Genomic DNA, 143,733 nt, shown 5'->3' on the forward strand with positions numbered 1-143,733 from the left:
ACCTAAATTGTTTCCAGAATTGTTTCTCTCTCTCTCTCTCTCTCTCTCTCTCTCTCTCTAACTTCACTCACTCTAACTTACTCTTATGGATCTAATTTACAGAATTGTCACTCATCTCTTTCTCTCGGTCTTATATAAGATACTATGTATCATGTCACACTATCAAGGTAACTCTGGGCTGTTAGTTGTTGGGTTGGTTAATGCTTTTCCTCTCAGTACTCTGGGATCTCATTCTCACTCACGGAATGGCCTTGTATGAGGATGCTTTTCTTCATCATCCTTGTAGTGGCAATGATTGGGAACTCCATCATCATCACCTTAATATGCACTGACTACCGCCTGCAGACTCCCATTTATTTCTTCCTCTGCATCCTGTCCCTCATTGAAATCCTCATGACTATGACTGTGGTCCTGAAAATGCTGGAGAACTTCCTATCAGAGAGGAAGACCATCTCCTTTTATGGGTGCCTGGCTCAATCCTACTTCTATTTCTTGCTGGGAATCTCCGAGTATGTCCTGTTGGCCATGATGTCCTATGATCATTACGTGGCCATGTGTTACCCACTGAGCTACAGCACCATCATTAATGGAAAGGTCTGCGTCTGGCTGGTGGTGAGGTCATGGATGGGGGGATTCTTCTCTATCTTGGTTCCTACCGTGATCAAACTTGGACTGCCCTACTGTGGCCCCAACATCATCAACCATTTCTTCTGTGACAGTGCCCCCTTGTTGCACCTCGCCTGTGCTGACATCCAGCTGGTGGAATTCATTGATTTCAACATCTCGCCGCCTGTGTTGCTAGGGTCCCTGCTGCTGACCGTCATCTCCTATATGTATATTATCTGCACCATCATCCGGATCCCATCTGCCAAGGGCAGGCAGAAAGCTTTCTCCACCTGTGCCTCTCATTTCACCGTGGTCACCATCTGCTACGGCACCTCCATCTTCATCTACGTCAGGCCCTCGCAAGCCAGCTCCATGAACCTCAACAAGGTCGCCGCTCTGGTGACCACTGCAGTGACCCCTATGCTCAACCCATTCATATTCAGCCCCAGGAACCAGAAGGTCAAGGAGGCATTGAGACACTCAATCGCCAAGTGCCTGGGGCTCATCGAACACACAGTCTGAGCTGGGCTAAGAAGGAGAGAGTGCAGAAGTATTGAGGTTTGGTATTCCCTAGTACATCTGCTTCACAATGGAAGGTGACCACGGGCATGATTGTTCGGGGTGCAGACAACCTCCTGGAATTGACTGAGCACCCACAACTCCCACTGTTGTCCTTGAGGATGCTCATTTTTTCCCGACAAGCACTCGGCAAGGTCACAAAGGAAGGCCGATGTTTTCTTTTCAAAGCTGCCCATTGTGTCGTTTAGCTGCTCCTTGTTTTTGCAGTGCTGATGGCTGGGTTATAAACTGACAAGTGATTTATAAGAGTCCTACAGCAGCAGCATTGCACTGGTCCACCTGTTTGGGACTTGTAGCATCTCAGCTAGGAACGAAAACCGGGATGAAGGTGTTGATCTTTTCCCGTGACCAGTGCAGACAATAATTATTTAATGAGGGTAGACGCTGAGATTCAGAAAGTTAAAGGCTATCAGTCAATTTTGATTATCGATAGAAATATTTTTTTGTCGTATTGTGTGTTTGGTGAAATTGCTGTTTAGCGATATTTATCAATAATAATCTATTCCTTCCCATCTTAGAAATGAAGGAAATCTTCACTGTACCCTACACTGTCTTATGTGGATTTAGGCGTGTTCAGAGCCCATCTACCAGATCAGGTTCCACAGGAGAAAGAAGTGCAGTCATGTCTATGTTTGCTGTGGTGTGCATGAATCATGGCAGAAACATAGGCACTTTGGGGACTTTTGCAGCAAAACTTTTGGAATCTGAATTAAGGTACTTATAGGGCTCGGCAACAGGTAAGTGGGGGGTTTGAGGATCTCAGTGCTGCCTAAATTTTGAACTTAGGTGTCTAAAATAGTAGTGTTGTTTTAATTTAGATGTAATACATGCACCCAAAGGTGTTAGCATCATCCAATCACTGTCCAACATTAATAAATGGTGTTAACAAGTGTGACAGACCCAGGCCAGTGGGGTATAGGAGTCTGGTAGAGGGCAAATTTACTGGTCACTGGCTAAGTAGTTTTCTGTTCCCTGAGTGACCAGAGCAGGGGGTGCACTAGAGTAATCAGGAATCTGCTAGAACCAATTAAGACAGGCAGGATAATTAAGACACCTGGAGACATTTAAGAAACTGCTAGAATCAATTAGGACAGGCTAGCTAATCAGGGCACCTGAGTTTAAAAAGGACCTCACTTCAGTTTGTGGCGTGCATGCGAGGAGCTGGGAGTAAGAGGCACAAGGAGCTGAGAGTGAGAAGACATATTGCTGGAAGACTGAGGAGTGCAAGCATTATCAGGCACCAGGAGAAAGGTCCTGTGGTGAAGATAAAGAAGGTGTTGGGAGGAGGCCATGGGGAAGTAGCCCAGGGAGTTGTAGCTGTTGCACAATTGTACCAGGAGGCACTCTAGACAGCTGTAGTCCGCAGGGCTCTGGGCTGGAAGCCGGAATAGAGGGTGGGCCCAGGTTCCCCCCCAAACCTCCCAACTCCTGATCAGACACAGGAGGAACTGACCTGGTATGTGATATCTTAGAATATGTGCTAACTACTTATGTTAAACTGTCTGTTTGATCTTGTATTTAGCTGTGACACTCTGAATACCTTTCTCAGACCCAGGGAAGAGCTCTGTGCAGATTGAAAGCTTGGCCTTGTATTGACCTAACTTATGTCGGCATACATCTGCCACAGTAATTACATCACTAGTGCGTGTGTGCACTTTGTTCTTTGTGTCGTTGGTGCGACACACCAGGAGTACTTATATCCATTGTACTGTTTTGTGCAACATTGTGGAATGGCTCCTGAAAGCCATTAATAGTTGACATAAACAATGCAGTGTCTACGCTGATGGTGCATCAACCAAACTACATCGACTTTGACTCTACGCTGGTCATGGAGGTGGAGGTATTAATTCAATGTAGTGGGGTAGTTAAGTCAGTGGGAGTGAAATTTAAGAGTAGACATTTCCATCGTTAGGTAAATGAAAGTTAACTTATGTTGCCCTAACTTTATAATGTAAACCACACCCTTGTCTGTCTCACCCACAGAAGTAGGTCCAATAAAGGACATTGCCTCACCCACTTCGTCTCTCTAATATCTCTTGCAAGGTCTTTTGTTAATAATACTTAGTTCATAGGTAGCAATTTCCGTATAGAATCATAGAATCTCAGGGTTGGAAGGGACCTCAGGAGGTCATCTAGTCCAACCCCCTGCTCAAAGCAGGACCAAACCCAACTAAATCATCCCAGCCAGGGCGTTGTCAAACATGACCTTAAAAACCTCTAAGGAAGGAGATTCCACCACCTCCCTAGGTAACCCATTCCAGTTCTTCACCACCCTACTAGTAAAAAAGTTTTTCCTAATGTCCGACCTAAACCTCCCCCTCTGCAACTTGAGACCATTACTCTTTGTTCTTTCATCTTCTACCACTGAGAACAGTCTAGATCCATCCTCTTTGGAACCCCCATTCAGGTAGTTCAAAGCAGCTATCAAATCCCCCCTTATTCTTCTCTTCTGCAGGCTAATCTCAATTCCCTCAGCCTCTCCTCATAAGTTATGTGCTCCAGCCCCCTAATCATTTTTGTGGCCCTCCGCTGGACACTCTCCAATTTATCCACATCCTTCTTGTAGTGTGGGGCCCAAAACTGGAAACAGTACTCCAAATGAGGCCTCACCAGTGCTGAATAGAGGGGAATGATCACGTCCTTCGATCTGCTGGAAATGCCCCTACTTATACAACCCAAAATGCCATTAGCCTTCTTGGCAACAAGGGCACACTGTTGACTCATATTCAGCTTTTCGTCCACCATAACCCCTAGGTCCTTTTCTGCAGAACTGCTGCCCAGCCATTCGGTCCCTAGTCTGTAGCAGTGCATGGGATTCTTCCATCCTAAGTGCAGGACTCTGCACTTGTCCATGTTCAACCTCATCAGGTTTTTTTTGGCCCAATCCTCTAATTTGTCTAGGTCCCTCTGTATCCTATCCCTACCCTCCAGCGTATCAACCACTCCTCCCAGTTTAGAGTAATCTGCAAACTTCCTAAGGGTGCAGTCCACACCATCCTTCAGATCGTTAATAAAGATATTGAACAAAACCGGCCCCAGCACTGACCCTTGGGGCACTCCACTTGATACCGGCTGCCAACTAGACATGGAACCATTGATCATTACCTGTTGAGCCCGACCATCTAGCCAATTTTCTATCCACCTTACCGTCCATTCATCCAGCCCAGAGTTCTTTAACTTGCTGGCAAGAATACTGTGGGAGACTATATCAAAAGCTTTTCTAAAGTCCAGTAATAGCACATCCACTGCTTTCCCCTCATCCACAGAGCTGGTTATGTCATCATAGAAGGCAATTAGGTTAGTCAGGCATGACTTGCCCTTAGTGAATCCATGCTGACTGTTCCTGATCACTTTCCCCTCCTTTAAGTGGATCAGAATTGATTCCTTGAGGACCTGTTCCATGATTTTTCCAGGGACTGAGGTGAGACTGACTGGCCTGTAGTTCCCTGGATCTTTCTTCTTCCCTTTTTTAAAGATGGGCACTACATTAGCTTTTTTCCAGTCATCCGAACCTCCCACAATCACCATGATTTTTCAAAGATAATGGCCAATGGCTCTGCAATCTCATCGGCCAACTCCTTTAGCACCCTCGGATGCAGCGCATCCGGCCCCATAGACTTGTGCTCGTCCAGCTTTTCTAATTAGTCCCGAACTACTTCTTTCTCCACAGAGAGCTGGTCACCTCCTCCCCATACCGTGCTGCAGAGTGCAGCTGTCTGGGAGCTGACCTTGTCTGTGAAGACAGAGGCAAAAGAAACATTGAGTACACTAGCTTTCTCCACATCCTCTGTCACTAGGTTCCCTCCCTCATACAGCAAGGGGCCCACGCTTTCCTTGATTTTCTTCTTGTTGCTAACATACCTGAAGAAACCCTTCTTGTTACTCCTAACATCTCCGGCTAGCTGCAACTCCAAGTGTGATTTGGCCTTCCTAGTTTCACTTCTGCATGCCTGAGCAATACTTTTATACTCCTCCCTGGTTATTTGTCCAATCTTCCACTTCTTGTAAGCTGTTTTTTTGTGTTTAAGACGAGCAAGGATTTCACTGTTAAGCCAAACTGGTCGCCTGCCATATTTACTTTTCTTCCTACACATCAGGATGGTTTCTTCCTGCAACCTCAATAAGGATTCTTTAATATACAGCCAGCTTTCCTCGACTCCTTTCCCCGTCATGTTATTCTCCCAGTGGACCCTGCCCATCAGTTCCCTGAGGGAGTCGAAGTCTGCTTTTCTGAAGTCCAGGGTCTCTGTTCTACTGCTCTCCTTTCTTCCTTGTGTCAGGATCCTGAACTCGACCATTTCATGGTCACTGCCTCCCAGGTTCCCATCCACTATTGCTTCCTCTACTATTTCTTCCCTGTTTGTGAGCAGCAGGTCAAGAAGAGCTTTTCCCCTAGTTGGTTCCTCCAGCACTTGCACCAGGAAATTGTCCCCTACACTTTCTAGTAACTTCCTGGACTGTCTGTGCACTGCTGTATTGCTCTCCCAGCAGATATTGGGGTGATTAAAGTCACCCATGAGAACCAGGGGCTGTGATCTAGCAACTTCTGTTACTTGCTGGAAGAAAGCCTCGTCCACCTCATCCCCCTGGTCTGGTGGTCTGTAGCAGACTGCCACCACGACATTACCCTTGTTGTTCATACTTCTAAATTTAATCCAGAGACTCTCAGGTTTTTCTGCAGTTTCATACTGGAGCTCTGAGCAGTCATACTGCTCTCTTACATACAACGCAACTCCCCCACCTTTTCTGCCCTGCCTGTCCTTCCTGAACAGTTTATATCCATCCATGACAGTACTCCAATCATGTGAGTTATCCCACCAAGTCTCTGTTATTCCAATTACATCATAATTCCTTGACTGTGCCAGGACTTCTAGTTCTCCCTGCTTGTTCCCCAGGCTTCTTGCATTTCTGTATAGGCATGTAAGATAACTCTCTGATCGTCCATGTGTCCCAGTATGGGGCAGGAGCCCTCCCCTCTTGCAGTCACCTACTTGTGCTTTCTCCCGATATCCCAGTTCCCCACTTACCTTGGGGCTTTGGTCTCCTTCCCCCGGTGAAACTAGTTTAAAGCCCTCCTCACTAGGTTAGCCAGCCTGCTTGCAAAGATTCTCTTCCCTCTCTTCGTGAGGTGGAGCCCGTCTCTGCCTAGCACTCCTTCTTCTTGGAAGACCATCCCATTTTCAAAGAATCCAAACCCTTCTCTCCGACACCATCTGCGTAGCCATTCGTTGACTTCCACGATTCAACGGTCTCTACCCTGGCCTTTTCCCTGCATGGGGAGGATGGACGAGAACACCACTTGTGCCTCAAACTCCTTTATCCTTCTTCCCAGAGCCATGTAGTCTGCAGTGATACGCTAAAGGTCATTCTTGACCAAGAGCTGCCAGACAGGATGTGCAGTAGAGAAGAGAAATTGCAGAGCCATTGGCCATTATCTTTGAAAAATCATGGCGATCGGGGGAGGTCCCGCACGACTGGAAAAAAACTAATGTAGTGCCCATCTTTTAAAAAGGGAAGAAGGAAGATCCAGGGAACTACAGGCCAGTCAGTCTCACCTCAGTCCCTGGAAAAATCATGGAACAGGTCCTCAAGGAATCAATTCTGAACCACTTAAAGGAGGGGAAAGTGATCAGGAACAGTCAGCATGGATTCACCAAGGGCAAGTCATGCCTGACTAACCTAATTGCCTTCTATGATGAGATAACTGGCTCTGTGGATGAGGGGAAAGCAGGGGATGTGCTATTTCTGGACTTTAGCAAAGCTTTTGATACAGTCTCCCACCGTATACTTGCCAGCAAGTTAAAGAAGTATGGGCTGGATGAATGGACGGTAAGGTGGATAGAAAACTGGCTAGATGGTCGGGCTCAATGGGTAGTGATCAATGGTTCCATGTCTAGTTGGCAGCCGGTATCAAGTGGAGTGCCCCAAGGGTCGGTGCTGTGGCCGGTTTTATTCAATATCTTCATTAACATCTGGAGGATGGTGTGGACTGCACCCTTAACAAGTTTGCAGATGACACTAAACTGGGAGGAGTGGTTGATACACTGGAGGGTAGGGATAGGATACAGAGGGACCTAGACAATTTAGAGGATTGGGCCAAAAGAAATATGATGAGGTTCAACAAGGACAAGTGCAGAGTCCTGCACTTAGGACGGAAGAATCCCATGCACTGCTACAGACTAGGGACCGAATGGCTGGGCAGCAGTTCTGCAGAAAAGGACCTAGGGGTTACGGTGGACGAAAAGCTGACTATTAGTCAACAGTGTGCCCTTGTTGCCAAGAAGGCTAATGGCATTTTGGGTTGTATAAGTAGGGGCATTTCCAGCAGATCGAGGGATGTGATCATTCCCCTCTACTCAGCACTGGTGAGGCCTCATTTGGAGTACTGTGTCCAGTTTTGGACCCCACACTACAAGAAGGATGTGGATAAATTGGAGAGAGTCCAGCGGAGGGCAACAAAAATGATTAGGGGGCTGGAGCACATGACTTATGAGGAGAGTCTTAGGGAACTGGGATTGTTTAGTCTGCAGAAGAGAAGAATGAGGGGGGATTTGATAGCTGCTTTCAACTACCTGAAAGGGGGTTCCAAAGAGGATGGATCTAGACTGTTCTCAATGGTAGAAGATGACAGAAGAAGGAGTAATGGTCTCAAGTTGCAGAGGGGGAAGTTTAGGTTGGACATTAGGAAAAACTTTTTCACTAGTAGGGTGGTGAAGAACTGGAATGGGTTACCTAGGGAGGTGGTGGAATCTCCTTCCTTAGAGGTTTTTAAGGTCAGGCTTGACTAAGCCCTGGCTGGGATGATTTAGTTGGGTTTGGTCCTGCTTTGAGCAGGGGGTTGGACTAGATGACCTCCTGAGGTCCCTTCCAACCCTGAGATTCTATGATTCTATGATATTAGCAGTCACACTGGGGTGTGTGCATGGTGTATGAATGACTTCAGTGTGTATGCATTTGGTGTGACTGGGTATTGTGTGTGTCACACTTCCCAGGGGTTTCCAGGTTTGCGAGGCACCTGGCTACCACCTGCCTTGAGCGTGAAGAAGGTTTGCCTGTACTTGCTGAGGGCCGACTGTGTGTCCCCAGCAGCCTCTAGCAACACTAGGCCTCTGCAGACATTGCTCTTCCTTCACAGCTTAGCGATAGGCATTTGCGAACCCTCAAGCCCTCCTAGCCTCCAACCCCTTTTCCAGTGGACAAAGTTCACAGATCGCAAGTCCCAAATGGATAGTGCCCACTTTCACCTCAGATTCATTCTCTGCTCAACACACCATACCCAGATATATTCACAGTAAAAACAAGAAGAAGTTTAATAAAAAACAGAGACTGGAGAAGAAGCAAGTTTGCAGGTTATTTTGTGTACTTGAAAGCTTTGTTTAATTTTGTCTAATTAATTTATGTGTGTGTGGGGGGGATAAATAGGGTGCATTGGCAGATTAATGTGTCTGTGTTACATAAAAGAACCAGACATATATTTTAAATGAGAAATATTAATTAATAAATAGTTCAGTTTGTGCCATGAGTAGCAAACAGAAACAGGCTTGGAAGAATTCAGACTGAAGCTGTGTCTTGAAGACAGACACTATACCGGCAAAGCTACATTAGTGTAGCTATGCTAGTGTTAACCCACAGCATAGATGCAGTTGACACCAATTTCAGGGGTTTTTCTGTCAGTGTAGGGACATCATTAGGTAAATTGACAGAAAATGTCTTCCATGAATTAGGGCAGCATAGCGTGTCAATCATAGGTGTGGTTTTTTCATGCCCCCGACTAAGGTATCTATGACAACCTAACTTTTAAGTTTAGACCAGTCTTTTGGGTAGTGGGGTGTGTGTGTGTGTGTGTTGGATATAGATGGTGTGTGGAGTGTATCTGCTTGGGTATATGGCAGAGTTGTGTAGGTGTCTGGGTGGGTGTGGTTTGTTTCTTTGCTTGGCACTGGCATGTACGTTAGGCGTTTGTGTGATTTCACTGGCAGTTAGGTGGCTAATCGGTGAAGGCATTTTGAAAATCCCACTAGACACCTGTAAGTATCTTTGAGCACCAAAATGCCTGGAAGGTGAAGGTAGACAAATTCCTACATTTTTAATGGGGAGAGTAATTAAACACTGGGACAATTTACCAAGTGTTCTGGTGGAGTCTCCATCACGGATAGTTTTTAAATGAAGACTGGAATTATTTGGGAGCAGTGCTCTGGCTTAAGTTGTACAGAAGGTCAGACTAGATGATCACATTGGCCCCCTCTGGTTGTGACATCTATGAATCCATAGATCTGAAAATCTGGCCCAACGTGATTTGCCTTGGGTCACCCAGGGAAGCAACTGGACAAGTGTGGGGACAGAATCCCAGCCTCTTGCCTCGCAGCTCTTCCAAATGGACCATCCACCTGCCTCTGCTCCAGCATAATTAAAAGCTGCACAAGTAGCCTAGAATCTCCCTTCTTTCCTGTGGCACTGAGGGGTGGGGCTGGGGAACCCACATCACAGCTTAAATTCTTGTTCACATTGCCACATGTTACATGAGGGTCTCAGGTCTGGTGGGGGCAATGAACCCAGGACCTCTGAGTTCTGAACCGCTCCAGGCTGAGCTAAAGTCCCAAAGGTTGTTAGCTCAGGCTATGGCAGACTCATCCACCTCTGAGGTAAAGTAGGAGCTGAGGGAAAATGTACACATCATATTGTAATTAGGTAGAGCAACAGCAGATACGTCCCTCAGCTCTCAGATTCCCAGTGCATTCCCTGGATGTGTCCTTCCCTCGTTATAAATGTCCCAGTTTGGGACAGACAGGATTCAGGCGTGCGGAGTGCTGCTTTGCAACTCCAAACCCCATTCCTGAATGAAGAGGCAGCAGAGACATTGATAATCGTGCACACATGAGCTGGTATTTAATTGGAGGGCATTAATTTGACACAAGAAGAAGTATCTAGAGTTCATCCAGGATAAATCTAAGGTACCAGATTGTCACAGAGCATTAGAAAGTTTAGCTCTTCATTATTTTATTGAGCTACTAAAGAGCACATGCAATTAGATTTTTATTAACCTGTATAATGACTTTTGTGAGAAGGGGAGGGATGGCTCAGTGGATTGAGCATTAGCTTGCTAAACCTAGGATTGTGAGTTTAGTCACTGAGGGGGCCACTGAGGCATCTGTGGCAAAAATCTGTCAGGGGCAGTACTTGGTCTTGCTGTGAATTTAAGGGACTGCATTCAATGACCTTTCAAGGTCCCTTCCAGTTATCTGAGTTAGATATAGCTCCACATATTTTAATTGCCGAAAAACAAAGCAGTTTAGAGTGCTCACACTCTTTATCTATCTATCTATCCCCATATGCTCCCTCTATTCTTCTTAACCTCTGAGGAAAGGACAAGAAGCAATGGGTTTAAATTTAAGCAAGGGTGGTTTAGGCTGGACATTAGGAAAAACTTCGTAACTGTTGGAGTGGTTAAGCACTGGAATAAATTGCCTAGGGAGATTGTGGAATCTCCATCACTGGGGATTTTTAAGAGCAGGTTGGATAAACACCTGTCAGGGATGGTCTCGATAATACTTAGTTCTGCCTTGAGTGCAGGGGACTGGACTAGATAACCTCTCGAGGTCCCTTCCAGATCTATCTATCTATCTATCTCAGTGCCTTTCAGGATTTGGCTCTGTACTGGAAATCCACATATTAACATATACATTTTTTCTCCTGTGGCTCAAACAGCTGCAAGCCCCATGGAAGGGGCTAACCAAACTGAAATGACTGAGTTCATTCTTATGGGTTTCTCTGCATCCCCGGAGCTACAGTAGATCCTCTTTGTGATGTTCCTGATCATCTACCTCCTGACCATTGCCACCAACACTTCCATCATTGTCATAGTCAGGAGTTGTCCGAGCCTCCACTGCCCTATTTACATGTTACTCAGCAACCTCTCCTTCCTGGAGATCTGGTACACCTCAGTGACGGTGCCCAAGTTGCTGGCTGGGCTTCTGCTAGGGAACACATCAGACTCTGTCCGTGGATGCCCAGATGTTTTTCTTCTTCTCCATGGGTTCCACTGAGTTCTTCCTTCTAGCAGTGATGGCGTATGACCGCTCCTTGGCCATCTTCCACCCCATGTGCTACTCCACTATCATGTGCAACATCTTGTGCCTCAAGCTGTCAGTGGTTGCTTGGGTGTCTGGCTTCTTGGACTCCTCTGTTCTCACCGTGTTCGTGTCCAGGCTGTCGTTCTGTGGTTCCAATTAGATTGACTACTTCTTTTGTGACTTTTTCCCCCTGGCGAAGATCTCCTGCTCAGACACGCACCTTAGCAAACTCGTGTGCTTCACCCTGACATGCACCGTAACCGGGACCTCCTTCCTCCTCACCACCAGTTCCTACAGCTGCGTCATACGGACAGCATGGCGGACGCCTTTGGAGAGTGGGCTCCAGAAAGCTCTGACCACCTGTGGTGCCCACATTGCTGTCACAGGCATATTCTATGGCTCAGCACTTTCTATGTATGCCCGGCCACCTGTGATGGAGTCCTCTAACATGGACAAGGTGGTGTCGCTCTTCTACTGTGTCCTGACCCCACTGCTGAACCCCATCATATACACTCTACGGAACAACATGGTGAAAGAGGCACTGAGGAAATCGGTGACAACCTCAGGATTATTTAGGGTCTAAGGAAGAACTTTACCCGGGTGTCTTCATTACGTGGAGTTGTACCAGGAATTACATCAATCACAAACCTCACTGGGGTTGGGTGGGAAGCAACCTTCAATTAGGATGAGTTAAGCAAAAGCCTCTCACCTAAGGCAAAAGGAGGTTGTGATCCTGCCCAGGAGTTTGGACTGAGTGGATGGAGGGTTGTTACTGAGTATTGTTTGTGGGGGTTTTTTTTCTGTGAGTGTGTCTGTGTGTGGCGGGGGAAGAGTCTGGTGCGGGAGAGGGGAAGGCAGAACACACAGAAGCTGATAACATAAAGGAAAAAAGAAAAAGAGGCAGAGGCAAAAAATCAAAAAAGCCAAGCAGTAGCCCGTGAGCCTATCGAGACCCTGGGAAAAGCTAGAAAGAAAAAGTTTTTTAGGTTGGTGTTGACTAAAGAGGTTTGTGGCTGTAAGCTAAGAATCTGCCTCTTTTGTTTGTTCTTGTTTTCTCCTGCATTCAGAGAAGTAGGACTTTGTAAATTCCTTGTAAATAAACAAGATTTCATCAAGAAAAATACTTCCGTCTGTAACGTCTCCAGGGTCCCAGAATTTAACTAAATACTTTTTTATTCAAAAGGGGGCAGAAGTATTTGATGAATGCAAAACAATGTTATTCCAACACTGGTCAGGTCTGTAGATGGTATACAGTTCCAGAGAATGGTGTGATGCCTGGTAAACAACAATGCAGACAAGGCTGGAACTCAAGATGTGTGGGAACTTATGTGTTTGTACTTCTGGTAGAAGCTGATTTCTACAACAGCCACATAGGGTGAAATCCTGGATTCACTGACGTCAATAGGAGTTTTGCCATTGATTTCAATCATGCTAGATTTTCACCCCTCCTGGTTAAGAAGGTCTATAATCCCAGATACTTTGTCTACTGCTGATTGTGAATTTTTCATCAAAATATTTATCAATGGAAAATAAAGTTTCTGGAAAACTTAAATCTTAAACTTAAATCTTCCATAGGAAAATTTTGATTTTGCCAAAATATTCTGATTTTCCTGCTCCAATTCCTTTTAAAATTATCTCTCCACAGTGGAGGATTTCACCTAGTGAGACAGAGGGAGCTCTGCACCAGAATAACGCAGAGCACTCAGCTGATAGCTAGATGATTCTAACCATCTGTAATCAGCTCCCAGGAGGAGCAGTGGGGGCAGAAATCCTAACTGGCTTCAAGACTGAGCTTGATAAGTTTATGGAGGGTATGGTCTGTTGGGACTGCCTACAATGGCATGTGGCATATCTGAGCCTGTTAGTAAAAAATCTGCCCAACAGCCGGTGATGGGACACTAGATGGGGAGGGCTCTAAGTTACTACAAAGTATTCTTTGGCTGGTAGGTCTCACCCACATGCTCAGGGTCAAACTGATACCCATATTTGGGGTCGGGAAGGAATTTCCCCCCAAGTCAGATTGGCAGAGAGTTTTCTGGGGAGGGGGCGGATCACATTTCTCTGAAACTTAGGGTATGGACCAGTTGCAGGTTTAAACTAGAGTAAAATGTGGATTCTCTCTATAACTTATATTCTCTCTATAACTCTCTGTAAATCATTATGTGAGTGTGTCATTGCACTGCATATGATTCTATGAAAATATGCTAATAAGTGTGACTATAATGTAACTGGAATATGCTTCTTGCAAAACGTCTCTTGTAAGGTATCACTACAAAGATTATAATCTACTGAGTGTGGTTATCCTGTTTGTATGTATGTATCATTCTTGTATCTGAAACTAGAAATATGAAATATAACTCCGAGGTTCTATTGTAATTATGCAAAGTATGGGCCATTCATGGTGGCTTGGAATCTTAATGGCTTCTATTAACCAGGACAGTTGGTTGTAAATGTCTCTGTTTACTTTTAAGTCTTCCTGTAGAGGTGTGTGCTGGCAAGTGGTTAAGGAAGTTTTACAGTGACATGGGATCATGTCACCTCACTGGAATGCATCTTTAACTTGGAGCTTTTCTATTTAGAAGGAAGGGTGGGAACCCAGAGAGGGACAAAGGATTCCCGTCTTGTGCAAAATATATGTAAGGGGGTGGAACAGAACAAAGGGGGCTGCAGTCATGAGAAATCCCCTAGCTACCACCTGAGCTGGAACAAGGACTGTACTAGGGGAAAGGATTGGGCCCAGACTAGTAAGGTGTCCAGTCTGTGATAGAAGCTAATTGAAACATCGCTAAGGGTGAGATTTTATCTGCAATCAGTTTTCTTACTGTATTAGGGTTAGACTTGTGTGTTTTATTTTATTTTGCTTGGTGACTTATTTTGTTCTTTCAGGTATTTCTTGGAACCACTTAAATCCTCCTTTTTGTATTTCATAAAATCAGTTTCTACTTAATAATTAACCCAGAGTATGTATTAATACCTGGGGGGGGGAACAGCTGTGCATATATCTCTAACAGTGTTATAGAGAGTGAACAATTTATGAGTTTACCCTGTATAAGCTTTATACAGCGTAAAATGGATTTATTTGGGGTTTGGACCCCTCTGGGAGCTGGGTATCTGAGTGCTGGAGACAGGAACACTTCTTAAGCTGTTTTCAGTTAAGCCTTCAGCTTGTGGGGGATGTGTTTCAGACTTGGATCTGTGTTTGCAGCAGGCAAGTGTGTCTGACTCAAACAAGGCAAGGGACTGAAGTTCAAAGCTGGCAGGGAAAACAGGCTCAGAGATATTCTAGGCACATCAGACGGCAGTCCCGAAAGGGGTTCTGTGATCCAGCCCACAGTGAGGATGTCGTGAACTCATCCAGAGGTGAGGGGTGTATTAGAGCAGTGGGTGGGTGAGATTCTGCAGCCTGCAATGTGCAGAAGGACACATGAGATGATCTCGATGATCCCTTCTGGCCTTACAGTCCATGAATCTAACAGATCTGTTCAAATCCGTCCTCCCACTCAGGGATTGTGGAGGAGGGGGGACTTGAACTATGAGCCTCCCACATCTCAAGTGAGTAGGCTAACCACTGGGCTAAATGTTAGGAGGGATTGTGTCTTGTCCCCTCCAAAATGACGTAGGTGCCTAACCCCAAGAGATGGTTGGCAGCTGAGAATCTCAAGCAGAGGGAGGTGCCTCCCTGCCATGGGATTAGGAACTTGTCTGCAAAAGAGGACACCTATCTCCTGGTCACCTCCCTGTGGCATCTCCCCACCTAGCGGGCAGCCTTTTGTGAGTCACTTTTGTAGTGCCTGTCTCTCACTCATTGCATAGGGAGCTAAGGCACCAGACTCTTGCTTTGTGAGTCCCAGTGATTCTCCAGCTTCCTAAAAGATGGGCATGGTGACACTCAGCCTCACTATACCCAAGTTGTTTTGTTAGTCTATTCCTGAGTCCCTAATTTGGGGGTGTGGGCTCCACCAGGCAGAAGAGCATCTGAAACAGAGGCGATGAGACCCTGAGTCTTGAAACCCCTTATTCTCCCTTGTGAGCCTAGCCCATACTCTCCAGAATTAAAGAGGAGGCTCTGGAGGACAATTGAGAGGTCTGTCTGTGCCCTCCTGGAGAGCCTTCAGCACCACTGCAGTTTAGGAATTGATGTCTTTCTGTTAGGTTAAACCTGGTCAAGAATTATTATGGTGACAAACAACACAAAACAAAGAAGGATTGATACTCATTGCAGTGCAAATCTCGGATAATTCCAGCGATGTCAGAGGACTCACACCAACATAAGTGACCAAAGAATTATGTCCAGTGTGAACATATGATGTATCAATGTCAGATACTAGGGCTTGTTCCCTCTACCAGGGCTGGTTCAGAAAGGTGCTTTTTGTAAAAAAGGTGACAACATGTAACTATGACATTGAGGTTGAAGTTTTAATTTCAGAAAATCAGGATATTCATCATACTTTCGATTTCCAAAGCAAATGTAACTCTGTGACCTTGCAAAGGAGCCGCAGAATCAAATATTGTATTTCATCACCACGGAGAAATTTCTACACATTTTTTACTCTTGCACCCTTCAAAAAATAACAGAAAATGAAAGAAAAGAAATGTTGTATAAGTGTTCTGAGGACGAATTTTCAATATCAATGACAAATACCAATAAGGGTTCGGTCTGGTATTTTCAAAATGGCCTAAGGGAATTAGGTGCCTAAATCCTATTGTACATCCATGAAAGTGTGGTGCCTAACTCCTATTCCTGCTTCTGAAAATCTCCCCCTCTTATTCCTGTGAAAGTCAGTGGAATATCAGTAGCTAAACCCTTTAGATGGTTTAGAAAATCCAAGCCTATGAAGTCAATAGGAATTTCACCTCACTAAATTGCAGAAGAACACCAGGAGCTTGGCCTTATGGGATGACAATTACAATCATTGAAATGTTAGGCTGGAAGGGACCCCAAGAAGTCATCAAGTCCAGCCACTGTGCTGAGGCAGGACCAAGTAAAACTAGACCATTCCTGGCAGGGGCTTGTGCAACCTGTTCCGAAAAACCTCCAATGACGGAGATTCTACGACCTCCCTTGGAAGCCTGTTCCAGAGCTTAACTACTCTGAGAGTTAGAGAGTTTTTCCTAATATCTCACTTGAATCTCCCTTGCTGCAGATTAAGCCCATTGTTTCTTGTCCTACCTTCTGTGGGCATGAAGAACAATTGATCCCTGTCCTCTTTATAACAATGTGTTTGAAGACTCTTATCAGGTTCTCCCCCAGTCTTCCTTGCTCAGGACTAAACTTGTCCAGTTTTTTCCGCTTTTCTCATAGGTCAGACTTTCTAAACTTTTCATCATTTTTGTTGCTCTACTCTGGACTCTCTCCTGTTTGCCCACATCTTTCCTAAAATGTGGCTGTAATAAAATACAGCCCAGACTTAAATCTTACCTGAGACCCTTCTCTAGTCCCTTTAGTGCATTCCTTTCACATGGCCGGCTCATGCCTCCACTTCTCTTTGGGGTGGGGAGCCCGCAATCCTACCACTCTCTGACTGTGTCTTTTGATTACTCTTCCCTGGACACCAGCTGGGATACTTGGTAGGTCCAGATGTCCTTGGACCTGTCTGGAGTTCCCCTTTGGAGGCCTGAGGTCAGGAAAAGTTTTCAGCGAGCAGAAGCAGGAGTATTTGTCCATACAGTGCCCAAAGCTTGGAAAAGTAGATTTAAAATACCTATAAACCCATTGTCTTTCCTACAGTCGGCCTTTCCTGACAGTCACTAGGTAGACATTACTCAGCCTTGGAGGTGCGTGTTCTCTATGAGCACCAAATTACAGCTTTTCCGCTACAGCTCCTGACCCTCTGTCTCTCTTTCTTGACTCTGAAGTCCAGGCCAAAAGCTTTTAGAAATAACTGTCAGTGACAGCAACAGCACACATCATAGTGGAGCTGGGGTGGTGTCAGTAATGGAACACCATGTCCATGTCATCATAACCACACCAGCACACTGGGAACTAATTGCCCACCTTGTTGGCACTCTCAGGACAGAGATGAGAACTCACTGGACTATGGGTAGTTCTTAAAACCCCTCTCACCCCTAGAGTGGCTTCTTAAGGACAGAGTTGAGGCACACTGGCAGGGAGTGAGTGTAAGGAATTTCAGAGAGCCATTGCCATGCTATATGTGACCTACAGAAAGTCAAGGACGGCATCCTCCAGAGATATCAGCTCTTCCTTCCTATATAACTGGGGAGCTGAAGAATTACACCTATTTTAGAAAGGGTAACTGAGGCACAAAGGCTGTGATTTTTCAAAAGACACTGGGGTGGTTAGAAATCCACTGATCTATGGGAAGATCAAGGGGAATTGGTCACATATCTCACTTATTCTCCTTGGAAAATCCCAGACAAGTCAGGGATGTGAGTTATCCATGGGCACAAAGATTGTCTGTGGCAGGACAGATATTGGACCTCGCTCCCAAAGGTTTACTCACAAAGCCATTCTTCCCCATTGTTCGCAGCAGCATCCCACTCTCCTTTAAAGCCGGCTGATATTCTTTTACAGACACAGACACATAAATACATTTTGAATTTTTATATTTTCAAGTGGGCAAAAAAGCCATTTTTCTCACCTTCTCACACTTTTTTTTCTCCCCTTCCTTCTCCTGTCTCCAATTTTCCAAATAGCAAATTAAAATGGGAGAGAAAATGCCTTGCAGGATATGGAAAACAGAAAACCAAAAAAAGAAATCTAGAATTTTTTTTTTCAAAAGCTAAATCAAAATGAAAATTTCAGTACTAATGGAATCAAAATAAAAATTGGGCAGGAAAAGCAATGAAACTAACATTATCATTTTGTTTCCTCTAAAAAAAAATTCCCTGTGAAAAAGGTTTGAACCAAAAATATCAGATATTAAACAAAACCGGCCCCAGCACCGACCCTTGGGGCACTCCACTTGATATCGGCTGCCAACTAGATATGGAACTATTGATTGCCGTTGAGCCCGACAATCTAGCCAGTTTTCTATCCACCTTACCGTCCATTCATCCAGCCCAGACTTCTTTAACTTGCTGGCAAGAATACTGTGGGAGACTGTATCAAATGCTTTGCTAAAGTCCAGAAATAGCACATCCACTGCTTTCCCCTCATCCACAGAGCCGGTTATCTCATCATAGAAGGCAATTAGGTTAGTCAGGCACGACTTGCCCTTGGTGAATCCATGCTGACTGTTCCTGATCACTTTCCCCTCCTTTAAGTGGTTCAGAATTGATTTCTTGAGGACCTGTTCCATGATTTTTCCAGGGACAGAGGTGAGACTGACTGGCCTGTAGTTCCCTGGATCTTCCTTCTTCCCTTTTTTAAAGATGGGCATTACATTAGCTTTTTTCCAGGGTGAGATTTTATCTATACTCAGTTGTATTGCAGTATTAGGCATATATTTGTGTGTTTTATTTTATTTTACTTGGTAATTCACTTTGTTTAGTCTGTTATTACTTGGAACCACTTAAATCCTACTTTCTGTATTTAATAAAATCACTTTTTACTTATTAATTAACTCAGAGTATTTATTAATTGTATTTATTAATTTATTAATACACAGGGGGGAACAGCTGTGCATATCTCTCTATCAGCGTTATAGAGGGTGAACAATTTATGAGTTTACCCTGCATAAGCTTTATACAGGGTAAAACGGATTTATTTGGGTTAGATCCCATTGAGAGTTGGGCATCTGAGTGTTAAAGGCAAGAACACTTCTGTGAGCTGCTTTCAGGTAAACCTGCAGCTTTGGGGCAAGTAATTTGGACCCTGGGTGTGTCTGGCTCAGCAAGACAGAGTGCTGGGGTCAAGAGCTGGCAGGGAAAGCAGGGGCAGAAGTAGTCTTGGTACATGAGTTGGCAGTTCCCAAGGGGGTTTCTGTGATCCAACCCATCACAGCATAGATCTGTGTATGTCTCCTGCTGTTAAAGAAAGAGCAATAGCTACTACTGGGCTGTTCACAGTGCTCTACAGGACCTTATCAGGTGACCGATGAAGTAAAAGACAAGGCCACCCTTTTGGGGGAGATTTGGCATGAGTTTGGGCTGAAGCAATGTGGGGGACCAGGGGTCATCACAGGACCTCGGGACAGGGCAGTGGATCATGTGGTCAAACCTTTCAGGAGGGGATATGACATCTACACCCCAAAAGTGTCCCCAGTGGCCCAAAGACAGCAGCCATGCCTGGTCCATTCCAAAGACTGGAAGCTTAAAAGACTGGACGGGGTCACTGGTGGCAGGGTGTGAAGGGGAGGGGGCTGCACAGGGGTCACTGAGAGAAGGGTGAGAAGGGGACAGGTCTACTTGGGCCTAAAGATTATTTTTTTCTTTGTGATGATGAATGAGGGGAGAAACTGTTTAGACAGATAGATAGATAGATAGATAGATAGATAGATAGATAGATAGATAGATAGATAGATAGATAGATAGATAGATCCTGCAGTCCACAAACTCATCATTAATACTAGAAAGCAGGGAAATAGCATTGCCTCTTTTTACAGATGGAGAAATTGAGGGTCAATGTGCTGAAAGGGTTTGCTCAAGGTGATACCAGGAGCGTATGGGAGAGCCAGGAAAACAGTGCTCGGCATCAGTCTCCACTGCTCTAACCACTAGAATAAATTTGCAATATATCGCTGGAGTCTTGACTCTCAGTCCTCTGCATTGACACTTGGGCTCGGGAGCATTGTCTCTCTAAATCCCTCATTGGAATTGACTATGAAGCTTCCTACTTGCCAGCATACACAGCACATGCATAATGCATGGGGTCCCGCAACAGTGAGGTCCAGTGTTCCTCTGCGGTGTCTTCAAAATCCTCCGGGTCAAGGGGTTAAAAATGAGGACACCCAAAGTCTATTGTTTGTTTGTTTGTCTGTAAATAAACAATACTATTGAAGATTCCACTGACATTTAAATGATTTTCCTTGAGACTAAATCTCCAGATAATTAATCCTAAACCCTCCAAAGCAGCAGCTTTCTTGATCACACCGAATATTCCTCAGGTGGATTTCTGAACAGTTTTGGCCCCAGTTCTAGTGTCAATGGGAGGGTTAGAATGATAAAAGGGAAGGATTTCTAGGGAAGCCTCCTCTTTGTATCTGACCTACTTCCCTTGCCTGTTACGGGGAACCACACACAGCTCTGAGATGTTCAAGGAATCCGCTGGTGGTTGGATATGGTCGGGGAGATATGCACAGAGAATCCGGTGGTAAGGAAAGAGAGCTCCGGTTAGGGGGGATAATCCTTAGCACCGGTAGACAGTTTCCGTTTCTAAAAGAATCAAATATTAGCTGGGATTTTGAAAGTAGCCTAGGGGAGTTAGATGCCTAACCTATTTGAAAGTCAATGGGCGTTGGACACCTACATCAATTAGACCCCTGTGAAAATACCAGCCACTCTCTTTGTACCCCATCACATGTTTGATTTTAACAATTGCTTCTAGTAGGAAGGGTTGAATGGTTGGTGGCTTTCCAGGTCTTGGCAAGGGCTGCAGACTCATGGAGTGGGATGGTTCTCAGAGTGTATGTTTACACTTACAGTTGCGTGTAGCGGACAGACACTCCATGCCCAGCTAGCATGGGTAGAGTCATCAGGGTAGACGGTGAGGCATGGCTTAGGTGAATAGAGTGCCCTACCTGCCTAAACCCTAGGGTACGTACCCTGCACAGCTCTCTACATGTCCAGCCAGTGCATCCCATGTCTGCACTGCTGTTTTTATCAGTCTAGCATGCCACTGCCTCCCTGCTGCCAGAGCCTTTCCCTGTGGCATGTGGCTTCATACCCCAGTGACAAGTGCCGTTCACTGCAGCCAGTAGCGATATGTGTAATGCCTGTGCTCTACGAACAGCTGCAAGGGTAGATGCAGGCTAAGTTAAAGACTAAGGAGAAGGTCCGAGTGGGGATGCTGAAGGGAAGGTTTAGATTCTTCTGAGCTGGGGGAGATGCAGACATGAATGACGTAGACCCTTACCTTCAACACCTAGGCTAACCTGTAACTGCATGTGTATGGACTGGGCCTAGTGCAAGGATAGGTAAGGAGAACAAAGACTCTCAGGGCTGGAGTTGGAAGGAGGGGAGAAGTCAAGGGAGTGAATATTGCCATGATTGTCTGTTGCCATAATGTAACTACCATCTACTGAACCCAGTTTTCCAGCCAACACGGGCCACTCATCCCTCTGCTGTAGGTCAAAGTGGACCGAGCCACGTTCTGCTGATAACACCATTGTGAGTATATCAGAAAGGGCTTCTTTCTTGCTTGCTTGCTCAGCCATTCCTGTCCATGAATTTCTATCTGAGTCTCTATGTCTCCATTCATTTAACTGCTTGTTAATGGATGAGCTACCTCACATGATGGGTGAACTGAATTCATTAAAACAAAATCTTCATAGATCTTACAAGTCAGGCTTAGAATATGACTATGAACTGAAACAAAAGTTCCTGACTACTTGTTATCTAGGTTGCTCTTTGCTCTATGGGTTTAATTAAACCAGTATAACTTTCAGTGGGAACAGAGAAATTCTTTTTCACTATAAAATTAATTTAGGAATCTCTCTGTCTGGCCTTGAACTTTTATGGTGATAAATAGTCTGTTTTTCTTTCTGCCCTACTTTCTAACACGGCAGTCTTCATGAACATAAAATTTCCAAATATGGGTGTCTAGAATTAAACATTAGAGTCTCTACTAGAAAATGACTCGAGGACCAGTCTTCAGCAAATAAGCCTATCTCCACATTACAATGTAATTACACTACAATTACAACCAGGCCTAAGCAGATCTGGTGCAGGCTTTGGCTGGGGGTTTCAATAGGGCATAATGGAATTAGATATCCAAGTTTTACTATCCTAGATGACTTGCAATAGTGGCTGAGCACTGACATTCTCTTAGGCTTCTTTCAAAATCTCCACCTAAATTATCTGAATACCCCTGGAGTACAACCAGTGACACTACCTCCTTCATCCATGCAAGCCCTCGCCCGTCTTTCTAAGCATCTTGGTTGGAGACTAGTTGGAGGAGTTGAGCGGACATTAAATAAAGAATGGGTATGAAGGGAGCTAAGGAGGCAAATGTGGGACAAACTCAAACTCAGTGTGTTGTGAACAAATTGAGCCCAGGTGCTGAAGGATGTGAAGAGATTTTTTTTTCAGTTGCCATATACCAATGCTAGGTAACAAGCAAGAGGGAAGGGAAATTCTCACCGATGAGAAGAGAATTGATACAATTGCTCTTTTTGATAACTGATTGGGATGTTTAAATCATTGGTTATCACCTGCTCAGGAAGGAAAGAGTGAATAAAAAGGGGTGTGGTGGGGGGTCAGATAGGCCCATCACTCCACATTAAAGACACCAGTACCTGTTTTAGAGTTATTGATAATTCAGAACCACTAGAGCTGAAATGCATATGGGCCAGTGTTCTGACTAACAACACTCAGGAGGGGATATTGTTAGAGACCACTGAATCAAATCAGAGACCAGGATGAGTTTCTCCTTGTATACCTGTCTCCCCTGTGTGGAAATAAATATGTTGTAATGGAGGAGCTAAGTTTGGGACACACATACTGAAAGTCTCATGCAGCCAGTAGTAAACACCATTAGAGTTTCTAAAAAATTATAGATGATGATTTTCTAATCCAAAGGTATTCCATCCAACACAAGGTAACTCCATATTGGACCTCATTATGACAAATAAAGATGCATTAATCACTGGACTGGAAGTTGGTGATTTCCTACAGACCAGTAATCATGACCTGATAACATCCATTATGGGCAAAAAAAGAACAGTCCCAACCAGTAACAGATATACTTGGTGCTTCAAAAGAACTAATTGCCCAAAGCTGAGGAAAATTATGGACAAAACTGATTTGGAGGAAAAATTTAGACAGGAAATTGAGAATTCTTAAAGAAGAGTTTATTAGATGGTCCAAAAGCCATGATTCTGCAGTCAAGAAAAAGGACATCTTCTGCTAAAAGACAATTTTGGTTCAATAGCAAAGTGAAGGCAAAAATTAGAAAGAATTTAAAGAAAAGCAGTATGTAACAAAATGGAAAAAAGGGGGAAAATAAATAGCAATCAAGTGCATACAATTGGTAAGAGAAGCTAAAGACATCTGGGGAAAATCCATGGTTGGCAGGGATAAGGACAAGAAGAAGGATGTTTTTAAAGTATGTTAGGAACAGAAGAAATCCTAGTAATGATATAGGCCCATTACTACATGGACATAATAAAATCATTAATATGATGCTGGAATGCAGTAGTGTTCAATAAATATTTCTGTTCCCTACGTGGAAAGAAACAGGATGATATATTTGTATGACTTGTGGTTGTTGAATTACTGTCTAGTCCTGCTCATGTTAATCTTTAATAAATCTTGGAATTCTGGGGAAACTCCAGAAGATGGGAACAGTGCTAATTAGAGCTGAGGGAAATTCTGATATTCCAATATTTCTTTTCCTGTTAAACAGCGACAAAAAATTGAAGTTTCAAAAATTTGCATGGAAGGTAAATTCTGAAATTTTCCAAATTGTAAATGTGGGAACACTTCAGAGGAGGAGCCAGGAGGTGATTTTACCTCCGTGCACAGGGTTGGTGAGACCAGTACCGGACTACTGAATCCAGGTCCGGTATCCATATTTTAAACAAAAAATACTTAAAATTTGGAGATGTTGCAGAAAAGAGAGAGAGAGAGAGAAAAGAGAGAGATGGAGATAATGCATGGCAGTGTAAGGCTTAAAGAGTTCAATCTGTTTAGCTTATGAAAAAGAAGATTGAGTAAAACAATACCTTTACCTTCTCTAGTGGAGAAAGGAAGAAAAAGAACCAATGGCCAGAAGCTGAGGCCAGACAAATTCAAATTAAAACTAAGGCACACATTTTTTTACAAGTGAGAGTGATTAACCATTTGGTGTGAAGTACCAAGGGAAGTGGTAGATTGTCCAGCTCTTGATGGCTTCAGATCAAGACTGGATGCCCTTCTGGAAAAAGCTTTAGTCAAACACAAGTTATTGGGTTCAATGCAGGGGTATCTGGATGAATCCTCTGGCCTGTGTTATACAGGAAGTCAGACTAAATGATCTTCTGGCCTTAAAATATATGAACCTGTGAATAATAATTAATACAAAATAATTCCCTTTGCAGGCACATTTTAAGGTAGATCAATGGAACAGCAGAACCTCACCCGTAGAGTGAGAGAATTTCTTCTCGTGGGTCTAACCCAGAGTCTGGCACTGCAGAGATTCCTCTTTGTGGTCTTCTTCATAGTCTACATGATGACCTGGCTGGGAAACCTCACCATCATCACCACCGTGATCACTGACCACCAGCTCCACACCCCTATGTACTTCCTGCTGGGAAACTTGGCCTTCATTGACCTGAGCGAGTCCTTGGTCACGGTGCCCAAGATGCTGTGGGACCTCCTGTCCAAGCAAAAGACAATCACGTTTCGTGGTTGCATGTCACAGATGTTTTTTTTCCACTTCACCGGGGGCGCCGTGGTTTCCTTCCTCATGGTGATGGCACTTGATCGGTATGTGGCTATCCATAAACCTTTGCACTACCTCAGAATCATGAACTGGGGTGTGTGTGTAGGGCTGGTGGCTGGGTCATGGCTAGGTGGCTTTGTCCATTCCATTGTCCAGGTTGCACTGACAATCCAACTGCCTTTCTGTGGACCCAATACACTGGACAATTTCTTCTGTGATGTCCCTCAGGTGATCAAATTGGCTTGCACAGACACCTACATGGTGGAGTTGCTGATGGTCTCCAACAGTGGGCTGCTCACCATCATCATCTTCATCATCCTGATCGTGTCATACACAGTCATTTTGTTCAATATAAGGACCCATGTCCCAGAAGGGAAGCACAAAGCCCTGTCCACCTGCGGAGCCCAGGTTGTGGTGGTGAGCATCCATTTCATGCCCTGTATCTTCATCTACGCTTGACCCTTCCGGAAATTTTCCATAGACAAAGCAGTATCTGCTCTCTACACAGTCATCACCCCAATGCTTAATCCTATGATCTACACGCTAAGAAATACCGAGATGAAGAATGCCATCAAGCGATTAATGAACAGGGTCTTCTCATGGAGGAAGCCAAATATATAACATCTTTGTTAGTGGGTCAGTCTTATGTTTGCAACATGTAAAATTAAAGTAGGTGCCCTCAGTTTAAAAAAGGTTTTGGTTTAGATGAGGGAGCAAGAATGAATAAAATAAAAAAAAATCTTCATAAGAAACAAAAAGCAAAGTGCATTTCTATCTGTTTCCAACAGCCTGCAGCAACTTTGGCAACAAAATGGCTACCGTTAGTAACAGAATTGTGAATATATGTGATACAGCAAACAACGACTTAACAGTTACATGGTAACAAATTCCATTTAAACATTTTTTTTCTATTGAAAATAGGTTTTAGACATTTTCATCTACAACATTTAGGGTTTTGTCTAAAAACCAAAACTCTGAAAAAAATTGTTTTTGTCAACTAAAAGTAGATTTTTTTCAGATGTCAGGGTTTCAGTTGCAGTTAAAACCTGGGTGGGTTTGTTTTGTTTGTTTTCCCTGGGAAAAAATAAAGATTTGTAATATTTTAAATTGTCATCAATTGGAGGAGGGGGGAGAGGAACGGGGAAATATTTCTCAGACAGCCCTGTTAATTACTATTATTAATATCTCCATATATTATTCTTATTCGCCACAGAATGGTGGTGTTAGTGTAGTTGCAGGTATTTTCTCTTACTATATGTTTGTAAGAGAGCTTAATACAATGTGGCCATGATCCTGATTGGAGTTTCTAGGCACTATGCAGGGGGAAAAAAACAAACCAATGTTCATATTGTTATCCCCTATATATCCAAACTTGTCCTCTAAGCCTCAGAGCAACTCCCAAGGAGGGCAGGGATTATGGCATAAATCACATCTCCCCATTAGGCTGGAAAGTGGGCTAAATTCCTGGAGTTAGGAGCCTCTTCTGAGGCGGACCACCTCCCTTGTAACTTTTAATCTATCCTCACCTGGAATGAGGAACACCTTCTGTTCAAGTCATTTCCACTCCCTGAAGGAGAAGATAGAGGTCTATAAAATCATAACTGGTGCAGATAAAGTAAATAAGGAACCTAGGGGTCACCAAATGAAATTAATAGGCAGCAAGTTTAAAACAAACAAAAGGAAGTATTTCTTCACACAACGCACAGTCAGCCTGTGGAACTCTGCCAGAGGATGTTGTGAAGGCCAAGACTATAACAGGGTTCAAAAAATAACTCAATAAGTTCACAGAGGATAGGTCCATCAATGGCTATTAGCCAGGATGTACAGGGATGGTGTCCCTAGACTCTGTTTTCCAGAAGCTGGGAATGGGTGACAGGGGATGGATCACTTGATGATTACCAGTTCTGTTCATTCCCTCTGGGGGACTTGGCATTGGCCACTGTCAGAAGACAGGATACTGGGCTAGATGGACCTTTGGTCTGACACAGTATGGCCGTTCTTTGTATTAATTATTAGATACAAATAATTAATACAAAGACGGCTCGCCCAGGAAGGTGTCGGTTCAGGCCAGTTGGATGAGTTGTGGGATGTCGCAGTGAAAACTCTAAAGGATGCTCACGCACTAGAGTAATTCTCATTCTCACTCAAGCCAAACCTTATACAGGAACTCCTCACTTAAAGTCGTCCCAGTTAACGTTGTTTCAATGTTAAGTTGTTGATCAATTAGGGAACATGCTCCTTTAAAGTTGTGAAATGCTCCTTTCTAATGTCTTGGCAGCCACCTGTTGTGTCCACTGCTTGCAGGAAGAGAAGCCCATTGCAGCTAGCTGGTGGGTGGTTGGAACCAGGGTGGACCAGCAACCCCACTATCAGCTCCCCCTATCGGCTCCCCACTCTCCTAAGTTCCCTCCCACACTGCCATGTGCTGCTCCTGCCCTGTGCCTTGGAGCTGCTCCCAGAGACTCCTGCTTGCTGTATGGGGGAGGGGGGAAGAGGGGCGCTAATGTCAGGGTATCTGCCCTGCCCTGCTCCTGCACCCCACTTACCCCATCTTCCATAGAGCAGGGGGGACACACAATGGAGAGAACATCTAGGCAGTAGCTGCGGTCTCAGGTCTCAGCAAGCTGATTTAATTAACAAGGCAATGTACTTAAGCATGGAGTCAGCTACTTAAAGGGTATGTGTCTCTGTCTCTGTCTGCTGTCCCTCCTTTCCTGCTGGCTTGTAGAGTGTGAGAGTTAACCCCTGAGGGCTCAATTAATTGCTAGTTCATTTAGCGGTAAGGCATTCCCTGGGAAATATCCCACCCTCTGACTCCTCCACCTCAACCAAGCTTCACAATCATCGTCACTGTGTACCAGTATTAAATTGTTTGTTTAAAACTTATACTCTGTGTGTGTCTATATATATATATATAGTATAAACTTTTGCCTGGTGAAAGTTTTTTCCCCCTGGAACTTAACCCCCCTCATTTACATTAATTCTTATGGGGAAATTGGATTTGCTTAACATCATAGATTATTCGGGTTGGAAGAGACCTCAAGAGGTCATCTAGTCCAACCCCCGCTGCTCAAAGCAGGACCAATCCCCAACTGGCCCCCTTAACGATTGAATTTATGACTCTGGGTTTAGCAAGCCAAGGCTCAAACCACTGAGCTATCCCTCCATCATTATTTTGCTTAAAGTTGCATTTTTCAGGAACATAACTACAACGTTAAGTGAGGTGTTCCTGTATATTGGAACTCACAAGGACAACTCATAGTCATTCATGACAACAATGGATAGTCATGTGGCAAGGAAAAAAAGTCAGTCTTCCTTATAGCATTCAGCCCATCTTAAACACTGGGTATCCTCTTACCTACAACTTCTGCCCTCAGTGACCTGTGTGCAGACCCCACCCTGCCCTCAGTGATCCCAATGCAGCCCCCTCCTCTGCACACCTTCTCCCCAGTGACACACCTGCCCCCCAAAACCCAGCCCTCAGTGTCCTCTGTGAAGCCCCCTCCCCTCCACACCCTGCGCTCAATGACCCCTGTGGAGCGCCATCCCGATCAGCACTGCCCTCAGAGATAATTGTGTAGCTCCCCTCCAAATCCTGCCTTCATTGACCCCTTTGCAGCCCCCTCCCCTTCACACCCTGCCCTCAGAGGACATGGGAGGAGGGATAGCTCAGTGGTTTGAACAGTGGCTTGCTTAACCCAGGGTTGTCTATTCAATCCTTTAAAAGGCCATTTGGGGCAAAAATCAGTACTTGATCCTGCTAGTAAAGGCAGGGGACTGGACTTAATGACCTTTCAATGTCCCTTCTATTTCTAGGTATATTTCTATAATTTTTCCCCCCTGCCCTCAGTGACCTCATTGCAGCCCCCTCCCCATCATGTCCTCTTACTTTAAAATTTCATATTTATTCTTTCTTTCTTAGTATATAAGGAATCAATATGGAAAAATTAAAAAACTAAGAATCATTAGGAAAATTTGTTCTTTTTTTAAAAATATATATATATACAGAAAATATTTGAAGTCATTTATTACCCATTATTTATTTGTTAACAATGGAAAGGACACCAAAAAAATCCAGCAAAAATGTTTTTATATGTTTATAAATCCATGTTCTTGAGATCTTGGAGTTATCGTGGATTGTCATTGTGGATAGTTCTCTGAAGACATCCACGCAGTGTGCAGTGGCAGTCAAAAAAGAAAACAGGATGTTAGGAATCATTTAAAAAGGGATAAAGAATAAATTGGAGAATATCTTATTGCCCTTATATAAATCCATGGTACTCCCACAGCTTGAATACTGTGTACAGATGTGGTTTCCTCATCTCAAAAAAGATGTACTGGCATTAGAAAAGGTTCAGAGAAGGGCAACTAAAATGATTAGGGGTTTGGAGAGGGTCCCATATGAGGAAAGACTAAAGAGGCTAGGACTCTTCAGCTTGGAAAAGAGGAGACTAAGTGGGCGGTATGATAGAGGTATATAAAATCATGAGTGGTGTGGAGAAAGTAAATAAGGAAAAGTTATTTACTTGTTCCCATAATATGATAACTAGGGACCACCAAATGAAATTAATGGGCAGCAGGTTTAAAATAAATAAAAGGAAGTTCTTCTTCACACAGCACACAGTCAACATGTGGAACTCCTTGCCTGAGGAGGTTGTGAAGGCTTGGACTATAAAAGGATTTAGAAGATAACTAGATAAATTAATGTAGGTTAAGTCCATTAATGGTTATTAGCCAGGATGGGTAAGGAATGGTGTCCCTAGCCTCTGTTTGTCAGTGGGTGGAGATGGATGGAAGGAGAGAGATGACTTGATCGTTACCTATTAGGTTCACTCCCCCTGAGGCACCTGGCATTGGCCACTGTCGGCAGACAGGATACTGGGCTGGATGGACCTTTGGTCTGACCCAGTATGGCTATTCTTATATATATTCTTATTTGTTTATATCAATATTAGGAGAAAAGAACACCAGAGATGAGTATAGTTCAGCATGTGCAGTTAGAGATATAATTAGTAACATCATGTAGGAAAATTAAAACCAGTTCCATGTGAATATAAGGCCTCAATATTATTAAACCATTCTGATGAGAAGCCATTAGGTAAAGACAAATAAGTGTTCTATGTGTAGAAAGGAGAAAAAGAATAAGTTGTAAATAAAAAGAATGTTTTTATTCACCCATTGGAACATTTTATATTAACCTCTTTATCACATTTAGTACATTAGTTATGATACATAATTTATTCAACCAATCTTTTTTTTTGGAGAAGTTTTTGATTTTCATCGATTCCTCGTCAGTTGAAATCATTCTTAGAAGAATCTGAATCAAGAATCCTCAGTATAAACCCATATTTACACCGTCCACTTTTTCTACGTATATGGAGGTTCTTGCCCTCACTTTATAACAAAATTGTTAGCAGATGGGCAGGGATAGCTCAGTGGTTTGAGCATTGGCCTGCTAAACCCAGGGTTATGACTTCAATCCTTAAAGGGGCCATTTAGGGAACTGGGGTAAAAATCTGTCTGGGGATTGGTCCTGCTTTGAGCAGGGGGTTGGTCAAGATGACGTCCTGAGATCCCTTCCAACCTTGATGTTCTATGTTTCACAAAGTCTGATGAGAGAGCACTATGTGATCTCTTACACATTTCACAGGCTACATACATCTCCTGTCTAATACCTGCTGAGATCAGGTTTTTAACACAAATGGACATTGAAAGATAAATTATGCCTCTATCTTCCTCCCTGAGCACAGCACTTTGCTCACCAGTCTCCTGATGGCCTTCTTTATCTCGGCATTTCTTAGCATGTAGATCATCAAGTTCAGCATCGGGGTGATTACAGTGTAAATGGCTGAAACCACCTTGTCTAGGGTGAAGTGCTTGAATGGCTGAGCATAGACAAAGATGCTGGGTATGAATTGTATATGCACCACAGTAATTTGAGTTCCACAAGTGGATGAAGCCTTGTATTTCCCTTCTGTAATATGTGTCATGATCTTCACTAAAATGAAAGCACTATGATGAATGCTATTATGAGCAGCACCCCACCATTGAAGATCATGTGCAGTTCTACCAGGTGAGTGTCAATACAGGCCAGTTTGATGACTTGTGGGACATCACAGTAGAAATTGTCCAAGACATTTGGACTACAGAATGGTAACTGGAGGAGCAGTCCAAGCTGAACAGCAGAGTGAGCCAACCCACCCAGCCATGCACTGAACACTAATGCCATGCACACACCTTGGTTCATGATAGTCAAGTATCTCAGTGGTTTATAGATGGCCATGTACCAAACGAGAGCCATTACCAAAAGACAAAATGACATTGCACCCCTAATAAAGTGGAAAAAATCTGCAGGAAGCACTCATTGAAGGAGATGGTTATAAGCTGAGTGAGGAGACCCACCAGCAATTTTGGAGCATTTACTGATGATTCACTGACATACAGGAAAGCCAAGTTGGCCCGCAGAAAGTACATGGGGCTGTGGAGCTGGTGGCTGGTGATCACCATGGTGATGATGGTGAAGTTTCCCAGCCAGGTGGTCATGTAGACGATGAGGAAAACCACAAAGAGGAATCACTTTGGATCAGGACTCTGAGTGAGGCCCAAGAGGATAAATTCTGTCACTGGGGTAGTGAGGCTCTTCTCCATTTGTTAACCTCAAAATGTGCCTGCAGAGGGAACAGTGGTGATAATAATTATGATGTGATCCTACTGCATTACTGACATTAAATGAACATTAACTCCACCTTGATAAAAACATTTGCTTGGGAATTTCCTTTGTTTGCTAAATTCCACACTGTATCCTCAGCCCTGGTTGTGAGTAAATCTGCTTCAGCAGAACCTGTGAGCTCCACCAGTGGACCTCTCCACTCCTGGGGTCACAGGGAGTGAAGAGGAGTGGTCTACACACCCAGACAAGCCCTCTGCTAACCCACAGTCTCCATTCTTCTTCCTGTAGCCCTGATGGGGCACACCTCTGATGGGCCACAGATTCCTGAAGGGGCCTAGGTTCAGGGTGGGAAGAATATGGATTTGCTGCGGGTGTGCATAGCAGAGATTCTCCGTGTCCAGAGATTCTCATCGGAGGGGTCACAGAGGCTAAATGGTAGGGAGATCCCAGCTAGAGCCTCACAAGATGGGAGGGAGTTGCAATGGAAAACTTTAGACACACCGATTCAGGGGTTCTGATGCCAAATTCATGACCTTGATATCAGAGTTCCTAACGTGTATCCCACCTTACCATAATGATGGTCTTTGCCACCTTCTAGTTACTACAAAAAGAGAAGAAATTAAATCTGATTAACTTTACTAGGACTAAGGTGTGCTCAACATCTCTGAAGAATGATGTAGCTGTATTATGATGCCCATGATTCTGGTGCTGAACTTAAGCACTCGCATTTCAAAAGTGTAAATACATAAATGTTTCCAAGTGTGCATATAGAGTGAAATATTCCAAGCTGCCATGGACTTGTTTATGCTGTACTCCGATTAACATTTTTGCGCATCTCTAGAACTGGTCGAAAACCCTTTGAAGGACTAGATTAGAATTCATAATGACCTTGAGAAACATGAGAATTGGTCCAAAATCAATGAGATGAAATTAAAATAAAATAGGTGCAAAGTACTTCACTTGGGAAGGAAAAATCAAATCCACAGCTACAAAATGGGGCATAGAATTATAGAATCATAGAATCTCAGGGTTTGAAGGGAACTTAGGAGGTCATCTAGTCTAACCCCCTGCTCAAAGCAGAACCAATACCAACTAAATAAAAAATTTGCTGTATCTAATGCAGGACATGAACCCACACCCCTAGGATTAAAAGTCTCATATGCTACTGACTGAGCTAGCCAGGTACTGCATGGTTAGCACAGATGCCATATTTGCTGAAAAGGATCGGGAGAGATGGGGGTCAGAGTGGCTCAGAAAATGAATATTATTCAACATGATGAAGTTGTGAAAAAGGCTAATATCATACTGGGGTGTACGTAAGGCACAGGAGGTAACTGTCCCTCTCAGCTCAACATTGGTGAGGCTTCAGCTGGTGTATTGTGTCCAGTTCTGGGTGCTACAATTTAGGAAAGACACGGACCAACTGGAGAGATCCAGAGGAGAACATCAAAAATGATAAAAGCTTTAGAAAACCTGACCTATGAGGAAAGGTCAGAAATAAAGGACATGTTTAGTCTTGAGAAAAGAAGACTGAGGGGGACCTAAGAGCAGTGTTCCAATTTGTTAAAGGCTGTTATACAGAGGATGGGGATCAATTGTTCTTCACGTCCACTGAGGGGAGGACAAGAAGCAATGGGCTTATTCTGCAGCAAGGGAGATTTAGGTTAGATATTAGCAAAACCTTTCTAACTCTCAGAGTTGTTAAGCGTTGGAACAGGCTTCCAGGGGAGGTGGTGGAATCTCCATCACTGGGGGGTTTTAACAACAGGTTGGGCAAAAACCTGTCAGGGATGGGTTAGGTTCACTCGATCCTGCCTCAGTGCAGGGGCTGGACTTGATGACCTCACAAGGTCCCTTCCAGCCCGACATTTCTATGATTCTATGAAAATTTCATTTCCCACAATGTTTTTGTTTCAATAGTAAATATTTTTTTCTTTCAAATTTTGGCTCCTTTTTTTGGGGAAACGAAAAATATTGTCACTTTTAATGACACTTAGCCCTGTATAGTGGGGTTCATCCATGGATCTCAAAGCAGCTTACAGAGGAGGTCACTATTGTTAATCCTATCCAACAGATGGGAAACTGAGGCACAGAGGGGATGTGAGTTAGACAATATCACTTGCAGGCTATCAGTAGAGCTGGGAATATAACAGAAATTTTCTGCGTTCCAGTCCAGTGCTCTCTCTGCTTGGCCATGCTACTTTTAATGTCCCCTCAATCAATTTTTTCCCCTCACTTTTTACTTTACCTCACCTTTTGCAAAGGAAAAAATAAAACTATGTGAGAAAATGTTGTGTGCATGGCAGGGGGTAGGCGGGGGGACCCTTTCTCTCATTCCTTTTGCCTTTGAAAGAGTAAGAAATAAAACTTCCAATTCAATTTTTTGGTAACAAAATGAAAGAAGAGATTTTCCTATCTGCAATTTGTATTTCGAGGGAAGCTCATTCTTCAGCAGGATGTCCCACCACCTTCCCTGCACAAGAATATCATCTAGCCCTAAAAATCTCATCCTTAAAGGACCGTGCTCTGTTTCCATGAGGAAAGTGGAAGGACGGCTACAGTTCTGTCACAGAAATTCTGCCCTACTGCAGACATCTTTATGGCACCCTGGAGAACTCATATCCCCTCCTCATCGGGGAGTTTTAAAGAAGAATAAGGAAGTTATATGCAAGGAATTGCACTCAGGATTTATCCACAGATCACGGCACTTCCCTGGGCTATTCCCAGTTTTCACTTCCATGCTCCAACCTCCTCAGAGAAAATGTCTTTCACATCAGAGCAGCAAAGAGCCATAGGAGAAGCCATAGGAGAAGCTTGGTCAGACAGAGATAGTCTCACAGAAGGTCTCAGATAGGTTCTGTTCTCAGTTCTCTTTCTGACTCACTTAGGTTCCTCTAAATATCCAAGTCAATATCAGCAGGGACGCTCAGAGGATTCAGGGGGCCTGGGGCAAAACGGGGAAGCCACGGCACTTGTACTCACCCGGCAGCGGTCCGTGTCTTTGGCGGCAGGGGGCCCTTCAGTCGCCCCGCGTCTTTGGCAGCAATGAAGGGCCCTCCGCCGGCCGAAATGCCGGCCAAAGACCCCGACCGCTGCCAGGCCAGGGCTCATAGGGCCCCTGCGGGGCCCGGGGCCTGGGGCAAATTGCTCCACTTGCCCCCCACCGCCCTGGTCGGCCCTGAATATCAGAAAAGCTGTCTTCCCACCTCCATCACCTGCTATCACAATGTCTAGAGCTGGGTAAGGAATGGTGTCCCTAGCTTCTGTTTTTCAGAGGATGGATATGAATGGCAGGATAGAGATCACTTGATCTTTGCCTGTTAGGTTCACTCCCTCTGGGGCACCTGGCATTGGCCGCTGTTGGTAGACAGGATACTGGGCGGGGCTTGATTGAGAAATTGCTTCCCCAGAGGTGTGGAGATTGCACCACAAGGAAAATCTTTAATAAGTTCCTGGAGTGTTTCATTTAGTTCATGTTTATTTCTGGCCATCCAAACTCAAGAGGCTTGTAAAATTTGCAGAGTTGTCTGGGGCTGACACAAGGAGGATAGTGGGCGGGGCTTGATTGAGAAATTGCTTCCCCAGAGGTGTGGAGATTGCACCACAAGGAAAATCTTTAATAAGTTCCTGGAGTGTTTCATTTAGTTCATGTTTATTTCTGGCCATCCAAACTCAAGAGGCTTGTAAAATTTGCAGAGTTGTCTGGGGCTGACACAAGGAGGATAGTCGGGACACAGTGGATGAACAGGGTGTTTGTCTGGCCTCCAAAGTAGCAGAAATCCCAGGACTCCTGAGTGTTTCTCCTGGCACTGAGAGATCAGTCTGCTCCAGGGGTCAGAGATAGAGACTTGTGGGTTGTATGCCAGGTCTAGGAGGGGAGTGAGGTATAGTGGTTAGAACAAGCATGCATGGTCATGCCAAGTCCTTCACACCCTCTTTAATATACTTGAGCTACGAGCAGGCTGAATATCCGGATTACCTTTAGGTGAGCACTGCCTGAAAGGTCAAAGTTCAAATTCGGTCCCCTTTTGCACTCAGCAGCCAATGGACAATCAGTGTCCAAGAATTTCAACATTCCAGCTCAACAAGAACATCGCGTCAGTGAGGGACCTGGGACCAACATCTCCACTAGAAAGATCTTCTCCTGAATTTGCCAGTCACGTCAGGAAAACAGGGAGGGGATCGCTTGTTATGTGTGGGGGGACTGAGCAGCACATTAGACTGATGCCCAGATGTGTGTAGGCAGCAGCAGGGACGTTCAGAGTATTAGCGCCAGTTTTTTAAAGCTATTTAGGCACTTAATGGGATTTCCAAAAGCACCTGAGTGCCTAAACCCATTGAGTACAAAGGCACCTAGGTGCTTCTGGACATTCCACTGGGCCCCCTAAATACCTTTAAAAAACTCGCCCTTATGCCTTGAACAGAACTGAATAGACCCACCTGGGCCGGCTTGCAAGAGACAAGAATTCTGATCTGTTGGGTTGGGAGCAGATCAATCACTTACCATTTTTCCCAACGCAACCCAAGTCTGCTGACCGCATGGGCATAGAAGCAATTATATTTTTCTCCACGCCTCTCTCACTCTGCCTTTCTCGGGTTACCTAGATGGTCTCCATAATTGAAAAGCTGCCCTCCCGGTGGACCCTTGTGGAAACCCATCTCTTTGACACCTTGCCCTCAGTGCCTTTCAGTAGTCTCCATCCCGGTCACATGCTGACCCCACCGACCTCAGTTGAATACCAAACCCTTAATTTTTTATGTTCTTGTTGACTTCATTCATTATATATAGGTGTGATTGATTTGACATTGATTGACAGTTCTGTTCTAAAGATATTACAGTCAGAAATAGTGTGTATGCAGTAACTGTGTCAGTCTGAGGATACTGGAGAGACAAGGTGGGGGAGGTAATATCTTTTACTTGACACATCTGTTGGCAAGAGAGACAATCTTTTGAGCTTACCCAGTGTTGTGCAGGTTTCCTTTGAGCATGAGGACTGACAGGTCAGATTTAGAGTTATCATTTGTTAGTCTTTAAGGTGCCACAAGTACTCCTGTTTTTTTTTTTAGTGAAAAGTGTTCACCCAGGTGTGATGAGGTGTTTTGGGCCATTATCATTTTCCTGTGTGAGTTCATTAGAGAGAGTTGTGATTGTCTGGTTTCACCCACATAGTTGCTATTTGGGCATTTAGTGTCATGTCTGCCCCCCCATTTCTTTCCTCCCTATGACTGGAGCCTTGTTAATGGGCAACTTCACTTTGAATGATCCCCAGCTCTAGATGCTAAACTATCAGTTCCATCTTGTATTTAGCTGTGACACTCTGAGTAAGTTTCCCAGACCAGAAGAAGAGCTCTGTGTAATCATGAAAGCTTGTCTCTTACACCAACAGAAGGTGGCACAAGAAAAGGTATTACATTACCTACCTTTTCTCTCTAGAAATAGTGTGAAGCTGTTGTTGCAGAGCAGTGTTTGTATTGGAGGTCTTAACAGGAGTATAGATAGTTATAATTCATTTCTGGATCTGAAACTCATGTTCTGATACACAGGAAGAGTAGATCTGTTGTGGAACAGGTGCACAGTTTGATCTAAATAATTATCAATGTAGAACAGCTCCTTTAGCTCTTACATTTTGAGAATAAAGAACTTTTTGAGAAAAAAAAAGAACCATAATATTATTTGAAAGTTTACAAAATTATTTATATTTGGAAAACAACTCTGTTTTTCTCTTACTGGAAAATTTCATAATTGTTTCCTTTATAACAAAATATCCACCAATTTTCCTTTCTTTCTTTCTTTCTTTCTTTCTTTCTTTCTTTCTTTCTTTCTTTCTTTCGAAGTAAATATGGAAACATCAACATCTTTTTTTCCCCTTGACAACAAAAATCTGGAATATGTACAGAAACTTTTAAAAATATTATTTATATATTATCAATGAAACGGACACTATAAAAAAAATCCATCAAAATGTTTCCCAACTCTATCCTTTACTGCACTCTATATAACGATTAACAGAAAAGACAAGCAAGTCCAAGTTGTGTTTTGTTTGTTTTTGGCTTTTTACCTGTGAAGTCAGAGATAGAAACAGAAATAGCATGTATGAAAATTAAAATCACTTCCTTGTGAACGTAAGGTTTGATCATTCTTAAATCACTTTGATGGAAAGTCACATGACAAATACAGGTAAGGGTTGTATATGTATAAGGGATAAAAATATAAGCCATAAAGCAAAAGATTATTCCTAATCACTTCTTGCAATACTCTACAGTAATAACCTCACCACAACCAGTACATTATTTATGACACTTAATATACTGAACAGCTCTTTTCTCATAGAAGATATTGATTCCTCATGGATTCCTCATTGGTCAAAATCATTCTTAGAATAATTTCAACCATCAAGTCTCAGTGTCAAAGCCTAAGCTGGTGGAAGCAATTTAGGGAGATGCCCCCATTTTCTCTAGCTGGGGATCTGGCCCATTTACCCGGATGGAGTCATATCTTATTTAAACCAATTGCTTTTCTTCCCTTTATGGAGGTTCTGGCCCTCAGTCTATCACTCATTTGTGAGCACAGTTTCTCATGAGTGCACTGTATGACCACACAATACATTCCACATACCCCTACATCTGCTCTCTGCTATGCTGAATTCAGTTTTTCAACACAAATTGACATTGAAAGATAAATTATGTATTTATTTCCCTCCTTGAGCACAGCACTCTCCTCATTAGTCTCTTGATGGCCTTCTTCATCTCAGCATTCCTCAGCGTGTAGATCATCGGGTTCAGCATTGGCGTGATTACAGTGTAAATGACTGAGACCACCTTGTCCAGGGTGAACTTCTGGAAGGGTCGAGCATAGATGAAGATGCAGGGTATGAATATTAAACACACCACGGTAATCTGGGTTCCACAGGTCAACAGAGCCTTGTGTTTCACTTCTGTTAGGTATGTCCTTATCTTGACTAAGATGGTAGCATAGGAAATAAGCAGAATGATGAATATCATTACAAGTAGCACTCCACCATTGAAGACCATCTGCAGTTCGACCAGGTGAGTCTCGGTACAAGCCAGTTTGATGACCTGTGGAACATCACAGTAGAAATTGTCCAGGACATTTGGCCCACAGAATGGTAACTGGAGGAGCAGTCCAATCTGAACAGCAGAGTGAGCCAATCCACCCAGCCATGCCAGTACCACTATCCCCACGAGCACACCAGGGTTCATGATTGTCAAATACCGCAGGGGTTTATAGATGGCCACATACCGATCGACTGCCATCCCCACAAGGCAAAATGACATTGCTCCGGCGATGAAGTGGAAGAAGAACATCTGCAGGAAGCACTCATTGAACGAGATGGTTTTACGCTGGCTGAGGAGACCTGCCAGAAATTTTGGAGCATTTACTAATGAGTCGCCGACATCCATGAAAGCCAGGTTGGCCAGCAGGAAGTACATGGGGGTGTGGAGCTGGTGCTCGGTGATCACAGTGATGATGATGGTGAAGTTTCCCAGCCAGGTTGTCAGGTAGACTATGAAGAAGACAATGAAGAGGAATCGCTGCAGCTCAGGACTTTGGGTGAGGCCCAAGAGGACAAATTCTGTCACTGTGGTGGTGAGGTTCTCCTGCTCCATTTATGAACTTCAAAATGCTCCTGCAGAGGGAAGAGTGATGATAATAATCATTATGTAATCCCACTACATGTTACTGACATGAAATGAGCATTAACTGCACCTTAAGAAACACATTGGATTATGAATTTCGTTTGTTTGCTAAATTCTATATAGCTGTCCCAAGCCTCAGTGTTCAGTAACCCTGCTTCAGCAGACACTACAATCTCCACCAGTGAATAGGAGCGAACTGCACACCCAAACAAGCCTCATACTAACCACTATATAAATTAATCTTCCTGAAGTCCTGATGGAGCACCCATCGTCCACAGATTCCTGGCTGGGTCTAGAGGTTTTGGTTTGGGAAGCAAGTGGATTTGCAGGGAGTGCATTTAGGCGGCGATTCTCAGAATCCAGGGGCTCTCATCTTGGGGATCATTGATGCTAAATCGGAGGGGGATCCTAGCTAGATCCTCACAAGATGGGAGGAGAATTGCAATGGAAAATCTGTGAACCACTGATTCATGGGATTCTGTTGCCCAACTCCTGGTCTTGATATCAGAGGTACTGAACACCTGTAACCCACCTTAACATGATGTTGGTCTTTGGCCTCTTCAAGTGGCTCCAAGAAGAGAAGGAATTTTGTCTAGTTTACTTGAGCAGGACTACCATGTGCTCAACATCTCTGAAAAATGCCATTGCTTTATTAAGGTGCGTACGGATTCTGGTGCTGAAATTTAGATGCTCACATTAAAAAAGTGTGAACTCATAAATGTTTCCAAGTGTGAATCTAGAGTGAAATATTCAGAGTTACTATGGAATAATGGATGCTGAACTCTCATTAACAGTTTTGAAAATCTTTTGAGGTCGTTGAAAAAATCACTTTTTCCCAACAAAAAATGTTTAATTAAAATATGTGAGAAATATGTAGGAAAATGATGTTTATGTAGTGGGGTGACAATTTCTATTATTTTATTTACATACAAAAAAGGAAGAAATTAAACATTCCATTAAAAAAGAGAGAAAAGAGATTTTTCCAGATGAAAGTTTGGTTTTGTGGAAAAGCTCAAATTTCTGGGGCTGTTTTGTTTGCTTGTTTTTGCCAAAAATGTCAACCAGCCCTAAATATCTCACCATTAAAGCACAGTGTTCTGTTGCTGCGCATGATGAGGGAGAATGTATTTCTGGGTAACGCATGGATCTTGGATTCTGAGGAGCTTGATTCAATTTCTGCCCTACTACGGATGCTTTCTGGGACCCTGCCTAATTCATGTCTCCTCCCCATCTGGGAGTTTCAAAGGAGAATAGGTGCAGGGAATCTTACTGAAATTATATCCACAGATCAGGGCATTTCCCTGGGCTTTTTTCAGTTGTAACTTCCCAGTTCCAACCTGCCTCAGAGGAAATGTCTTTCACATCAGAGCAGCATAGAGCCACTGCCATAGGAAAAGCTTGTTCAGACAGAGCTAGTCTCATGAAGGTCTCAGACAGTTGTACTAAAAGGGTCTGTTCACTCCTCATAATTCACATAAGAGCCTCTAAAAATCCAAATAAATATCAGAAAAGTTGCCCACCCACCCATCCACCCCCCCCCGCCCTGCAATCACAACGCCTATCCCTGCTAGTAGTAAATGGCAGCTTTTGCACAATGAAAGTAATGACCTCACACAGACTGCTGTGTCGGTGATCTCAGAGCTGGCTGCCTCCAAATGACTGAGGATGGCCAGGGGAAGTCACATCTCAGACATGTTCATTGCCCACTGACAGGGGAAGTGGAATTTGATTCCAAAAATGGCACATTCCCAGAAATCTTTTACATGTTCCATATCTACCCAGGCACTGGGATCAAAGACTTTCTGAAATCCCCCTGAGCTTTACAGGGCTTGATCGAGAACTTGCTTCCCCAGAGATTTGGGGAGCCAGTCCCAAGAGGAATGATTAATAAGTTCCTGAAGTGTTTCATTTGTTTATTTTATTTGTTTATTTCATGTTTATTTTTAGCTATCCAAACTCAACAGGCTTCGAAACTTTTCAGAGTTGTCTGGAGCTGACGCAAGGATTATATTCAGGACACTGCGGATGAACTGGGCCTTTGTCTCGCCTCCAAAGCAGTGGAAATCTCAGCGCTCATGGGTGCTGCTTTTGGCACTGAGACATCAGTCGGCTCCAGGGGTCAGAGCCAGAGATAGGAATGGGGACTTGTGGAGTGTATGGCAGTTCTAGGAGAGGAGTGAGGTGCAGTGATTAGAACAATCAGGCATGCTCATGCCAAGTCCCTCTCGTCCACTTTAACACATTTGAGCCAAGAGCACGGTTGAAGATCCTGATCATCTGTTGGTGAGCTCTGACTGAAAGGTCAAAGTTCAAATTCGGTCCTTTTGGACTTAACAGTCAACGGACACTCAGTGTCCAAGAATTTCAACATTCTAGCTGAAAAGGAAGATGGGGGAGGGATAGCTCAGTGATTTGAGCATTGGTTTGCTCAACCCAGGGATGTGAGTTTAATCCTTGAGGATCCCATTTGGGGATTGGTCCTGCTTTGAGCAGGGGGTTGGACTAGGTGATCTCTTGAGGTCCCTAATAATCTGTGATTCTATGGGAACATATGGTGTGAGTGAGGGACCTGGAATCAACATTTCTGCGAGAATGTTCTTCTCCCTGGTTTTGCCAGCCATGTCAGGGACAGCAATGAGGGGATTTCGCCTGGCCATTGTTGCGTGTGTAGGCTAAGCTATTCACCCAATGACTAAGATCAGCACCTTGAACCAATGTCTGGGTGTATGTTGGCAGCAGCAGAAGGCATTAGAGAATTGGGGCCAGATTCTGAAAGCTATGTAGGCCTCTAGTGGGATTTTCAAAAGCACATGGGTGTCTAATCCCCACTGATTACAAAGATGGTATTGAAAATAATTCTAGGTCGCTAAATAGCTTAAAATTCTGGACCATAGGTTAGAATAAATGGACGTATCTGCTCTAATTTATTACAGAATAGAATTCCACTATTTTGTGTTGGGGGCAACTCATTTCCAGCAAATATCCCTGGATTTTGGAATTGCTTACAATTTTCCGCAACACAACCCAAATCTGTTGATCTCATGGCCATGGAAGTAGCCATATTTGTATTCCTGCTTCTTTCTTTCTCTCTCAGGTTACCTGGATGATTGCCACCACTGTAATACTGCCCTCAGTGACCCCTCTGCATCCCCGTTGTAGCCTGATTTGGGGTGGATTAGTAGGGTCAGTGGAATTTATCCACTTAATTTAGTTTTATTTAATAATTAATTTTCTAATTAATTAGTAATGTTAATAATAATTAATCAATATTAATAATATGGGTATGGTTTGCCAATATGTGTGATCAGAAGATAAGAGTTCGTCCTAAATCAGGCTTCACAGAATTTATACAAGGAGATTGGGGTATATGACAGGAACTTACACTGAGACAAAATTAGTCGATCAAGACCTTTTATTTAAAATCAATGAAACAATAAGTAAATGCAAAATGTTAAAAGCAGTTTGAGATTACAAAGTTACAAAATATCACAGTTCTTTAAGAGATATAAATCTATGATAATGCACAGTTCTAATTCACTCTGAACTTAGGTGTTATTAACACCTATTTTAAAAGGAAATAATAAAAAGACTGAGTATAAGTCTATAAACTATATGCTTTCAAAAGATAAAGCAGACATTAGATTTCTTTATACTTACAGCTGTGAAAAGAAATACCATCAGTAATTGACAGCCTTCAAAGGGGGGGACAAGGTGAGACGATAAGGAAGATAGCTGGATGTATCGCCTACCATATGGTGTATCAACACCCTTCTTATAGGGCTTATTCGGAAATCCTATGCCCAAATTTGTCTTTCCCCCACGGAAAGGTTAGGGTACCATCCCTCATAGGCCCACATAGATATGCGTATGAGTGACAGATATGTACGCAATTTGTGGTGTACTTGTTAGATTTGTGGGCAAAAATCCCCACTTTTCACCCTTACTAGGTGAAAGGTCTTCAGACATTCAAATGTCCCCAGACATTTGCGTAGGTTTATATTCTATTATTACTTTTCTAAGTAAGGGTCCTAAAGGTTGCTTTCAGCGTCACGCAGGAAATTGGCCAGGGTGTCTGGCCTGGATGTCTATAGGTGTCTTGCATTACGGCTATTGCAAATAATTCTATAATCTATAAAGCCTACACACTTTTATCAAAAAGACATTTTATACAGACCAACAGATTAATCCTCAGGGCTACACCATCTCTTTCACACCCCGCCCTCAGTGACTTCAGTTCAATGCCAATCCTTATCATTCTGCCGTCAGCATCTCCCGTTCCCTTCTACTGTCATCAATGGTTTTGCACAGGTGACATGGGTTACAAATGAGTTGTCTATTCTTTTGATGTTCCAGCTGGAAGTAACATCCACCCACTCTCCTACTGCTCTGAGGCAGTTGGGTGGGAGATTGGTTGGGTATTACTTAGCCAGATTTCACAGCTGATCAACAATTTACTACTGCAAAGGTATAAAAATAAAGTTGATTGGGAAAGAAATAAAATATTTCACAAAATTATTGAACAATTTCAAAGCCATTTTTCATTTCAGGTGTTGTAAAGAACTTGTATTTTAAAATAAATATTAATAGCATTTTTATCTAAAAATGATGATTTTTTTTTTGGTTTTTCATTTTTTTTCCTACTTCTATCCCTGTTCTCTTTTTTACTTTCTTCTGATTTTCTAAGGAAAATATTAATAGAGGAGGAGAAAAGAAGGAAGAAAAGTAAAACCTACTCCCCACCCCCCGCCAAAAACAAAACAAAACAAACCCTCTCTGGATAATGTATGATAACATTTTTCACTTCATTTTCAAAGTGTCTAAAAAGCCACTTTTAACAATAACAACATTCCATCAAAAAATGATTGATTACCTCAGTAAAAGTCAGGATTAGGGATAAAAAAAACAAAACAACCAAAGACCTGTAGTTTAACCTGTAAAGCTAGAAATCGAAATGGAAACATATAAAAGAATTAACGCTTATCCTCTATGAAAATAAAGACTCAATTTTATTAACTCATACTGATAACTAGCCATACAGAAAATACAAGTAAGCTGCAAATGTGTATGAGTAAAAAGTCTAAGCCATACAATATTAAAAATACCATATTCCTTTCCTATAATTCGTTATAAAATAATATTTATGCTAATTAAGGACACAATTTTTTCAACATATATGAAATTGCATGTTGCTCCTTTTGAGAAGAAATGATATGTTTCAGGAATTGAAAGCATTTGTAGAATTTTTTTTTAACCAATAAATTTCAGAGTCAGAAAATCAGCTGTTTGTGAGCGAAACCATTTTGCATCAGCTGGGGATCTGGCCCACTGACTCCAGTGGATCTGTGTACAGAAGTTAGGGATCTTAGCCACTGATGCCAATGGATCTATAAAGATTTAAACAAGCCTGGGATCTGGCCCATTGACTCCAATGAAGGTATGCTGATCTAAACTCGTTGGCCCCATGAACTTCAATGGAGATTTGTCACCCTGGATGTGTAATTTATTCATTAACACAATTTCTCATGAGTATGTAGTATGTGTTCTCTTCGATGGAATGCACATTTCACATGGCGTGTACATCCACCCTCTGATGTGTTGAGGTTCGGTTTCTAACAGAAATGATCATTCAAAGATAACCGATGTCCTTCGTTTCTTCCATGAAAACAGCATTCTGCTCATCAGCCTCTTGATGGCCATTTTCATCTCTGCATTTCTCAGGGTGTAGATCATTGGGTTCAACATTTGGGAGATGACCGTGAAAAAGATGGAGGCCGCCTTGTCCAGGGTGAACTTCTTAAAGGGCCGAGCGTAGATGAAGATGCTAGGAATGAATATTAAGCTCACAACCAAGATCTGGGCTCCACAGGTGGACAGAGCCTTGTGTTTTCCTTCTGTGATATGTGTCCTGATCTTGACTAAGATGATGGTGTAGGAAATCAGCAGACTGATAAATAGTATGATGAGGAGCACTCCACCATTGAAGACCATCTGCAGTTCAACCAAGTAGGTGTCGGTGCAGGCCAGTTTGATGACTTGTGGGACATCACAATAAAAATTGTCCAGGATGTTAGGCCCACAGAATGGTAACTGGAGGAGAAGTCCAATTTGAACAGCAGAGTGAGCCAATCCACCTAGCCATGCCAGTACCACTAGCCCCGTGCACATGCCCCGGTTCATGATAATCAAATATCTCAGTGGCTTATAGATGGCCACGTACCGATCAATGGCCATCCCCACAAGAAAAAACACCATTGTACCCCCGATGAAGTGGAAGAAGAACATCTGGAGGATGCACTCCTCAAAGGAGACTGTTTTATGCTGGGAGAGGAGACCTGAAAGCAGGTGGGGAGCATTGACTGAGGAATCGCTGACATCTATAAAAGCCAGGTTGGCCAGCAGGAAGTACATGGGGGTATGGAGTTGGTGGTCGGCGATCACCGTGATGATGATGGTGAAGTTTCCCAGCCAGGTGGTCACGTAGACTACGAAGAAGACCATGAAGAGAAAACACTTCAGCGGCTGATTCTGGGTGAGGCCCAAGAGAACAAATTCAGTCACTGTACTGGTGAGGTTCTGCTGCTCCATTTCATGTCCTTAAACTATACCTGCAAATTGAAGAGAGCTAATAATAATTATATTTTTCAGCTTCCCTTTAACTTATTGATATTAAATCTATTTTCAATCCACATTAAGAAGCACACTTTGTTTGGGGCTTTTCTTACTAAGACAATGTCCTCAGCCTCACTTCAGGAGAACCCTGATTCATCAAACCCAAGTCATCCTACCCCTGCTCACCACAGGATGGGGTGCTAGGATGGAAGTGGAGTAGTCTACTCACCAGAAGAGCCCTCTGCTCACCACAGGGCCCTCCCTGATTCAACAGACCTGCCAAATGTTGGTATTCACTGTCAGGGTTTAGATTTTCAACCTCTTTCCTCCTAGTCTCTCACTGCTTTACTTTACCCCACCTTTTCCCACTGTATGGGGAAATTTAAAAGAAGGTGAGAAAGTGTGAAAAAAATGGCATCTCTCACAATTTGCTGTGCGAAGATTAAGAAATGAATAAAAATGAAATGACAAGTTTCACTTTGTTTTGAAATTTTCTCATGGAAAAAACAGATTTTCATCCAAAAAGCCATTTTCCCGTCAAATATTTTGAGTCTGAGAATCTCCCCACCACCCTTTTTTTTGGACAGTGACATCTTTTGACAGAAGAAAATTTTGATTCAAAATTAAAGAAAAAACCTTTTGATTGAAGTTTTCTGATGAAAAATTGAAAAAAAATATAATACAAAGCAGAATTTTCCCATCCACACTCTCTTGTGAGGTATATGCCAGTTCTAGGAGGGAAGTTTATTGCCAAAGCCTGTGGGGTGATGGCTTCTATTTTTGCCTTGCTGTGAACAGCCTATGTGACCCTGGATAACTCACACTCTGTCTTGGATTGGGATTCCCAAGAGACAGGAAGATAGTTGGGTGTCCAGTTCCCATAGAACTTGATAGGGAGTTGGATACCTGAATCCTTTCGAAAGCTGAGGCTCCCTGCATCTAGTCCCTGTCTCAAAAATGGAGTGACCAATTGTTCCCTACACTGCAGGAGTGTGAAAGCACCAGCCAATATCTTAGAACTCGTTAGAACAGAAAATAATACAAGGGCTCAGTGTGATCTCCCCAACCAAATCTCTCCTTGCTTCTCACCATGGGCTCTGAGCATCCCACCTGCAATAAAAAATAGGTTATCGCAAGTATCATGCTGCACATTTCAAGAGTCAATACCTCCTCCAGCGTGCTGTCAGAGTCAGCTGCCTCCAGACAAAGAGAGGAAGCCCTGGGACAGTCACATTGCTGTTCTGCCAGGCAGGGGAAGTGGATCTCATTCCAAAGTCGACACAGCCCCATAAATCTTCCTCTTACTATAGTGTCTGAGTCTAGCATCAAAGACTCTCTAATGAAAACCCTCTCAGCTTTCCTGGGCAGGATCAAGAGAGCTGCCTCCTGGGAGACTGAGAAAGTCTGCCACAAGGGGAATCATTAATAAATTCCTGGGGTGGTTCAGTTTGGTTACGTATTGATGTCAGCCACCAAAACTCATAAGTGATCACTCTCCTGCCATCCATCGCCACCCACTGACAAACAGAGGTTATCAACCAGCTCTGGATTCCCCTGCGGGGCTGGCAGACACAAGAGGGATATTGGGGATGCATGGAATGAAATGGACTTTTGGGTGGCCTGTGAAGAAGAAGAAATCCCAGGAGCCCCGAGTTTAATTCTCGGCACTGGGAGAGAAATGTGATCACTGGCCCCAGAACCAGGGGTTCCCAGGGGCCATGGTTTTAACAAAAGAAACATGTACATTGTGGGGAAAAAATGATGATACTGCTAAAAGCCAAGATGCGCTGTGAGATTGGGTCAGATGCATTCCTTGGTATCCACTGCTATCTAGGGAGACCATATTTCCCAAAGGGAAAATGGGACACCACACAGGGCCAGCCTGAGCCCCCTGCCCCTCCCCCCATGTAAGCCACCCCTGTAGCCCTCTCTGCTTCCTGCCTGTGGGGCCACCCTGTGCCCCCTTGCCACTGACTCAGGACCGGCCCAAGGGCCCCTCCTCAACCCCTGCAGGTGTGGCAGCCCAAGACTCCCTGCCACCTGCCTGAGTGGAGCTGGCCCGGTCTGAGCCTCTCATTTACTCCTGCTCCCTGCACATTCCTCTGCACCCCACTAGGGGTCACACCCCACTTATTGGCAAAACTGTGCATTTGTCCTGTTTGCTCTTGCCAGCTGATGATCAGTGGATCATAAGATGATGATGAGGTGATCCTGGGGTGGCTGGGAGAAACGGGATCAAAATTGCATTAAGTTTACAATTTTTGCTTAATAGATATCGTATTGCTCTGATCTGCTACAGCCTGTGGATGGTGTTTGTTCGGTTTTCTACAAATATAAAAGTAAATTTTTGATTTTATTTTATTTTTATAAAACAGAAAAAAAATCATTTTATATGGTAGGCCTTACATGGGGACACATTTACCTCCCTTCAAAGTTGTTTGTTTTTATTATAATTTATTTTGCCAACACCTTTTTCCAAGGAGATTTTCAATTTAGAGTTACAATTGCCAAAATACGCATCATATGTAAACAAAGATGATTTGATTGTAACGTACAGAATTGTAAGTTACAGTTCAATAATAAAAATTGTGCAGTATTAATAGTGGCGTATACCCACTAAAATGATAAATGCAAATTAAGTACAATACATGAAGTTCAAAAATAAAATGCAGTCTGATGTTTAGAACTAAAGTTGTCATATTTTTTCCAATTGTTCGTACTGTAATTATAGGTTAAATATTATAAAGTGGCTACGTTTTGTATTCTGGTTATTTGTACTAGGTGTACTCTGTGGGATATTATTTCCATAAGACACAGGCCTAAATAGAATCCATTCCCCCCTTCCCATTTCTGAGTATTAAAAAATAGGGAAACATTATTTTTCTCCCTAAGTGTAGGAACTTGGACTCTGGACACACACAAGGAGAATACGTGCGGAATAAGAAGCAGCCATTCTTACACACTGACTCTTCAGAGTAGATCACTTTAACAATAAAAAAAAAGGCTGCTTCTGTCTGAGAAAAAATAGTTAATTAAAGATAGTGGAGGCTTAATAGTGGGATTTTGAAAGGAACCCAAGGGATATATAAACCGGGAAATAGTGATTAGGGGTAGGAAGGTGATTTTACCTCTGTATGCAGCATAGATGAGACCAATACCGGAATACTGCATCTGGTTTTGGGGAGGGTGCAGAACAGAGCCACAAAAGTGATTCATACGCCAGAGAAAATGCTTAACAGCGAGAATCTTCAAGAGCTCAGTCTGCTCATATTATGCATTTTTGACAGTGACATGACAGGAAATAATATAAAAGTAAAGTATCAAAGATAGAAATAGAACAGTGCAAAAAAAACCCAAAACAAAACAAAAAAACCCACCCACCCCGGGCACATTTCAAATGTAACCAATGTTAACCCTAGGAAGTGTTAGGAGCTTCCAAGAACTAGTTGAAATAATGTGCCAGACAAGAATGTATGACTGGGACAAACAACATTTATTTCCCAGGAAATCTCTAAGGGGAGGTGATGCAACTGTCATGCAAAAACTCTGCCTCTTAAGCTGCGCCCTGAAGCGGAATCTTTGTCTGCTGATCACCTGTGACAGGAGGACAAAATCAAAGGTTCCAAATGCATAAAGGAATAAATAAGCAACTCTTGTTCTGAGCTAACAGCTGTTCCCAACTTGTAACCACAGAACCCCCACCGCAGGGGTTCGAAGGACTGATCACCAACCAGAGCTCTGGTGGGAGCTGGAGTCAGTCCACTAGGGTAGACACAGCATGTACCCAGAAGGAATTTTTCTGCTGGAGTAGGACCACGTCCTCCCCCAAATGATGCTACCTGTGCCAGCAGAGCCCCTCTGGAACAAAATTCCGAAACTTTCCTAAATGGCAATTTCCCCAAACTGAAATTTTTCAGAATTTTCATTTCATGGGAAATTTTGAAAATGTTTGTTTTTGTTCCAGCTCGAACTGAAAACACATTTCAAAATGTGAAAATTTCCCATGAGCCAAAAGATTTTAGACCAGTTCTACTCTCTTCCTCCTTTTCTGACTTTTTTCAGTCTACCAGTACATCTGTCTATCTATATATCTTAGGTAATTCCTTAGACATACTGTTAAGGGCTATTGTCCAATAGTTTCATACCTGGACTCAAAGTTTGTGTCTTATTGCTAGGGTGGCTCTAGATGGCAGAAAATCTAGCCTCCAGTGTGTAGGAGAAAGTGTGCGTGTGCTGGCGTGTTGCGCTCTGTTGGTGAAATGCTGGCCATAGTAGAGTCAATTATTGGACTTCCATTGATCTCAGCATGGCCAGGATTTCACCCTCTGTGTTTTTTCTGGAAGTCTCTCTCTCTCCTTTTTTCTTGATTTCTCCATAAAGGAATACAGCCAAGAAAGCTGCCCAAACTGTTTTAGGCATGACATTTTGTCTAGTGGACAAAGAACTGAGAATGGCCTATAGCTATTCCTTAACCCTAGGGTACACGGGCTCAGTTTACCAGACACAGGGCCGCGTGGAAGTGACAGGACTCAGCTTATTTCCTGTCCATGTAAAGACCCCTGTGGGCCCTGACCTGAAGCCTTTATTTCATCAAACTTCCTACATACTGCAGGACTGGGTCCAGTGGGTGCAAGTTTATGAACTGCTGACCATCCTCAACTCCACGAAGGTCCTTCAGGCCTAGAATGGCACCACCTAGAGGCATTGTGACTCCCCATCTCCCATTCTGCAAACTGGTACAGAAAGGCTGCAGCATGGCCTAGTACATAGGGGACTTCACTGGGCCTCAGGACACCTGGGTCTTCTTCCCAGCTTTCCTACGGGGTTAACTCAGACAACTCATTTCCCTTCTGTCTTACCCCCCAGCCTTGCGTGCTTAGATTATAAACTCCTTGGGCAAGAGCTTTCCACTTTTTGGTCTCTGGGCAGCAGCCAACTAAAGGGGGCCCTGAATAGGGTTGAAATTAGTAATCACAGTACTAGTGGCTCAGACCAGAAGCCCATCCAGAACCGGACATAACACTCCAGCTGAGGCCTAATCAGCGTGGCATTATGTCATCATCGCTCAGGCAAAACTCTTATTTGTACTCACTGTCAGTTTTCCTGAGTAAAAACTGGGTAAAGACTCAAGATTTAGGCTGGGAGTTTGACAGAAGACTGCAGGAGTTAGATGCACAACTCTCTTTAAGAGTCAACAGCATTTAGGTGCCGAACTCCCTTAGGCCCATTGAAAACACCAGCCTTCTCCCATTGAGTCCAGGGATAGTTTTGCCTGAGTAAGAACTAGATAGGACTTCAGTATGTGACACATTGACTTTGAAGCAGGTTTACATGAGTATAGAAGAACCAAGGCCCTAAGGTTTTGGCCCATTGTCTTGAGTGTGAACATTTACTGAGCAAGTACAGAGTAAAACCTAAGTAAAATGGAAAGATTTGACCAATTGACTTCAGTGGGAATTTCATGTGAGCAAACACTCAGTAAGGATTGAGTAATGATGGAGTAAAGACATCAGAATCTGGTCCCTGTAAGTTACAGGCTTTTTGAACTCACATTTGTAGAAGAAATCACCACCGGCCCAAGCAGTGAACTCTGCGTCAGGAATTATTAACACAGGTGTTTCTGCACATAACTTTATTACCAGGAGACTAATTAAGAGGATTCACACTATTAATGAGAGGGGATAGCAAGTATCTTCCAGAGACATAACTAAGTGCATTGTTAACTTCTCCTGCTTCTCTCTCCATCCACTCGTGTTCAGAACTTTTTTCCCCCTAACCCAGTTCAGGAGTTTATTAAACAGATTTCTGCACCATTCATTAGCAGGAATTGGTTGAGGGAATTGTGTCTCCAAAGTTACACTGATTTCTGTGGGGTTTTGCATGTGAGATGGGAAAAGAGAAAAATCTAATTGTTTTGTAGCTAATTGGATCCAAAAAAGCTGGTTGAAATGTTTGCCTCTGCAGAAAACTGACATGTCCTCACTGTCTTTGGATCACAGCCACACCGGGGATTTTTTTATTTGAAAGATCACAGGAATATAGGTATTGCTGTAATGGATCAAACGAGTCCAGAGAGCCCTTGCAGAAGTCCAGCTGGCTAGACACTATCAAATCATGAAAATCTAGGTGGTTTATTAGTTTATATTCAATTATCACTTGAAGTGGTTTAGAATGGCTTGCGGATGATATTGGAGTAACAGGTCATTTAATAGAGCTATATGTCCAACTCCCATTGGATTTCAATTTGAAAAAGGATCTTAAATCTCTTAAAGGCCTTTGAAATCTGAGCCTAAATCCTCCATTTACCGCAGTGTCAGCATGGGTGATTCAGATGGCCCGGAGCTCCGACCACACATACAAATATTCATAACCTGATGTGGAGGGAGAACAACAGGGATGAGAAAAGAGTTGAACAATGTTCAGTGTTGATAAATGCAAAGTAATTCACGTTGGAAAACATAATCCCAACTCTCTATATAAAATGATGTCAAGTATCAGAGGGGTAGGCGTGTTAGTCTGGATCTGTAAAAGCAGCAAAGAGTCCTGTGGCACCTTATAGAGTAACAGACATATTGGAGCATGAGCTTTCGTGGGTGAATACCCACTTTATCGGATGCATGTAGTGGAAATTTCCAGAGGCAGATATAAATATGCAAGTAAGAATCAGGCTAGAGATAATGAGGCTAGTTCAATCAGGGAGGATGAGGCCCTCTTCTAGCAGTTGAGGTGTGAAAACCAAGAGAGGACTTGGCTAGCCATTCACAGTCTTTGTTTAATCCTGAGCTGATGGTGTCAAATTTGCAGATGAACTGAAGTTCAGCAGTTTCTCTTTGAAATCTGGTCCTGAAGTTTTTTTTGCTGCAGGATGGCTACCTTTAAATCTGCTATTGTGTGTCCAGGGAGGTTGAAGTGTTCTCCTACAGGTTTTTGTATATTGCCATTCCTAATATCTGATTTGTGTCCATTTATCCTTTTCCGTAGGGACTGTCCAGTTTGGCCGATGTACATAGCAGAAGGGCATTGCTGGTATATGATGGCGTATATTACATTGGTGGACGTGAATATTCTCACCAGTAACTGCACACCGGACCATAGTAACTCTAACTCAAGAACCAATCCATGCAACGAACCTCGATGCCAACTCTGCCCTTCATATCTACACCAGCGACACCATCACAGGACCTAACCAGATCAAACACAACATCACCGGTTCATTCATCTACACATGGGGTCTAAATGAGCTGTTACCCCTCAAGAAAGCGATTTTGGAGTCATTGTAGATAGTTCTCTGACAACATCCACTCAATGTGCAGCAACAGTCAAAACAGCTAACAGAGTGTTTGGAAGCATTAGGAAAGGGATAGATAATAAGACAGAAAATATCATATAGCCTCTACATAAATCCATGGTACGCCCACATCTTGAATACTGCATGCAGATGTGGTCGCCCCATCTCAAAAAAGATATATCGGAATTGGAAAAGGTTCAGAAAAAGGCAACAAAAATGATTAGGGATATGGAACGGCTGCTGTATGAGGAGAGATTAATACGACTGGGACTTTTAAGCTTGGAAAAGAGACAACTAAGGGGGGATATGATAAAGGTCTATAAAATCATGAGAAGTGTGGAGAAAGTAAATAAGGAAGTGTTATTTACTCCTTCTCATAAGACAAAAACTAGGAGTGACCAAATGAAATTAATAGGCAGCAGGTTTAAAACAAACAAAAGGAAGTATTTTTTCACACAACGCACAGTCAACCTGTGGAATTCCTTGCCAGAGGATGATGTGAAGGCCAGGACTATAACATGGTTCAAAAAAGAACTAGATAAATTCATGGAGGATAAGTCCATCAATTGCTAGTAGCCAGGGCCGGCTCTAGGCACCAGCGTGGCAAGCAGGTGCTTGGGGCAGCCAACAGAAAGGGGCGGCATGTCCATCTCTTGAGCGGCAATTCGGTGGCGGGTCCATCAGTTCCTCTTGGAGGGAAGGACCTGCTGCCAAATTGCTCCTGAAGAATGAAGCGGCAGCAGTAGAGCTGCCACCAAAGTGCCGCCAATCATGGTGGGGGGGTTTTTTTCCTCATAGGGCGGCAAAAATGATGGAGCCGGCCCTGCTAGTAGCCAGGATGGGCAGGGATGATGTCCCTAGCCTCTGTTTGCCAGAAGCTGGGAATGAGCAACGAGAAATGGATCACTTGATCATTACCTGTTTTGTTCACTCCCTCTGGGGCACTTGGCATTGGCCACTGTTGGTAGACAGGATACTGGGTTAGATGGACCTTTGGTCTGACCCAGTCTGGCTGTTCTTATATTGTAAAAATAATAATATTTACCTCTACGCTCTGACTTCCAGTGAAGACACCAGCTATTTCTTGTGAGCTGGACATTTCTCCACTGAGACCTAACACAATCGATACACAAAACCCAACTGCACAGACACTAGCAGAAATTTTCTCTGGGCTTGCTTTTCCTCTTACACCAGTTTTAGACCAGTAGAAGTCTGTGGAGATCAGCGGAGTTGTTCCTGGTTTACATCACGAATGGTAAGAGGGAAATTGGGTCCATTGATTCCAAAGCAGTTAACTCTGATCTACACCAGGGTGAGTGAGAAGAAAATTCATTCTCCTTTAGCTACTAAACTGGGATTTTAGGTGTAGCAGTACAGAATTCCATTCCTTTTTCATTCAAGGACCTCAAAGCACTTTGCAAACAATGATGAGCTTAATCTCACTGCACCGGTGTGCATTACTGCTCGTATTGTATAGAAGGGGAAACTGAGGCACAGATCGTCGAGTTGACTAGCCCAGGGTCACAAAGGGAGCGGGTGCCAGAGCTGGCAGTAGTATCCATGGAGCCTAAGTCTTCCTCTCACTTTCTATTGGCTTTACATGTGCATAATTTCACTGATTTGTGTAGAATTTAAACAGACCCGGGGGAAAATTCCTTCTTGACCCCAACTATGGGGATCAGTTAGACCCTGACCATGTGGGTGAGACCCACCAGCCAGACACCTGGGACACATTCTCTGTAGTAACTCTGAGGCCTCCCCGTCTAGTGTCCCATCACCAGCCATTGGGGATATTTGCTAATTGCAGTCGCAGATGTGCCCCATGCCACTGTCGGCAGCCCCATCATCCCATCCCCTCCACAAACATAGCAAGCTCAGTCTTCAATCCAGTTAGGATTCTTGCCCTCACTGCTGCCCTTGGGAGGCTGCTCCAGAACTTCACTCCTCTAATGGTTAGAAATAAGGCTGCATCTCTGTCACAGAGGTCATGGAAGCCACGGTTTCTGTAACTTTCCGTGACTTCTGAAGTGGCCAATGCTGGCTCAGGGGTTGCCCAAGCCAGGCAGCCTCTGGGCCAGCAGCAGCAATTTGAGTGTGGGAGGGGGCTTAGGGCTGAGGCAAAGGAGATGAGGGGGGCGCTTACCTGGGGGGGGGTCCACAGCTGCCACCAACATGTCCCCACGCTCCCAGGGGGAGGAGCGGCCAGGAGGGCTCTGCGAGCTGCCATTGCCCACAGGCACTGCCCCCGCAGCTCCTATTGGCCGCGGTTCCCAATGGGCCAGTGGGAGCTGCGCTTGCAGAGCCAGTGCTTGCGGCAGGAGCAGCGTGCGGAGACCCCCTGGCCATCCTCCCCGTAGGAGCTGCAGTGACGTGCTGGTTGGAGCTGGGTAGGGAGCCTGCCAACCCCGCCAATTCCCCTACCAGCACCAGCAGGGGGCCTGGGCTGTATGCTGCTGCCTGCTTCTGCCCCAGCACCAGCAGGGGTCCCGGGCCATCCCCTAGCACCCGCAGCACCCCCAGAACACCCCTCCTGAGCACTCCCAGCCTCCCGGCCCAAGTTTTAGTTAGGGGTATATAGTAAAAGTCATGGACAGGTCATGGGCTGTGAATTTTTGTTACTACCTGTGACTTGTCCATGACTTTTACTAAAAATACCCGTGACGAAAACGTAGCCTTATTTAGAAACCTTTTCCTAATTTCGAGCCTAAACTTGCTGATGGCCAGTTTATTTCCATTTATTCTTGTGTCCACATTGGTAATTAAATAACTCCTCTCCCTTCCTGGCATTTCTCCCTCTGATGTATTCATAGAGAGCAATCCTAGCTCCCCTCCACCTTCTCCTGGTAAGGCTGAACAATCATGCTGTTTGAGACCCCTGTACACCTGGCCTGCTTTTGGAACCAGTAGGAGAAGCAGGGTCAGGAGAACATCAGCCAGTGAATGGGCTGGGAACTATGAGCAACCCTCCCTAACCCTTCGTCCCCTATTCCAGAGAGAAGTCTAATCCTGTGGTGATTACAGAGCTAATCCAGGACCACACATATTGCTTCTTTACCCCAGTGCCCCCTTTGCAACTCTGGTTACCCGTTTCCTGTGTCTCTAGGCCAAGCCAAGGGGACGGGCAGCCCTTTAAGTCATAACGAGAACCAGTGGCTGGAAGTTAAAACCAGACCACTTCAAATTAGAAATAAGTACCACACGTCTAACAGGGAGGGTGATTAACCCCTGAATGGAACCAACTCTCAAGGGAAGTGGTGCATTCTCCAACTTCTGATGTTAGACCCAGATGGGATGCCTGTCTGGAATATATGTGTATTGGACTCAATATAGGCATAAATCGGTGACATTTGATAGCCGGCACTAGGCAGGAGTTCAGATTAGATGTTTCCTTCAGGCCTTTGGATCTATTATACTAATCTTCCTTTGTTGTGGGTAGTCCTGAAGTTCACACTCTCTTCTGGTAGTCCATCTTCAGGGTGTTCCTACCCTATTGAGGTGTTGTTGCCGAGCTCAACCCCCGTGTATCAGTTACTGAGGGAACTTTGCTGCTTAAAATAGCACAATATACAAAGGGACAGTTTCTCAGCCGATTTACTTCAGTCGAGTGTCTGGCCCTCAACTCCTAGTGTTGCAAGTGCTCACTTGAACTAAAGTAAACTCTCCATTAAATATCTGCAGTCTGCGCTCTATGACACAAAGGGTCCGTGCCTCACAATTGAAGCCATGGGGAGCTGAGGCAGTGCCTGTCCTTTCAGGATCACATACACATACTGAACAACCAGGGAAAGCAAAATCCCAGTAGGAAGGCAGAGTTAAACTATTGCTCACCCTCCCTCCAGTTGTGACAGGCTAAACCATTTTTGCCCTAATCCACAAACAGATGGCACACTGTAAGACTGGTGATGGTGCAGGTTACAGAACCCAGTTGTCGGTGCCAACCCTGGGAATAAGCTCCTCGACTCTAGACACTCAGGGTATGTCTACACTGCAGAGAACCCTCATATCAGGGAGTCTCAGAGCCTGGGTCTACTGTCGTGGGCGTGCGGGGCTCATGTTACAGGGCTAAAAATAGCAGTGTAGGTACTTTCATTCAGGCCACAGCTTTGGATCTGGAACCCGTCAGTCTCAGCATCTGAGCTCCAGCCCCAATGTAAATCAGGAGTAACTCCACTGGAGTTATACAGTTGCAAGAGAGAGGAGTGTTAGGCTCACAGACTCTGGGGCTTGCCATCATCGACTGGATAGGGCACTGGCCCTGTGTTCAAGAGACCTGGATTCAATTCCTTGTTCCCCTTTAGACAGCCTCTGTAGCCTGGAGAAGTCACTTAATCTCTCTGTCATTCAGTTCTCCATTGTAAGGCTAGAGTAATAGTTCCCTATTTCACAGGGGTGTTGTGAGGGTACCATCGATTCACAATTAGGAGGGGCTCATATGGTGCTGAGGACCATATGAGTAGACAAACAGAAGGCTGAATTTGTGATTTAGCTAACAACGTGTCCTTGAGAGCCCAGGAGAAGTCTGATGTGTGGATCCCAGCCCAATGCTCAGTCCACTAGAACTGGTGCCTATTGTTCATTGCTGATTTCACAACACAGGAGAGCTCCTAGGTTGGCTTGCCCTAAAAAAGGCATTTTAAAAATATGCTGGGTGTTTTCCACTGGTGTGTGGCTTCCAGTCTCCGTGACCCCTGGACAATGGAGTTCACAATTATGACCAGGGAACGGGGCATTGTGGGACAGCTGCTGGAGAACTGCTACAGTGTCTACACTGTGTCTACACAGGGTCACACAGTGTCTACACTCGCACTGCATCAACCTCAGTAGGTTAACCAAGGGCTGGTCTACACTGGTGGGGAGGGGGTTTCAAACTAAGAAACGCAACTTCAGCTATGCTATTTGCGTAGTTGAAGTTGAAGTATCTTAGTTCGACTTACCTGGCCATCCTCACAGCGGCGAGTCGACTGCTGCAGCTCCCCCATCGATGCTGCTTACTCCTCCTGCTGAGGTGGAGTATGGGTGTCGATTAGCGGATCGATTTATCATGTCCAGACGAGACGCGATAAATCTATCCCCGACACATTGAACCCGATCTGGCAGGTAGTATAGACATACCCCAAGACTCAACATCATTTGGAGAGGTGATTTCACTGTGTCACCGTAACGGGGTGCTTATGTCAGCCAGAGACAAATTAGAGGGTAGACCCATGCACAAAAAGGTTGATGCAATGTGGATTATGTTGACCTAACTTTGTAATGTGGATCAGGACTTAGTTGTCAGTGGCTGAACCCAAGTTTGATCCAGGTCAAAATGACTCCTCAAGCCAAGGTAAATGATAATGATGGGAGACATGACTGCTGATTTTAGGGAAAGGAGCCTGCCCATGCTGGTACTGGAGCCTAGAGGCAATTTCTATCTATCTATCTATCTATCTATCTATCTGCTGTGGATGATCAATACTGCTAAATCTCAGTTCTTAGATAGTTTTTGAGTAGTATTTTGGAAACTTTTTTTTCTCCTTCCCCTAGGAGAAATGTTTATAACTGGCCCCAGAGGACATTGTTATGGAACATACTAATCAGTTGGCTAAAAATACATATGGTGAGCCAGAAAAGAACTGGCTATTTCCCACATGCATCTTTGCTGCCGGGGGAGATAATTTCAAGCAGCACATCAATTATTCTTGCTCAGCACCGATGCTTCAAATATCTGACTGCTGGAACCCATGATCTTGTCATGATGGCCAAATGGTGGCTGGATACTGACGCAGATTATGCTATTAGCAGGTTCTCGACTGGTAGCCAAAATTGGCACATCCTGCCAATACATAGTGCTGAGGTTAAGACTAGGGTTATTGTTAGTATAGCAGTGAACAGTTAAATTAATGAGTCTGTGCTCAGTATTTCCATAACTCCTACAATGAAGTTGTCTCTCACACAAATTTCCAAGCTTGGAAAATCTGTACGGAAGCCAGTGGTCTGGGTATAGGCAGGAAGAGCGCAGTTGTCGTTAGCCGAAGATGTCCTGAAAGGAGAGAACTGTGCATTCTGGAGTCCATATAGGCTGGATGGGACCTCTCTCCTTTGAGAAAGGACAATAGAGCTAAATGCAGCCCTTGAGGATGATGTGTGGGAAATGAAGTGAGTATTTCTGACTGTCATATTTTGTGTATTTCACGGTTTTCTGGTGTTATTCATATGGGGTGACATCAAGGCGTTTTTGTATAGGGCTTGCTTCTCCATTGCCTTGCAACTTGGGTTGCCATTTATTCTTGTGCAAAGTGGGTGTAGAACAACAACAACAATAATTATTATTTTTATTACCTGGAAACGCCAAACAAGAATGAAGCCCCACTGTGCTCGGCACTGCACAGACATATAGAGAAAGCCAGTCCCCACCAAAAATCTTCCAGACTAAATAGAAATGACAGAGAAAGGTTGAGAGGAGACAGAGAGGTACAGAGACGGGAAGGAACTGTCACAAGGCCACACAGCAGGCCCATGGTAGAGTCGGGAATAGAAAGCCCAGGCTCTTGCTAACATTCTGCTTTTGTAGCAGTTTGCACACATTTTGCTCTGCTGTAAATGAGAACACAAGGTGCAATACATGGAGAATGGGAGCCTGAGTCTGGCATGTAGTGGGGGAAATTCCACCTTGTAAAGAGAGCTGTAAACCCAGGACTTGTACCTGGCTGTTGCATTGTAATACTACACTAGGAATCCTATTGCATTCCCTGGCTAAACCAACAACTTCCTCCTTTGCACCATTCCCCCTCCCTCCATGCTTATTAGACTCAGATTTGCTAACTGAAGGGACAGTGCTAAGCTTGTGCAACTTTTCATTCTGGTCATCCTCCTGAATCAATGCACTGATGAGAGACGGATCATCTTCTGTCTCCTGCATTGCCAAGCAAGTTTCATTTACATGGCCAGCTTCTAACTTATAGAACTATAGCAGGCAGCAGGACTGCAGAGGGGTCACAGAGGGCTGGATGTAAAGTGGCCAGGGCTGCAGAGGAGTGACTGAGGATAGAATTTCCCTGGCAAAATGTTCATTAGTGGCAATAATGCATTAATTGGAGAGAATCTCCCTTGGTTTGTGGATTGTTGGTTTTAGTTTTTTCATCTTGTACCTGGAGAATAAAACAACATCATCTTTATTTTATTTGTGAGCAAGGCAACTTTGAACACTATCATCAGCTTCATTTGGAGATGCAGCTGAAGACTCAGAGAATGAGGGAGCTCTTTAGATGGTGGTGTTACTGGGGTGGGTTGGATTTTCACTTAAGTTCCCTTTATCCCTTGACTTCCATAGGCTTCATTCACACCAGGCTGAGTGAGAGCCCTGTTGAATGAGGAATTACACCACAGAGAAATATGAGCCTCAGTGTTATTCATTTTCTTTTATTTCACACCACAAACCTACATGATGCTTCACAAAACATAGAGCAAAACCCTTTCTAAGCCTTGTAGATCTGAAAATTCTAAGAAACATGGATATTTCACTTTTCTCATTTGAGAGACTAGAAGAGCCACTCCTGTCAGATTCTGTAGACCACTGTTTTATTAAGTAGTGTAAAATAATGCCTAATACACAAACATGCCATCAGTAGATCTGTTTTTCTCATGCCTTGCACCATGCATTAAGAATTGTTGCATGATGAATGCAAACTGGGTGTAAAATGGTACCAAATCCAAATTCCGTTGTTACTTATATTAATCTCTGGCAACTACTTTATATTCTCTGTGTACAGATGTAAAAACATCTCTTCTCTTTGCTTCTCTTCTCACTTTATCCTGCTTCCCAACACCTATCTCAGCATCTTTGACATAAAATAGATTGCCCATAGAAATGTGTTTAAGCTTCTGACTCTTCTCAATTTTGGGGGTATAAAAACCTACTTATTTTTCTCTTTGTTTTGTTTGTTTCAGGTCTTTTTATAGTTCTTTTGCTTTGGATGAATTTTTCAGTGATTGTTTTTTACAGATTGATTTTTCAGGGTGGGTAGGTATGGGGTAGGTATGGTATAGAGCAGAGGTTTTCAAACCTTTTTTCTGGTGACCCAGTTGAAGAAAATTGTTGATGCCCACGACCCAACAGAGCTGGGGATGAGGGGTTTGGGGTGTGGAAAGGGCTCAGGGCTGGGGCAGAGGGTTGGGGTGCGGGAGGGGGTCAGGGCTCTGGGCTGGCGGTGAAGGCTCTGGGATGGGGCTGAGGAGTCTGGGGTGCAGGAAGGTTTGGGAGCAGGGGATTGGTGCTCTCAGGGCTGGGGCAGGGGATTGGGGTGCAGGCTTACCTTTGGTGGCTCCTGGTCAGCGGCACAGCTGGGGTGCAGAGGCAGCTTCCTGATTGTCCTGGCACCATGAACTGCATTGCGCCCTGGAAGAGGCCAGCAGCAGGTCTGGCTCCTAGGTGGAGGTGTACAAGTGGGTCCATGCAGCTCTCACTAGCAGGGATCACCTTATAGACTCATAGACTCATAGACTTTAAGGTCAGAAGGGACCATTATGATCATCTAGTCTGACCTCCTGCACCACGCAGGCCACAGAATATCACCCATCCACTTCTATAACAAACCCCTAGCCTATGTCCGAGTTATTGAAGTCCCCAAATTGCGGTTTGAAGACCTCAAGCTGCAGAGAATCCTCCAGCAAGTGACCCGTGCCCCATGGTGCAGAGTAAGGCAAAAAAAATCCAGGGCCTCTGCTAATCTGCCCTGGAGGAAAATTCCTTCCCGACCCCAAATATGCGATCAGTTAAACCCTGAACATGTGGGCAAGACCCACCAGCCAGAACCAAGGAAAGAATTCTCTGTAGTAACTCAGATCCCAACCCATCTAACATCCCATCACAGACCACTCGGTATACTTACCTGCTGATAATCAAAGATCAATTGCCAAATTAATTGCCAAAATTAGTTAATCCCATCATACCATCCCCTCCATAAATTTATCAAGCTTAGTCTTAAAGCCAGATATGTCTTTTGCCCCCACTACTCCCCTTGGAAGGCTGTTCCAGAACTTCACTCCTCTAATGGTTAGAAACCTTCGTCTAATTTCAAGTCTAAACTTCCTAGTGTCCAGTTTATATCCATTTGTTCTTGTGTCCACATTGTTACTAAGCTTAAATAATTCCTCTCCCTCCCTAATATTAATACCTCTGATATATTTATAAAGAGCAATCATATCCCCCCTCAACCTTCTTTTGGTTAGGCTAAACAAGCCAAGCTCTTTCAGTCTCCTTTCATAAGACAGGTTTTCCATTCCTTGGATCATCCTAGTAGCCCGTCTCTGAACCTGTTCCAGTTTGAATTCATCCTTCTTAAACATGGGAGACCAGAACTGCACACAGTATTCCAGTTGAGGTCTCACCAGTGCCTTATATAACGGTACTAACACCTCCTTATCTTTGCTGGAAATACCTTGCCTGATGCATCCTAAAACCACATTAGCTTTTTTAGCGGCCATATCACATTGGCGGCTCATAGTCATCCTGTGATCAACCAATACTCCGAGGTCCTTCTCCCTCTCTGTTTCTTCTAACTGATGCGTCCCCAATTTATAACTAAAATTCTTGTTATTAATCCCTAAATGCATGACCTTGCACTTTTCACTATTAAATTTCATTCTATTACTATTACTCCAGTTTACAAGATCATCCAGATCTTCCTGTATGATATCCCGGTCCTTCTCTGTGTTAGCAATACCTCCCAACTTTGTGTCATCCGCAAACTTTATTAGCGCATTCCCGCTTTTTGTGCCAAGGTCAGTAATAAAAATGTTAAATAAAATTGGTCCCAAAACTGATCCCTGAGGAACTCCACTAGTAACCTCCTTCCAGCCTGACAGTTCACCTTTCAGTATGACCTGTTGTAGTCTCCCCTTTAACCAGTTCCTTATCCACCTTTCAATTTTCATATTGATCCCCATCTTTTCCAATTTAACTAATAATTCCCCATGTGGAACCGTGTCAAATGCCTTACTGAAATCAAGGTAAATTAGATCCACCCCATTTCCTTTGTCTCAAAGAAGGAGATCAAGTTGGTTTGGCACGATCTACCTTTTGTAAAACCATGTTGTATTTTGTCCCAATTACCATTGACCTCAATGTCCTTAACTACCCTCTCCTTTAAAATTTTTTCCAAGACCTTACATACTACATATGTCAAACTGACAGACCTATAGTTACTCGGATCCCTTTTTTTTCCTTTCATAAAAATAGGAACTATGTTAGCAATTCTCCAGTCGTACGGTACAACCCCTGAGTTTACTGATTCATTAAAAATTCTTTCTAATGGGCTTGCAATTTCATGTGCAAGCCCATTAGAAAGAATTTTTAATGAATCAGTAAACTCGGGGGTTGTACCGTACGACTGGAGAATTGCTAACATAGTTCCTATTTTTATGAAAGGAAAAAAAAGGGATCCGAGTAACTATAGGTCTGTCAGTTTGACATCTGTAGTATGTAAGGTCTTGGAAAAAATTTTAAAGGAGAGGGTAGTTAAGGACATTGAGGTCAATGGTAATTGGGACAAAATACAACATGGTTTTACAAAAGGTAGATCGTGCCAAACCAACTTGATCTCCTTCTTTGAGACAAAGGAAATGGGGTGGATCTAATTTACCTTGATTTCAGTAAGGCATTTGACATTCATCCAAGAATTTAATATTCTTGGATGAAGATTATCTGGGCCCTCCGATTTAGTCCCATTAAGCTGTTCGAGTCCGGCTTCTACCTCGGATGTGGTAATATCTACCTCCATATCCTTATTCCCAATTGTCATCCTTCCATTATCCCTAAGCTCCTCATTAGCCTCATTGAAGACTGAGGCAAAGTATTTATTTAGATATTGGGCCATGCCTAGATTATCCTTAACCTCCACTCCATCCTCAGTGTTTAGCGGTCCCACTTCTTCTTTCTTTGTTTTCTTATTTATATGGCTATAGAACCTTTTACTATTGGTTTTAATTCCCTTTGCAAGGTCCAACTCTACATGGCTTTTAGCCTTTCTCACTTCATCCCTACATGTTCTCACTTCAACAAGGTAGCTTTCCTTGCTAATCCCACCCATCTTCCACTCCCTGTAGGCTTTCTGCTTTTTCTTAATCACCTCTCTGAGATGCTTGCTCATCCAGCTTGGTCTACACCTCCTGCCTATGATTTTTTTTCCTTTTCTTGGGATGCAGGCTTCTGATAGTTTCTGCAACTTTGACTTGAAGTAATTCCAGGCCTCCTCTGCCTTTAGATCCACAAGTTCTTCAGTCCAATCCACTTGCCTAACTAATTTCCTTAATTCTTTAAAGTTAGCCCTTTTGAAATCAAAAACCCTAGTCACAGATCTATTTTTGTTTATCCTTCCATCTAGTTTGAACTGAATTAACTCATGATCACTCAAACCAAGGTTGTCCCCTACAACCATTTATTCTATTAGGTCCTCACTACTCACCAAAACCAAATCTAAAATGGCATCCCCCCTTGTTGGCTCTTCAACTACTTGATGAAGACATCCATCAGCTATCACATCCAGAAAAATCTGAGCCCTATTACTACTACTAGCACTTGTTCTCCAGTCTATATCTGGGAAGTTAAAGTCTCCCATGATCACGCAATTCCCATTAGTGTTTACTTTATTAAAAACATTGAAGATGTCTCTATCCATCTCCAAATCAGCACACCCCAAGCACAATCTCAGGGGAGGCTCTAGTAGCTTTCTTTCCCAATGTGATTTTTGCCCAGACAGACTCTGTCTTGTCCATTCCATCCCTTCTTATTTCTTTACAGTTAACCTCATCATTGATATACAATGCTACTCCACCACCTTTGCCTTTATTTCTGTCTTTCCTAAACAGCACATAGCCTTCAATACCTGTACTCCAGTCATGACTACTATTCCACCATGTTTCTGTTATCCCTATAATATCCGGTTTCACTTCCTGCACCAGTAGTTCTAATTCCTTCATTTTGTTTCCTAGGCTCCTCGCATTAGTGTACAGACAGCTTAATTTTTGCCGTTTGGCTTCACTGACATTCTTTATCTGGTTAGGCACAGACATTCTACCACCAGTATCACCTATTAGACTGGTATCTACACTACCCTTCCTCCTTATGTCCATTCTTCTGCTCATGGCTGTATCCTCTCTTACTTTGTTTTCTTTCCTCTCGGTGTTAAATTCCGGCATGGAGATTACCTTGCCCAGCTCCCATTGGCTGGGAACTGGCCATTGGGAGTGTGGAGCCGGTGTTCGGGGCGGGGGCAACAAACGGAGGCCTGTGGCCCCCCTGTCTAGGGACCTGCTGCTGGACGCTTCTGGGGTGCAGCATGGTGTCAGAAGAGGTAGGGACTAGCCTACCTTAGCCGGGCAGCAACATCAATGGGACTTTTAATGGCCCGGTTGGTGGTGTTGGCCAGAGCCACTGCGACCCAGTGCCTGACATGCCATGACCCAGTACTGGGTAATGACCTGCAGTTTGAAAACCACTGGTATAGGGTGTGTTGTTGCCACAAAGCCGTGATGCAGGGAAGAGTAAATCCTGAAATATTATTAAAGATGATGGACAAATAAACAGATTGTCAAAGTACATAGCAGATTTAGATGGCCAATTCCAATTAATTTTAGCCTGCTTTGAAAATATCAGCCTACGTGTTCAGATCAGATCATCATATGCTTGGGAGAAAAATAAAATAAAATATGCCTCGTTCCACTTTTGTGATTTAGTTATTTTGCATCGTCATTAACTTCTGCTTCTCTATTTTCATTGTTGTCGTCGTCTTTTTGATAGTTTCATAGATTTCAAAGCCAAATGGGACCATTATGGATCACCTAATCTGGCCTCCTGCATAACACAGGCCAAAGAACCTCATCCAGTGATTCATGTATCAATCCCAATGATCCAATCTTGTTTTAGAGGCTCTTCTCATTCTTTATGTTCTTGTTCTTCATCTTCTTCTTCATCATTTTTTTTCTCCATCCTCTCCTGTATTTTCTCCATTATTATTTACTGTTATCTATTAATTAAACCTCATGTTTCCCTCTGCAATTCTGAGTAAAGTTCTCGATAACATTTGAAAATGTGTGGTTAAATTATTTTATCATTCTCTGTCTAGGTAAGGGTCGTAGCAGGTATGGAAGGAAGGAATGGGACACGTGTGACAGAATTCATTCTGATAGGTTTCCCCAGCCCCCGCGAGGTGGAGATTGTCCTTTTCATGCTTTTCTTCATCATCCTTGTGGTGGCAATGATTGGGAACTCCATCATCATCACCTTAATATGCACTGACTACCGCCTGCAGTTACCCATGTATTTCTTCCTCTGCAACCTGTCCCTCATTGAAATCCTCATGACTATGACCGTGGTCCCAAAAATGCTGGAGAACTTCCTATCAGAGAGGAAGACCATCTCCTTTTATGGGTGCCTGGCTCAATCCTACTTCTATTTCTTGCTGGGAATCTCCGAGTATGTCCTGTTGGCCATGATGTCCTATGACCGTTACGTGGCCATGTGTTACCCACTGAGCTACAGCATCATCATGAATGGAAAGGTCTGCGTCTGGCTGGTGGTGGGGTCATGGATGGGGGGATTCTTCTCTATCTTGGTTCCTACCGTGATCAAACTTGGACTGCCCTACTGTGGCCCCAACATCATCAACCATTTCTTCTGTGACAGTGCCCCCTTGTTACACCTCGCCTGTGCTGACATCCAGCTGGTGGAATTCATTGATTTCATCATCTCGCTGCCTGTGTTGCTAGGGTCCCTGCTGCTGACCGTCATCTCCTATATGTATATTATCTGCACCATCATCCGGATCCCATCTGCCAAGGGCAGGCAGAAAGCTTTCTCCACCTGTGCCTCTCATTTCACTGTGGTCACCATCGGCTACGGCACCTCCATCTTCATCTACGTCAGGCCCTCGCAAGCCAGCTCCATGAACCTCAACAAGGTCGCCGCTCTGATGACCACTGCAGTGACCCCTATGCTCAACCCACTCATATTCAGCCTCAGGAACCAGAAGGTGAAGGAGGCATTGAGAGACTCAATTGCCAAGTGCCTGAGGCTCATCGAACACACAGTCTGAGCTGAGCTAAGAAGGAGAGAGTGCAGAAGTATAGAGGCTTGGTATTCCCTAGTACACCTGCTTCACAATGGAAGCTGCCCATGGGCATGATTGTTCGGGGTGCAGACAACCTCCTGGAATTGACTGAGCACCCACAACTCCCACTGGTGTCCTTGAGGATGCTCAGCGTTTCCCGACAAGCACCCGGCAAGGTCACAAAGGAAGGCCGATGTTTTCTTTTCAAAGCTGCCCATTGTGTCGTTTAGCTGCTCCTTGTGTTTGTGGCGCTGTTGGCTGTGTTATAAACTGACAAGTGATTTATAAGAGTCCCACAGCAGCAGCATTACACTGGTCCACCGGTGTGGGACTTGTAGCATCTCAGCTAGGAACGAAAACCGGGATGATTATGTTGATAGTTTCCCTTTGACCAGTGCAGAAGAAGTGGGTGTTTTAGGAGGGAGATATGAAAAAAAATATACCAGTATGATTAAAATAAAAGTTTTCTTTCTTTCTTTCTTTCTTTCTTTCTTTCTTTCTTTCTTTCTTTCTTTCTTTCTTTCTTTCTTTCTTTCTTTCTTTCTTTCTTGTCAGTAATGCAGAAGAAGTTGCCTTTAGAAGAGAAATATATATAAAAAAATTCTAATCAGAATATATAAAATAAAATGTTCTGCATTTAAAAAGGAAAATACAATGTATGCATCATTTATTTGCTCACAGTATATCCCTTGTGTGAAAGTGACCCTCTCTATAATCAGCACTCTACAGATGTGTAAAGTGAGGTGCAGAAAGGTGAATCGATTTGCTCCAAGTCATACAGTGAGTCAGAAAGTGAACCCAGGATTCCTCATTCCCAGCCAGCTACTCTAAACAATTAGACTTTCTTCCTGCCAGAGCTGGAAATAGAAGCCAGGAGTCCTGACAATCAGGGACCCTATGCTCTAACCACTAGAAACCACTTTCATCCCTGAGGTGGGAATAGAAGCCAAAAGTAAAGCTGAGTGAATCACTGAGTTTTTTGGTTCAGTGGCCAAAAATACTCACCAAATTTAACCTGAATTCATGAATAGTTTTGGTTGGCCTGAAAACGCATTTTTGGACCAAAAAAAGTATGCATCAGAAAAAATTTGCCCAGCTTTACCCAGGAGTGCAAACTAATAGGCCACTCCGATGTAACATCTAGAGCTCAAATCTCTTAATTCACAGAGTCAAGGGAGGAGTTAGGAACAGAACATAGAACTATTCCTACATTCTATAATCCAGTTTGGACACTTACTATCTGTCATTACCTCCTGATGGCTGATGCTCACAGATAATCTAAACCCTTGACTTCCAGATGCTGGAAGTGGATGACAGGGGATGGATCACTTGAAAATTGCCCTGTTCTGTTCATTTCTTCTGAAGCATCTGGCACAAGGCACTCTTGGAAGACAGAACACTGGGCTAGATAGACCACTATGGCCAATCTTATAAGACAAAATAATTCTACAGAATCAACAGTACTGAACTCTGGCAATTAGCGCTGAGTTTATTCACCAAAAAAATGCAGTTTTGGTTGACCCCAAACTGTTCATCCTTGTGTGTCACATTTACCACATAGTTTTGAGCAAACTGAAAAAAAGAATCTAAATGTTTTGATAATGTGGAAGTGAAACATTTCATTTCAATCAAACTCGACAAATTTTGCTTTGATTTCAGTCATTTTGGCTAAAGGATTTATGAAATGTCATGGGAATTGTGGGAGAAGGGGGCCTCTCCTTTAACCTTTTCATGATGGGAAGTTTCTAAATTTGTGTTAAATCTTCAAAATGTAGCCAAGATAAAATGTGTATGTTGCCCAACGCCACACAAAATGGCGGTGGGGGGGAGAGCAAAAGGAGGAGCTCCATTGTAACCTTTATCTCAGTCGTTAGGGTGCTCACCTGGGATATGAGATGACCTGGTGTCGCATCGCAGGCGGATCTGGACATATGCTCAACAGTCAGTATGATTGGATAGCAAAGTCAATTTATTTCTCTCCAGCATACATCTTTATACACTTGAAGCAGGCAAGCAAGCAATTGCTAATTGGTTAACAAAATACACACAAGCACTGCTATAACTTCATAGGGTAACATCATCCTAGACAACCTTCTAAATTTATTATCCTATTATTGCCTGCTAGAGAGAAGTTAGCCAAGGCCAACTTCTCATAACAAACTCACAGCCTAATTAACCCAACCTAGAAACCTAAACATCTCAAGCTTCCCACACTACCATCTGGCAAACTAGCAAAATATTCCCAACACCTCCCCCCTTTAACTCAAAATCAAAACAAAAAAAAACAACAAAACAATCCCAACTCACAATATCAATACTACATTCACACAAGCCAAAGCAAAAGGCAAATAAAAACACCAGCTATCTAACTAAGCCGTAACAATATCTTCCGCAGTGCCCTGCTCTTACCTATCACATCCTCCCTCCAGGTAATGCAAGTGGCCCAAGGGGCCAGGAGGGGCCTGCCAAGGTGCGTGCCACACAACAACAGCGGCGGGCACACCCATAGCAAAAATATAAAAGGCAGGCAACAAAAATACAAAGCATGCCTAACATTAACCCTTGTAATAAATGTGCAGCCCAGCCACGTAGCGACGACAGCCATGACCACAACCAGAAATCTCCCTGGTGCTGGCGGATGCCCTCCGCTAGATGGCGCAAACGATCCAGATCTGCTTCGATAGCCGCACTTGCATCTGTAATATTGAAGCAGCACATACCCACAAAATCAGAACAGGGATGACCGTGTCGCAGCAATAAATAATCAATGGCTAAGCGGTTTTGCAAAACTCCTCGGCGAACTTCTCCCATCTCTTGAGTTAACAAGGCAAGAACAGTGGAGGTCAAATTCAAAGCCTTCGCCACAGTACAGGCAAGGTGTGCAACGGCATGGTAATTATGCACCACCAAACCAGGGAGGCCCACCAGGGTAAAAGTAAGGGCTGCTGCCTCTCGTTCTGAAAACAATGTAAAGTCTGCCTTACAGGTAGGGCTCAAGGGAATACTCTCCCGCCGTTGGCGAGGCCCTTTCACTATGGGATGGGGAAACAGCAAAGGGGCCACACGGCCAATAGCACAGGGGCCACCTGAACTATTAGCTGGAACATAAGTAAAGGCTGTGCGGCCGCATAACAAAAACCATCCCAGGGGCAGCTTCATATGTCCATAGGCAAAGGATACCTCCCTCTTATGGTGACAAACAAGCTCCACATTATCATGATTAACAGCTACATGCTTAGCATTAACAAAATTCATACACGTAATAGCAGCTGTCACATTAGCCAAACGAAACGAATACATACTGGCATCTAACTTATCTAAAGTGGCTCCAGGGCCCAAAGCATACAACTCTGCATAAGGTATATCCCTGGGGATACGAAACAACCAAGTGTGCTGCTGCAGCACCTCCAATTCAGTACACACACCCACAAAGCAGGTTTCCATAAGGGCTCCCACTGCAGCAACATGGGGCAGGCAGAAGGCCGTTGTATTTATGGCACTCTGCGCCAAAGTTAGCCAGGCATTCACTGGGGGTATAAGATCATACGTGGCGCCTCCCCTCACAAGGAGCGCCAAAACAAGCAACAAGGCAAAACCAGGCGAGGCTGACTCTCCGCATCCAGCAGAATAGGAGCCCAGGCCAGGGGCACGGAGGCTTGTGGGACGCATTGGAAAACGGGCCATGCTGCACTGCCCGAAGCGCACGTCTCCAAACCTATGGGCAACAAAAGGGTACAAAACAATTAATATGCAGTCACACAGAATCCAAAAAAAAAAAAGCCGGCAAAAGTCCTGGCGTGGCCAGCGAGCAAGTATTCTCCAGGGGCTCTGGCTCCTCGGCGCCTGGGCGCGTTTTGTGTGGCTCTTCCGAATCTGTCTGTTGCGCCCGAGGATGCAGCCAAGGGCGGACCCATTTCGCCGGTATCCACCTAGGACCTGCATCAGTGGCAACACAAGCATAACCCCTCCCCCACGTTAGCAAGTCAACTGGTCCTTTCCAAACTTGCTGCTGATAATCAAACCATTTGACCGAGGGTCGTGGGCTTGTACCCTGCTCGTCCCCGGTTATCCCGCCAACATGTTTAATCGCGGGGGGTACTTGGCTGTCTTTCCCAAGCTGTAACCAATTGAGCACATAAAGAGCTTTCAGCAACCGAGCGGCAGGCGTCTTGTCCAAAGCGTCTGCCCTTTCACTCCGAATGCCCCCCTTCTGTCTCAAAAGAAGTGCCTTTAAGGACGCGTGGGCACGCTCAATAATAGCTTGTCCAGTAGAATTGCCAGGAACACCGGTAGAATGCTGCACACCCCATTGTAAAAGAAACTGGGCAGTGCGATGCGAAACATAACCCCCGCCATTATCAGTCTTAATGAGGGCGGGAACCCCCATAACAGCAAAACAAGCTTGCCAATGCTTAATCACATCGCGGGAGCTGGTAGAGGTTAGTGCCGTTGCCCAAATAAAGCCAGAAAAGGTATCAATGGTAACATGAAGATTGCGCAAGGTGCCAAACTCAGCAAACGTGGTAACATCAGACTGCCAAATTTGAAGGGACAAAAGGCCACGGGGATTAACACCGGAGACAAGGGGCAACACATGTTGTTGACAATCAGGGCAGGAGGCCACAATAGCACGAGCATCGGTAATAGAAATCGCAAACTGGCGTGCCAAAGCACGAGCAGACTGGTGAAAAAATTCATGAGAGACCCGTGCCTGAGCAAAGGAGTTTGGAACTTGGGCAGCGCCAACCAAATGGTCAATCAGGGCATTGCCTTCGGCAAGACCATCCTGCAATCCCGAATGGCTCCTAATATGCATAACAAAATAAGGGCACCGGCGAGCATTCAGCAAATGCCAAAGCTGAAAAAGAGCAGTCCACAAAACGGAATTCGTGACTCGGCCCAACAGGGATCGTTCCAAACGACGAAGCACACCCACAGCATACAGGGAGTCACTGACAATGTTCAATGGAGTATCGGGCCACTTTTCAAAGGTTCGAACAATAGCACGAAGCTCCAAAACCTGCAGGGAGCCATCAGCAAGAACAAATTCGTGGTGCCAGCGGTTGTCAGCAAACCAAAGAAGTCCCGCACGCTGAGCACTACCGCTGGCGTCTGTAAAAACGGTGAGGCCAGCAACAGGACTGGATCGTAACATCAGAGCTTTCTCCAAGGGCAGCATAGTGGCAAAAAACCGATGTGGGGGAAAATGGCTACTAAACTGACCGGCATAATCCATGGTGGCAAGTACAAAGGAAAGGTGAGTAACAAGCAACTGAGTCACGGTAGCATCATCAAAGGGCAAATAAATCATGTGCGGATCCATGCCCACAATGGCTAACAAACGCTGTCGGGCCACTCGAATGAGATGAGCCACTGCATCAAGTCGCGTGGTCACAGTTGTAGCATAATGCGAAGACGGAAAAACCCACTCAATGCCCACAAGTGGATCTAAAAGGGCTTCATGCCACTGGAAAAGTAGGGCCGTCAGGGAAATATCCGTAGAAAAAATGGCCAAACAAACAGGTAAATCCGGATAAATGCGTCCGGAGTACCGTGTGGCTAACTTATTTGCAATGGTTTGCAGGGCAACATGATGTTCAGCTTGAAGAGAGCGAGGCTCATCCGGGGCATGACCACCCTTGAGCAATGAAATGAAGGGTGCAAGATCCTCATTTGTAATACCACAGAGACCGCGAATCCACTGCAGGTCACCCACAAAACGTTGCACATCATGTAAATTACAAATATCCAATTGAATGGTTAAGTTCTGTGGCCGCACAATCGAATCGGTTATCTCCATACCAAGATACCGATACGGGGCTTGCTATTGAATCTTTTCTGGGGCAATGACAAAACCAGCCTTTTGTAACACAGAGTCAATCTCAGCAATGGCTGCTTCCATGGGAAGATGGGCGCTGGTAAACAACAGATCATCCATGTAATGATAAATAATCCAGTCAGGATGTGCCGCTCGCAGGGGCGCTATGGCCCAAGCAACATACAACTGACAAATGGTAGGAGAATTTTTCATACCTTGTGGCAGAACAGTCCATTGATACCGTTTAACAGGTTCAGCCTTATTGACAGAAGGCACGGAAAAGGCAAACTTCTCTCGGTCCGCAGGATGCAAAGCAATGGTAAAAAAGCAATCCTTGAGATCAATAACAAGCAAGGGCCATCCATGCTGGGTGGAAAATCTCAGAAAGAGCCGCCTGCACTCCTGCTTCGGCCGCGAGAGTTTCCACTATCTTCTTCGTTTTGTCCCATACTGGGCTCAGGGAGAAGGCTTCCTTATCGCCCTGAGCCACCGACTTCCAAAGCTCGGAGCCTAGCCGCTCCCAAACAGTTGTATCAAAAATTGTACTCGGCTTAACGAAAAGTCCCCTTTTCTGTCCCCACCGTAGCAGGCGGGATAACGTATCAGAGGGGAGCTTTTCTCCCTGCCGTTCCGCGATGCGTATCAAATATTCATGCACCGTTTTTTCTTCCGCTGATGCAGCGGTCCCCATATTAGCCGCTCACCTCTGAGCTCAGATGCGCCTCTCCTTTGGACGCCCGGGGGCCGACCCTTCTCCAGCACTCCCCGCCGCGGCTCTTCCGCCTGGGTCAGGCCACCGACACTATCAGCATTCGATTCGAATCACGTCGGGGTCACCATTTGTCGCATCGCAGGCGGATCTGGACATATGCTCAACAGTCAGTATGATTGGATAGCAAAGTCAATTTATTTCTCTCCAGCATACATCTTTATACACTTGAAGCAGGTAAGCAAGCAATTGCTAATTGGTTAACAAAATACACACAAGCACTGCTATAACTTCATAGGGTAACATCATCCTAGACAACCTTGTAAATTTATTATCCTATTATTGCCTGCTAGAGAGAAGTTAGCCAAGGCCAACTTCTCATAACAAACTCACAGCCTAATTAACCCAACCTAGAAACCTAAACATCTCAAGCTTCCCACACTACCATCTGGCAAGCTAGCAAAATATTCCCAACAACCTGGTTCAGATCTGCTCTTCACATTGGATAGAGGGTGACACTGAACCTAGGCCTCTAATGTCCCAGGTGAATCCCAGGCCTTAGTCTCTTTGTGGATCTGGGGCTTAGCCACCCAGTGAAAACCAAAACCAAGAGGTTAGGAATCCTCAGCCCCCGGGTGTGTCCTAACCACTGTTATGTGCCTAAACCTACAAGTTATTAATAGGGTTGGCAAAATTCAATTTTTTTAAAAAATAATTTTGGCAGATATTATTGATGCTTATTTTTAAGTTTTTAATATTGTTTTAATTTTCAGTTGTGCAAAATCACAGATTTTAAGCTTGATTTCCCCCCTCAATGTTTATTGATTTAAATTTTCACAGTTGCAGCCAATTATCTACACTTTGTTCTTTGTGTCGTTGGTGCCACACACCAGGAGTGCTTCTATCCATTGTATTGTTGTGTGCAACATTGTGGAATGGCTCCTGAAAGCCATTAATAGTTGACATAAACAATGCAGTGTTTACGCTGATGGTGCATCAACCAAACTACGTCGACTTTGACTCTACGCTGGTCATGGAGGTAGAGTTATTAATGCAATGTAGTGGGGTAGTTAAGTCAGTGGGAGTAAAATTTAAGAGTAGACATTTCCATAGTTAGGTCAATGAAAGCTACCTTATGTTGCCCTAACTTTATAATGTAAACCACACCCTTGTCTGTCTCACCCACAGAAGTAGGTCCAATAAAGGACATTGCCTCACTCACTTCGTCTCTCTAATATCTCTTGCAAGGTCTTTTGTTAATAATACTTATTTCATAGGTAGCAATTTCCGTATAACCATCTAAAAGCACTTTACAAACATTGATAAGTAACATTCCCTTCATTTGCCAGATGGGGAAAACTGAAGCAGAAGGTGGTGAAGTGACTTTACAAATGCATCAAGAATATAACCCTCTGCTTTTGATTCCCAGTCTTGTGAGATAGTCACTAAGCTAGCTGAACTCCCATCCGGAACAAGCAATAAAACATGTGGAATTATAATACTTTTTTTCCCACTCTAGGCTATTCTCTATAGGATAGAGACCTGGGAACACCCCCCTCTGACCAACCCAAACCCTTATCCATGAAGGGACTGAAAGATTGGAGGCCCAATGTCACATAAGTGCATCTGGGCCCAGCCAGGACACAGAATCTGGCCCACAGATTTCAGTCCTCATTTGTAGGGTAATAACTCACCTGGTTAGTCTGTGTGTGTAGGGATCGATTCCAGTACCAATGACCGTCTACTGCTTGAGCCAACGTACCAGTTAGGTAATAGGCACTAGGAGACTCATAGTTGTAGAAAAGGACAACAACCATTTACACCACAGTTACAACTCTAATCTGTATGAAATCGCATGGTGGGTGTAGGACTGCTAGAAATTTGGAGATGCTGCTTCAACCAGAAAGTATGTGGGTTACTATAGTGAGAGCAGACACTGACTCTGTGTACATGATCCTGAGTGACCTGCTAGTAGCAAACTTAGAAATGGGCAGATTCTGATCTCCCTGGAACTGGTATGAAGTATTTATACGGAGTGGTTCCGCAGAACTCAGGGTAGTTCAACAAGATTTATCCTACGTGGCTGAGATCAGAAACGGGATGGCTAACTTTTCATTTAAATGGATGGCAGGATGAATATGGGATGTAATGATCCTGTTTCTTGGGAACTTGGGATTCATCCTGTCTTGCAATTTTGATTAATTATTTTTAACTTGGTGCGGGCAAAATTTTTTATTTCCGATATAAAATTTAAAACATTTAAAAAAAAAAAAGGAAGTTTAAGATTGGGATTTTATTTGGAGTGTTCTCATTTTACTGTTACGCAAAAGGCCATCTTCCAGTCCAGTCCACGGGCCCAGCCCTCTTCCCACAAAAATGAAAAGAAAAAACTCTCGTTGACTTCACCGAGATCAACATCTGGGTTTGTTTCTTCCATATAAAGAAAATTCCATTTCTCTTCTCTACTGCACATCCTGTCTGGTAGCTCTTGGTCATATTAGCAGTCACACTGGGGTGTGTGCATGGGGTATGAATGACTTCAGCGTGTATGCATTTGGTGTGACTGGGTATTGTGTGTGTCACACTTCCCAGGGGTTTCCAGGATTGCGAGGCACCTGGCTACCACCTGCCTTGAGCGTGAAGAAGGTTTGCCTGTACTTGTTGGGGGCCGACTGTGTGTCCCCAGGAGCCTCTAGCAACGCTACGCCTCTGCAGACATTGCTCTTCCTTCACAGCTTAGCGATCGGCATTTGCCAACCCACAAGCCCTCCTAGCCTCCAACCCCTTTTCCAGTGGACAAAGTTCACAGATCCGCAAGTCCCAAATAGATAGTGCCCACTTTTACCTCAGATTCATTCTCTGCTCAACACACCATACCCAGATATATTCACAGTAAAAACAAGAAGAAGTTTAATAAAAAACAGAGACTGGAGAAGAAGCAAGTTTGCAGGTTATTTTGTGTACTTGAAAGCTTTATTTAATTTTGTCTAATAAATTTATGTGTGTGTGTGTGTGTGTGTGTGTGTGTGTGTGTGTGTGTGTGTGTGTGTGTGGTGGGGGGGATAAATAGGGTGCATTGGCAGATTAATGTGTCTGTGTTACATAAAAGAACCAGAAATATATTTTAAATGAGAAATATTAATTAATAAATAGTTCAGTTTGTGCCATGAGTAGCAAACAGAAACAGGCTTGGAAGAATTCAGACTGAACCTGTGTCTACAAGACAGAGACTATACTGGCACAGCTACATTAGTGTAGCTATGCTAGTGTAAACCCACAGCATAGATGCAGTTGACACCAATGTAAGGGGTTTTTCTGTCAGTGTAGGAACATCACTAGCTAAATTGACAGAAAATGTCTTCCATGAGTTAGGGCAGCATAGCGTGTCAATCATGGGTGTGTTTTTTTCATGCCCCCGACTGAGGTATCTATGACAACCTAACTTTTAAGTTTAGACCAGGCTTTTGGGGAGTGGGGTGTGTGTGTGTTGGATATAGATGGTGTGTGGAGTGTATCTGCTTGGGTATATGGCAGAGTTGTGTAGGTGTCTGGGTGGGTGTGGTTTGTTTCTTTGCTTGGCACTGGCATGTACGTTAGGCGTTTGTGTGATTTCACTGGCAGTTAGGTGGCTAATCGGTGAAGGCATTTTGAAAATCCCACTAGACACCTGTAAGTATCTTTGAGCACCAAAATGCCTGGAAGGTGAAGGTAGACAAATTCCTACATTTTTAATGGGGAGAGTAATTAAACACTGGGACAATTTACCAAGTGTTCTGGTGGAGTCTCCATCACGGATAGTTTTTAAATGAAGACTGGAATTATTTGGGAGCAGTGCTCTGGCTTAAGTTGTACAGAAGGTCAGACTAGATGATCACATTGGCCCCCTCTGGTTGTGACATCTATGAATCCATAGATCTGAAAATCTGGCCCAACGTGATTTGCCTTGGGTCACCCAGGGAAGCAACTGGACAAGTGTGGGGACAGAATCCCAGCCTCTTGCCTCGCAGCTCTTCCAAATGGACCATCCACCTGCCTCTGCTCCAGCATAATTAAAAGCTGCACAAGTAGCCTAGAATCTCCCTTCTTTCCTGTGGCACTGAGGGGTGGGGTTGGTGAACCCACATCACAGCTTAAATTCATTGCCACATGTTACATGAGGGTCTCAGGTCTGGTGGGTGCAATGAACCCAGGACCTCTGGGTTCTGAACCGCTCCAGGCTGAGCTAAAATCCCAAAGGTTGTTAGCTCAGGCTATGGCAGACTCATCCGTCTCTGAGGTAAAGTAGGAGCTGGGGGAAAATGTACACATCATATTGTAACTAGGTAGAGCAACAGCAGACACGTCCCTCAGCTCTCAGATTCCCAGTGCATTCCCTGGATGTGTCCTTCCCTCGTTATAAATGTCCCAGTTTGGGACAGACAGGATTCAGGCGTGCGGAGTGCTGCTTTGCAACTCCAAACCCCATTCCTGAATGAAGAGGCAGCAGAGACATTGATAATCGTACCCGCGTGAGGTGGTATTTAATCGGAGGGCATTAATTTGACACAAGAAGAAGTATCTAGAGTGCATCCAGGATAAATCTAAGGTACCAGATTCTCACAGAGCATTAGCAATTTTAGCTCTTCATTAATTTATTGAGCTACTAAAGAGCACATGCAATTAGATTTTTATGTCCTATATAATGATTTTTGTGAGAGGTGGAGGGATGGCTCAGTGGATTGAGCATTGGCTTGCTAAACCTAGGATTGTGAGTTTAGTCACTGAGGGGGCCATTGAGGGATCTGGGGCAAAAATCTGTCAGGGGCAGTACTTGGTCTTGCTGTGAATTTAGGGGACTGGATTCAATGACCTTTCAAGGTCCCTTCCAGTTCTCTGAGATAGGTATATCTCTGCATATTTTTATTGCCAAAAAACAAAGCAGTTTAGAGTGCTCACACTCTTTATCTATCTATCTATCTATCTATCTATCTATCTATCTATCTATCTATCTATCTATCTATCTATCTATCTATCCCCATATGCTCCCTCTATTCTTCTTAACTTCTGAGGATAGGACAAGAAGCAATGGGTTTAAATTTAAGCAAGGGTGGTTTAGGTTGGACATTAAAAAAAACGTTGTAACTGTTGGAGTGGTTAAGCACTGGAATAAATTGTCTAGGGAGGTTGTGGAATCTCCATCATTGGGGATTTTTAAGAGCAGGTTGGATAAACACCTGTCAGGGATGGTGTTGATAATACTCAGTCCTGCCTTGAGTGCAGCGGACTGGACTAGATGACCTCTTGAGGTCCCTTCCAGATCTATCTATCTATCTATCTATCTATCTATCTATCTATCTATCTATCTATCTATCTCAGTGCCTTTCAGGATTTGGCTCTGTTCTGGAAATCCTCATATTAACATATACATTTTTTCTCCTGTGGCTCAAACAGCTGCAAGCCCCATGAAAGGGGCTAACCAAACTGAAGTGACTCAGTTCATTCTTATGGGTTTCTCTGCATCCCCGGAGCTACAGGGGATCCTCTTTGTGATGTTCCTGATCATCTACCTCCTGACCATTGCAACCAACACTTCCATCATTGTCATAGTCAGGAGTTGTCCGAGCCTCCACTGCCCTATGTACGTGTTACTCAGCAACCTCTCCTTCCTGGAGATCTGGTACACCTCAGTGACGGTGCCCATGTTGCTGGCTGGGCTTCTGCCAGGGAACAGATGAATCTCTGTCCGTGGATGCATAGCCCAGATATTTTTCTTCTTCTCCATGGGTTCCACTGAGTTCTTCCTTCTAGCAGTGATGGCGTATGACCGCTACTTGGCCATCTGCCAGCCCTTGTGCTACTCCACTATCATGTGCAACATCTTGTGCCTCAAGCTGTCAGTGGTCGCTTGGGTGTCTGGCTTCTTGGCCTCCTCTGTTCTCACCATGTTCGTGTCCAGGCTGTCGTTCTGTGGTCCCAACGAGATTGACCACTTCTTCTGTGACTTTGTCCCCCTGGCCAAGCTCTCCTGCTCAGACATGCATCTTAGCAAGCTCGTGTGCTTCACCGTGACATGCGCCGTAGCCGGGACCTCCTTCCTCCTCACCGCCGGTTCCTACAGCTGCGTCATACGGACAGCATGGCGGACGCCTTCAGAGAGTGAGCTCCAGAAAGCTCTGACAACCTGTGGTGCCCACGTTGCGGTCACAGGCATATTCTATGGCTCAGTAGTTTCTATATATGCCCAGCCACCTGTGATGGAGTCCTCTAACATGGACAAGGTGGTGTAACTCTTCTACTGTGTCCTGACCCCACTGCTGAACCCCATCATATACACCCTACGGAACAACATGGTGAAAGAGGCACTGAGGAAATCAGTGACAACCTCAGGATTATTTAGGGTCTAAGGAAGAACTTTACCCGGGTGTCTTCATTACGTGGAGTGGTACCAGGAACTACATCAATCACAAACCTCACTGGGGTTGGGTGGGAAGCAACCTTTAGTTAGGATGAGTTAAGCAAAAGCCTCTCACCTAAGGCAAAAGGAGGTTGTGATCCTGCCCAGGAGTTTGGGCTGAGTGGATGGAGGGCTGTTACTGAGTATTGTTGGTGAGGTTTTTTTTTGTGAGTGTGTCTGTGTGTGGAGGGGGAAGCGTCTGGGGCAGGGGAGGGGAAGGCAGAACACACAGAAGCTGATAACATAAAAGAACAGAAAAAGAGGCAGAGGCAAAAAATCAAAAAAGCCAAGCAGTAGCCCATGAGCCTATCGAGACCCTGGGAAAAGCTAGAAAGAGAAAGTTTTTTGGTTTGGTGTTGACTAAAGAGGTTTGAGGCTGTAAGCTAAGAAACTGCCTCTTTTGTTTGTTCTTGTTTTCTCCTGCATTCAGAGAAGTAGGACTTTGTACATTCCTTGTAAATAAACAAGATTTCATCAAGGAAAATACTTCCATCTGTAACGTCTCCAGGGTCCCAAAATATAACTAGATACTTTTTTATTCAAAAGGTGGCAGAAGTATTTGAGGAATGCAAAACAATGTTATTCCAACACTGGTCAGCTCTGTAGATGGTATACAGTTCCAGAGAATGGTGTGACGCCTGGTAAACAACAATGCAGACAAGGCTGGAACTCAAGATGTGTGGGAACTTATGTGTTTGTACTTCTGGTAGAAGCTGATTTCTACAACAGCCACATAGGGTGAAATCCTGGATGCTCTGACGTCAATAGGAGTTTTGCCATTGATTTCAATCATGCTAGATTTTCACCCCCTCCTGTTTAAGAAGGTCTATAATCCCAGATACTGTGTCTACTGCTGATTGTGAATTTTTCATCAAAATATTTATCAATGGAAAATAAAGTTTCTGGAAAACTTAAATCTTAAACTTAAATCTTCCATAGGAAAATTTTGATTTTTCCAAAATATTCTGATTTTCCTGCTCCAATTCCTTTTAAAATTATCTCTCCACAGTGGAGGATTTCACCTAGTGAGACAGAGGGAGCTCTGCACCAGAATAACGCAGAGCACTCAGCTGATAGCTAGACGATTCTAACCATCAGAGTGTGAAGTTCTGTAATCGCCTCCCATGAGGAGCAGTGGGGGCAGAAATCCTAACTGGCCTCAAGACTGAGCTTGATAAATTTATGGAGGGTATGGTCTGTTGGGACTGCCTACAATGGCATGTGGCATATCTGAGCCTGTTAGTAAAAAATCTGCCCAACAGTCAGTGATGGGACACTAGATGGGGAGGGCTCTAAGTTACTACAAAGTATTCTTTGGCTGGTAGGTCTCACCCACATGCTCAGGGTCAAACTGATAGCCATATTTGGGGTCAGGAAGGAATTTCAACCCAGGTCAGATTGGCAGAGAGTTTTCTGGGGAGGGGGCAGATCACATTTCTCTGAAACTTAGGGTATGGACCAGTTGCAGGTTTAAACTAAAGTAAAAGGTGGATCCTCTCTATAACTTATATTCTCTCTATAACTCTCTGTAAATCATTATGTGAGTGTGCCATTGCACTGCATATGATTCTATGAAAATATGCTAATAAGTGTGACTATAATGTAACTGGAATATGCTTCATGCAAAAGGTCTCTTGTAAGGTATCACTACAAAGATTATAATCTACTGAGTGTGATTATCCTGTTTGTATGTATGTATCATTCTTGTATCTGAAACTAGAAATATGAAATATAACTCTGAGGTCCTATTGTAATTATGCAAAGTGTGGGCCATTCATGGTGGCTTGGAATCTTAATGGCTCCTATTAACCAGGACAATTGGTTGTAAATGGCTCTGTTTACTTTTAAGTCTTCCTGTAGAGGTGTGTGCTGGCAAGTGGTAAAGGAAGTCTTACAATGATATGTGATCATGTCACCTCCTGGACTGGAATGCATCTTTAAGTTGGAGCTTTTCCATTTAGAAGGAAGAGTGGGAACCCAGAGAGGGAAAAAGCATTCCCGCTTTGTGCAAAATATATGTAAGGGGGTGGAACAGAACAAAGGGGGCTGCAGTCATGAGAAATCCCCTAGCTACCACCTGAGCTGGAACAAGGACTGTACTAGGGGAAAGGATTGGGCCCAGACTAGGAAGGTGTCCAGTCTGTGATAGAAGCTAATTGAAACATCTCTGAGGGTGAGATTTTATCTGTAATCAGTTTTCTTACTGTATTAGGCTTAGACTTGCGTGTTTCATTTTATTTTCCTTGGTAACTTTCTTTGTTCTTTCAGTTATTACTTGGAACCACTTAAATCCTACTTTTTGTATTGAATAAAATCAGTTTCTACTTAATAATTAACCCAGAGTATGTATTAATACCTTGCATATCTCTCTATCAGTGTTATAGAGGGTGAACAATTTACCCTGTATAAGCTTTATACAGCATAAAATGGATTTATTTGGGGTTTGGACCCCATTGGTCTGAGTGCTGAAGACAGGAACACTTCTTAAGCTGTTTTCAGTTAAGCCTGCAGCTTGTGGGGGATGTGGTTCTGACTTGGATCTGTGTTTGCAGCAGGCAAGTGTGTCTGGCTCAAACAAGGCAAGGGACTGAAGTCCCAAGCTTGCAGGAAAACAGGCTTAGAGATAGTTTAGGCACATCAGATGGCAGTCCCAAAGGGGGTTCTGTGATCCAGCCCATCACAGTGAGGATGTTGTGAACTCATCCAGAGGTGAGGGGTGTATTAGAGCAGTGGGTGGGTGGGTGAGATTCTGCAGCTTGCAATGTGCAGAAGGACACATGAGATGATCTCGATGATCCCTTCTGGCCTTACAGTCTATGAATCTAACAGATCTGTTCAAATCCGTCCTCCCACTCAGGGATTGTGGAGGTGGGGGGACTTGAACTAGGAGCCTCCTACATCTCAAGTGAGTATGCGAACCACTGGGCTAAATGTTAGGAGGGATTGTGTCTTGTACCCTCCAAAATGACTTGGGTGCCTAACACCAAGAGATGGTTGGCAGCTGAGAATCTCAAGCAGAGGGAGGTGCCTCCCCGCCAATGGGATTAGGAACTTGTCTGCAAAAGAGGACACCCCTCTCCTGGTCACCTCCCTGTGGCATCTCCCCACCTAGCGGGCTGCCTTTTGTGAGTCACTTTTGTAGTGCCCGTCTCTCACTCATCGCATAGGGAGCTAAGACACCAGACTCTTTCTTTGTGAGTCCCAGTGATTCTCCAGCTTCCTAAAAGCTGGGCATGGTGACACTCAGCCTCACCATACCCAAGTTGTTTTGTTAGTCTATTCCTGAGTTCCTAATTTGGGGGTGTGGGCTCCACCAGGCAGAAGAGCATCTGAAATGGAGGCGATGAGACCCTGAGTCTTGAAACCCCTTATTCTCCCTTGTGAGCCTAGCCCTTACTCTCCAGAATTAAAGAGGAGTCTCTGGAGGACAATTGAGAGGTCTGTCTGTGCCCTCCTGGAGAGCCTTCAGCACCTCTGCAGTTCAGGAAATGATGTCTTTCTGTTAGGTTAAACCTGGTCAAGAATTATTATGCTGACAAACAATACAAAACAAAGAAGGATTGATACTCATTGCAGTGCAAATCTCGGATAATTCCAGTGATGTCAGAGGACTCACACCAACATAAGTGACCAAATAATTATGTCCAGTGTGACCATATGATTGTGACGATGCGGTTCTGGCGGGACCCAACTGAGAGTGCCAATTAAGGACCAATTGCTCAAAGAGAGCATTCACAGCCCAAGGCTGAGGTTTTTCCACCTCTAAGGCAAACCAAACCAGCCAGACAAAAATGACTTCGGTTTAACCCCACTGGCTAACCACAAGTCACACAAGCAATTTCCTTAGACACTCCAGTCTTCCAGTATCACCACCAGTGCCACTCGTCCTGGGGATGAATGGTTATAAAAACCAACACCCCAATAAAAGAAAAAGGTTCTCTCGATCCCAAAGAATCAAGCCCCAGACCCAGGTCAATATACACATCAGATCTTACCCACAAATTACGCTGTTGCCAGTCCTTTAGAATCTAAAATCTAAAGGTTTATTCATGAAGGGAAAAAGGTAGAGATGAGAGCTAGAATTGGTTAAATGGAATCAATTACATACAGTAATGGCAAAGTTCTTAGTTCAGGCTTGTAGCAGTGATGGCATAAACTGCAGGTTCAAATCAAGTCTCTGGAACATCCCCCGCTGGGATGGGTCCTCAGTCCCTTGTGTAGAGCTTCAGTTTGTAGCAAAGTCCCTCCAGAGGTAAGAAGCAGGATTGAAGAAAAGATGGAGATGAGGCATCAGCCTTATATAGGCTTTTCCAGGTGTAAGAACCTCTCTGTCCTTACTGTGGAAAATTACAGCAAAATGGAGTCTGGAGTCACATGGGCCAGTCCCTGCATACTTTGCTGAGTCACAAGGCATATCTGCCTTCTCTTCATGGGTCAATTGTGTAGCTGATGGTCCTTAATGGGCCATCAAGCAGGCTAGGCAGAGCTAACACCAACTTGTCTGGGATGTCTCCCAGAAATACAGCACAAATCTGAAATACAGACAGTATACAGCCAATACTTATAACTTCAACTACAAAATGACACAAAAATTCAGACAGCATAATCATAACCAGCAACCCATAACCTGGTCCTAGACACCCCATATGACCCCCTCTACATAAGATTTGGTGTCACTACAGGACCTTGGTTGCAAACCATGTTCTATATGGTCCCAGTTTATATCAATAACGTCACAATGATGTATCAATGTTAGATACTAGGGCTTGTTCCCTCTACCAGGGCTAGTTCAGAAAGGTGCTTTTTGTAAAAAAGGTGACAACATGTAACTATGACATTGAGGTTGAAGTTTTAATTTCAGAAAATATGGATATTCATCATACTTTCGATTTCCAAAGCAAATGTAACTCTGTGACCTTGCGAAGGAGCAGCAGAATCAAATATTGTATTTCATCACCACGGAGAAATTTCTACACATTTTTTACTCCTGCACCCTTCAAAAAAATAACAGAAAATGAAAAAAAAGAAGTGTTGTATAAGTGTTAATTATTTTCAATGACAAATTAATGTAGTTTAGATGGGTAGACACAGATTAATATAATTGGAATGAGGACTTTCAAAGGGTTCCATCTCCCACTCACTTTAATGCTTTATTATATTTTTCATTGGAAATTATGGTTGCTTTTCAATTAAAGGTAAGTCCCTACCTTTGTTTCTTTGACAATGTCCCCTCTAGACTCAAAGAAAAAGTCATACATAGAGAGAACTGAGAGTATAATTCCCATTGACGTTGATCTGAGGACGAATTTTCAATATCAATGACAAATACCAATAAGGGTTCGGTTTGGTATTTTCAAAATGGCCTAAGGGAATTAGGTGCCTAAATCCTATTGTACATCCATGAAAGTGTGGTGCCTAACTCCTATTTCTGCTTCTGAAAATCTCCCCCTCTTATTCCTGTGAAAGTCAGTGGAATATCAGTAGCTAAACCCTTTAGGTGGTTTAGAAAATCCAAGCCTATGAAGTCAATAGGAATTTCACCTCACTAAATTGTAGAACTCCAGGAGCTTGGCCTTATGGGATGACAATTACAATCATTGAAATGTCAGGCTGGAAGGGACCCCAAGAAGTCATCAAGTCCAGCCACTGTGCTGAGGCAGGACCAAGTAAAACTAGACCATTCCTGGCAGGGGCTTGTGCAACCTGTTCTGAAAAACCTCCAATGACGGAGATTCTACGACCTCACTTGGAAGCCTGTTCCAGAGCTTAACTACCCGGAGAGTTAGAGAGTTTTTCCTAATATCTCACTTGAATCTCCCTTGCTGCAGATTAAGCCCATTGTTACTTGTCCTACCTCCTGTGGGCATGAAGAACAATTGATCCCTGTCCTCTTTATAACAATGTGTTTGAAGACTGTTATCAAGTTCTCCCCCAGTCTTCCTTTCTCAGGACTAAACTGGTCCAGTTTTTTCCTCTTTTCTCATAGGTCAGACTTTCTAAACTTTTCATCATTTTTGTTTCTCTAGTCTGGACTCTCTCCTGTTTGCCCACATCTTTCCTAAAATGTGGCTGTAATAAAATACAGCCCAGACTTAAAACTTACCTGAGACCCTTCTTCAGTCCCTTTAGTGCATCCCTTTCACATGGCCGGCTCATGCCTCCACTTCTCTCTGGGGTGGGGAACCCGCAATCCTACCACTCTCTGACTGTGTCTTTTGATTACTCTTCCCTGGGCACCAGCTGGGATACTTGGTAGGTCCAGATGTCCTTGGACCTGTCTGGAGTTCCCCTTTGGAGGCCTGAGGTCAGGGGGAGGGGTGGAGGGATAGCTCAGTGGTTTGAGCATTGGCCTGTTAAACCCAGGGTTGTGAGTTCAATCCTTGAGAAGGCCACTTAGGGATCTGGGGCAAAAATTGGTCCTGCTAGTGAAGGCAGGGGGCTGGACTCAATGACCTTTCAAGGTCCCTTCCAGTTCTAGGAGATTGGTATATCTCCAATTATTTTTTTCTTTCTTTTTATTTTTACAAAAAAAAAAAAAAGAAAAAAAAAGAAAAAAGAAAAAGTTTTCAGCGAGCAGAAGCAGGAGTATTTGTCCATACAGTGCCCAAAACTTAGAAAAGTAGATTTAAAATACCTATAAACCCATTGTCTTTCCTACAGTCAGCCTTTCCTGACAGTCACTAGGTAGACGTTACTCAGCCTTGGAGGTGCGTGTTCTCTATGAGCACCAAATTACAGCTTTTCCGCTACAGCTCCTGACCCTCTGTCTCTCTTTCTTGACTCTGATGTCCAGGCCAAAAGCTTTTAGCAATAACTGTCAGTGACAGCAACAGCACACATCATAGTGGAGCTGGGGTGGTGTCAGTAATGGAACACCATGTCCATGTCATCATAACCACACCAGTACACTGGGAACTAATTGCCCACCTTGTTGGCACTCTCAGGACAGAGATGAGAACTCACTGGACTATGGAAAGTTCCTAAAACCCCTCTCACCCCTAGAGTGGCTTCTTATGGACAGAGTTGAGGCACACTGGCAGGGAGTGAGTGTAGGGAAATTCAGAGAGCCATTGCCATGCTATATGTGACCTACAGAAAGCCAAGGACGGCATCCTCCAGAGATATCAGCTCTTCCTACCTATATAACTGTTGTGTGTTTCATAGTCATTATTTGTATTTCAGGAGCAACTTTGGAGCATTGCGGCAGGTAACTTTTTAGGTGCCGAGAAATTCACTGGGATTCTGAAAGCCTCAGTTCAATCATCCAGTCTCCTGTACAATGAATGCGGTAAGATAGGCACTTAAAAATGGGATTCATAAAAGTCAGAGCGCTCAACGGTTCCTTGTCTAGGCTAGCCAATGGGAGATACCATCAAGGTTCTCATCTCTGCTTGGGATGCTCAGCTGTGAGCACTCTCACCTCCTTCATAACTCTTTTCTCAGTCATTTGGAGCACTCACCTAGGAGGTGAAAGACACAGCTTCAGTTACCACCTCTGCATTAGGAGTAAAGGGACTTGAACAGGGATCTGCAATTTCTAGGAATAGTGCTATTACCACTGGGCTGGGGGATATTCTGATATGAGGTTCCCCAGTCTCTCCTGCTGAAGCCTTTCCATGTTGGATAAATACTTAAATAGCCATTGGGCCAGAGAGAGAGAGCGAGAGAGAGCAAGTGCATGACTTTATAGACCGGTGAAAGGTGGGCAAACCATAATTCACTTGTCTGCTCCAATGAGTCTGTTATATGGCTCTAGAATGAGGGATGGTTTGAGACTGAAGGTCAAACTCCAGTAATGAATTAATAGCAGCAGACACACTTTTTAACCAGCAACATCCAGGTGGCCATACATTTCTCTCCTGGAAACCTCATATTGAATAGGTGCTTTTTTCAACCTGTCTGCAGAGAGGCACTGTGATGGCTCATAGACTCCAAGGTCAGAAGGGACCATTATGATCATCTGGTCTGACCCCCCTGTGTAACACAGGCCAGATAAATTCCCCAAAATAATTCCTTTTGAAAGACTGCTCGGAGGAACCCTCCCTGTCTTTGACTCCCACATGTTGGCCTGTGTAGGAAGTGTCGAGCAAACAGTAGAAAAGCTGCTCTCTTTTCATTCAAATCTTAATGCCACGGATATGCCAAGAACTCCTGTGAATTTGACAGGAGTCACTCATGGATCCCAGTGGTCGATTCAGACCTAGAGGAGGCTGGTGGGATGGCAAAGGAGGAGACACACAGGATCCTGGGAGAGGAAGAGAGAGAAGGAAGCTCATAGCAGTTTGGAAACATCCAGAAAAAAAAGATGAGAGGAGAAGGGTAGGGAGAGAGGAGGAGTAGGAAGAGAGGGAGAGAGAAGAGATATTTGGACAAACTCAGATATTATCCTGATTACATAGTTCTATAGATAGATATGTAAAATAACTATGGGATACCCTCTTGGCAATGGCTGCCAAATGTCTGTGATGTGATTTTTCAACAAGGGAGCAATGCACCATGACACCATCCTTGCAATGTAATGGAAAGGGGACCATGGGTCTTCACAGCTTAATTGAGAGACAAGTTCACTCTTCACATTTTCAACCCTGCACTCCACCGGTCTACGATATACCAATCCTTCACTCAGTCAGATAGAGCCTGCGATTCTTTTGTTGAAAGAATGAGCTCATCATCTCTTGTTTGTCAGGGGAGTTTGGGTTGCCTGGCAGCACCTCAGCAGAGTCTCTCTGAGAATATTTTCCCAATGGTCACCAGAAGCTGTATAAACAATTGTTCTGCAGCACTTGGAGATCCATGCAAGATAGTGACAATTCATTTCTGGGAAGATGAGTTAGGAGTTTTCATGGATGAAATGAACATAGGTTAGTAAAAATTTGAACATAAACAGTCTTCATTATAAATATAAGAGCTCAGAATGGTCAAGGGAGTACAGCACTCAAGCAAAACAACAGGTATGATATATCAACCAGACAAGGGAGAGTTACAATAGCTCTAATTTCTAGCTTTGTAAAATAGTGAAGTTTTCACACCCACTTCCAGGAAATTCATTCCGTACCAAAGAATACCATTTTCTCTCTTGTGTTTTCATGAACATTTGTTTGTATATTCATATATGTATGGCCACTTGAGTGTGCTAATGTGTCAGTTTGGGTGTGCCTGTCGATGTGTGTGTGATTGTCCTTGTAGGTTGAAACTGGGATTTTCAAATACCCCTAAGAGATTTAAGTGCCCAAATCAAACTGAAAATCTATAGGATTTGAATGTCTAACTCCTTTGGACTCTTTTGAAGATCACAGCTTTATATCTTTGTATGTTGACATGTCTATGTATTCCGTTATACTTGTTTGTGGGTCTGTAGACATTTGTTTGTTTGTCTGTGTTTGTGCATGCACCATTGTGCTTGTGTGTGTACATTTGTATCTGATTCAAATTGTGTCTATGCATTCAATTTTCTCCAAGTATTATTGTAGCACCTAGGAGGCTGGTAATATCCAAAATCACAAAGCTGAGGATGAAATGCATGAGAACTGGGGAGAAGGCATTCTTGGATGGGGGGATCTGGTAATGGAAGGAGCTTCCAGAGGAGATTAGGTGCATTCAGAGTCAGATGAGGTGAATCCATTTTCTGTCTTTAGGAAACACTGTAAAACCTTTGGGAAAGCTTTTCCACTTTAACAGGAATGATCCTCATACCTGCAACACAATGCTCCCTCCTGGCCTCTGATGTAGGATTCTGTGACACCTACTTCAACTTTATTCCTCCTCTCCCAAAATCCAAAACCAAGAAAACCTTCCATGAGATGAGCTGGTATCTCAAAAAAGGAGGAATGTCCAAACACTTTGAAGTTAACTAGGTACTTCTCTATTACTACTGATTTTATGGGAAAGGCGCTCAGATGCTATGGAGAAGGGTGGAAGGAGAGAGAGAGAGAGAGAGAGAGAGAGAGAGAGAGAGAGATGTTTATCTCTTTGTGTGCCTAAATATTTGTCTATTTATGTGAATCTCAAATCTAACAACTAATATACTTGTTTTAACCCCATGTGCAAAGTATGGTTAATACTTAATTGTAGTGTACGTATTAATAGTTATACCTTCCTGAATGCTCATGTTTGCTCCCTGGTTAAAGGGTTTGGGGGAATGAATAGAACCAAAGTTTCAGGATGTTGTATCCTCCTAGTTTTATATATTTTTAAGTGACAACTGGTTTTGTCTGCCTTAATTTTTGGGTGGTATCATAAGATGTTGAATTTGTGATTATCGGAGGGGGAAATGGGTGTATGGAATAAACATATTGAACATCTCTTAACATATACATTTATTTCCCTTCAATACTAGTTCCAATTTCATTTAGGCACAATCCATGGCAGACACAGAAGAGGGAAATCAAACATCCATCACAGAATTCATCCTCCTGGGATTTGGAAATCTCCCGGAGCTGCAGACTCTTCTCTTCCTCCTCTTTCTAGTGATCTACATTGTGACCATAGTTGGGAACATCCTCATCCTGGCGCTAGTTGTATCTGTTCAGAACCTTCACACCCCCATGTACTTTTTCTTGGGAAACTTGTCCTGCTTGGAGATCTGCTACACCTCAGTAATCCTGCCCAGGTTGCTGTCAAGTTTCCTGACTGGCAACAAGACTATTTCTGTTACTGCTTGTTTTGTACAATTTTATTTCTTTGGATGCTTAGCAGCTACTGAATGTTTTCTCTTGTCTGCAATGTCGTATGATCGGTATTTAGCAATCTGCAAACCCCTGTACTACACCACCCGTATGAATGACAGGTTCTGCCTCGAGCTGGCGATTGGCTCTTGGGTAAGTGGCTCCCTAGCGATTGCCACATTGACAGTGTTGTTGTCACAGTTGACTTTCTGTGACTCCAATGGAATCGACTGTTTCTTTTGTGATTTTGCCCCCATAGTAAAACTCGCCTGCAGTGACACTCACCTTCTGGAAGTTACTGCTTTCGTATCTTCCTCCATATTCACCCTGCCCCCATTTCTATTGACCTTGGCATCCTATATTCATATCATTGCTGCCATCCTGCGAATCCCCTCCACCACCGGGAGGCAAAAGGCCTTTTCCACCTGCTCCTCCCACCTCAGCGTGGTGACAATTTACTATGGATCCCTAATCATTGTGTACATGCTCCCAGACACCAACAGGCTGAGATCCCTGAACAAAGTGTTCTCTGGCTTCTACACCATCTTGACTCCCCTGGTTAACCCTCTCATATACAGCTTGAGAAACAACGCGGTGAAGGAGGCCCTGTGGAAAGCTTTCAGTGAATTGGTGCCCGTCACAAGAATTTAGACAGCCTGGAGTAAGGCTCTAAGGTTAAACCAAAATAGAGCCAATCTCCAGGGGTCAGGTCTTCAGATGATGCCAACTAGAAATCACCACAGCTCTGCCAGTTTTCCCCTGAAATCACCACAGCTCTGCCAGTGTCCACCAGCAGGGAATATGGTCTTTGGAGTGAGATTCTGCACAGCTCCCATTCTGAGGAGAAATCTGTGCTCACAATGCAGTCAATGAGAAATCTCATGTCAGCAAGACTGGCTTCAAAAGCTAATGTTTGCAAAATCAGGCTCTTCCAGAATGAAAGGGTGGAGAGTGGGTGTGACATTCCGCAGGGTGCAATCTGGATAATAAAAGCTCATGCAATGTCCATCATTTTATTAATAATAAATGATATGCACAAGCCTTGTTATCCAAAATGGAGTTTACCAAATGCCTTAATCCAAACACACTGATGTAGATAAAACAAGAAAACAAGTTTATTAACCACAAAAGATACATTTTAAATTATTTCAAGCAATGTGGCACAAAATCAGATTTGTTTACAAAGAAAAAAAAAGGTAAAATGCAAATAACATCTAACTTCACAAGTTCAAAGCATTCAAAACAATGGTTTTCTCACCATATGCTTTTGCATTCCTACTGGCTAGGTACCCTCCAGCTAGGGCCCCTCACCCCCAGTTCTCGGTTCATCCTTTTTCCTGCCTGATGAATGGCCACTTAAACAGGTGATAGTCCTAGGTGGCACCTGGCTGAGTCTCAAGCCTTCCTTTTGCCTCTGAGGGTCTGTCTGGACTTGTTCCCTAGCCTTAGAATGTGTTTTAGCATTGTTATATGGATGCATCTTATAACTCTACATACAATAGTGCCATATGGACAATAATGCTCAGCAATGTATGATTTTCCAAATGATTCCTCACAAGACATACTTTGTACAGAAGAGTCCTGTAAAAGGGTGAACATAGGGGTTCATACTGTCACAGTGGGTGGCCAATATCTGTGGCTGGGTGACATAACTTGGGGCGAAATGAGAAAACAAAGTGAAATCTTCGGAGGGGCAATTCTGATTGGAATGAAACCAGAGGTGTTGTACATGCTCATTGGCAACTCAGAACCTCATAGGACTTGATTTCTGAACACATCTCAGTGTTGATTGGTCAGGGGGAGAGGAGGAACTACCACAGAAAGGCCTGCTTGTGCTCCAGAGCAGATGCTCAGTGGGTGCAGTACCGAAATAATGTCCTCCATAGTGCTACCCCTAACCAGTCTCTTAGCACTTCCCCCCAGCCAACCATCCCTAAGGGGGCAAGAACTGATTTTGACATTTGGGGTGTCAAAAGTTTGACAGCAAGGCTGTGAAGAAATTTGTCTAGGCGTGCAAAAGATGTATTCCATAACGACATTGACACCCCACTTGGAGTTTCAAAGTCTCCTAATTGAGGTAGACTCTCAAATGGTGCTCAAGGTCAATGAGAGTTGGTTGACTCCAAATCTTCGCCTTCGTATATTAATGGCATCGTGTCTCAGAATACTCATCCCTTTTCCCATCCCTTTGCCCGTGTCTCAGAATGCTCATCCCTTTCTCTGTTTGTTCAAAGCTGAACCCTTCTTCAGGGAAATGGAAGCAATCACAGACTCTGTCCACCCATCTGTGGTCACTCACAGTCATTGTTGTAGACCTTGACCATATGGCAAAAATAATGAAGGCTGAGATTATCAGTCACCCAACTCCTGTAGGCGCCCAATTCAATTTGGGCGCCTAATTCCACGAGTCTCCTTTGGAAATCCAAGTCTACAAACATGGAGGGAGTGAGATCAATGTTCATAGGCTCCAACCAGGACAGGAGCTCTATTGATATGGCCATAACAAGGGTTTATTTGACAATAGGATCCCTTCCCTGAAAAGCTGTCAATTAAAGAAGACAGTTGATCTCCACAGGAAGGAGGAGAGAGATTACAATATTCATATGTATGCCGAACCATCTCCCCGATGTCCCCTTTTAGCCCAGAATCTAGACTCCCACCCACCCCGCACACTTTAACTGCTACACCCACTCCTCTCTCCGAGCGAGGAATTGAATCCAGAAAAGCTGATGCTCTAAACAGTCAATCTTCTTGAAACAGGCTTGTCTCCAATGATTGGAGAAGTGTCCTTACTATGTCATTCACAAACAAGTTTATAAATCAGAGGTTTCATTATTCTTATACCAGTTCTACTTAATAATCAAAACTGGCAAAAATCACAGGCAAGAAAAGACTGTCTCTAAAAGGTGAGACCATTCCTGTCAGTGTCATAACTTTGTCAATTGCCAAGATCCAGTGTCTCAGAGGGAGGTGAAGAAAACCCTAATCCAACAAGCACAGCTCTGCACATGAGGACAGAATTTCTCCTGTGGCCCATCAAAGAGATCGGGCGAAAGCTGAAGTAGTGACAGTTCCAACACACTGTCTCACCAATCTGCCTCAGCCCGGCTTTGGGGAGCCTGCATCCGGGTGTCCCAGGTTGCCTCAAGGTCCATGACCCTTCAGCATCAAGTACACTCAAGGCCTATGCACCAATCAAGACCTTTGCAGGTTTAGGCTGGGATATTCGAAGGATTGTCCAGTTCACACTGAAAGTCACACTCAGTGGGAATTGCACTGGATTGAAGTTTGCCACTAGCTCTTGGCCAGTGACATGAATGGACCAAGAGGTGTTCAAATGAGTTCCAAGCCCATTGGTGAATACATTTTAGACATGGAGACTTGTCCCTTGGGAGTTGGTCTGAGACCCAGTTTATGCGTTTCACATGAGACACCGAAGAGCCATCACGTGGTAAGAAACTGCAGTCACTCTTGCCAGGGGACAGATCTGAAGTGGAGATTTAGAAATTCATGGTAGAAAGAGCTGATATCTCTGTAGGACACTGTCCTTGTCTTTCTGGAGGTCACATACAGCATGAAAAGGGCTCTGTGAATTTCCCTACACCCACTCCCTGCCAATCTGCCTCAACTCTGTCCTTAAGAAGTCACTCTAGGACTGAGAGGGGAGTTAAGAACTACCCACGGTCCAGTGAGTTCTCAGCTCCATCCTGAAAGTGCCAACAAGCTGGGCAATTAGTTCCAGCATGATGGTTTGGTCAAGATGAAATGGACACAGTGTCCCATTACGGTCTAGTCAGACCTCACACCAGTTCCACCAAGCGCTATACTGTTGATGTCACTGACAGTTATTGCTAAAAGCTTTTGGCCTAGCAATCAATTATATTTCTTCCTGAGATCTATAAATATAAATGATACATCCTTATGACATGTACTTGTACCTGAGAAGTTTAGGTAAATTGTCCAGGCTCTAGGGGCTCAGATCTTTAGTGCAACAAATACAGCTTAACAGTGCTGAAGAATATGTTTACAGGAAATGCTTGAAGAACTGACAGTAAACCAAGATTCTTCACCTTGATCAACAAGTACAATTGGCCATGCAATCTGGACTAGGCCATCTCTGAACAGAATGATTGTTTCTGAGTTACTGAGTTGATTTCATTGATCAAAGTGTTTACAAACAGAATGCAATGACTAATTCTCCTGGGCACCCATAGTCAGAGATAACCCTGGAGATTTGATCCCAGTGGTCACTGAACAATACAGAAAGAATCTACATCTGAGATTCTCTAGCAGAGAAGCTTCTCTGCTGTAGGTTAATGGGTTTCAGAAACGAAGCAGTGGATCACAAGTGGGAAGGTAAGTACGAGACAGTCTGGGGCATTTTCCTATGTTACTGTTATGACCCCCAAGTTCATTTTCTGGAGCCATCAACACCTAAATTGTCTCCAGAATTGTTTCTCTCTCTCTCTCTCTCTCTCTCTCTAACTTCACTCACTCTAACTTACTGTTATGGATCTAATTTACAGAATTGTCCCTCATCTCTTTCTCTCTGTCTTATATAAGATACTATGCATCATGTCACGCTATCAAGGTAACTCTGGGCTGTTAGTTGTTGGTTTGGCTAATGCTTTTCCTCTCAGCACTCTGGGATCTCATTCTCACTCACGGAATGGCACTGTATGAGGTAGCGAAGTGGGGACTAATGTGGGGTGCTCTTTAATCATTATTCACAGGGCTGCAAGGCTGTCACAGCAGGAAAGAAGTCAGTGATCCAGTGATTTTTCCATTTCTTCGTGACTTTTTTGTGTGTCTCTGTGACTCACGCGGCAGTGGGGGCTCCTGCAGCTCTGGTCCCTCTGGACTGGGCTCAGCTCCCCACTCCAGGCATTGTGACCAAGTGTGCAGGGTCGCAGCACCTCTCAGGTGTGGGCCGACTGCCCCTCCGGAGCAGACACAGCAGCTGCCGATGTTCCTGAGGTAAGTGTGGGACAGGTTGTTAGACTCAGCAGGCAGCCGGCTGAGGCAGGAGCCAATGCAGGCTGGGAAAGGGACTGGCTAGCTTAGAAACAGGCACAGTTCAGGAGCAGGAGGCAGGGCCGGCTGATGTAGACTTCCCCTCTGCACAGGGCTGGGGTCAGGGCTGTGGTGCCAGGCATTGCTCCGGGTGGATGATGCCACCTCCCAAAGCTGCCACTAAATCCCTGGCTGTTAGCAAATTTATCGAGACTGCCATCCTGTGATTCTGGATAGAAAATGCCATGACAAATCTGCAGCCTTAATTATTAATAGTGTGCCTGGCTGTGCCACGGGTGAGGTGCGTCTGTACCCCACAATGGATCAGATGTTTCACCCTGAGGCCCTGTCCGCCCACCTAGCCACAGAAGATACAGCTACCCAGCAAATAATACCCCCTGGCACCGAGTCTCAGAGCCCAGAACATATGACTGGGGAATGCGGGGCTCAGGCTAAGTGGGGGAATAGGACAATACAGACATTATTGGGCTGTACCCTCCCAGAAATTCTGGGTTTTTGATCCCAGCCCCAAGCAGAGTGGGAACTTCTACACTGATGTTTTTAATCCTGCAACATGAGCTTTGTCAGCACAAATCAGTGGATGAAGGATCTGATGCTCGGTACTGCAGGTTTTTATGTGCGTTGAGTTACACAGAGAGAGGGGATCCTCGCAAAGAGCTACCCAGCAGCTTCTGCTTCAGTACCATGAAGAGACAGGGCCAGAGACTGTGGCTTCAATGGCTCCTGCACATTCTTGTGGGAAGCACCCAAATCATTTTCAACAAGGTGTGTCAGCTCGGGAGCCAGATTCAGAGCTGGACAGACACACGGGTGGCGCTGGGTTTGCTAGGAGAATATAAGGAAAAGAAAACACCGTCTGCCTGAACTGCCTGCCCCAGCCAGCCCTGCAGGGTGGTGGGAACTAGGTGCACAAGACAGTGTGTGTGAGTCCTACTCTCAGTGTGTGTTTCTACACTTATCACATTCCAGCAGCACAGCTGCACTGACGCAGTGCTTCAGTGTAGCCACTCGCTGAAGCTATGGCCGGGGTTCTTCCATCTGCATTGGTAATCGATCACTCTGAGACATAGCCACTCGGTCGATGGAAGAGCTCTTCTGTCCACCCAGTGCCGTCCACACAGAGGGCTAGATCAGCTAAGATACATTGCGATAGGGTGTGGAGTTTTCACACCCCTGAGTGACATGTCTTGGTTGGTCCCACTTTTTAGTGTAGAACAGGCAGGAGGAGAAAACTCACAAGATGTCAACCAGAGATGAATAAAATCCAAAAAACAGAACAACTGATCTGTGTGTATTCAGAGAGATGAGAGAGGGGATGGGGTGAAGCTCACTGTTTAACTGTGAATCTATCTATCTATCTATCTATCTATGTGATACCATGCAAGCCTCTGAGGTATCTAAATACCTATGTGACCTCAACAGGAAAGAGCTATGGAAAGAAACCTAACTGCAGTGACAGAGTTTATCTTTCTGGGCTTCTCAGACCTCCAGGATCTGCAGCCCCTTCTCTTCGTCCTCGTCTTACTCATCTACCTCATCACCCTGATTGGAAATGGCCTTATAATCGCTGTCACGGTGGCTGACCTGGCCCTCCACACCCCCATGTATTTCTTCCTCAGGAACTTGTCAGTCTTGGAGATCTGCTACACCTCGGTCATCATCCCTAAGACCTTGTCCAACCTGCTGTCAGAGCGGCAGACTATCTCTTTCCTAGGCTGTGTAGTCCAGATGTACTTCTTCATTTTCTTTGGCAGCACGGAGTGTGGCCTGCTGGCCATTATGTCCTATGACCGGTACGTCGCCATATGCAACCCCATGCGTTACTCACTTATCATGAACAGAAAGGTCACCCTTAGCTTGGCAGCTGCAGTGTGGATTGCCGGCAGCGTGGTGGCATGTGAGCAAACAGTGGCCATCTTCACTTTACCCTTCTGCAGGTCAAATAAAATCAACCATTTCTTCTGTGACGTCCTCCCAATACTTCGATTGGTAAGCACTGACACATCCCTCATCAAGGCCATACTTGCCTTCCTCACTGTGGTAGTCATAGTCATCCCCTTCCTCTTGATCATCGCCTCCTATGCCAGCATCATCCGCACAATCCTGAAGATGCGCTCAGGTGAAGGGAGACGCAAAGCCTTCTCCACCTGCTCCTCACACCTGATCACAGTCACCTTGTTCTATGGCAGCACCTTCGTCACCTACATGAGACCCAGTTCCAATGGCTCCGTGGACATAGATCGAGCAATTTCCCTCTTCTATACGATCATCACTCCGACATTCAATCCCATAATATACAGCCTGAGGAACAAAGAAGTTAGGGAGGCTCTGAGGAAACTCTTGGCCAGGAGTAGGATTTCTTTGTTTTCATAAAAAATAGTTTATTTTCCTGGTCATTGAGCCACATGGAAATGTCTCAACTTGGGGGGTGTCACAAAGGGGAAAATGTCTGTGTCATTGTTTAGAAATGTCGTATCTGACTTTTCAAGCTCATAGTGCCATCCAAATGAATGAATAAAGTCAAATCAAAGGAGGTTGTAAAGTGAGCTGGTAAGGAAGCCATCATGGAAAACAACCACTCAGATAAGTCAGTTTCTGATCTACCCATTTCAGGGGGTGAAAAAAACAATATCTGGGTCATCAGTCACATCATCTCGGTTAAGTTTTTTTTTCTCTTCCCAAGTTCACATTCAATATCTGAATGTATTTTATTACAGTCTTGCTTCAGGAAAGATGTGGACAAATGGGAGAGTCCAGAGGAGAACAACAAAAATGATCAAAGGTTTAGAAAGCCTAAACTATGTAGAAAGGTGAAAACAACTGGGCATGTTTTGTCTTAAGAAAATAAAGTACTTAAACTCTGGACTAGGCTTCCAAAGGAGGTTGTCGAATCGCCCTCTTTGGAGGATTTCAAGAACAGATTGGACAAACACCTATCAGGGATGGTCTAGTTTTACTTGCTGCCTCAGTGCAGGGGCTGGACTTGCTGACCTCTGGATGTCCCTTCCAGCCTGATGTTTCTATGATTACAATTGTCATACCATAAGACCCAACTCCTGAGACCATTCTTGAATTTAATCAAGTAAAACCCCCATTGACTTCATAGACTTTTGTTTTTTTAGCAACCTAAAGGGTTTAGCTACTGAATTTCCACTGACTTCCACATGGAAAATGAGGGGATTTTCACAGACAAGGAGGCACCCTACTTTCATGGATGTACAATAGGGTTTGGGCACCTGTCATAGGTTTATTCCCCACTTTGAACTTTAGCGTTCACAAGATGGAGACCTGCATGGACTCCTCTAAACTAAAATCCTAGTTTAGATCTGGCTCTCTCTGCCACCAGTCAGTTTTTAAGTGTCTGACACACTCCCTGTTCCCCCCAAAACTTTCCCTGGGGAACACAGATTCAAACTTGAATCTCAACACAAAGGGAAACAAACCATTTCCCTCCTCCCCTCTCCTAGTACTTAGGAGAGATACCTGGATTCAAATTCCTTGAATCAAACAAAGAGGGATTCCCTATCCCCCCTTCCTTTCCCCTAGTCCTTGGGAAAAATACCTTGATTCAAACTCCTTGAATCAAACAAAGAGGAATTCACTTTTTCCCCCTCCCCTTCCCCTGAAAATCCAAACAAGGGAAGAAATCAATCAAGTTCTAAAAAGAAAAGATTTTATTAAAGAAAGAAAAAAAGTACATTATCTCTGTATTACCAGGATGCAAAAATACAGGGTCTAACTTATAAACCTGGAGAGGCTCTCCCCCCTGCTTTCTCAGAATAATCAAAGTAACAGCAAACAGAAATAAAGGTATTCCTTCAGCAAACACACAATTGCAAATGTAGAAATTAATTAGAAGATTAATTCGCCTTTCTAACTAATACTCACTATATTGAATAGTAGGAAATACTCCAGGAGAACTTGGAGACATGTCTGGCCTCTCTTAGATCCAAAGAGAGCACGAACACTCAAACAAAGAACATAGACAAAGCCTTCCCTCCACAGAGATTTGAAATTATCCTGTCCCTTGATTGGTCCTCTGGTCAGGTATTCATCAGGTTACTGAGTTTGTTAACCCTTTACAGGTAAAAGAGACTTTAACCCTTAACTATCTGTTTATGACAGCACCATATACCCTTAGTCCATTTTGAAAATGCCAGGCCAAATCCCTATTGATCATTGATATCTGACATTGACAATGGAAATTCATACTCAGATCAATGTCAATGGGAGAAATACTTATTCTCGACTCTCTCTGTGTATAACTTTTTCTTTGAATCTAGCGGGACATTTTCAAAGACACAGAAGGTGGCTAGAATCATAGAACCACAGGTGTAGAAAGAACCACAAGGATCACCTAGTCTACTCCCTGCCAAGATGCAGGATTTGTTGTGTCTAAACCATCCAAGACAGATGGCAATGCAGCCTCTGGGACCTATACTTGATTGAAAGGCAACTGTAATTTCCAATGATAAATATAATAAAGAAATAAAATGAGTGGGAAATGGACCCTTTTGAAAGTCATTATTCTAATTAAATTGCTCTGTATCATCTAGCTCTGTGTCTACCCATCAAATCTACATTAATTTGACATTTAAAATAATGAACACTTATATAATACTTCTTTTCTTTTGTTTTCCTTTTTTTGTGTGTGTGTGAGGGGGAATAAAAAATGTGTAGAAATTTCTCTGTGGTCATGAAATACCATATTTGCTTCTGCTGCTCCTTAGCAAGGTCATAGAGTTATGTTTGCTTTGGGAATCTGAATTATGATGAAGGTCATGATCTTCTGTAATTAAAACTTCAACCTCAATGCCATAGTTACATGTTGTCATCCTTTTTTTACAAAAAAGTTCCTTTTTGAACCAACCCTGGTAGAGGGACCACACCCTAGTATCTAACATTGAGTCTGATGCTCATATGGCCACACTGGGCATAATTTTTCAGTCACATATGTTGGTGTGAGTCCTCTGACATCACTGGAATTACCCGACATTGCACTACGATGAGAATCAACCCGTCATTGTTTTGTGTTGCTTGTCACCATATTAAATCTTGAGTGGACCTAAAGCAAAGTCATCATTTCCCCAGTCCCTCTTTGCAGACAGATTCCTAAGTCCCATCGGCAGGGGGGCACCTCCCTCTGCTTGAGATTCTCAGCTGCCAACCGTCCCTTCGTGTTAGGCACCGATATCATTTTGGAGGGGGCAAGAAGAGCTGCCTCCTCACTTTTAGCCCAGCAGTTCGGGTACTCACCTGGGATGTGGAAACCTCTCGTTCAAGACCTCTCCCCCCGCACATGAAGTGGAGAAGGGATTTGATCAGTGACCTTCCACCTCTCATTTAAATGCCACAGCCAATGGGCTGTGGGATATTCTGAGGCATGGTCACCTCAATCTCTCCTCTTGAAGCTCCTGCACTGTGGCTAACTAATTTAAACAGGGGTATTGGAGCAGAGAGAGTGGACCCTGGGTCTGCCAGGTGTGAGCTCCAACCCACAGGCTTTGCAGAGTCATTCTTAGGTTTGCTTCTCTGTGTTTTTCCCCCAATGAATATTTCACAGTGGAACAGCTTCCCCAAGAGAGGGATCCCACATCAGACTCTTCCATTGCCCAGTGGTTCCAGCGCTCACCTGAGAGGTGGCAGAGCTCTGTTCAAATCCCCTCTTGTTGTCAGGCAGGGGGAGGGACATGAACGGGGGGGTCTTCTCCATCCTGAGTGAGTTTAGGCACCTACAGGGTTCAGCAGCAGCTGAACAGGGTTTTGATTCTGGGATTTAGGACCCTAAACTGGCAGTTAGCACCTAGATCCATTGGTGGATCTGGACCCAAGGCTCCCTATACAATATATGGGGAGAAAACAGGACTGCACAAAAGCCAACAAGCTGAAAGGGGAGCCGCCAGCCAAGCACTGAGCAATTTGAGCAGTTACTCAGGGTAGGCGAGATCTGGCTTCAAAGCCCCCCCCTTTGCCTGATGTGCAGCACCAATTTGGCACCAGGCCCACCACCTCTTAGGAAAGGGTCCTGATCACTATTATGGAATTCAGGGGTTGGTGCCTCTCCATCCCTCTTGTTGAAGCTGTCCCACTTTCTGCCCAAAATTAACAGCCCAGTGAACACTTAGATTTAGCCATGTTGCTCGACGGTGTGAAAAATTCACACCAGGGAGTGATATATTTAAGCCGACCAAAGCCCTCGTTGGGAAAATCGCTAGGCTGATGGAAGAATTCTACCACTTCTCAGAGAGGTGGATTAACTACATCAGTGTCTAAACTCTTTCTGCCAGTGAAGAAAGTGTCTATGCTACAGCAGCACAGCTACAGCACTGTAGCTGTGAGGCTGTACTGTGGACCTTTCCAAATCTTCTGTGAAACTGAGAGTAAAACCTGGCTCTCTCAGGAGAATGCATTAGACACTCGTCTATAGAGTTATTCCCACTCTAAGACTCTATAATACTAGCTGCTAGCTGCTAGAATGTTCTCCTGGGAGACCGGTGTCCCACTCCCTGCTCCAATGAAGATTTAAGTAGGTAGACCGAGTAGAACAACTTCAACAAGAGAGAGATTGAGAGAGGGAGACCTCTGAGCACACCTCCCAGATTAGACCCCTAGAATTCAGACATGTGAGGGAACAGCAAGTTTGTAAATCCTACTAGGGAGGTGGTGTGAGTCAGCTACTGAGCTGCTCAGTGGTGTCAGTACTTTGGTGGCTTTGCACAAGTCCACTGACAAAAAATTAGGCATCTCTGGGAGTTTACTGATGGAAACTTAAGTACCTGGGGAGACTAGGCACCTATAGGGCAAGGTAGCCAGGTTTTCATGAATGTCAATGGTGTTTAAATGCTGCTTTAGGAACCTAAATCGCTCTTGTGAATCTAGCCTGAAGTCTCCAGATGTTGTGGTTGCAAAGACAATCTTGCAAAGATGACCTGAGTGAAACCCTTGTGGCAAGGTCTGTCTGAGTTTGCAGAGGGCCTGACACAATACCTCTGAAGTGTGAATTGACTCTTAAATTTCAATGGGTGCTGTGACTACCTGGCTCTATCCCTCCTCTGGGCACACACCAATCTGTTGTACTCAGACCCAAATTGTGGTTCCCATGTGATTCTAACCCCTCTGGGTCTAGATAGTGACTGATCACTGTCCCTAGCTCTGGGTCACTCTCAGGCATACCGCCAGGTGCAGACCCTGTGCATGATCCCTTTCTATGGCCTGCAACATAAGAACATAAGAATGGCCGTACCGGGTCAGACCAAAGGTCCATCTAGCCCAGTATCCTCTCTACTGACAGTGGCCAATGCCAGGTGCCCCAGAGGGAGTGAATCTAACAGGCAATGATCAAGGGATCACTCTCCTGCCATCCATCTCGATCCTCTGACAAACAGAGTCTAGGGACACCATTCCTTACCCATCCTGGCTAATAGCCATTTATGGACTTAACCATCATGAATTTATCTAGTTCTCTTTTAAATTCTTTTATAGTCCAAGCCTTCACAACCTCCTCAGGCAAGGAGTTCCACAAGTTGACTGTGTGCTGCGTGAAGAAGAACTTCCTTTTATTTGTTTTAAACCTGCTGCCTATTAATTTCATTTGGGGACCCCTAGTTCTTGTATTATGGGAATAAGTAAATAACTTTTCCTTATCCACTTTCTCCACACCACTCATGATTTTATATACCTCTATCATATTCCCCCTTAGTCTTCTCTTTTCCAAGCTGAAGAGTCCTAGCCTCTTTAATCTTTCCTCATATGGGACCCTCTCCAAACCCCTAATCATTTTAGTTGCCCTTTTCTGAACCTTTTCTAGTGCCAGTATATCTTTTTTGAGGTGAGGACACCACATCTGTACACAGTATTCGAGATGTGGGCATACCATGGATTTATCTAAGGGAAATAATATATTCTCAGCCTTATTCTCTATCCCCTTTTTAATGATTCCTAACATCCTGTTTGCTTTTTTGACCACCTCTGCACATTGCCTGGACATCTTCAGAGAACTATCCACGATGACTTTAAGATCTTTTTCCTGACTTATTGTAGCTGAATTAGCCCCCATCATATTGTATGTATAGTTGGGGTTATTTTTTCCAATGTGCATTACTTTACATTGATCCACATTAAATTTCATTTGCCATTTTATTGCCCAATCACTTAGTTTTGTGAGATCTTTATGAAGTTCTTCACGATCTGCTTTGGTCTTAACTATCTTGAGCAGTCTAGTATCATCTGCAAACTTTGCCACCTCACTGTTTACCCCTTTCTCCAGATCATTTATGAATAAATTAGTCCTAGGACTGACCTTGGGGAACACCACCATTCTGAGAATTTACCATTAATTCCTACCCTTTGTTCCCTGTCTTTTAACCAGTTCTCAATCCATGAAAGGACCTTCCCTTTTATGCCATGACAGCTTAATTTACGTAAGAGCCTTTGGTGAGGGACCTTGTCAAAGGCTTTCTGGAAATCTAAGTATACTATGTCCACTGGATCCCCCTTGTCCACATGTTTGTTGACCCCTTCAAAGAACTCTAATAGATTAGTAAAACACGATTTCCCTTTACAGAAACCATGTTGACTATTGCTCAACAGTTTATGTTTTTCTATGTGTCTGACAATTTTATTCTTAACTATTGTTTTGACTAATATGCCCAGTACTGACGTTAGACTTACCGGTCTGTAATTGCCGGGATCACCTCTAGAGCCCTTTTTAAATATTGGCGTTACATTAGCGAACTTCCAGTCATTGGGTACCGAAGCCAATTTAAAGGACAGGTTACAAATCTTAGTTAATAGTTCCGCAACTTCACATTTGAGTTCTTTCAGAACTCTTGGGTGAATGCCATCTGGTCCCGGTGACTTGTTAATGTTGAGTTTATCAATTAATTCCAAAACCTCCTCTAGTGACACTTTAATCTGTGACAGTTCCTCAGATTTGTCACCTACAAAAGCCAGCTCAGGTTTGGGAATCTCCCTAACATCCTCAGCTGTGAAGACTGAAGCAAAGTATCCATTTAGTTTCTCCGCAATGACTATATCATCTTTAAGCGCTCCTTTTGTATCTCGATCATCAAGGGTCCCCACTGGTTGTTTAGCAGGCTTCCTACTTCTGATGTACTTAAAAAACATGTTGTTATTGCCTTTGGAGTTTTTGGCTAGCCGTTCTTCAAACTCCTGGACAGAAGGCCAGCGAGGATAATTGGCGGCATGTGACTTCCAGAAGAGGAAAGAGTACCAGAAATGTCCATGTACCAGAAACTCAGATGCAGGTGAGCAACCGTTTTCATGTTCTCTCCGCAGGTACTAGTGCAGAGAGTGGAGTGGATGTTACATCTGAGGGAACAGAGCAGAAGGAGACTCCACTGATTGGAAGGCATGAGATGCACCGTCCTAGGGATGGGGGTTCCACGACCACCACTCCCAAGAGGAGGAGGAGGAGGGTGGTGGTGGTCGGGGACTCTCTCCTCATGGGGACTGAGTCATCTATCTGCCGCCCTGACCGGGACAACCGAGAGGTGTGCTGCTTGCCAGGGGCTAGGATTCATGATGTGACGGAGAGACTGCTGAGACTCATCAAGCCCTCGGATCGCTACCCCTTCCTGCTTCTCCACGTGGGCACCAATGATACTGCCAAGAATGACCTTGAGCGTATCACTGCAGACTACATGGCTCTGGGAAGAAGGATAAAGGAGATTGAGGCGCAAGTGGTGTTCTCGTCTATCCTCCCTGTGGCTGGAAAAGGCCAGGGTAGAGACCGTCGAATCGTGGAAATCAAAGAATGGCTACGCAAATGGTGTCGGAGAGAAGGGTTTGGATTCTTTGACCATGGGATGGTCTTCCAAGAAGAAGGATTGTTAGGCAGAGATGGGCTCCACCTCACGAAGAGAGGGAAGAGCATCTTCGCAAGCAGGCTGGCTAACCTAGTGAGGAGGGCTTTAAACTAGGTTCACCGGGGGAAGGAGACAAAAGCCCCAAGGTAAGTGGGGAAGTGGGATATCGGGAGAAAGCACAAGTAGGTGAGTGCAAGAGGGGATGGCTCCTGCCCTATACTGGGACAGCAGGACGATCAGTGAGTTATCTTACATGCCTATACACAAATGCAAGAAGCCTGAGGAACAAGCAGGGAGAACTAGAAGTCCTGGCACAGTCAAGGAATTATGATGTAATTGGAATAACAGAGACTTGGTGGGATGACTCACATGATTGGAGTACTGTCATGGATGGATATAAACTGTTCAGGAAGGATAGGCAGGGCAGAAAAGGTGGGGGAGTTGCGTTATATGTAAGAGAGCAGTATGACTGCTCAGAGCTCCAGTATGAAACTGCAGAAAAACCTGAGAGTCTCTGGATTAAATTTAGAAGTATGAACAACAAGGGTAATGTCGTGGTGGGAGTCTGCTACAGACGACCGGACCAGGGGGATGAGGTGGACGAGGCTTTCTTCCAGCAACTAACAGAAGTTGCTAGATCACAGGCCCTAGTTCTCATGGGTGACTTTAATCACCCCGATATCTGCTGGGAGAGCAATACAGCGGTGCACAGAAAACCCAGGAAGTTTCTGGAAAGTGTAGGGGACAATTTCCTGGTGCAAGTGCTGGAGGAACCAACTAGGGAAAAAGCTCTTCTTGACCTGCTGCTCACAAACAGAGAAGAAATGGTAGAGGAAGCAATAGTGGATGGGAACCTGGGAGGCAGTGACCATGAGATGGTAGAGTTCAGGATCCTGACACAAGGAAGAAAGGAGAGCAGCAGAATACAGACCCTGGACTTCAGAAAAGCAGACTTCGACTCCCTCAGAGAGCTGATGGGCAGGATCCCCTGGGAAAATAACATGAGGGGGAAAGGAGTATGGCTTTATTTTAAAGAATCCTTATTGAGGTTGCAGGAAAAAAACATCCCGATGTGTAGGAAGAATAGTAAATATGGCAGGCGACCAACTTGGCTTAACAATGAAATCCTTGCTGATCTTAAATGCAAAAAAGAAGCTTACAAGAAGTGGAAGATTGGACAAATGACCAGGCAGGAGTATAAAAGTATTGTTTAGGCATGCAGGAGTGAAATTAGGAAGGCCAAATCACACTTGGAGTTGCAGCTAGCCGGAGATGTTAGGAGTAACAAGAAGGGTTTTTTCAGGTATGTTAGCAACAAGAAGAAAGTCAAGGAAAGTGTGGGCCCCTTGCTGAATGAGGGAGGGAACCTAGTGACAGAGGATGTGGAGAAAGCTAGTGTACTCAATGCTTGTTTTGCCTCTGTCTTCACAGACAAGGTCAGCTCCCAGACAGCTGCACTCTGCAGCATGGTATGGGGAGGAGGTGACCAGCTCTCTGTGGAGAAAGAAGTAGTTCGGGACTATTTAGAAAAGCTGGATGAGCACAAGTCCATAGGGCCGGATGCACTGCATCCGAGAGTGCTAAAGGAGTTGGCCGATGAGATTGCAGAGCCATTGGCCATTATCTTTGAAAAATCATGGCGATCGGGGGAGGTCCCGGATGACTGGAAAAAAGCGAATGTAGTGCCCATCTTTAAAAAAGGGAAGAAGGAAGATCCAGGGAACTACAGGCCAGTCAGTCTCACCTCAGTCCCTGGAAAAATCATGGAACAGGTCCTCAAGAAATCAATTCTGAACCACTTAAAGGAGGGGAACGTGATCAGGAACAGTCAGCATGGATTCACCATGGGCAAGTCATGCCTGACTAACCTAATTGCCTTCTATGATGAGATAACCGGCTCTGTGGATGAGGGGAAAGCAGTGGATGTGCTATTTCTGGACTTTAGCAAAGCTTTTGATACAGTCTCCCACAGTATTCTTGCCAGCAAGTTAAAGAAGTATGGGCTGGATGAATGGACAGTAAGGTGGATAGAAAACTGGCTAGATGGTCGGGCTCAACGGGTAGTGATCAATGGTTCCATGTCTAGTTGGCAGCCGGTATCAAGTGGAGTGCCCCAAGGGTCGGTGCTGGGGCCGGTTTTGTTCAATATCTTCATTAATGATCTGGAGGATGGTGTGGACTGCACCCTTAGAAAGTTTGCAGATGACACTAAACTGGGAGGAGTGGTTGATACGCTGGAGGGTAGGGATAGGATACAGAGGGACCTAGACAAATTAGAGGATTGGGCCAAAAGAAATATGATGAGGTTCAACAAGGACAAGTGCAGAGTCCTGCACTTAGGACGGAAGAAACCCATGCACTGCTACAGACTAGGGACCGAATGGCTGGGCAGCAGTTCTGCAGAAAAGGACCTAGGGGTTACGGTGGATGAAAAGCTGAATATGAGTCAACAGTGTGCCCTTGTTGCCAAGAAGGCTAATGGCATTTTGGGTTGTATAAGTAGGGGCATTTCCAGCAGATCGAGGGATGTGATCATTCCCCTCTATTCAGCACTGGTGAGGCCTCATTTGGAGTACTGTGTCCAGTTTTGGGCCCCACACTACAAGAAGGATGTGGATAAATTGGAGAGAGTCCAGCGGAGGGCAACAAAAATGATTAGGGGGCTGGAGCACATGACTTATGAAGAGAGGCTGAGGGAACTGGGATTGTTTAGCCTGCAAAAGAGAAAAATGAGGGGGGATTTGATAGCTGCTTTCAACTACCTGAAAGGGGGTTCCGACGGATCTAGACTATTCTCAGTGGTAGAAGATGACAGAACAAGGAGTAATGGTCTCAAGTTGCAGAGGGAGAGGTTTAGGTTGGACATTAGGAAAAACTTTTTCACTAGTAGGGTGGTGAAGAACTGGAATGGGTTACCTAGGGAGGTGGTGGAATCTCATTCCTTAGAGGTTTTTAAGGTCAGGCTTGACAAAGCCCTGGCTGGGATGATTTAGTTGGGTTTGGTCCTGCTTTGAGCAGGGGGGTGGACTAGATGACTTCCTGAGGTCCCTTCCAACCCTGAGATTCTATGATTTTATGATTCTTTGGCTTTTCTTATTATACTCTTGCACTTAATTTGGCAGAGTTTATGCTCCTTTCTATTTGCCTCATTAGGATTTGACTTCCACTTTTTAAAGGAAGTCTTTTTATCTCTCACTGCTTCTTTTACATGGTTGTTAAGCCACAGTGGCTCTTTTTTAGTTCTTTTACTGTGTTTCTTAATTTGGGGTATACATTGAAGTTGGGCCTCTTTTATGGTATCTTTAAAAAGCACCCATGCAGCTTGCAGGGATTTCACTTTAGTCACTGTACCTTTTAACTTCTGTTTAACTAACCCCCTCATTTCTGCATACTTCCCCCTTTTGAAATTAAATGCCACAGTGTCGGGCTGTTGAGGTGTTCTTCCCACCACAGGGATGTTGAATGCTATTGTATTATGATCACTATTTCCAAGCAGTCCTGCTAGAGTTACCTCGTGGACCAGCTCCTGCACTCCACTCAGGGTTAAATCTAGAGTTGCCTCTCCCCTTGTGGGTTCCCGTACCAGCTGCTCCATGAAGCAGTCATTTAAAGTATCGAGAAATTTTATCTCTGCATTTCGTCCTGAAGTGAAATGTTCCCAGTCAATATGGGGATAAATGAAATCCCCCAGTATTATTGGGTTCTTAATTTTGATAGCCTCTCTAATTTCCCTTAGCATTTCATCATCACTATTACTGTCCTGGTCAGGTGGTTGATAATAGATCCCTAATGTTATATTCTTATTAGAGCATGAAATTTCTATCCATAGAGATTCTATGGAACATGTGGATTCGCTTAAGATTTTTACTTCATTTGAATATACATTTTCTTTCACATATAGTGCCACTCCCCACCCCTGCAAAACCTGTTCTGTCCTTCCAATATATTTTGTACCCCAGAATGATTGTGTCCCATTGATTGCTCTCAGTCCACCAGGTTTCTGTGATGCCTTTTATATCAATATCCTCCTTTATCACATGGCACTCTAGTTCACCCATCTTATTATTTAGACTTCTAGCATTTGTGTACAAGCACTTTAAAAACTTGTCCCTGTTTATTTGTCTGCCCTTTTCTGATGTGTCAGATTCTTTTTTATATGACTGTTTATCATCTGATCTCGTCCTTACATTATCCTCTTCCATCCTCTGCTCCTGACTATAACCTGGAGATTCTCTATCATTAGACTTTCCCTAAGAGAAGTCTGTGTCCGATCCACATGCTCCTCTGCAGCAATGGGCTTCCCCCATCTCCTAGTTTAAAAACTGCTCTACAACCTTTTTAATGTTTAGTGCCAGCAGTCTGCTTCCACTTTGGTTTAGGTGGAGCCCATCTCTCCTGTATAGGGTCCCCCATCCCAAAAGTTTGCCCAGTTCCTAATCAATGTAAACCCCTCCTCTCTACACCATCGTCTCATCCACGCATTGAGACTCTGAAGCTCTGCCTGCCTACTTGGCCCTGCACGTGGAACTAGAAGCATTTCTGAGAATACCACCATAGAAGTTCTGGATTTCAATCTCTTCCCTAGCAGCCTAAATTTGGCTTCCAGGACATCTCTCCTACCCTTCCCTATGTCATTGGTACCTACATGTACCATGACCATCAGCTCCTCCCCGGCACTACACATAAGTCTGTCTAGATGCCTCGAGAGATCCGCAACCTTCGCACCAGGCAGGCAAGTCACCATACGGTTCTCCCGGTCATCACAAACCCAGCTATCTACGTTTCTAATGATCGAATCTCCCATTACTAACACCTGCCTTTTCCTAGCAACTGGAGTTCCCTCCCCCGGAGAGGAAACCTCAGTGCGAGAGGCAACCCCAGCACCAGCTGTAAGGAGGGTCCCAACTATGGGAAGGTTTCCCTCTGCTCCCATTGACTGCTCTGCTTCCCTGGGCCTTTCATCCTCCTCAACAGAGCAGGGGCTGTCTGACTGGAGGTGGGACAATTCTACAGTTTTCTGGAAAGCCTCATCAACATAACTCTCTGCCTCTCTTAGCTCCTCCAGTTCCGTCACCCTGGCCTCCAAAGTCCGTACGTGGTCTTTGAGGGCCAGGAGCTCCTTGCACCGACTGCACACATATGCCACTTGCCCACAGGGCAGGTAATCATACATGCAACACTCAGCGCAATAAACTGGATAGCCCCCACTCTGCTGCTGGGCTTCTGCCTGCATTGCCTCCTAGTTAATGTAAGGGTTGTTTAAAGCAAGAAGTTTTGAAAGGAGTTTAGTTTATAGGTTTTAAGGGGACTAAAGGGGCACAGATAGAGCCAACAAGGGACCTCCGCTTCCTTCCCACTCCCCTTCCGAACTCCCTTGCAAAAATCCCTGTTAGCAGCCCCTGTTCGGAAAGCTGCCTGGTCACTTGTGCGCGGCTTTATAAAGCCCTGGCCTGTGTGAATGCCCCGCCCACTGATTAAGGCTCAGCCAATTACCAGAGGCTTCTAGCTTTCAAACCTTCCTTTGAAGCTCACAGCATCCAACTGCCAGCCATAGCACATGGCCAAGAGGTCAGATTAAAGGGTCATCAGAGTCCCTTATGACCTTAAAGTCTATGAGTCTATGAGTCTCTGACACCCTACTTGGGCAGTGGGAGTCTGCAGTCCAACTGGCTTAGACAACAAAACAATGGTCTAATTTCTCCCGTCATCCAGTTACTTATAGACCTTCCCCCTCACCTGGAGTCCAGACACACCCTTTTGGAACAATGCAGCAGGAAAGTGAGAGATGCATACACTTTACTCTTTACAACACAACACCAGAGTTACATATCTTAGGAAAACTACATCCTCGATGCATCCCCGTCAGTCTGATCTCGCCACCCCAGCAGACCTGGTTCTGGTCAACATCCATAGGTAAGCACGGTCTCTAAGGCACATCCTGTTTCCACGTGCTTGGGCCGGGAGAATTTCCCAGCTCTGGATCTTACCCCTGTTGCTTCTGCATTGAGAGTCAATGAATGTCAGCGGGCCTGCCAGTAGAAACCTAATTGTTCCAGGACAGAATTTTTAGTCCACGTTGATGGCCAGTCATGGATTTCTCCCTCTCAGCGCTTTACAAGGCATCTTGCTCCCTAGCATGGGCAGCAGTTTTCAGAAAAGACTGATGCTGTCAGCACTGGACTTGTTGTCACTAGCACCTGGGTGTCCTAAACCAACAAGGAGGTTACAGTCAAAAGCAAAGGTCTCAGTGAAGGTGACAATCACAAAATTGCTAAAGCACATAGGCCAGATATATCACCGGCCCCGTACAACCATAACTATGCGTTCATAAAGTTTGTGTCAGTGAATATCCCAGGTGTTATCTTTTTGTTTTTGTTTTTTTTTAAACAGAAAATGCTGTTGGTGGGAGTTGAGGAGTCATTTAGACAGTTCATAGAATCTCAGGGTTGGAAGGGACCTCAGGAGGTCATCTAGTCCCAACCCCCTGCTCAAAGCAGGACCAAACCCAACTAAATCACCCCAGTTGTAGCTGTCAGAGATTCATAGAAATGTGGGGCTGAGAGAGACCTCAAGTAGTCATCAAGTCCAGTGCCCAGCGCTGAGGCAGGACCAAGGAAACCCAGCCCAGCCCTGACAGGCATTTGTCCAACCTGTTCTTAAAACCCACCACTGATGGGGATTCCTCAACCTCCTTGGAAATCTAGTCCAGAGTTTAACCACCCATATTATTAGAAAGCTTTTCTTAATATCTAACTTAAATCTCCCTTGCTGCAGATTAAGCCCATTATTTCTTGTCCTGCCTTCAATGGACATGGAGAACAATTGATCCCTGTCCTCTTTGTATCAACTCTTAACATATTGAAGATTGTTATCAGGTCCCCCTTAAGCTGTCTTTTCTCAGGACTAAACAGGCCCAGTTTCTTTAGCCGTTCTTCCTATGTCAGATTTTCTAACCCTTTGATCATTTTTGTTGCCCTCCTCTGTACTCTCTCCCCACAAGGGAGTACAGCACTCAGGCAAAGCCACAGGTATGATATATTAACCAGACAATGGAGAGAGAGATAGAGTTACAATAGCTCTAATTTCTAGCTTTGTAAAATAGTGAAGTTTTCACTTGTCACTTCCAGCAAATTTGTTCCTTACCAATTCATGACCATGAAAGAGATTCTGACTGTACATTCCTATGGGATTGTATATTCATATCTGTATGGCCATTTGAGTGTGTTTCTGGGTCAATTTCGGTGTGCTTGTCGATGTATGTGTGATTGCACATGTAGGTTGAAACTGGGATTTTCAAATACCCCTAAGAGATTTAGGTGCCTGAATCAAACTGAAAATCTATGGGATCTGAATGCCTAACTCGTCTGGACTCTTTTGAAGAACACAGCTTTATGTCTTTGTATGTTGACATGTCTATGCATTCCGTTATACTTCTTTGTGAGTCTGTATACATTTGTTTGTTTGTCTGTGTTTGTGCATGCACCATTGTGCTTGTGTGTGTACATTTGTATCTGATTCAAATTGTGTCTACGCATTCAATTTTCTCTAAGTATTATTGTAGCACCTAGGAGCACGGTAATATTCAAAATCACAAAGCTGAGGATGAAATGCATGAGAACTTGGGAGAAGGCATTCTTGGATGGGGGAATCTGGTAATGGAAGGAGCTTCCAGGTCAGATGAGGTGAATCCATTTTCCGTCTTTAGGAAACACTGCAAAACCTTTGGGAAAGCTTTTCCACCTCCCCACTTCCACAATCCTTATACCTGACACACAATGCCCCCTTCTAGCCTATGATGTAGGATTATGTGACACCTACTTCAACTTTACTCCTTCTCTCCCAAAATCCAAAACCAAGAAAACCTTCCACAAGACGAGCTGGTATCTCAAAAAGGGAGGAATATCCAACACTTTGAAATCAACTAGGTACTTCTCTATTGCTACTGACTTTATGGGAAAGGCACTCAGATGCTATGGAGAAGGGTAGAAGTATAAAATGATATAGATAGATAGATAGATAGATAGAGATGAGTTTATCTCTCTGTGTGCCTAAATATTTGTCTGTTTATGTGAATCTCAAATCTAACAACTAATATTCTTTGCACTTATGTGCAAAGTGTGGTTAATACTTAATTATAGTGTACTTATTAATAGTTATACTTCCCTGAATGCTCATATTTGCTCCCTGGTTAAAGAGTTTGGGGGAATAGAGCTGAAAGGGAAGTTAAGAACTACCCATGGTCCAGTGAGTTCTCAGCTCCATCCTGAGTGCCAACAAAGTAGGGCAATTAGTTCCCAGCATGATAGTTTGGTCATGATGAAGTGGACACAGTGTCCCATTACAGCCTAGTCAGACTTCACACCAGTTCCATCAAGAGCTATGTTGTTGATATCACTGACAGTTATTGCTAAAAGCTTTTGGCCTAGCAATCAATTATATTTTTTCTTGAAATCTATAAATACAAATGAAACATCCTTATGACATGTACTTGTACCTGAGAAGCTTAGGTAAAGTGTCCAGGTTCTAAAGGCTCAGGTCTTTAGTGCAACAAATACAGTTTAACAATGATGAAGAATATGTTTACAGGAAATGCTTGGAGAACTGATCAACCTTCACCTTGATCAACAAGTACAATTGGCCTTGCAATCTGGACTAGGCCATCTCTGAATGGAATGGTTGTTTCTGCGTTGCTGAATTGATTTCATTGATCAAAATGTTTACAAACAGAATGCAATTACTAATTCTCCTGGGCACCCATAGTCAGAGAGAACCCTGGAGATTTGATCCCAGTGGTCACTGAACAATACAGAAAGGATCTATGTCTGAGATTCTCTAGCAGAGAAGCTTCTCCGCTGCAGGTTAATGATTTTCAGAAACGAAGCAGTGGATCACAAGTGGGAAGGTAAGTATGAGACAGTCTGGGGTTTTTTCCTATGTTACTGTTATGGCCCCCAAGTTCATTTTCTGGAGCCATCAACACCTAAATTGTCTTCAGAATTTTTTCTCTCTGTCTCACATCTTATCACTCACTCTAACTTACTCTTATGGATCTAATCTACAGAATTGTCCCTCATCTTTTTCTCTCAGTCTTATATAAGATACTGTGCATCACGTCTCGCTATCAAAGTTAGTCATCTTAATGAATGTCTCATCGATCTGCCTCTTGACTATATATTTGCAATGTAATTTTCAAAGACATCTAAAATATCTTCATTGATGGGGTTGTCTCTTGTCTCCGCACAGATTTGAGAATCCCTCAGACACACCGGAGAATCCTGGCTGTCTAGAAGAACAGGAACTGGCCCACCTGTGTTCCAAATTGTGAGAGGTAAATCTAACCACATTGGCTGGCAGAGAAGTTTCTGACTAGACAGGATGAACCATGTCTCTGGGCTGTTAGTTGTTGGTTTAGCTAGTGCTTTTCCTCTTGGCACTCTGGGATCTCATTCTCACTCATGGAATGGCACTGTATGAGGTAGGGAAGTGGTTAAAATGTGGAGGTGTTCTTTAATCATTATTCACAGGGTTTCAAGGCTGTCACAGCAGGAAAGGGGGGAGGGATAGCTCAGTGGTTTGAGCATTGGCCTGCTAAACCCAGGGTTATGAGCTCAATCTTTGAGGGGGCCACTTAGGGATCTGGGGCAAAAATTGGTCCTGCTAGTGAAGGCAGGGGGCTGGACTCAATGACCTTTCAAGGTCCGTTCTAGGAGATTGGTATATCTCCTATTATTTTTAAAAAAAGAAAGAAGTCAGAGAGATGGTGATTTTCCCATTTTTTCATGACTTTTTTGTGTCTCCATGACTCATGCGGCAGTGGGGGGTCCTGCCAGGGCCGCCCAGAGGATTCAGGTGGCCTGGGGTCTTCGGCAGCGGGAGGCCCCCGCCGCCGAATTGCTGCTGAAGACCCGGCACTTCGGCAGCGAGTCCCAGGGCAGAAGGACCCCCCGCCGTGGGTCTTTGGGGCAGTTCGGCAGCAGGTCCCGGGGCAGAAGGACCCCCCGCCACTGAATTGCTGCCGAAGACCTGGAGCGGAAGAAGCTCCGGGGGCCCGGGCCCCATGAGAGTTTTCCGGGGCCCCTGGAGCAAGTGAAGGACCCCGCTCCAGAGGCCCTGAAAAACTCTTGTGGGGGCCCCTGCGGGGCCTGGGGCTTTGGGCCTGGGGCATATTGCCCCACCTGCCCCCACCTCTGGGCGGCCCTGTCTCCTGCAGCTCTGGTTCCTCTGGACTGGGCTCAGCTTCTCCCTCCAGGCATTGTGACCAAGTGACCGGAGTCTCAGTGCTTCTCAGATGTGGCCTGGCTGCCCTCCGGAGCAGATACAGCAGCTGCAGATGTTCCTGAGGTAAGTGTGGGACAGGGTGTCAGAATCAGCAGGCAGCTGGCTGAGGCAGGAGCCAGTGCAGGCTGGGAAAGGGGCGGGCTAGCACTGAAACAGGCACAGAGCAGGAGCAGGAGGAGCAGGAGGAAAGGTGGCTGATGTAAAGCTTCTGGAAATTTGTAGGTCCCCCTCCTCCCCCCACCCCCAGTGAAATATCAAAAACAATTACAGGAAAGCAGAAACTTCCCATGAACCTTTTCATTGTGTTTGAAAACCCAGTTTTCCATTATTTTTTTTAAAGGGTCAATGAATATTTTTCAACCAGCCATACCCATAATGTACGACTAAGTCTAGTGGTGTCTGCTAGTGGGTAAAGGAATACAACGGGGCAGAACCCCAGCTGAGGTAAATCAGTGTGGCTCTGTTGAATTTGATGAACCAGATCCATAGCTGGTGTAAATGCAGCTACACTGGTCTTGGCTCCATTTGTGAGTCTGCTGGGTTTTCTGTTGTACATTTGTCTACTTGAACATCTCTGTACACCTGTAGTTTTATTTAAGTCTCTGCATGGGGAATGTGTTTGAGCAGGATTTTTTATTCTTTGCCTGAAAGGACTTCCTTGAGAATGCGGGTGTTGTGTAGATGTCACTCTCTAGGTTTGTTGTGTGTGTATGTGTATTTTTATGTATTTTGTGTGCATGTGTGTGGATACAATGGACTAAATTCTGTTCTCAACTGCACTAGGTATCTTGATAATTTAGTTCAGTGTAAATGAAAATTATACAACGTAAATAGAAATTTGTGGCGTGACCAGTTGCACAACAACAAAAAATGAAGTGCAAATTTTGTAAACAGATGCACACCAAAGTATACACATCGTCAAATAAAACACAATTTTCCATGCACCCTACACAACAAACACTGCACCCACAGTGATAATACAATCACACAAAAATATACAAACACAAACCCTACTCAAGCATACATGGTACACTGCACTTTTAATCCAGCTATCTAGCTATCCCCATACACGTCTATCTATCTATCTATCTACCTATCATGGAGTCACCAGGGCTGTGCTCTGGAACTACTCCATATAAAGCCAGTCAGGACTTTGGGGGAGCCTCCTGCCTCCTAGCAGACTGTCTCCAGGCCAAGAAATTTACACAGCTTCAACCTTCCTGGGTCTGACCTCAGAGCATTCACCATCCCCTTCCACACTGTGCGCTTCTTGCAGCGAATCTGTCTGGGCTGGGCTCCTGGGGAAGCCAGAGGACCCTGCACCCCAACTCTGCAGTCAGACATGACTCTCAGCCAGCCAGTAAAACAGGAGGTTTATTAGTCAACATGGACACAGTGTAGAACAGAACTTGTTAGCACAGAAATTAGTGACTTTCAGCCAAGTCTATCTTGGGGGGAGGGAAGCCCAGAGCCAGGGCTCTGGTCCTCCCTATGTGCCCCAAGCCACCCAAGACTGTCTCACTTCCAGCTGCCTGGTCCCTGCCCTGCCCGTTGCTCCTTCTCCGGCCTTTGTCTCACTTCCCAGGCCAAGAGTCACCTAGTCACATCCTCCTCCTGGGTCTCAGGTTAACAAGGGGCGGCCATAGCATCTGTACAGGCAGCTGGATCACTCCCATGACCAATAGTCACACACCCTTATTCCCACCATCTAAACATTGGTGCAATACACAGGGAAACTGAGGCATACACAGCATTCATGCAAAACAATAAGACTCACATAGGCTCACATACAACATAACAAGGGAAAATCCCCACTATGTCACACTATCTATCTATCTAGTATATTGCTTTTTCTTTCTTCCTGTCTCTCTACTTAGTTACCAGTGGCCTGATACAAAGCCCACTGAATCCTATGCAAGGATTGTCACTGAGTTGGATAAAGGCAGTGGAGAGCTGTGTGATCTAGTGGAAGGAACACTGGGACTGCTCTATGAGCTTGTTTATGTCAGGTCACCTCTTTTTGCCATAGTTTTTCCATTGGTAAAATGGGGATAATGTGTCCTACCCCCTCCCCCCGGCTAAAGTCCTGAGACAGTAAAGTATTTGCTTGCTTGTGTGTGTGTGTGTGTGCTGCTGCCTGATTACTTCTGGTTTCACATGGTGTCCGGTTGACCGGTAAGTCCGAAACTCTGGTGTTTGTATCTTTGGAAAAAAATATTGGATGGGATGCACTCTATAAGTTCCAGGTATTAATATACAAGTTTCATTGCCAATGTATCTGAGTGACCTATATTCTGTAATGACTTCCCTCTGCAAAAATAATCATTTCTCAGGTACATTCGTGTTTTCAAGTAGAACATTTGTATACCATATAACAAGATTACTGTTAAAATTTTATTACCATTTCTTGGCAGGAACACCATTGAATGTTGAAGCATGGAGAGAAGAAATCAAACTGTGTTGAAAGAGTTCATCATCTTGGGATTTTCCAGCCTCCAGGAGATGTGGCTATCGCTCTTCAGTGGGTTTTTGTTCACTTATCTCTTCACCCTATTTGGGAACACCTGCATCATCATCCTTGCGCTGGTGGACCAGAGACTCCACACTCCCATGTATTTCTTCCTTGGGAACCTGTCCTTTCTGGACATCTGTTATACCACCTCGACCATCCCCCAGATGCTGGTTCATCTCCTCTCAGAGAGGAGCAACATCTCCTACACAGGCTGTGTGCTTCAACTTTACTTCTTCTTCTCCTTCGTGGGCACCGAGTGCCTCCTGCTGGCAGTGATGGCCTTTGACCGCTATGTTGCCATCTGTAACCCGCTGCGTTACACACTGATCGTCAACAAAAGCATTTGCCTCCAGCTGGCAGCTGCCTCCTGGGTAAGTGGCTTCCTTAACTCTGCAATACACACAGTCTTCACCTTCTGGTTACCCTTCTGTGGAGACAACCGTATTGATTACTTCTACTGTGATATCCCGCCATTGCTGGAGCTGTCATGTGGGGACACCTCTCTCAACAAACTTCTGTTGCTCTGCATTGGTCTCTTTATAGCCTGGACCCCCTTTGCCTGCATCCTTCTATCATACACTTACATTATCTCAACCATACTGAAGATGCCTTCTTCCAAGGGGAAGAGGAAGGCGTACTCCACCTGTTCATCCCACCTGACTGTGGTCCTTCTGTACTATGGCAGCTCTATCTTCTCCTACCTGAGACCCAGTTCAAGTTACTCACCAAGTAGCGCCAGACTGATCTCCGTATTATATAGCATCTTAACACCAATGTTAAACCCCATCATTTATACAATGCGGAACAAGGATGTGAAAGAAGCATTGAAATACGTGATACATAGGATGTGAATGATTATTATTTGCCTTTTTTTCTCCTGTTGCTGCCTTCAGTTTCTTCATCTTCTTCTTCTGCTTCTTCTTCTGCAGCACCATCATCATCCAAATATTTACAAATAACTGATAGTATAAACCCACAAAAAGCATTGATTCAATTCTTATTCATTTGGGAACATGATGCTGTATCTGGGTTTTTAATTTTTGTGTTCATTTCTTACTCTCTCTTTTCTGTACACGAGCATGGCAAATTCTAAGGAATGTTGAGTGCATTGCACGGAAGACACAAAGACATTACAAATACATTTTTATTGGTAAATGTCAGTAAACGTGGATTTCACGGTACACACAAACAGGTCTGACTGCAGGAGCTGTGGCCACCAGCAATGAATGCAGTGACCATATTTCTCAAGACAAATGATACTTTCTGTTTCCACATGGTAAGTCCGAAACTTCGGTGTTTGTATCTTTGGAAACAAATATTTACAGTAAACCCTCAGTTAGAATTTCAGATAGACTAATAATTCTGCCTCCACCTAGCTTGTTGCCAGGGCCAGCTCCAGGGTTTTTACCACCCCAAGCAGCAGAAAAAAAAAAAAGCCGTGATCACGATCGGTGGCACTTTGGCGGCAGCTCCACTGCACCGCTTTCTTCTTCGGCGGCAGGTCCCTTCAAGAGGGACCGAGGGACCCGCCACCAAATTGCCGCCGAAGAGCCCGACGTGCCGCCCCTTCCCCTTGGCCGCCCCAAGCACCTGCTTGCTGAGCTGGTGCCTGGAGCCGGCCCTGCTTGTTGCAATGCATAGTAATAAAAAGAATCATATATTGACAAGCAATTCACGTCAGTTTGTTCATGTGGGCGTACATTTTAAGCTGCTTATGAATTCATTTTAGGAATACACATGAATGCTCAGCGAGTTACAGAGGTTTTAAATGTGGTATTTGTTACCTGTAGGTGGGGACACAGGTAGACAAGCACTCTACATCAGAATATACACAGATAATTATCATACAAATATATATAGTATACACAGCTATTTAGTGCAATATTGTTATACTCAGACCCTCAAGTAGTTTGAAGAGTATTTAACACAGTCATTATTTCATATATCTAATATACAGTATATTTGGTGCATACTTGATGTAGGACTGAACGAAATTCTCTGGCCTGTTGTAGGCAGGGGTTAGACTAGGTGACCATAATGGTTTCCCATGGCTTTAAAATCAAGGAATCTATGATATACATCCTGAGGCTAAAATCAGATCTGCTAGCATAAACATCTGCACCTGCACAGAACATGATGGAAATTAAGATCTACCTCACAGAGCCATTGTGTGGCACACATAATTTAGGCTTGTAAAGTTCTATCAGAATATTAGATAGAAAGTCATTCACAAGTCCTGAGACTTGGGTCAGAGGGAGGTCTGGGGAAATGCTTTCAAGAGACAGCCAAAAAATGTTGCACCAGAGTGACAGAGCAGGAAAAGAGGAAGCCTAATGGATTTCACCATAGAACTGGTGGGAATGTTTACACTATTGAAATATTGATTAAAATTGTGAGGTTTACACCCACACACAAAGCGGAGATGTTCTGAAACGCTTCTCATTTTCAACCACATATGTATATTTTTTCTTCTAACATTTCAAATTGTGAAGATATATTTTGGAGACAGCACTTTGACTAAATATTCTCATTTCTTTTTCAATCAACTTTCAATCTGGTCAAAAGATTTTGAATTTCAGAAGTTTGGTTAACAAAAATCCTTAACATTTAGATTAGAAAAGTAGATATTTTTAAACATAATTTTTCCTACTTGTTTTCCTACAGAACAGGTCATTTCCTCCCTGCAAATAGCAACAGGTCAATGAATAAATGAGAGCTGGGGGTTGGGGGAATCAATAAAATGCTAGTGGATTTCTCCCATTCTTCCCATTCTGACTAACTCTACTTTTCTTTCTCTAATTTCTCCGGCTATGTGAAAAGATGCTTTTCTCTACCATTTTCCTAAAGGTTTCCTTCACCTCTTTGTTCCTCAGTGTGTATATTACGGGGTTCAACATTGGCGTCATGACTGTGTACATGAGGGAAATCATTTGGTCACTCTCCAGGCTGTAGCTGGACTTGAGCCTCAGATAGGTGATAAGGGCAGGTCCATAGAACAAAGTGACCACCATGAGGTGGGAGGAGCAGGTGGAGAGCACTTTCCGCCTTCCCTCTGCCAATGGCAGCTTCAGGAGCTTGGCAATAAGGCAGATGTGGGACAGCATTATCAACAGGAAAGGGCTCATGATGAACAGCCCTGACATGGCCAAGAAAATGATCTTGGAGGTGTCCGTGCATGCCATCTTCACCACTGAAGGGATGTCGCAGAAGAAGTGGTGGATGCAGTTGGAGCTACAGAAGGACAGGTTGAAGATCCATGTGGTCTGAACCATTTCCACCAAGACGCTGATGACACACAAGGTTGCTGCTAGCTGAGCCCCAGCCCACTCACAATTGTTTGGTGCCTACATTGGGGCTGGAGGGAGGCACCCATCTCTGTTCGTGATCCACAGCAGAGAACCCTTCTCCTGGTGTCAAGCAGATTAGGCCATGGTGCCTAAATACCTTAAAAAATCTGGCCCATAGGCAACTAACAGGGCCGGCTTGGCTTTTTTGCCGCCCCAAGCAAAAAAACACCTGTGGGCTGGCCAGAGCAGTGAAGAGGGGGGAACAAACAAACCTGTGGGCTGGCCGGAGCAGCGAAGTGGGGGGGGGACACAAACAAACCTGTGGGCCGGACCGAGCAGCGAAGTTTGGGGGGACAAACAAACCTGCAGGGCGGACGGAGCGCAGGTGCAGGGGGACTCCCGGCCCTGCAGATGTGCCCCGGGCAGCGGGGGGCGGAGGGAGAGAAGGGGGGCAGCCAGGGCTTCCTTCAGTGGGGCACTCGCCACGCTGCCTGCCAGGAGGGCTCCGTGCCGCTGCAGTCGGCGGGCAGGGAAGGACACGGGCTGCCCTGCCATGCTTGCTACAGACCTGGCACCGCTCCCAGCAGGGCGCTCCCCTCCTCTGCACTGCTGCCACCTACAGGGCGGCCGGAGCAGAGAACCAAAAAGAAAAAAGAAAAAAACCTGCGCGGGCGGCCGAAGCAGCGAATGCTGCCCCTCGGAATCTGCCGCCTCAAGCACAAGCTTGCTCGGCTGGCGCCTGGAGCCGGCCCTGGCAACTAAACCTGGGGGTTTGGAACTTTTGTGGACATGGGCCTATGGAAATATGGGGCTAGATCTCCATCTGGTGGATATTAGCTTATTTCCATTGAAGTTGAGCTGTGCAACAAAAATGTCAGATGAAATTCAATGATGATAAATGTAAAGTAATGCACATTGGAAACCCCCAGGTTTACTTGCCTACGGGCCAGATTTTTTAAGGTATTTAGGCACCTGAAAAGAGTTTCATCTGTATGAAGTGCTGCCTGATAGAGCTGATGGAAGAAAAGATCAGAAGATTGGAGATGCAGGTGGAAACTCTGGTTGAGTTTAAAAGGGGGTTCGAGTGGATGATGGAGCAAAAACCTGCGGAGTCTGAAGGGAAAAGCTCAGACATGCAGATGGAAGCAGGACCAAAGAACTCTGAGAGGAGACTGCTGGGTGAGGAAAGTGGACAGTGGAAGCATGTGACTAAGAGAACCAGGCAGAGGAAAAGACGGGCTAGTGAAGGAGAAATAGAGCTCAGGAACAGGTTTGCGAGGTTGGAAAATGAAGAAGGAGACAGCAGGTGGTCGCTGAAGGTGAGAGGCCAAGGAAGAAGAGAAAAGCAGCTAGTCCTATAGGAAGAGGGGAAGAGTCAATGGAGATAACAGCACCAACTATGAGCCCCAGGAGGATATGAGATGGGTTGAGAAGGACTGCAAGGGCGAATAGGAATTGAGAGGACTTTCAGCCAGAGGGAACAGGGGATAGACTGGAGAATCGCACCATCACCAGGAAAAGGCAGGTCTACGTGATTGGAGACTCCTTACTGAGAAAAATAGAGAGGCCTGTAACCAGAGCTGATCCAGAGAACAGAAGGGTGTGCTGTTTGATGGGTGCTAAGATATGGGAGGTGGACCTGAGGCTGAAGAGGATCCTAATGGGAGTGGGAAAGAATCCGCTGATTGTCCTTCATGTGGCAATGAATGATACGGCTAGATTCTCGCTGGAACATATCAAGGGAGACTATGCCAGGCTGGGGAAAACACTTAAGGAAATCAAGGCTCAGGTGATCTTCAGTGGGATTCTGCCCGTTCCTGGAGAGGGGTAACAAAGGTGTGACAAGATTATGATGATCAACAGATGGCTCAGGCACTGGTGCTATAAGGAGGGCTTTGGGATGTATGGCCACTGGGAGGCATTCATGGACAGAGGACTGTTCTCTCAGGATGGACTTCACCTGAGTAGGGAGGGAAATAGACTTTTAGGATGGAGGCTGGCACAACTGATTAAGAGAGCTTTAAACTAGGAATTGGGGGGAGATGGTTGGGAGATGTCCAGGTAATCTCCATGCCAGATATTAACATTGAGAGGAAAGAAAATGAAGTAAGAAAGGATACAGCCGTGGGTAGGAGAATGGACATATGGAGGAAGGGTAGTGTAGATACCATTCTAATAGGCAATACTGGGGGCAGAATGTCTGGGCCTAATCGGGTAAAGAATGTGAGTGAAGCCAAACAGCAAGAATTAAGATGTTTGTACACCAGTGCAAGGAGCCTAGGTAACAAAATGGAGGAACTAGAGTTACTGGTGCATGAAGTAAATCCAGATATTATAGGGATAACAGAAACATGGTGGAATAGTAGTCATGACTGGAGTACAGGTATTGAAGCGTATGTGCTGTTTAGGAAAGACAGAAATAAAGGCAAAGGTGGTGGAGCAGCATTGTATATCAATGATGAGGTAGACTGTAAAGAAATAAGAAGGGATGGAATGGATAAGACAGAGTCTGTCTGGGCAAAAATCACATTGGGGAAGAAAGCTACTAGAGTCGCCCCTGGGATAGTGCTTGGGGTGTGCTATAGACCGCCGGGATCTGATTTGGATATGGAAAGAGACCTTTTTAATGTTTTTAATGAAATAAATACTAATGGGAATTGTGTGATCATGGGAGACTTTAACTTCCCAGGTATAGACTGGAGGACAAGTGCTAGTAATAATCATATCATAGGGCTCAGATTTTCTTATATGTGATAGCTGATGGATTCCTTCACCAAGTAGTTGCTGAACCAACAAGAGGGGATGCCATTTTAGATTTGATTTTCGTGAGTAGTGAAGACCTCAAAGAAGAAATGGTTGTAGGGGACAATGTTGGTTCGAGTGATCATGAGCTAATTCCGTTTAAATTAAATGGAAGGATAAACAAAAATAGATCTGTGACTAGGGTTTTTGATTTCCAAAGGGCTACCTTTAAAGAATTAAGGTAATTAATTAGAGAAGTGGATTGGATTGAAGAACTTGTGGATCTAAAGATGGAGGAGGCCTAGAATTACTTCAAGTCAGAATTGCAGAAACTATCAGAAGCCTGAATCCCAAGAAAGGGGAAAAAATTCAAAGTCAGGAGTTGTAGGCCAAGCTGGATGAGCAAGCATCTCAGAGAGGTGATTAAGAAAAAGCAGAAAGCCTACAAGGAGTGGAAGATGGGAGGGATCAGCAAGGAAAGCTACCTTATTGAGGTCAGAACATGTAGGGATAAAGTGAGAAAGGCCAAAAGCCATGTAGAGTTGGACCTTGCAAAGGGAATTAAAACCAATTGTAAAAGGTTCTATAGCCATATAAAGAAGAAGAAGAAAACAAAGAAAGAAGAAGTTGGACCACTAAACACGGAGGAGGGAGTAGAGGTTAAGGATAATCTAGGCATGGCCCAATATCTAAACAAATACTTTGTCTCAGTCTTTAATGAGGCTAATGAGGAACTTAGGGATAATGGAAGGATGACAAATGGGAATGAGGATATGCAGGTAGATATTACCACATCCGAGGTAGAAGCCAAAGTCGAACAGCTTAATGGGACTAAATCAGGGGGCCCAGATAATCTTCATCCAAGAATATTAAAGGAACTGGCACATGAAATTGCAAGCCCATTAGCATGAATTTTTAATGAATCTGTAAACTCAGGGGTTGTACCATATGACTGGAAAATTGCTAACATAATTCCTATCTTTAAGAAAGGGAAAAACGATGATCTGGGCAACTACAGGCCTGTTAGTTTGATACCTGTAGTATGCAAGGTCTTGGGAAAAAAATTGAAGGAGAAAGTAGTTAAGGACATTGAAGTCAACTGCTGGCCCCCGTGTCCCTCCCTGGACTCTGGTGCTCCGTTATCTGGGTTGCTGCCCCATAGCAGTACACCCCTCAGTCTCAGGGTCTCCCCTCCCTGGGAAACCCCCACCCCCTATAGCCACTTTGCTCAGTGTAAGGCTACTGCCAGTCACCAACTAGCCTCCGTTCCCTGGGGCAGACTGCAGTGTATGCCACTCATCACTGGCAAGGGGGGATTGACCTGCTGCCTTCTTCTACTACCCAGTACCAGTATGGGCCTGGAATCAGGCCCTGGAGCCTGGAGAGTTGCCAGCCTGGAGCTCCCCTGCTCCTCTGGCTTTTCCCCAGCCCTGCCTCACTCCCAGGTACCTCTCAATCTTCCAGCAGCCGGGCCTGTCTCCATCCACAGCTAGAGGAGAGACTACTGCCTCTGGCGGCCCTGGCCGTCTCATCAGGCCCGGTCAGTCTGTTTGGGGCATGGCCCCAGCTGCAGCCACTTCGCCCAATTAGCCGGGGCTTTGCTCCCTTCCCCAGCCCCAGCCCTCTGCAGGGCTCTTCCAACCCCTTCAGGGCTGGAGCGGGTGCTCACCCCACTACAGATGGGGATCAATATGAAAATTGAAAGGTGGATAAGGAACTGGTTAAAGGGGAGACTACAACGGGTCGTGCTGAAAGGCAGACTGTCAGGCTGGAGGGAGGTTACTAGTGGAGTTCCTCAGGGATCGTTTTTGGGACCAATCTTATTTAATCTCTTTATTACTGACCTTGGTACAAAAAGTGGGAACGTGCTAATAAAGTTTGCGGATGACACGAAGCTGGGAGGTATTGCTAACACAGAGAAGGGCCAGGATATCCTACAGGAAGATCTGGATGACCTTGTAAACTGCAGTAATAGTAATAGGATGAAATTTAATAGTGAAAAGTGCAAGGTCATGCATTTAGGGATTAATAACAAGAATTTTAGTTATAAATTGGGGACGCATCAGTTGGAAGTAATAGAGGAGGAGAAGGACCTCAGAGTATTGGTTGACCACAGGATGACTATGAGCCACCAGTGTGATATGGCCGTGAAAAAAGCTAATACGGTCTTGGGATGCATCAGGTGAGGTATTTCCAGGAGAGATAAGGAGGTGTTAGTACCATTATGCAAGACACTGGTGAGACCTCATCTGGAATAGTGTGTGCAGTTCTGGTCTCCCATGTTTCATAAGGATGAATTCAAACTGGAACAGGTACAGAGAAGGGCTACTAGGATGATCCGAGGAATGGAAAACCTGTCTTATGAAAGGAGACTGAAAGAGCTTGGCTTGTTTAGCCTAACCAAAAGAAGGCTGAGGGGAGATATGATTGCTCTCTATAAATATACCAGAGGGATAAATATCAGTGAGGGAGGGGAATTATTTAAATTCAGTACCAATGTGGACACAAGAACAAATGGATATAAACTGGCCATCAGGAAGTTTAGACTTGAAATTAGACAAAGGTTTCTAACCATCAGAGCAGTGAAGTTCTGGAACAGCCTTCCAAGGGGATCAGTGGGAGCAAAAGACATATCTGGCTTCAAGACTAAGCTTGATAAGTTTATGGAGGGGATGGTATGATGGGATAGCCTAATTTTGGAAATTAATTGGTCTTTGACTATTAGCGGTAAATATGCCCAACGGCCTGTGATGGGTGTTAGATGGGGTGGGATCTGAGTTACTACAGAGATTTCTTTCCTGGTTGTCTGGCTGGTGAGTCTTGCCCACATGCTCAGGGTTTAGCTGATCAGCATATTTGTGGTTGGGAAGCAATTTTCCTCCAGGGCAGATTGGCAGTGGCCCTGGGGTTTTTTCGCCATCCTCTGCAGCGTGGGGCATGGGTCACTTGCTGGAAGAGTCTCTGCACCTTGACGTCTTTAAACCATGATTTGAGGACTTCAATAGCTCAGACATAGGTTTGATACAGGATTGGGTGGGTGAGATTCTGTGGCCTGCATTGTGCAAGAGGTCAGACTAGATCATCATAATGGTCCCTTTTGACCTTATAGTGTATGATTCTATGATTCTATGAATATGGAGCCACCTTCACACCAGACTGCATGTAACCTTCTTTCTATTTGAATACTCTTTGTTTGAGGGGTAATCCTTAGAAGAATCCACTTCAAAGGGTGACTGGGCTGTAAAAATAAAAAAACAAAAAAAATCCCCAGGACATCTCTCCCTGTCTCTCTATCTCTCTCTTTTTTTTACCTAAGAAGATAAAGAAACCAGCATTTCGACTTCAAGGTTGATTCTGACCTGTGAATTTGGTCAGCCAGGCTGCTGGGAACTGGTGGAAAGGATTTTACCTTGAACCAAGTGTAGCTTGTTAAGTTTAAGCTCCTAGAAAGTCTTTTATCTTTATTTCTCTTGTAACCATTATATCTTTTTATGTTAATTAATTTATTTTCTCCTTTTATCCAAACAATTGAAGTGCTGTGTTTAAACTGAGCTGTTTGGTAACTCCCGTTGTAGTAGTAGACTGCTGAATATTGACCGTTCACAGAGGCAATGGATCTTTAATACCTGAACTTTCCAGGAGAGGGCTGAACAATGCAGAACACAGTTATGGGAAAATTCAGGACTGAGAGAATGTTGGGGTCAACCTGCAAGTAGTAATCCAGGTTGGTGGAGGTCAGAGTGTGAATGGAGTGTGGCTCAGAGACTGCAGGCGTCAGAGTTGCTGGACCAGGACTGCAGTTTCACCAGACACTAAAGGTGCTGTTAGGCTGTTTGTGAGCACACCAGGTGGGAGCTACAACAGCACAGGATTGTGAGGCACCCAGTGTAGCTAGGCAGAGGGTGACACAACCCTTCATGGATCTGGATTGCACCTTGGAATGTGAAACCCAGGTCTAACTCCATGTGAAATGGCTGGTGGAGTGCCTTCATAATCTTGAGCATGGTGGTTGGGAGACTCATGTGAGAGACACAAGTTCAAAATCTCTATCTGTCTGAGGGGGAGAAGGGATTTAAATGGGGATTTCTCAGGTGACTGCCCTAACCACTGGACTTTGGGACCTGATTATCCACTGTTTGTGTGAGTTACACTTCTACAGTGTGGATCTGTTCCATCCTCCCTGCCTCAATCCTTCTCTAGTGGCTGGACCACATTGAGGTATATGAATCTGCTGCTGGTTTTTAGCTAATAGTGGAATATTTTTGCTCAGGCAATGGGGACTCATGTTTTCAGATCCAGAGGTCTTTAGTCCAGTCCCTGCTGCCGATGATCCACAAATGGGATAATTTACATCAGTGACATGTAGTTCTTAAAATGTTGCCAGAATGGGAAGATTCTTCCTCTCATCCATTCCAGGCTTTCAGTTCCACTTTGTGCTCACTTTGAACAAATGCAAGTGACGACACAGGCAGCAAAGCAAGGGAGAATGGAGCTGAGAGTATCCACATTAGAATTTAGCTAGATGAGAGTTTCGCTTAAGGTATTTGGACACCCATTTCCTATTAATTGAGCATCCAAATCCCTCCAGGGTCCTTGTAAATCTTGGGCTCAATCCCTATTTCCCTTCTCTGGACAAGGAATAGTAATATGCTCTTCCTTTCATGCTTCCTTTCTCTCTCCAGGCTGGGATGTTTCAAAGAAGCCTAAGGGAGTTAAGCACTCAGCTCCCATTCAAAGTCAACAAGAGTTGGGCACCTAACTCAGACAGGTCTCCTTAAAAATCACATTAACTGGAGAGGGTGCAGAGAAGAGCCACAATAATGATTTGAGGGATGCAAAAAAATCTCTTTTGGAGAGAGACTTAAGGAGTTCAATCTGTTTAGTTTACTAAAATCAAGACCAAGAGGTTACTTGATTGCCATTTGCAAGCACATTCATGGGGAGAAAATACTGAGTAACGAAGGTCTCTTTAATCTGATGCAGAAAAGGCATAACAAGAAACTGTGGCTGGAAATTAAAGCCAGACAAATTCAAATTAGAAATAAGGCACAAATTTTAAACAGGGAGGGTGATTAACCATCAGAACAAAATACCAAGGGAAGTGGATTCCCCATCTCTTGATGTTTTAGAAATACATATGGTTAGGTAACACATTTCTGAAAATGACAGGTTCACCAGGAAGAAATACATGGGGGTGTGAAGGGAGGGAATGAATTTTATGGATAGAAAGGCAGACAGGATGCCTTTTTGTATGCTTTTGAAACACAATTTTTCAGGTTCAATACAGGGTTAATTAGATGAAATCCTATGGTCTGTGTTACACAGCACAGATTTGATCTAATTATAGCTACTGGCCTCAACACTGATTAATCTATAAAGGACACTTTTGAAATCAAAGCATTAGACTGTAAATGTGTTAGGGCAGAGACTGCCTGTTACGATTTGTGTGTTTGTACTGTGGATAGAACAATGAAGCTCTGATCTCAGTTGAAGCTTCTAGGTGCTATAATAATAATAATAATGATATTTGGTCCATTATTATTCTGTGGATTTGCATGTACAAGGTGCCTAATAGAAATGTTCTTAGCAGTGAGGAACATCAGGGTTTGATTTTAACTCGGCCAGGGACAGAAGTTTCTTGCTAATGTCTTCTTCAAGGCTCCCTTCACCTCTTTATTCCTCAGGGTATATATTACAGGGTTTAACAGTGGTGTCACGACTGTGTACATCAGGGAAATCATCTTATCGGTGTTTGGCGAATAGCTGGACCTGGGTTGCAAGTAGGTGAAAAGGACTGTTCCAAAAAATAATGACACCACCATCAGATGTGCAGAGCAGGTGGAGAAGGCCTTGTGACAGCTCTCAGCTGAGGGCATCTTAAGGATGGTGGAGATGATACGGACGTAGGAGACCAGAATCAGCAGGAACGGCCCCATGATGAACAGCATGGACAACCCAAACAGCGCCATCTCATTCATGGAGGTGTCTGCACAGGCCAGCTTCACCACGGGCAGGATATCGCAAAAGAAGTGGCGAATTTGTTGAGGGCCACAGAAGGGCAAAGTGAAGATCCAAGTGGTTTGTGCTACTTCCACCAGAAAACCAGTGACCCAAGAGGCAGCAGCCAGGCAGACACAGACCCTGCTGCTCATGATCAGCGTGTATTGCAAGGGATGGCATATGGCAACATAGCGGTCATAAGCCATGGTCGCCAGGAGGCAGCATTCTGTGAGGCCCAGGATGGTGAAAACATACATCTGGGCTGCACAACCCACGATGGAGATGCTTTTGTGCTCTACAAGGAGGTGCACCAACATCTGTGGGACCACACTGGTTGTGTAACACATTTCCAAGAAGGACAAATTCACCAGGAAGAAATACATGGGGGTGTGGAGGGAAGGACTGAGTTTTATCAGTAGAATAATGACTATGTTCCCCATGATGGTGAGGAGGTAGATCAATAGAAACACCAGAAACAGAAGAACCTGAAGCTCCTGGAGGTAGGAGAAAGCCACAAATGTGAATTCGGTGAGAACGGTTTGGCTTTCATTCAGTTCTTCTTTTTTATATGGCATCTGTAGGTAAATTATGGACAAGAGGAAGAAGAAAATGCATGAAAGTGAACAATAAGCACAAAAAATCAGATGAAAGTCGGGCACTGAATCGGTTTCTCCTGCTCGCCTTTTCTGTTTAGTTGCTATGGCTGTAAAATGTTTAGCATGAACAAATGACAGATACAGAAGGAAATAACTCATCATTGCTTGATTCTCTGCTCTTTCAGTAACCCGTGCCATGTGACCACTGCACTCAATATGTATTTTACAGCAAGGGCCAGATTAGAATATCCCAGTCCCTGGACCACTCATACCAATTAGTTGCTCTTTCACATGCCTTCTGTGTGTACTGTATCTAAGATGGATGATGCCTGTGTATTTATTGGTTATATACAATGTGCAAAGTAGGTTGTTTGTTCTTGTAACTGAGAGAGAGGTAGTTGCTAATTATATTTCCTTACTTATAAAATCAATACATCCTACTACAGGTACGGGGTGTACTCGGGATATGTGGATGTTGCTGTAACCCATGCAACTTCATCTTTCTCTAGTGGCTAGTTCACATAAAAGCTTTATGAGTCTGCTGCTGCTCCCACCTTAACACTACAGGCTGTGATTTTTCAAAGGAGCCTAAGAGAGTGAAACCACCAAATCCCACTGAATTTCCCAGCCTTAGCTTGAGCATTAGGGGCCTATGTTTGAGCTCTGCCCATGTAGTTCAGGAAGTAGATCATAAAACCTAAGGCTTCCAAGGGAGGTTGTGTAATCCTTGTCATTGGAGGAAGCAGGCTAGACAAACACCAATCAGGGATGATCTAGATTTACTTGGTCCTGCCTCAATGCGGAAGGCTAGACTTGATTACCTCTCTCTTGCAAGCCTATATTTCTATGATTCAATGAAAATCATTGACAGAGGAACTGTCTTTTATCCTGAATCAGTGCAATGCCTAGGACAGAGCCCTCCTTTTGGTGGGAGATTCAAAGCGCTACCATGATTCGAGCAAAGAGAAATTTCCAAAGGTACCATGGGAAGCTAGTCCTCCAACTCCCATCAATGTTTAAGGAGAGTTGGGCAACTAATTCATTTGTGTCTTTCAACATTTTCCCATATTGGGCCATTAGCTGGTGTAACTCACCATTATTGCACTGAGGTCAATGGAACTATTGCAATTTACGCCAGCTAAGGATCTTTCCCAATAGCTCAGGCCTGTAATTCCACCTGTATTGGTTCCTTCTTGGCAACAAGGGCACACTGTTGACTCATATTCAGCTTTTCGTCCACCGTAACCCCTAGGTCCTTTTCTGCAGAACTGCTGCCCAGCCATTCGGTCCCTAGTCTGTAGCAGTGCATGGGATTCTGCCGTCCTAAGTGCAGGACTCTGCACTTGTCCTTGTTGAACCTCATCATATTTCTTTTGGCCCAATCCTCTAATATGTCTAGGTCCCTCTGTATCCTATCCCTACCCTCCAGCGTATCAACCACTCCTCCCAGTTTAGTGTCATCTGCAAACTTGCTGAGAGTGCAGTCCACACCATCCTCCAGATCGTTAATAAAGATATTGAACAAAACCGGCCCCAGCACCGACCCTTGGGGCACTCCACTTGATACTGGCTGCCAGCTAGACATGGAACCATTTATCACTACCCGTTGAGCCAGTTTTCTATCCACCTTACCGTCCATTCATCCAGCCCATACTTCTTTAACTTGCTGGCAAGAATACTGTGGGAGACTTTATCAAAAGCTTTGCTAAAGTCCAGAAATAGCACATCCACTGCTTTCCCCTCATCCACAGAGCCGGTTATCTCATCATAGAAGGCAATTAGGTTAGTCAGGCATGACTTGCCCTTGGTGAATCCATGCTGACTGTTCCTGATCACTTTCCCCTCCTTTAAGTCGTTCAGGATTGATTCCTTGAGGACCTGTTCCATGATTTTTCCAGTGACTGTGGTGAGACTGACTGGCCTGTAGTTCCCTGGATCTTCCTTCTTCCCTTTTTTAAAGATGGGCACTACATTAGCTTTTTTCCAGTCATCCGGGACCTCCCCCGATCGCCATGATTTTTCAAAGATAATGGCCAATGGCTCTGCAATCTCATCGGCCAACTCCTTCAGCACCCTCGGATGCAGTGCATCCGGCCCCATGGACTTGTGCTCGTCCAGCTTTTCTAAATAGTCCCAAACTACTTCTTTCTCCACAGAGAGCTGGTCACCTCCTCCCCTTACCGTGCTGCAGAGTGCAGCTGTCTGGGAGCTGACCTTGTCTGTGAAGACAGAGGCAAAAAAAGTATTGAGTACACTAGCTTTCTCCACATCCTCTGTCACTAGGTTCCCTCTCTCATTCAGCAAGGGGCCCACACTTTCCTTGACTTTCTTCTTGTTGCTAACATACCTGAAGAAACCCTTCTTGTTACTCCTAACATCTCCGGCTAGCTGCAACTCCAAGTGTAATTTGGCCTTCCTAATTTCACTCCTACATGCCTGAGCAACACTTTTATACTCCTCCCTGGTTATTTGTCCAATTTTCCACTTCTTGTAAGCTGTTTTTTTGTGTTTAAGATGAGCAAGGATTTCGCTGTTAAGCCAAGCTGGTCGCCTGCCATATTTACTTTTCTTCCTACACATCAGGATGGTTTGTTCCTGCAACCTTAATAAGGATTCTTTAAAATACAGCCAGCTTTCTCGACTCCTTTCCCTGTCATGTTATTCTCCCAGGGGACCTTGCCCATCAGTTCCCTGAGGGAGTCAAAGTCTGCTTTTTCTGAAGTCCAGGGTCTCTGTTCTACTGCTCTCTTTTCTTCCTTGTGTTACTTATGTTACTTTTGTTTCTTAACTGGAGTTCAGAGCAATTTTCTAGGTACTATATATTTCACTACTGTGTAACATATGTCGATACAGCCAGATTTCCAAAGGTAGCTTGGCCCCTAAAGATACAGATAGAGCCCTAGTGGGATTTCTAAAAATCCCAAGCAGATAAGATGCGTAACTGTCATTTGATTTCAATGGGAGTTAGGTTCCTAATCTGTTTAGGTGTTTTTGACAATCTCACTGGGCATCTATATGCATCTTTAGACCTTTTAAAATCTGGCCCACTATGTATAAATATTTCACTGCTATGAAAGAGATGAGTAAAAATAGAAGTTAGACTTAATGGGTCAGATCCTCAGCTGGTTGGGTCAGATGTTCATTCAGCTGCTGTAAATTGGTATAGTGAAGTTAGTGGCACTAGGCTTTTTTACACCGGTTTAGGATCTAGTCCCAAGGTCTGACTCTTATTCTGGGCAGCATTCCACTCTTAGTGACACTAGAGTAATTCCAGAGTAAATCCTGTTTCTTAAAACATTTAAGGCTAGAATCTGATCTCAGTGTAATCTCATGGATTCAAAGAGTTTTAATGTAAGAAGCGTCCTGGTCTGATTTCCTGTATATCATAGGCCATTAAATATCACCCAGTTACAACTCTACTGAATCTAAAAACTTGGGTTTGACTAAAGCATGGCTTCCATAAAGGAACCTGAAGAAATCAAGAAGTGGAGAATCCACCTCTTCCCTGGGTAGATTGTTCCAGTGGTTAAGAAACTGCTCTCAAAATTGTACCTAATTTCTAATTGTAATTTGTCTACTTTTGGTTTATAGCCATCGGTTCTTGTTGTACCTTTCCTTGGTAGATTAATGAGGCTTTAGCACCCTGTATTCCCCCCGCCCATAAAAGCGCACACCATATCAATTCACTGCTCAACCATCTTTTCAATAAGCTAATTAGATCAAGCACTTTAAGTCTCTCATTGTCAGTCAGGCATGTTCTCCAGCCCTCACACATTTTTGTGGCTCCTTTCTGTTCCCTCTCCACTTTTTCAGCAGCCTTTTAAAAATGTGGACATGAGAACTGGATGCAGTATTCCAGTATCGGTCTTTCCAGTGCCATACACAGAGGTAAAATCACCTTCCTGCTCCTACTCCCCGGCTTGTACTTCCAAAGATTGCATTAGCCCTTTTTGCCACAACATCACACTGGGAGCTCATGTTGAGTGGCTTGTCCACTATGACCCTGAATACTTTTCGGAGGTCATAATTTCCAGGATACAGTCCTCCATTCTGTAGGTATGGCCTCCTAAATCTGGAGTAAATCTTTTGGGCCAGATCCTCATCTAGTTTAAGTCAACTTAACTCCATTGACATAAATAAAGCTATGTTGATTTACATTGGATCTAATGTACTGACTTTAATGGAACTACTCCGGGATTACTTCAGTGCAATTAAAAGAAGAATACGGCCAATGATTCTTCATTACTTTCTGCTGTGCATTGTCATGTACATCTTTGCAAAGAGATCATAAAATGCTTCCTGTGGCTGAAATGAGGGTAGAATTCTCACTTGGTGTTGTTTTCCACCCACTTTGCACAGATGTCAATGAGCACATGAGATGCAAGGAAAGGAGGAACAGGTCAGCAGAGCAAATTCCAGTGAACCTGCTGTGTGTGGAAGGTAGAAATGCTTAACCTACCTTCAGGTAGGAACAAGGAAGCCTCCCTCCTCTCTTTTCAAAGGACTACTGTGTTGACAGAATGCTGAGTATATCTATGCTCTTGAGTAAGCTTTGGGACTAGCTCCCTAAAGAATCATAGATTCTTCATCTGAAAACTGGGTAGAGACAAGAAAATAAGCAGTGAACCAGATCCCAAGCTGGTGTAAAACAGCAAAACTCCATTGACGTTAATGAACCAGATTCTTAACTGGTGTAAATCAGTGAAACCAGATCCCATAAGCTGTAGCTCCATTGGAGTCAATGGTGCCAGAACCCCAACTGGGGTACATTGGTGTCACATCATTAGAATCAATGGGCCAGCTTCCTAGCTAGTGAAAATTAGTGGTAGCCTCAATGAAATCTCTGACATTCACCAGCTATGAAGCACTGTTTAGACATTGATTCTGTAACCTTTCCGCCTAGGGTAATCTTTAATCATGTTACTAGTGTGACATCTGTATGGCTGTTCAGTACAATGGCATCTCTCTCTCTCTTTCTCTCTCTGGCAGAGAGGGACAATGGAGTAGGCAGTAGGTTCCAGAGTGAACGAACCAATACAATTAATGGGAGGCAATTTGCATCATGATTGGTTAGTTGCAAATATCTGACAACAAAATGAACTTTATTTAGTAAAGTATGTTTCATACATAGCTGGGTTCAGTCTTGCCTGGCTGAGACCTCTCAGCCAGGCCCATGGGATTCCACAGGAGATGGTCCAGTAGACCATCTTTGAATGGTGTATTATATGGCAAAATGCTTTACAGCGTTAAACATGGGTTATGCAACTCACTGATGAATAACAGCATTCATAGATTTTAAGGCCAGAAGAGACTAGTCTGACCCCTTGCATATCACAGTGCACAGAATTTCACCAGGTTACTCCTATATTGAGCCCATTCATTTGGGTTTGACTGAATGCATACATTCTGGAGCTGAAGACTTCAGGAGATGGAGATCCACCACTTCCCTTGGGAGTTTGTTCCAGCCTTTAACCACCCTCACAGAGAAAAATGTGGGCCTTATTTCTAATTTGTTTGGCTTTAACTTCCAGCCATTGGTTCTTATTAATCCTTTCTCTGTTGGATTAAACAACCCTTAAATACTCAGTAGTCTCTCCCCATGAAGGTAGGCATGCACTTCGATCAAGTAACTTCTGGATCTTCATTTTAGAACGTGAAAGAGATTGAACTCTAATTCTCTTAGTTTTTTCTTTTCCAGCCCTCAAATCATTTCAATGACTCAGCTCTGTACTCTCTCCAGTCTTTTTCTAGATCCTTTTTTTAAAGTGGACATGAAAACAGGATGCAGTATTCCAGTCCTGGTCTCACTGCTGGTGTATATAGAAGTGCTATCAGTTCATTATTCCTGTTCTCTTCTCCCCTTATTCTGCATCCAAGCATCTCCTCGACCATTTTAGCCACGCCACCATGCTGGGTGCTCATGTTGAGTGCCTTGTTCACAAAGACCGCAAATCCTCTGCAGAGTCTGTGCCTTGCAGAATACAGCCTTCTATTCCGTAAGAGTGGCCTCACTCTTTGTTCCTATTTGTAGAGGAGGCTAAGGCCAGAGTCCTAGGGAGGGAACATGTTTTCAGGTGGGATCAGTGTAGCAATGGAAACTGAAGGCTCCATTCTGGAACTCCCCCATACACAGAGTTAACTAGGCAATGAGAAACGGGAAAAGAGTATCAGAGGGCAGGGATTGGAGAAAAGGAGATATTGGGGAGAAGGGGGAGTAGGCCACTACCGGATGAACAGATGGAGGGTGTATGAATCTAGAGGCACAGTTCTGTAAGGTGGGGGCTACAGAGGAAGGAGTGGGAGTGAGGGGGAGGAAGGAATTGGGAGTGGGATGGGAGGACACTGGCTGGGATGGCGTGAAGGTTGGTATGGAAGAAGGCTCTTACACAGACGGTAGCCAGATTAGGTGATGGGACAGAAAGGAAACTGGTGTAAAATATCTTGGTGAGAAAGTTGGGAGGGTAGATAGGTAGATCCTCAGTTGATGTAAACTGACATTGGTCCATTGAAATAATTTACAGCTGGAGAAAATCTGGCCCAGAAAGAAACAGTCTGTCATGGTCAAAGGGGCCTAAGGGAATTAGGCACCAAGGGATAGCACCACAAAAGGATTTAGGCACCTCACTACCATGAGAGGTGCCTAAATCCCATAAGCAAGCCCCACTGGGATTCACAAATCCCCCACTCAGCTACCCTTGAAATCTGTAGGATCCTAAACTCACTCAGCATCTGAATTTTTGCAGTGAAAGTTCCCTCAGCACCTATGTTTCTGCCTCTGGGCATGTGAACTGCAGTCCCTCGCCAGGCATCCAGCTGCCTGAGCCCCAGAGTGACAGGATAATATAGGGGTTCCTCTACCTTATTCACCTGTGAGGCCCGATCCTATAAGCGTGCTCTGAGCTCGCCTGCCAGATCAAGCTCCTCTGGGGAATCCCAGTGATTTTCTAGGCACCTGGAAGTTAGTTGGGGTGATTCTCAGCATCCCCATGCCTAGGTCCCTTTGTGAAGCTAACCCCTAGTTCCAGGCAGACTGTCCAGGAGCCTGCCTTGCCCCAGGTGGCCCCATGAAGAGGCAGTGCACAGCATTAACCCTTCCTGTGTCAGCACACCAGAATCTGGGGGCTTAACTTCCATGAGAGTTAGAAAGTTTTCACTAATATCAACCTAACTTTCCCTTGCTGAAGTCCAGCCCATTGGGTTTTGTCCTGCCTTCAGTGGACATGGAGAACCCTGGATCTCTGTCCTCTTTAGAACAGCCCTTAGCATATTTGCAAACTGTTCTCAGGTCTCCCCTCAGTTTTCTTTTCTCAGCACTAAACATGCCTAGTTGTTTTATCCTTTCCTCACAGGTCAGGCTTTCTAAACCTTTGCTCATTTTTGCTGCGCTCCTCTGGACTCTCTCCAATTTATTCCACATCTTCCCTTAAGTGCAGCACCCAGAACAGGACACAGGACTCCAGCTGAGGCCTCACTAGTGCTGAGTAGAGCAAGAAAGTTCCCTCCCGTGGATTATGTACGACACTTCTGTTAATACAGCCCAGATTGATATTAGCCTTTTTCATAACTGCCAGGACTGTGTCATATGTTTCATAATTGCGGTATGTCTCCTTCTGTGGGCTGGACCCAGAAGGAATAAGGGATCTGCTGGTAGCTAAAGGAGACCTTGCTTTCGCTCAACTAATAGAGGCCAGGAATTCCAGGCTGGAATTTAAAAAAAAAAAAAGGAAGTTTAAAGACCTTTGAAAATCTCCCACTTGAAAATAAAGAACCATTGTTATAGTCCTTCTCTTTCTTGAGACAGCCAGTTTCCAGAGCCCTCACTTAGAGCCGAGTGAATCATTACATGGCCAAATGTAAAAATCTTGGGAAAAAAAATATTGATTCATTTCAACCTGAAACTATATCCCTCCAGTTCAACCCTCATTCAGGCTTTGCGAAGCCCAGTGATTTTCTAGGTGCCTAAAAGTTAGTTTGTGAATCCAGCCTCCACCCCCAACTCCTTTTACTGTCAATGGGATCTAGAGTCCCTTTGAAAGTTCCAGCCTGGGTTGCTACTGATATTTTAAACTAATCACCACCAGAACAAAGGGGAAAACAAATGAAGAGACAAAACAAATGTAGAGACAAACTTTATTAACAGCCCACCTGGGATGGGTTATATATATTGTAGACCATATATGCACATATATATGCAGAAATAGAAAAGGACAATAGAACTAGATGTTAAAAATAACAAGAGGGTTATTGCAATATAGTTATATCTGGCTAATGTACTTATTTGGCCCCCATTACAGTATACTTGAAGTGCCTTGTAATCTTTAACATATTTATCCTCGCAACATCCCTAGGAGGTAGGGAAGTGAGGCCCCCCAAAGGGCAGATTTTAAAGGTATTTAGGCACTCAGTGGCATTTTCACCTATGTCCCTAACTCCCATTAGTCACCAGCAGCAGGAACTTGAAGCCAACCCTTTTACATCATATCCTAGTGCCCAGGCCACCGGACTAGCCTTCCGCTCTTTGCTTTAATAGGATCACAGTGATGAAAGGTTGGAAGGGCCCTCAAGAAGTTGTCTAGCCCACCCTGTCATGCTGAGGCAGGACTAGTGCAAGGCAGTGCTGTCATACTGCCTGAACAAACATTTCAATCCAGGCAAGAAGGTTGGGAATTTCCATGGAGCAGAAGGGAGTTAAGTACCAAAATTCCATTGAAGCTACTCTCCTAATTCCCTTAGGCTCCTTTGGAACACCCAGCTTGGGGGTGGGTCTGCAGTCAGACCAGCAAACCATGGTGGACTCCCCATACAAAGCAGACATACCCTCCACTCCTTACTGGCAGGCTTGGCAATTTCCCCATATTTGGTTCAGCCTTTTCTGCCTCTGTCGGTGTCATTTTAGGGCTCTCCCTTTGCCACACAGGGCTTTTCTCAGGGCCTCCTTCACCTCCTGGTTCCTGAGGCTGTATATGATGGGGTTGAGAAGCGGGGTGACCACGCAGTAGAAGACTGCGACCATCTTGTCCAGCTGGAAGGAGAATTCCCTTGTGGGCCGGGCGTACATGAAGGTCACTGTGCCATAGAAGACAGCCACCACCGTCAGGTGCGAGGCGCAGGTGGAGAAAGCTTTCTTGCGTCCCGCGGCTGAGGGGATGCTGAGGATGGTGGTGATAATGCTGCCATAGGAGGCCATGGTCAACACGAAGGAGCACAGGATGACTGAGGAGCAGAGGAAGAAGCTGAGCATCTCGTTGAGGTGGGTGTTGGCACAGGCCAGCCTCAGCACGGGCAAGATGTCGCAGAAGAAGTGATCCACCACGTTGGGGCCGCAGAAACGGAGCTGGGAGATGAGGATCACTGGCACCAAGGGCAGGAGGAAGCTGGTGATCCAGGACCAGGTGGTGAGCTGGATGCACACCGTGCCACTCATGAGAGCTGTGTACCTCAAGGGCAGCATATAGCCAAGTAGCGGTCATAAGCCATGACTGCCAAGAGGAGACACTCAGTGGCACCCAGGGCTAGGAAGAAATAAAGCTGGGAGATGCAGCCATTGAAGGAAATCACCTTCCTTTCCACCAACAGGTCAGCCAGAATCTTGGGCACTGTGACCGAGGTGTACCAGATCTCCAGGAAGGAGAAGTTGCCCAGGAAGTAGTACATGGGGGTGCGGAGGCTGGGATCAGTCCTGGTGAGAAAGATAATGACCATGTTTCCCATCATGGTCACCGTGTACATGAGCAAGACCAGCAAGAAAACCGGGACCCTGATCTTCTTCAGGCTGGGGAACCCAGCAGTGATGAATTCAGTCACAATGGACTGGTTTGCCCATTCCATCTTACTCTGACTATGTCACCTGCAGGAGAAATGAAGAGAGTGGCCGGTGTAAATGTGGTAGAGTTGTTAATATTGTTCCAGGTCTGGGAAGGGAATAGGGTTGAGTCGGGTGGGGGTGAGTGGGAGCCAGGATTTCTGGTTCTCTTCCCAGCTCTGGGAGGGGAGTGGGGTCTGGTGGGTTAGAGCCAGGGGAGGGAGGGGGGCTGGGAATCAGGACTCCTGGGTTCCATCACCAGCTCTGTGAGGGGAGGAGAATCTAGTGGGTTATAATCTAATTCTGCTAAACCAGGCCTTCCAAACACAACTTATTTATCACAAGGTTTCATTGTATGGACCGAAATGAAAGTCTCCATGGAGCACAGTTTGAGAACTACTCCAATGTAGCTTAGGCTGGGAAGAATTAGAATTTTTTGGTAAACATCAATTTTACTGTATGAACACAAACCAACAAAAATATTTCCATCTATAATAATAAAAATTTACAGACAGGAAAAGTAAAAAAATAAAATGCTGCTTGAGAACTTAGCAGATTTTGATTTAAAGTTATTTACTTAATACATTTTGACATGTGATGTTGACAATTTGTATTTTAATGATTATAAATTTTTAACTTTTTGAATCTCAGTGTGACGCTGCACCCCAATAATGCGTTATGGAAATATGCGTATGAAAGTAAATATTACATAACTGGATTATGTTTTATGCTACATATGTCATGTAACATATCTCTGTAAAGGTTATGATCTATTGAATATATTCATCCTATTTGCATGCATGTGTAATTTTTGTATTTGAAGTTATGAATATTGGCTGTGTACTTGTTTGAGTTTAAGTAGCCTTAGTAAAGCATTTGGTCAGCTTCTTGAGAAAGGAATGTGCAAATTAAGAAACACTTAACTGACAATGGATCTTGGAAGACTCCAATCCACATAAGAAGTCTTCCTGGAGATATTCAAGATAGTATGTGGGCAATGGCTGCTGCTGTAAAAATTGAGTCATGCATGGACATGTGACTTGCCCATGTGACCTCCAAAACTCCTTCTTGGAGCTGGATTTTGCATAGGAGAGAGGAGGGGGTCGTCACCCAGAAGAGAAAGTCTATTTAAACCCCTGGAGACTCCTCCATTTTTGTCTTCAGCTGGCTCAAGAGATAGCCTTTTCCACCCCAATGGATACCTTAAAGAAACTGGAACAAAGAAACAGTAACCATGGGGGTGTGAGTGATTGCTGGACCCAGACTAGGAGGAGGCTAGTTTGTAAAATAAGCTTACTGGAACATCTCTGAGGGTGAGAGTTTCATCTGTAATCATTGTCTGGGCTGTATTAGGTGTAGACTTGCGTGTTTTTATTTTATTTTGCTTGGTAATTCACTTTGTTTTGTCTGTTATTACTTGGAACCACTTAAATCCTAATTTTTGTATTTAGTACAATCACTTTTTATTTATTAATTAACCCAGAGTATGTATTAATACGGGGGGGGGGGGCAAACAGCGGTGCATCTCTCCTCTATCAGTGTTATAGAGGGCGAACAATTTATGTGATTACCCTGTATTAAGCTCTATACAGTGGTAAAACGGATTTATTTAGGGTTTTGGACCCCTCTGGGAGCTGGGCATCTGAGTGTTGGAGAGAGGAACACTTCTTAAGCTGTTTTCAGTTAAGTCTGCAGCTTTTAGGGGACATGGTTCAGACCTGGGGCTGGGTTTGAGACAGGCAACCATATCTAGCTCAAACCAGGCAGGGCAGTAAAGTCCTAAGCTGGCAGGGAAAACAGGCTCAGAGGTAGTCAAAGCACATCAGGTGGCAGTCCCAAGGGGGTTTCTGTGATCCACCCTGTCACACTCAGCTTCTACTGCCATTCAGTGATTATTATCTGACCCACCCTAACTTCCCACAACTGTGAAAATTTAAATCAGTAAAAACGGGGCGGGGGGGAGGGAATGCTTAAAAATAAACATCAGTATTTCTCATCACAGTTATATAAAAATAAAAAATTGAATTCCCCCAAGCCTAAATAAGTCACCTTCATTCTGGTCTTCTTAAGTGACTACCCCTACCCCCTCCACCCCACTGCCCCACTCTACTTCACTCAAGACCTGATGCTGTATCCCTTACCAAGGAAAAGTCCACAAAAGCATTTTAGCTGGGTGAGGACCACAGTTCAAGGCTCCTTAAATTTTCTTCATAGGGATGGGCAGCAGTATCTTCACATATTCACATTCCAACAAACTGCTTTCAAGATAGACAAACTTGAACCCTGTGCATTGTGCTTCGCAATCTGCCCTGGGATAAGAAATGAAAACTCTTTAGGAACTGGTAAGGGAAGGAGATATCTAGGTGAACCCCCTCTGGTGGGGAGAGGTTGGACAGAAATGTAAAAGGAGACAGAATCACAGAATTTTTGCAACCACATGTTCTCAGCAGTGTTCAGAAACAAATGGCAACACTTTCAACGTAGGAATTGATAATTCTATTGTCATCTGAGCTATTTATAGGGAGTGCATCTTTTTCAGAACATCAGCATTCTCCTGGAGAACACAATCCCTAAAAGCTTTGTATATGGGAAGCTTAAATAGACATATAACAAGTGTTGGTTTGATTCTACCAGCTAACTACATTGGACAGAAAGCTCTTTGAGAACTTTTGCTTCTGTTTTTTGTACAGGCATCTACTAGTATCTGGGGTCCTGGCTCCTAGGGGCTACCATCATCATCATCACATTTTTATGTCAGGCATCACCATAGTCCTTCCAATTTCTTCTCATTAGCGTGTGTGCAAATTTTTGACTCTTGGGAAGACAAAGGTTGGGAATGCAAGGTTTGGCATGAAAGGCAACTTTAGGAGAGAAAGTAACTGCATGAGCAGGAGAGTTTGCTTTGTGCATTGGGCCACAAAGTCAGTTTTCTTGAGGTGGAGTTTTGCTCCCTGGGGAATTGGATAAATGCTCTTGGACGCAA

The 143,733-nt window shown here is 44.4% G+C and overlaps 10 protein-coding genes and 3 pseudogenes across 10 annotated transcripts; 8 read left to right on the forward strand and 5 right to left on the reverse strand.

Moving 5' to 3' along the window:
- Positions 1-261: 261 nt before the first annotated feature.
- Positions 262-1,128, forward strand: LOC123347809 (olfactory receptor 6M1-like). Its single transcript, XM_044985003.1, has one exon. The coding sequence runs from the start codon at positions 262-264 to the stop codon at positions 1,126-1,128; it is 867 nt and encodes a 288-aa protein (XP_044840938.1).
- A 699-nt stretch (positions 1,129-1,827) lies between these two features.
- LOC123347810 lies at positions 1,828-11,838 on the forward strand (annotated as a pseudogene).
- A 9,574-nt stretch (positions 11,839-21,412) lies between these two features.
- On the forward strand, positions 21,413-25,194 carry LOC123348522 (olfactory receptor 4D9-like). The gene is made up of 2 exons (XM_044986020.1): positions 21,413-21,482; positions 24,392-25,194. Exon 2 carries the CDS (start codon positions 24,412-24,414, stop codon positions 25,192-25,194), a length of 783 nt encoding a protein of 260 aa, XP_044841955.1. The 5' UTR covers positions 21,413-21,482; positions 24,392-24,411.
- Positions 25,195-30,455: 5,261 nt separating this feature from the next.
- On the reverse strand, positions 30,456-31,209 carry LOC123347811 (annotated as a pseudogene).
- Positions 31,210-38,086: 6,877 nt separating this feature from the next.
- On the reverse strand, positions 38,087-39,034 carry LOC123348922 (olfactory receptor 4D2-like). Its single transcript, XM_044986620.1, has one exon. The coding sequence runs from the start codon at positions 39,032-39,034 to the stop codon at positions 38,087-38,089; it is 948 nt and encodes a 315-aa protein (XP_044842555.1).
- Positions 39,035-44,508: 5,474 nt separating this feature from the next.
- Positions 44,509-45,649, reverse strand: LOC123348723 (olfactory receptor 4D1-like). The gene is made up of 2 exons (XM_044986336.1): positions 44,730-45,649; positions 44,509-44,530 (listed from the first exon to the last, which is right to left on the reverse strand). The coding sequence occupies exons 1-2, from the start codon at positions 45,647-45,649 to the stop codon at positions 44,509-44,511; spliced, it is 942 nt and encodes a 313-aa protein (XP_044842271.1).
- A 20,433-nt stretch (positions 45,650-66,082) lies between these two features.
- On the forward strand, positions 66,083-67,033 carry LOC123347812 (olfactory receptor 6M1-like). The gene has a single exon (XM_044985004.1). The coding sequence runs from the start codon at positions 66,083-66,085 to the stop codon at positions 67,031-67,033; it is 951 nt and encodes a 316-aa protein (XP_044840939.1).
- An 11,983-nt stretch (positions 67,034-79,016) lies between these two features.
- LOC123347813 lies at positions 79,017-79,841 on the forward strand (annotated as a pseudogene).
- Positions 79,842-89,726: 9,885 nt separating this feature from the next.
- Positions 89,727-91,323, forward strand: LOC123347814 (olfactory receptor 11A1-like). Its single transcript, XM_044985005.1, has 2 exons — positions 89,727-89,862; positions 90,345-91,323. Exon 2 carries the CDS (start codon positions 90,370-90,372, stop codon positions 91,321-91,323), a length of 954 nt encoding a protein of 317 aa, XP_044840940.1. The 5' UTR covers positions 89,727-89,862; positions 90,345-90,369.
- Positions 91,324-97,137: 5,814 nt separating this feature from the next.
- Positions 97,138-98,079, forward strand: LOC123347815 (olfactory receptor 10A7-like). Its single transcript, XM_044985006.1, has one exon. The coding sequence runs from the start codon at positions 97,138-97,140 to the stop codon at positions 98,077-98,079; it is 942 nt and encodes a 313-aa protein (XP_044840941.1).
- A 20,168-nt stretch (positions 98,080-118,247) lies between these two features.
- Positions 118,248-119,174, forward strand: LOC123348637 (olfactory receptor 5V1-like). Its single transcript, XM_044986211.1, has one exon. It carries the CDS (start codon positions 118,248-118,250, stop codon positions 119,172-119,174), a length of 927 nt encoding a protein of 308 aa, XP_044842146.1.
- A 10,790-nt stretch (positions 119,175-129,964) lies between these two features.
- On the reverse strand, positions 129,965-131,146 carry LOC123347816 (olfactory receptor 10A4-like). Its single transcript, XM_044985007.1, has one exon. It carries the CDS (start codon positions 131,144-131,146, stop codon positions 129,965-129,967), a length of 1,182 nt encoding a protein of 393 aa, XP_044840942.1.
- Positions 131,147-139,835: 8,689 nt separating this feature from the next.
- On the reverse strand, positions 139,836-140,776 carry LOC123347817 (olfactory receptor 6N1-like). Its single transcript, XM_044985008.1, is given in 2 exon segments — positions 139,836-140,395; positions 140,398-140,776. Coding segments are annotated over 2 exon segments (939 nt in total).
- Between the last annotated feature and the right edge of the window lie 2,957 nt (positions 140,777-143,733).

This window comes from Mauremys mutica, chromosome 13 (genome assembly GCF_020497125.1).
Source record: "Mauremys mutica isolate MM-2020 ecotype Southern chromosome 13, ASM2049712v1, whole genome shotgun sequence".
In the NCBI taxonomy this organism is placed as follows: domain Eukaryota; kingdom Metazoa; phylum Chordata; order Testudines; family Geoemydidae; genus Mauremys; species Mauremys mutica.

Coding starts and splice junctions, on each gene's coding strand:
- LOC123348522 (XM_044986020.1), top strand. CDS start 24,412: ATGGAACAGCAGAACCTCACCCGTAGAGTGAGAGAATTTCTTCTCGTG.
- LOC123347814 (XM_044985005.1), top strand. CDS start 90,370: ATGGCAGACACAGAAGAGGGAAATCAAACATCCATCACAGAATTCATC.
- LOC123348637 (XM_044986211.1), top strand. CDS start 118,248: ATGGAGAGAAGAAATCAAACTGTGTTGAAAGAGTTCATCATCTTGGGA.
- LOC123348723 (XM_044986336.1), bottom strand. CDS start 45,649: ATGGAGCAGCAGAACCTCACCAGTACAGTGACTGAATTTGTTCTCTTG. Junction 44,531..44,729: donor AGGCTGATGAGCAGAATGCT/GTTTTCATGGAA, acceptor TCTCCATTGAAG/TTCATGGGGCCAACGAGTTT.
- LOC123347815 (XM_044985006.1), top strand. CDS start 97,138: ATGGAAAGAAACCTAACTGCAGTGACAGAGTTTATCTTTCTGGGCTTC.
- LOC123348922 (XM_044986620.1), bottom strand. CDS start 39,034: ATGGAGCAGGAGAACCTCACCACCACAGTGACAGAATTTGTCCTCTTG.
- LOC123347816 (XM_044985007.1), bottom strand. CDS start 131,146: ATGGCACGGGTTACTGAAAGAGCAGAGAATCAAGCAATGATGAGTTAT.
- LOC123347812 (XM_044985004.1), top strand. CDS start 66,083: ATGGAAGGAAGGAATGGGACACGTGTGACAGAATTCATTCTGATAGGT.
- LOC123347809 (XM_044985003.1), top strand. CDS start 262: ATGCTTTTCTTCATCATCCTTGTAGTGGCAATGATTGGGAACTCCATC.